A 144,179-nucleotide genomic window follows, 5' to 3' on the forward strand; every position below is an offset into this window, starting at 1 on the left:
CCGCTTTACCATCTTTGAGGCCAGTCACCTTAGCCGACCCACACAGGGACCCTTGAGAAGACTAGTAAAAAAAGAAAAAAATAATCAGGGGTAAGAAGATGGAAAGAAAGGGGTAATTCCAAGGGGCAACAGGACCTGTGGCTTCACATTAAAGAGTAAAGAATAAATAGTACTGCAGCCAAGCAGAGTTTTGACCAAAGAAACAGGACGACTTATCTTAAAATTTGGTAAAACACAGCAGACAGCTAAAACAATGTGATGGCACCAATATTATATAAAAAAAGAAAGAGTAAATGCAACAATGCATTTAATGTTCTAAAACCAAGAAGTTGCACACTGCCTAAACTGTGCCCAAAAGAGCAAATGAAATGCATAACTGCATGTAAACAATAAACAAACTGCCAAAAAGTGGGGAGAGGGGAGCAACCCTGTTCTCGCAGCCCCATTATCGGCAAAAATCAGGCAGATGTGCTTGGTGTTGCACACTGCCTGAGTGAAAAGCACTCCTAAACACGTGGAGAGTTGAACCCTGCAGTCCCCTAGAAAGAAAATAGGCCGTCACACAGAGGGAAAGAAAAACCTTGCAGCCCTTTTTTGCAAACCGGTCAGTAGAAAATAACTTTAGAGCAAACTTAAGTGGTCCTGAACAAAGGCTAAAAATAAAATATAAAGATACTATAAAGCCCAACAATCGACCCAGCAGAAGGAAATGCAATGATACAATGATTAAACAATGATTAAACCTGCTTCACGACTAATGCATAGGCAGTACAATGATACGGCATACAAGGAGTCCAAAAAGGGTCAGAAGGATCAGGCAGACCTGATGAGGGTGGGGCACGCCCGATGGCCAAGGGAGCAACCTTAGTCCGACTCTCCCCCCTGCCCTCAAGCTCTAGCTCTTAGAGATTTGCTCTGCCGTCTAGACCAGGCAACTGTGAAACCGGTTCTATGCCTGCTGGTTATGTCGAGCGCTAGTAGAGAACACGTCCCATTAGTCTGCAATCCACTGTCAATAGCCAGCATAGTTTCTAGCAAGTTCGAGGACCGTGTCTCTCAACTTACTGTAGACTTCATCACACTCTCCTTTTTAGGCAACTTTGATCTATAGTGTGATGTCCCCATTGCTCCCTGCTGATAACCCATATAGCAGCATGTACTTGAATGCCAAAGAGGACACTTAGCAGAGCCCGACGATGACTATAACTAGATCACTTGATGAATGCCTCAATGCTCTACACCTGGAGTAGAGTGTGCATGATAACCTATATAGCACCATGCACACCTGAGGCTCTAATGCCAGAGAGGACACTCAGCAGAGCCCGACGATGAGTATAACTAGATCACCTGATGATGGCCTGAATGCTCTACACCTGGAGTAGAGTGTGCATGATAATCTATATAGCAGCATGCACACCTGAGGCTCTAATGCCAGAGGACACTCAGCAGAGCCCGACGATGAGTATAACTAGATCACTTGATGAATGCCTGAATGCTCTACACCTGAGGGTCTAATGCTAGAGGACACTTAGCAGAGCATGACGATGAGTATAACTAGATCACTTGATGAACGACTCAATGCTCTACACCTGGAGTAGAGTGTGCATGATAACCTATACAGCAGCATGCACTCCTCAGGGCTCGAATGCCAAAGAGGACACTAAGCAGAGCCTGACGATGAGTATAACTAGATCACTTGATGAAGGCCTCAATGCTCTACACCTGGAGTAGAGTGTGCATGTTAATCTATATAGTAGCATGCACACCTGAGGCTCTAATGCCAGAGAGGACACTCAGCAGAGCCTTACGATGAGTATAACTAGATCACCTGATGAAGGGCTGAATGCTCTACACCTGGAGTAGAGTGTGCATGATAACCTATACAGCAGCATGCACACCTGAGGCTCTAATGCCAAAGAGGACACTCAGCAGAGCCTGACGATGAGTATAACTAGATCACTTGATGAATGCCTCAATGCTCTACACCTGGAGTAGAGTGTGCATGATAACCTATATAGTAGCATGCACACCTGAGGCTCTAATGCCAGAGAGGACACTTAGCAGAGCCTGACGATGAGTATAACTAGATCACCTGATGAAGGCTTCCCTCAATGCTCTACACCTGGAGTAGAGTGTGCATGATAACCTATATAGCAGCATGCACACCTGAGGCTCTGATGCCAGAGGACACTTAGCAGAGCCTGACGATGAGTGTAACTAGATCACTTGATGAGTGTAACTAGATCACTTGATGAAGGACTTAATGCTCTACACCTGGAGTAGAGTGTGCATGATCACCTAAATAGCAGCATGCACACCTGAGGCTCTGATGCCAGAGGACACTTAGCAGAGCCTGACGATGAGTGTAACTAGATCACTTGATGAGTGTAACTAGATCACTTGATGAAGGACTTAATGCTCTACACCTGGAGTAGAGTGTGCATGATAACCTATATAGCAGCATGCACACCTGAGGCTCTAATGCCAGAGGACCCTTAGCAGAGCCTGACGATGAGTATAACTAGATCACCTGATGAAGGCCTCAATGCTCTACACCTGGAGTAGAGTGTGCATGATAACCCATATTGCAGCATGCACACCTGAGGCTCTAATGCCAGAGGACCCTTAGCAGAGCCTGACGATGAGTATAACTAGATCACCTGATGAAGGCCTCAATGCTCTACACCTGGAGTAGAGTGTGCATGATAACCTATGTAGCAGCATGCACACCTGAGGCTCTAATGCCAGAGGACCCTTAGCAGAGCCTGATGATGAGTATAACTAGATCACCTGATGAAGGCCTCAATGCTCTACACCTGGAGTAGAGTGTGCATGATCACCTAAATAGCAGCATGCACACCTGAGGCTCTGATGCCAGAGGACACTTAGCAGAGCCTGACGATGAGTGTAACTAGATCACTTGATGAGTGTAACTAGATCACTTGATGAAGGACTTAATGCTCTACACCTGGAGTAGAGTGTGCATGATAACCTATATAGCAGCATGCACACCTGAGGCTCTGATGCCAGAGGACACTTAGCAGAGCCTGACGATGAGTGTAACTAGATCACTTGATGAGTGTAACTAGATCACTTGATAATAATAATAATAATAATAATAATAATAATAATAATAATAATAATTTGGCATTTATATAGCGCTACGAACCCTTAGGTATCTGAGCGCTGCTTATTATTACCCACGGTGTGTGGTGCTCATTTATCGACCTCGGAAGGATGAAACGCTGAGTTTGGCGCTGCCGGGATTCGAACCTGCGTTCGCAGGCTCTGCACTGATGTCAAAGCGAGCACTCTACTCGCTGTGCCACTTGACCGGCTTTGATGAAGGACTTAATGCTCTACACCTGGAATAGAGTGTGCATGATAATCTATACAGCAGCATGTACACCTGGAGCTCTAATGCCAGAGAGGACACTTAAAAGAGCCTGACGATGAGTATAACTAGATCACTTGATGAAGGCCTCAATGCTCTAAACCTGGAGTAGAGTGTGCATGATAACCTAAACAGCAGCATGCACACCTGAGGCTCTAATGCCAGAGAGGACACTAAGCAGAGCCTGACGATGAGTGTAACTAGATCACTTGATGAAAGCCTCAGTGCTCTATACCTGGAGTAGAGTGTGCATGATAACCTATATAGCAGCATGCACACCTGAGGCTCTAATGCCAGAGAGGACACTTAGCAGAGCCTGACGATGAGTATAACTAGATCACTTGATGAAGGCCTCAATGCTCTACACCTGGAGTAGAGTGTGCATGATAATCTATATAGGAGCATGCACACCTGAGGCTCTAATGCCAGAGAGGACACTAAGCAGAGCCTGACGATGAGTATAACTAGATCACTTGATGAAGGCCTCAATGCTCTACACCTGGAGTAGAGTGTGCATGATAATCTATACAGCAGCATGCACACCTGAGGCTCTAATGCCAGACAGGACACTTAGCAGAGCCCGACGATGAGTATAACTAGATCACTTCATGAAGGCCTCAATGCTCTACACCTGGAGTAGAGTGTGCATGTTAATCTATATAGTAGCATGCACACCTGAGGCTCTAATGCCAGAGAGGTCACTGAGCAGAGCCTGACGATGAGATAACTAGATCACTTGATGAAGGCCTCAATGCTCTACACCTGGACTAGAGTGTGTTAGATTACCTATACAGTAGCATGCATACTTGAGAGCTCTACTCCTGGAGAGGAAAGGTTGGTAAGACATTATTACATCGCTAGGCTTTTTTTCGTAGGAGGTGGGTGGGTAAGGGCATATGAGGGGTAGAGGGGTGTGGGGTATAGGGACTACAGCCGATCAGACTTCACACCTACCAACACTGACCCTATAGTCCTAGTAGACCTTTAAAACCGTACTCTGCTCAATGCCATCAATGCTGTAACACCACTCAAAATGCGCAATGCCAAACCCCATGCGCATCTAAACTCATGGTTTACCCCTGAACTAAAAACCCTACGTAAGAACGAGAGAAATGCAGAATCCTCGTGGAAAAACTCCCCCCTCAGCCATTAACAAATACAACTTCATAATAGCATCCAACAACTATAAAAAAGCTATTTTACAAACAAACAAACACCTATAATGATCGAATTAGCAAAGCTAAATCTAGTACAAAAGAGCTCTTCATCATTCTAAGAGAACTAGAATCCCCCTCTCCTCCACCTGACAGTTGCATTAAAGACACCACATGGTGTACCAATATCCAGAAGGCCCTACTCGACAAAATCTCGATGCTACAATCCAAAATAAATTCCCAAAAACTCAGTCTTCTCTCAGACTCCGCTCAACCACCTCCACCAAGCAAAGAGCCAAATTCCTATGAAATGTTCAACTTCTCACCCGTCTCCAGTAAAGAGGTTGAGGACATAATGTCTAAGCTGAAACCTTCAAGATGCCAGGGAGACACTTGCCCGGCACCTATCATCCAGGATGCTGCAAAGCACCTTGCACCCTTTATCACAACTCTTATTAATGCCTCATTCGAATCAAGCACAGTCCCAACCAATCTAAAAGACGCATGGGTTCTACCCCTCCTAAAAGAAACACACTAGACCCAAACATCCCTACTAACTACAGGCTTAATACAACAGTGCCATTTTTACTTTAAAAAAATCTTGTGTAGAGCATCCTACAACTCCTGGGCCTTAGACAATCGGGTTTCTGACCATCACAAGGTCCGAAAACTGCCCTAATTGACCTAAAGACTCATATGGACATTTTAAAGGACAATGGTAAACTCACCCTCCTACTACTATTGGACCTCTCTGCTGCATTTGATTTGGTTGACCACAAGGTCATTTACAACCACCTCTCATCAGCAGCCCACCTCTCTGATAAAGCTAACGCCTGGATTCAATCCTTTCTAAAGAACAGATCCATGAGGGTCTTTGCACCCTGGGCCACCGCCGATCCAGCTCCTGTCACTTGCAGTGTCCCTCAGGTTCTTGTGTTTCACCCACACTATATAACGTGTTTACAAAACTAACGTTTGACGACCCGGACCACTTGGGTGTCATCTACAGGAAATATGCCGATGACACCCAAATACTCAACCCGATCACCGGGGACTACATCATAGATGCCAAAGCCATCAATGACATCTACATCATCATACAGACCTGGATGGCTAAATATGGACTATGCCTCAATGACGACAAGACAGATTTACTCCTATTGGGCTCCTAACCTAGACTTGACAAACTTGACGGACGATACTCCTCTTTCAACATTGACTGTAATAACATTTCGGTATCTAAGGACGTCAAAACGCTAGCTATTTACCTAGACTCTTCACTCACCCTGACCAGACAAATCAATGCAATAGCCTCTTCCACTGCCTATACATGCAAGTTAATCAATGCATCCAGACCATTTCTCTCTGCATCTAATTGCACAACCATAGCCAGAGCCTTAGTTCTCTCCAAAATTGACTATTGCAATGCACTCTACCTAGGCACGAGTCAACGCAACTTAAACAAGCTGCAAGTAATCCAATACAACGCCCTCAGATCAGCACTAAACCTCCCAAGGTCTTAACATATCTCGAACATAAGACGCAACACCCAATGGCTCGCTGTTAACCAAAGGATAGAGTACAAAACTCTATCACTTACACATCAGTGCCTTGCCACCCGGGCACCTAGCTATCTGGTTGACAACTTCCCCCGAAACACTACAGCACGTCCCACGAGATCTGCCCAAGCCAATTGCTTAAACATCCCGCTAAACTGTGGAACGCCCCACCTCCCACCTTAAGAACAGAACCCTCCTTCCACCTATTCAGAAAAATTCCAAAACTTGGCTCCTCTCGCAAGAACCACAGAATCATTCGACCGTACTCATTTAATTCTACATCTGTCTGCTCTGTCTGTCGGTAATAATCGATCTGCAACTCAATTTCAAATGTACCTGTAAATACTGCGTCTTGAATACCTGTAAGTAATGAGCCCATGTAACTGTAATTCATGCACCTGTATAAAAGGTACCTGTAAGAATTGCTCCCAGATGCCCCAGGGCCAGGTGCGCTATATAAATAAACAAACAAACAAAATAGGGAAGGGGAGTTTGGGGGAAACCCCTCAAATATATAAAAAAATTCGGCAAAAGCCTGGCGATCTAAGAACATAGAACTTGGGGCCTGTAACACGTGCTCTGCAACTTTGGTCTTTCTTATTAGATGTAGATGAAGCCAGACACCTGGCTCCCTGATTAACCTTAACTTTATACACTCCTACTCATTGATCCGTGTATCCTGTGTTGCAAGGAAACTGGGATGTGGGAGGGGCTTCTTGAGCATCTGTGACATGACAGTAACGAGCTTCAAAATCTGGTACCGCTGCTAAGTTCAGTGTCTGGGGTCTTTCCCTGATCTCTGATGTTCAAAGAAAACATGTGTATGTGAAAGGGGACTGTGCTGGAGAGTGTTACAGGTGAGTAACTTTTCCAGCACACGCGTGCATCTCTATTTTGGGGGCTATATTGGTGTAATCATATCTGAAAGTTGCAGAGGGGTGCACATTGTAGTGTTGTGTTCTGTCCTAACCTGTGTGGACTCTGGATGTCCTGTCACCCAGACTTTTTGGGAATTGCTTTCCATAGAGCTGGCTTGAGTGGCTGTTGGGGTCCTTGCCTGGATTGAGTGACTGTTGGGGTTCCTGGCTGGCTTGTGTGATGTTGGGGTCTCTGTGTGGCTTGAGTGGCTGCTGGGGTCCCTGGCTGGCTTGAGTGGCCGTTGTGGGTCTCTGGCTGGCTTGAGTGGCTGTTGGGGTCCTTGGCTGGCTTGAGTGGCTGTTGGGGACCATGGCTGGCTTGAGTGGCTGTTGGGGACCCTGGCTGGCTTGAGTGGCTGCTGGGGTCCCTGGCTGGCTTGAGTGGCTGTTGTGGGTCTCTGGCTGGCTTGAGTGGCTGTTGGGGTCCCTGGCTGGCTTGAGTGGCTGTTGGGGTCCCTGGCTGGCTTGAGTGGCTGGCTGGCTGGCTTGAGTGGCTGTTGGAGTCCTTCGCTAGCTTGAGTGGCGGTTGGGGTCCCTGGCTGGTTTGAGTGGCGGTTGGGGTCCCTGGGTGGCTGGAGTGGCTGCTGGAGTCTCTGGCTGGCTTGAGTGGCTGTTGTGGGTCCCTGGCTGGCTTGAGTGGCTGTTGGGGTCCCTGGCTGGCTTGAGTGGCTGTTGGGGTCCCTGGTTGGCTTGAGTGGCTGTTGAGGTCCCTAGCTGGCTTGAGTAGCTGTTGGGGTCCCTGGCTGGCTTGAGTGGCTGCTGGAGTCCCTGGCTGGCTTGAGTGGCTGTTGGAGTCCCTGGCTGGCTTGAGTGACTGTTGGGGGTACCTGGCTGGCTTGAGTGGCTGTTGCGGGTCCCTGACTGGCTTGAGTGGCTGTTGGGGGTCCCTGGCTGGCTTGAGTGGCTGTTGGGGTCCCTGGCTGGCTTGAGTGGCTGGCTGGCTTGAGTGGCTGTTGGGGGTCTCTGGCTGGCTTGAGTGGCTGTTGAGGTCCCTGGCTGGCTTGAGTGGCTGTTGGGGTCCCTGGCTGGCTTGAGTGGCTGTTGGGGTCCCTGGCTAGTTTGAATGTCTGTTGGGGTCCCTGGGTGGCTTGAGTGGCTGTTGGGGTCTCTGGCTGGCTTGCGTGACGGTTGAGGTCCCTGGCTGGCTTGAGTGGCTATCGGGGTCTCTGGCTGGCTTGATTGGCTGCTGGGGTCCCTGGCTGGCTTGAGTGGCTGCTGGGGTCCCTGGCTGGCTTGAGTGGCTGTTGGTGGCCTCTGGGTCTGTGCGCTTGTACTGATGGGCGAGATCTCTTCCTATGTTCCATGTGTTTCACCATCTTGCCTGCCAGGGCATTGCCACATGAATGTTGCTCTTCAACAGAGCTCGCGCCAAAGGAGTCATCCTCTTCCTGTTGTCATTTCAGATCAAAAGCAAACTCGCCACCGCGGTGGTCTGCTGCTGCTGGTGGCGGTGGTGGTGTTGGTGGTGGGGATAGCAGCAGCAGCAGTGTCCATTTTGGTTAAAAATAAGCGTCCGCAGCACCAGTCCTTTGAAGTATGACCCTGCAGGGGGTCAAGTGAGGAGGTGGCAGGACAATCATCAGAGCCGCTACACCCGCACCTGCAGCCAAACGGCGACACCGCTGTGGTCCAAGTCTCCTGTAATCCACCCACAAGTGTATCCACAGGAGAGGAACCTGATCATCAAGAAACTGCTCAGATCTTATTGGAGAGAAATGATCCAGAAGGGAGAAATGTGAGGATTGCGTCTAGTGGGACCCACTGACCCAAATCACAGGGAATCCTAGTTTCTTCTGTGGGTCTAATGACACACCCCATTAGCCACTCTACTCTCGGGCAGTGGGGACTCGGGGTCCAATATGCTTTTGATTCATAGTCACTGGGATCCAGCTTTGGTGTTGGATGAGGTTATATGGAAGGAACTCAAATTGATTCTGTTCCCATCGGCACCTGTCACTTTTGCAGGAGCATTGTCTTGAGGAAAATGGAGATGACCGTTTGCAGGACTCGTGGGCCTCCCTTATTAATAATCTATTTATTACCCACACAAAGATTGAGATGTTTCACTGGTTGGAGACGCAGCGTCCTACGCACAGTGATCACGTGGTGCTATCACTTAGATTCTTCTGGGATTACAATAGGGGCAATCTGCCCTTCTTTTATTGGGGCTGCGAACAAGTCTCTCCCTGCGTGATTTATATCATGGACATTGTGCTGAAACCTGTTGTTCGGACGGTTAAAGTCTGCTGACTGGGGATTAAAGCAAGCTTTCCGGATTGACTATTGTTTGATTTCTAACGTTATTTGTTTGGGCAAATATAGACAATAATTTGCTTATTAGAACTGGGGTTGCGAGCGAGTCTCTCCCCATGTGGCTTGGTTGCTGCAGAGCACACACAGCTGAATACGTGTAATACTCACTGCTAGTCCAGTCACAGCCGGCATTTACTCCCATTCTTGTGGTTGTTGATTCGGCATTTGAGATTTTACATATTGTAGGCGCACGAGATTGTGTGCTCATAAATCTTGGAAATCTGTAAGCAATTGAAGGCATTAACGCTTTTAAATGATTGTTGGAGGGTAAGGTGGCGATCACTGGTCTGGTGACTTTGCTTCCCACAGAAATTCATACTGGCTAATTTTACACGTTCACTTTTTTAAGCCGCCTGCTAAGGCTGTTTTAGCATTTAGTAATTTTTAATTATTTTTTTACTGCAGCGTTCCAGAGGAGTTGCCCAGGACTATTTTGGATCTTTTATAAAGTTTTTTAATGGGTGTCACGCTCAGAAGCATGAGTGGTACAACAGAGGGGACCCCTCAGTTGGGGTGCAGGGGACCTCCCCAGGTAGTAATTACCCTTCCGTTATCCCTCAAACTACTCCACTGGGTGATGGAGGCTCACAATTACCCATGGTAGAGGACATTGTTTTGGGATCCCCTCTAAGGCGGAGAAGGAGGACCTGGAGGAGGCTAGTCAGGGCCCAGCAAAACAAGTGGACTCGATGGCTGAGGTTGTCGGGGGATATAAACTGTGTTGTCTCTAATATTGAATCAAATGTGAATTTTTTGGTGACAGAGGCAGGGATGGTGGAGAGAGACTTATTCTCAGATAACTCAATACTGGCCCCATTGCTTTCACATGAGTTAGCCAGAAAGGCGTATGGGCCAATGGGCTTTAAATCTAAAGAATGACGCGGATTTGTCAGAGACCCTCTTACGACACCACCTTTGTGGCAATCAAAGTATGGGTGGTGGATTTGTGGGTCATGGCATCTCAGGGTTAGATTGGGACCACCAAGGAGGTAGGGGATTGAAATTAAATGGGTCCACTTGGGGTACTGGGCCTGGTGCTGAGACACTAAGGGTTGAAGGTACTAAAGAGGTCCCCCAACAGGTCCAACTGCCCCCAGTCGACGAGCTGTCATTCCCAATTCTGTCCAGAATTATGGATTCTATGGATAGAGTTTATGACAAGTTGAATTTCGAAATTCGGGACCTTAGGAAATCAGTAAAGGAAGTCCTGAAAAAGGTACACTTACTAGAGGGATACATAATGGCAGTATCGGTCTTTAATACTCTGCATTTAAAAGGGAATGGTGCGACAGGGCTTGGTACTCCTGAGGAAGGGGGGGTGGTGTCAAGGAATAAGGACGCCCCGGTGAATAAATAGGGGTTGGGGGGGGGGGGCTGGGGTAATTCCAGAAGTTAATTAATCAGAAATAAACCATCCATCTGTGTCATGCCTTGGACTGGTAGAAGTCCAGGGGAAAAAACCCTTGAGTAGTAGCCCAAAGGCAAAGATCCCTGGCAACGATAATAGTGTGGGACATAAACAAAAAAAGCCTAAAAACAGGAAGCTGCCTTCGACCCAGCAAAATAAGGGGTCTAGGAAATGTCTGCGTAATTTAAGGATGGAAGTGGATAGACATATGCAGATTGACAGGGACGTCCTGGAGCAGAAGAAAAGAGATTTTTTCAAGTCGAGGAAGGGACTACCAAATAAAGAAAGGGTGGTGAAGGCTGAAGCTGGTAAGGCCTCACCACCCCTAAATAATATGCAGGAGGAGGATAGCCCCTCCTTTGATTTGAGTAACATCTCAGTATACCCGGTGGAGGAGGAGGGTTCAGATAGTAAGGAAGTTCTGGCCTCTGAGGATTCGACCATCATCGATCTTGGTGATGGGAAGGGTATGGGAAAGTGTTGTCTACTGGGGGAGGGCATGGTGATTCCTCTGAGTGGTCCGGCCGACGGGCGTGGAGGAAAGTCTAACAAAGAGGGCATAAAGGTTTACCCACCGAAGGTGGAGAAGCTCTATGCGATCTTCTCTAAGCCAGTGGTGGTTAAAGAATTAGTAGGGGAATCGTCTTTGCCTAGAGTTCACTTGTCCATGCCACTTCCACCATCAAGGATAGTGGAGGAAGTAGGTCTGGGTGAACCAAAAAGTAAGTTTGTGGAAGTGCCCAAGGGGTCTGTGAATAGGGAGGAGGCGCACAGAAGATCTCCCAAAAATTGGTCACGTCAACAATCGCAGGCCAATCCCCCTACAAAAATTGGCCGTGCAAGATGACCTTCTGTGTATTTTTTTTAATTGACTTTTTGAAAAGCTCTAATAGGCACCCCCTGAATACACACTACATCTTGGCCCTGATGCATGAAATTCCTAACTTAAGATTGTTGTCTTCAGGTGATATCAAAACGGTTGAATTTGTTTGATGACTGCTTGGACACGGTAAAGCTTCACTTGATGTCACTTCTAACTAAAGAGATCATTATGGCTGAGAAAGATCGCCTTTTGGCTCTAGGATTTGAAGTAACTGTAACAGGGCCCTCGATATTGTCAAGTTTGGCACCAATTTACCAAACTAAGAGGGGCAACATTCAAGAGGAAAGAGATAGCTATAATAAAGAGATTTACAGCTTGAGAGGTTACACCCAAGACCCCATGAGAAGGAGAGGTGACGACCTTTGGGAGGGGACAAATTATTTACAACGCACATGATGGTCTAACTGGTCACTTATCACGTGGAACTCAAGAGGTTATAAGAACATAACGAAGAATCATGACCTCTTTGCCACATAAGATATAATCTGCCTTCAGGAAACCTTCTTGCAGGATATTCCGATAATAGATGGTTTTGGTGCTGTATTCATTGAAGCCTGGCGAGGAGTGAAGGGAAGGCCGTATGGGGGATTAATAACTGCCATTAAACGGTCTTTGGGGGTCACCATGCAGACAATTGAAACAGATAGGCCAGATATCCTGGTAGTGTTGCTAGAATGGCAAGACAATGGGGGGGAGCTTCGAAGTAAGTGTTTCCTGGTGAATGTCTATTTTAGTCAAATAAGGGAACAGTTGGAGGAGGCTCTGACAGCCGTGTCCTTTACATTACTGGGCGAGTTTCCCGCTGATGGGGCATTGGTGATAGTTGTCGGAGATTTTAATGCAGAATGTTTAGAGGATAAGTGGTATCTGGATCAAAATAGGAATTCTGTGGGTAAGGAGGCTCGGGAGAGGGGAAAAAGAATTACGCAAGAATTTGAGGCTTGGAATCTAACGATTGTGAATGGCAATATACAAATGGATATTCCTCCAGCCTTTACTTGGCAGAATGGGCTATGGAAGACGACATTAGATTACGTCTTCGTCTCACAAGATCTAGCTTTGAAAGGGGACACCTTGGAAGTTATACCCCTGACTTGGAGTGATCACTCTCTGCTTCTATATAAATTGGTGGGTCCAGTCTGGAATAAAGACCCTGAGCCTTTGGTGGTGGCAATAAACTTGGGAGGGAATGAAGTAAAATGGCTTCCAAGAATAGCAAAGGCATTTCTCCGTGAGATAGTGAATTTACCTGCAGATAAGCTGGTATTTTTATGCTCGTCAGAGGGATTTTCTGCGTCAGTAAGGGAGCTGTTGGGTAGGTTAACCACAGATAGAGGTTTAATCCAGGGGTCAAAACAAACAAAAGGCACTCACTCTTTTGATGTGGAGATACAGACACATAAAAAACAATTGCACCGAGAAATAAGGCACCTTAGGAAAGCTTTACCGACTGGTTATAAGGATGAGGTAATAATAATAATAATAATAATTTGGCATTTATATAGCGCTACGAGCCCTCAGGTATCTGAGTGCTGCTTATTATTACCTATCGACCTCGGAAGGATGAAAGGCTGAGTTTGGCCCTGCCGGGATTCGAACCTGCGTTGGCAAGTTCAAGTTCTGCACGGATGTCAAAGCGAGCGCTCTACTCGCTGTGCCACTTGACCGGCTACTGAGGTACCGAGACTGAGACACACATACAGAAATTGGGTGAAAGGTAGGCAATTTGTGTTGGATATAAAAGATGCTGAGAGAATGTTAGCATGTATGTCAGGTAATAGGACAGAAACATTCCGGGATTTAATAAGATCTTCAGGAACCCAGGACTTTCTACAAGCTCAGGTTGTCAGTGATATAGCTTGGGTTAAACATTTCTCTGAACTATATAGCGTAGAGGGGCTTGAAAGATCAGTTAGTTGGTCCCAGGTGGAATGGAGTGGGGCCATGGTATGGGACTTGGAGGATGTCACTAATTTGATAAAGAAAAGTAAGCACTCGAATGCGCGGGGCCTGATGGCCTTTCAAACCTGACCTACAAAGACAATCTGACAGTCTGGTCAAGAGTGCTTTCAGATTTATTTACTAACATTCTTGCAAACAAAATATTTCCCTATACCTGGTCTGCAGCCACTATAATTTTGATTTTTAAAGGTGGTCATAGGTCTTCACCCCTATATTATAGACCAATCTCCTTGCTGGACGCCCCGAATAAGATTTTTGCGAAAATGCTCCTGAAAGCCTTGCAAAGATAGGCACTGGAATCTAAGTCTCTAGATGCCTTTCAATTGGGCTTCCGGCAGGGTTTGAGCACTGCCACAAATTGTTTTGTTTTAGATTTAATAGCACACCAAGCCAAGACACAATCTCGGCCTGTATTTTTAGCCTTTCTGGATATCAGTAAGGCATTTGATTTGGTGAATAGGTCTCTTTTGTGGAAAAAGTTAAATGATCAGCGGTGCCCGGCTGCTCTGCTGTGTATCCTGGATGCCTTACACACAGACACAAAGATTAGGGTTAGGCTTGATGCTTTGGGAAGTTATTCGCCCTGGATACAGACAAATAGGGGCCTAAAACAGGGCTGTGTACTGGCCCCATTTCTTTTTTGCTTCTACTTGTTGGGGTTGGGAGGTCATTTAGGTTTAGTCAATATCTTCCCCCCCAAGATTGGGCTCCCTGGTAATTCAGTATCTACTGTATGCGGACGATATCGTTTTATGCGATTTAACAGCTATTGGTCTGCAGAGAGCATTAACAGCTGTGGAAGATTTTCTGGGGAGTCTGGACTTATCACTAAATACAACAAAATCAAAGGTCCTTGTTTTAAAGGGGGGAAAAAGAAATTGTAAAACAGTACCCTGGCATCTGAAAAATGGTAAGCTAGAAGTAGTAAATAAGTTTGTTTATCTTGGTGTTGTAATGTACGATAAGGTTACAGGCATAGAGTATCAAGAAGACCTTAAGGCCAAATTCTCAGGGGCACTGGTGAAGCTGCGTGTCATCGATGGCAAATTCGAAAGATACTCGCTTTTGCCAGTTTTTAAACTGTACAAGCAGCAACTTGTGCCTAAGTTAACTTATGGTGCCCAAACTAAGACTTGGGCAAAATTGGAGGGAGCGTTGTGGAGAGGTCTTCTGCAACTACCACAATCAGTACCACTTGTAGGGATTTTGTATGAGCTGGGACAGCTCCCCATTCAGACAATGATAGATGGGGGAAGTTACAGCTCTTCATGAACATTCTGAACCCCCCGGTGGCCTCGGTTTTGGAGCAGTTAAACCTGGTAAGGCTGCAGGGGGGCTGCATGGTCCTCACAGAGGGGGTCATGAGTTGTGAATCAATGCTCCAAGGTGCAGACAGATCTGTAGAAGAATTGGGCCTCACACCAAAAGTAGCTAAGCTAAGATGGTGAAGGTATGTTTGGACAAATTTGAGAGGAATGATTATGGATTATAAATGTTTTGGTGATCATTTTGTGTGGTCTTGTAAAAGCTTCAATGTACCAGCATCTTATTTGAAAAAAACATCAGTTGAGAAGCCTTAGGTCTCAAGTATTAAGACTTAGGTTGAACTTCGTACCAACTAATGAAATATTGGGTCGGCGTCATAACATTCCACGAGACCAGAGGTTGTGTCGTCATTGTAAACTCCAGACAGAGACTCTAAGGCATCTATGTGTTGAGTGTCCAAATTTGGAAATCCTGCGACTCCAATGTTTACATGGAATTGGGTATTTCTCGGAAGACGAGTTGTGGAGGAGGATCATGAATTGTAATGAACTAAGCCTGAGTATTCATGTTTTAGAGTTTTTAAAGAACGCTGCAGTATTTTTATAATAGGTTGGAATGTTTTCTTAATCCTTGTATTGTGAATTTGTATTATATTTGTATTATATTTGTACTTCTAGAGGTTAACTGTGTTAAAAGTACTTTTGTACTGTGGAACAAAATAAAATAAATAAAAAAATAAAAGAAATTACAATAGGGGCAATACTCAAAATTCCAGTTGTAAAAACCTAAGGACTAATAGTAAGGGAAACGGAGTATCCCAAGGTGGGATATCACAAGCTCAATTTAATAACAGGGCTTTTGAGGTTTGCAATCCTTGGTCTCTAAAGGAATAACGGGTCTGTTGTGACGCATCCGGTCTTTACGGCCACTCTTATCCAATGGAAAGAGGAAACAGATGCTGTTGGTTGAGACGCAAGCTCAGCCATTTGACATCCAGATTAGAGATCATAAAAGGAACTATGATGTGACCTAAGGAGGCTTCACAAGGATTCCTCATTGACCCACTTGGATACGATTGTAACTACTAAATGGCTAAAACAATCTTTTAAAATTGGTGCAAGTCCTATAAGATTAAAATGTTCTCAGAGTAGAACCAACAGATCATTTGTGAACTAATTCCATAGGATGTAAGGGAACTCTGGAGACTCCTTAGCGGGTGTCAGGAACTGGAGATTGTGGAAGCACTGGAGGCTATGATCAGCGCGCGCTCCAGTCCTCACCCAAGATGGCCGCCGTACCTTTAAGAGGCTGGCTCCTCCCACAAGCCGGTGCGTTGTATCTGTTTGTCAACGCTCGGTTCGTGTGTTGGAGTTTCCTCTTGGATCCTTCTGTGCCTTCAGCGAATCTACTTACCGCCTTGTTTCCTGCTCTAGTCACCCTCCTCCTGCCTGCCGTGCCTCATTTGTTTGTTTGCTCTATTTTTTCTCCCGCCTTATAATTCTTCATCTTTCCACTCCTGGTGTCTCGGCACCGCCTGTTTTTGTGCTTTTGCTTTTAGTTAGTCCCATTTGCTCCTCTTCCTTTCGCCACTCAGCTTATCCTTTTTTTTAACTTTTATTTTGAACTGTGGGTGCCGGTATCCTTACTTCTATCAGCGTTGCCTAGCCCTTCACAGGTCTGGGTCCCTGTTGCTCTGACCTCACCCTGGGTAGCTTTGCCTTTACTCAAACTGACGAAATCCGTATACTTTTCTATTTTTCTTTTCGGTCTGCCTTGCCTAAACTGTTTAGGATATTCTTTTTGTCATAATTACTTCTTATCACGTGGTGTTGCCTTTTTCACCTTCTATCCTTTACTCTTATCTGCATTGAATTAGGAGAACTTCGGGAGTTCTATGCAGTTTATACTCCCAGCAGTCTGAACTATTGAGGAATCAGTCTACTATTCTACAAGTATTCCTCTTTTGGTGTGGAGAAGCTCCGCCTTCCTTTTCGATTGAGAGGAACCAACTACCCCCCACCTGAACCCATCCGGAAACAGGGTTTTTTCTGCATTTGTGCTTTTTCCCTGGAAATTAGGACTGGCCCTCTGGGGATCCCCGAGGTCAGAGTTACATCTCTGCCAAGGTGGCCTCCGGAGGGGCCAGACCCTACCTACACGATAAGCAGTTCCGAACTCCAAAGGACAAGACTCCCTCAAAGAGAAAGGATCAGAAGAAGCCCGAGGCCAACCCTAAAGAATCCTTCCCAGAAGATCCAGGTGAGGAGTTGGGGGAAGAAGCCTCGGTTCATGACAGCATACAACGCCCAATAACCATCATGGCCTCACTAGAGCAGTATCAGGAATTGGTGGCTGCTTTACAGAACCTTACTTTAGAGGTGCAGGCTTTACGGACAGAGAATGTAGCCCTCAGGCAGCAGGTAGTGTTACATCGGGATGATCGTGGAGACCTGCCTACGATGCCCCTTTCCTTTGGTAAATATGATGGTCACCCGGGAGGTCTGAAAGAATTTCTGGATGCCTGCAGAGTGTATTTCGCCTTCCGACCTCACGCCTATGAGACTGCCAGATCTAAGGTGGGGTTCATCATAGCCAATCTAATTGGAAACGCCCTTGCATGGGCCACACCCTTGGTTACCAGAGATGATCCCGTTTTGAGCGACTATGATCGTTTTACAGAGGTTTTTGGTGAAAGATTTGATAGACCAGAAGTATTCTATTCTTCTCTGGAAGCAATACTTGATGTCCAACAGGGAAACACGGACATACAGACCTATCTCTCCCGTTTCCAGAGGCTGGCAGCCAAGGCAGATTGGCCTGATTCTGCTCAGCAAACAATCTTCAGACGGGGTCTTCATGAAGAAATCAAGGACGAGCTAGCCAGAGTGGCTCGTCCGGCATCCTTTCAGGAATTGGTGACTTTGTCACTTCAGATCGAGTTCCGTCTTCAAGAGAGAAGATCCAAAAGAAGAAGAACCAGAGGCTTCCCACAACAGTCCAGTCAACCATCCCCTGCTCCTCCACCTCGAACTACCCCTAGGACGGATGAACCTATGCAGATTGGGGCGGCTCGCGGTCCCTTGACGCAAGAAGAAAGAAGAAGAAGGAGAGAGACAGGTTTATGTATGTACTGCGGCTCCTCAAAGCATTTTTTGAGAGACTGTCCTGAAGTCCCACCTAGACGACAGGGAAACTTCCACCCCCGATCCACAGCAAGGGAGGTTTCCGGGGAAGTAACAAGCACCCTTGCTACTACACAAGAGCAGTAAGCACCCCGGAGGATAACAGTCTAATGGTGTTTCGGGTCAACCTGTGGTTGACCGAGGATTCCCCCACTGAGGTGTTCGCTATGCTAGACTGCGGAGCTGCTGGAAATTTCATTGACTCTAAGTGGGCAGCTGAGCATCTAATCTCCACCATACCCAAGGCCACCCCGATTCCAGTAGAAGGAGTCGATGGTAGACCCCTGTCCTCCGGACCTATAACGCTGGAGACCATTCCATTAAGGATGAGACTCGGCCAACATGAAGAGTTTTTGGTGTTTACCAGATCCGTGCTGCTCATTTTCTGTTAGTTGTAGGAATTCCTTGACTAAGGAGACACAACCCTCACATTGATTGGACTACCAACAGGGTCTCTTTCAATTCGACCTTCTGTGAGTCCCACTGTATCAACAGGTCTGCTTCTCCTAACACCCTAGAACACAGCCAGTGTGGGGTTCAGGGACATGTCACTGTGGCCTCAGTTCCCGTACATTATCAAGACTTCTCAGAGGTGTTTATGGACACCATACCCAGACAACTACCACCACATAGACCTGAGGATTGCTGCATTGACTTAATTCCGGAGGCTATGGTTCCCTTTGGTAGAATGTACCCCTTGTCGTTACCAGAGAGGAAGGCTTTAAGAGAGTACCTCGACGCAAATTTGCAGAACGGATTAATCCAAGAGTCCAAGTCCGCCTGTGGGGCCTCCTTATTCTTCATTCCCAAGAAGGATTCGACAGAGCTCCGCCCTTGTATAGATTACAGGGGTGTAAACAAGATTACCATCCGGGACAGATATCCCATGCCCCTAATTCGGGATATATTGGAGGCAGTACAGGGGGCGGTGTACTTTACTAAGCTTGATCTAAGAAGTGCTTATCACCTCTTAAGAATCAGGCAGGGTGACGAGTGGAAGACGGCGTTCCGCACCCCCTTCGGACTCTTTGAATACTGTGTGATGCCCTTCGGTCTCGTAAACGCACCAGCCATCTTCCAGAGGTACATGGACAAGATATTCGCCGACATGTTGTTTTTGTCGGTAGTAGTGTACCTGGACGACATCCTAATCTTTTCCAAGTCTTTATCAGAGCACCGATCATTGGTCAGATTAGTTCTACAGCGTCTGCAGTTCCATCAGTTACTGGTAAAGCCAGAGAAGTGTTCATTTGAATCCACAACAGTGTCCTACTTGGGTTTCATACTATCCAAGGATGGTATTGAGATGAATGCTAATAAAGTAAAGGCCATTAGAGATTGGAAGGAACCTACCAATGTCAAGGAACTACAAAGGTTTCTAGGACTGGCTAACTTTTACAGGAGGTTTATTCCCAACTTCTCCAAGAAGGTACTCCCTTTGACCTCCTTATTGAAAAAGGGTGTGAGGTTCATGTTCGGAGTCGAACCTCAAAGAGCTTTCAGTTTTTTAAAGGAATGTTTTTCTACAGCACCCATCCTGGTCCAACCGGATCAGGCCAAGCCTTTCATTCTTGAAACAGATGCTTCTGGAGGGGCGGTAGGGGCAGTCTTACTCCAAACGACGGAAGACGGCGATGAGCATCCGGTTGCTTACTACTCCAAGACACTTACTAGTAGTGAGTGCAACTACTCTGTAATCGAAAAGGAGCTGTTGGCCATAAAGTTGGCCTGCCAAGAATGGAGACATCTCCTACAAGGAGCCACACATCAATTCACCATTAGAACTGAACACCGTAACCTTCGGGTTTTGCAACAGTTAGAATGTTCTAACGCCAGACACGCCAGATGGGCGTATTTTTTCTTACAATACGACTTTATGATTACTTACATACCTGGCACAGAGAACAGGAAGGCCGACGCTTTGTCCAGAAGCCTAGGAGAGTCATCTAGTTCCTATAAGGAACATGAACTGGTTTTTCCGCCTCTCACTGTCCTAGCTTCTACAGTTTCGTTCCTTCAAGACCTAATCCCACAGTATAAGAGGTGTTCCGAAGTTCCGTTATCTGTTAACCAGGATAAGGACGGATAGTTCTATCATGAAGGAGCTCTCTACATTCCTACGAAGGAGTTGCAAAGGCTAATACTTTCTTGGTGTCATGACACCCCTCTATCCGGTCATTCCGGTATTAGGAAGACCTTTGATCTTATCCAGAGAGGATTCTGGTGGCCTACCTTAAGAAGAGATGTAGGCCAGTATGTGTCTGCTTGTTCGGTATGTGCTTCCAACAAGAACCGAACAGGAAGGCCGTTGGGGTTGTTACAACAACACTCCCTACCAGACCGTCCTTGGGAACATATATCTACCGATTTTATCGTAGATCTCCCTCCATCATATGGCATGACTACAATCATGGTGACCATTGACTCCTTTAGCAAACTAGCGCATTTCTCTGCCTTCAAGCAAGTCCCTTCTGCCTCTGAGATGGCCGCAACTTTTCTCCAGGACATTGTTCGTCTTCATGGTGTACCTAAGACCATTGTGTCTGACAGGGGACCCCAATTCACCTCAAAGTTTTGGTCCTCCCTTTGCCAAGCACTCGGAATTCACAAGGCTCTTTCCTCAGGATATCATCCACAGAGCAACGGCCAAACAGAAAGACTTAATGCCAATTTAGAACAATATCTTAGGTGTTTTTGCAGTCCACAACAAGAAGAGTGGTATCGCTTTCTCCCACAAGCGGAATTCGCTTATAACAATTCCCTTCATACCTCGATCCAGATGAGCCCTTTCTATTGTACTTACGGATACCATCCTCAACACCTACCCTGGCTCAGCCCTCCTTCTACCAAGATTCCGGCTCTAGATTCGATTCTACTAGACCTACAGAAGGTGCACAAGCTCGCTAAGGAAGCTCACCAAGCAAGTCAACTAGCACAGAAGAAGTGGGCTGACAAGGGTCGTCGCGCCCATCCAAGCTGGAAGGTCGGACAATTGGTCTGGTTATCCACCAGGTATCTACCAAGATGGGTTCATAGGGGGAAGTTCTCCTCTCGTTTTCTTGGGCCTTTCCCCATTTTGCAACAGATCAACCCGGTTGCATATAAGCTCCAGCTACCAGACTATCTTAGGAAGGTGCATCCGGTCTTTCATGTATCCCTTCTCAAAGAATACAAGGATGATCCCTTCAAGAGACCTGTGAACCGCTCACGTGCCCGAGTGACCTCGACGCCTGAAGAATATGAAGTATCTCATTTGGTGGATTCCTGTTACCGCAGAGGGCGGTTATACTACTTGGTTCATTGGAAGAATTATCCAGTAGAAGAGAGGACATGGGAACCTGTGAACCATATACATGCCCCACGTCTGGTGCAGAGGTTCCATCGACTTCATCCGGGCAAACCTGGGGGTGCCCCGAGGAAGAAGGGGTATACTGTCAGGAACTGGAGATTGTGGAAGCACTGGAGGCTATGATCAGCGCGCGCTCCAGTCCTCACCCAAGATGGCCGCCGTACCTTTAAGAGGCTGGCTCCTCCCACAAGCCGGTGCGTTGTATCTGTTTGTCAACGCTCGGTTCGTGTGTTGGAGTTTCCTCTTGGATCCTTCTGTGCCTTCAGCGAATCTACTTACCGCCTTGTTTCCTGCTCTAGTCACCCTCCTCCTGCCTGCCGTGCCTCATTTGTTTGTTTGCTCTATTTTTTCTCCCGCCTTATAATTCTTCATCTTTCCACTCCTGGTGTCTCGGCACCGCCTGTTTTTGTGCTTTTGCTTTTAGTTAGTCCCATTTGCTCCTGTTCCTTTCGCCACTCAGCTTATCCTTTTTTTTTACTTTTATTTTGAACTGTGGGTGCCGGTATCCTTACTTCTATCAGCGTTGCCTAGCCCTTCACAGGTCTGGGTCCCTGTTGCTCTGACCTCACCCTGGGTAGCTTTGCCTTTACTCAAACTGACGAAATCCGTATACTTTTCTATTTTTCTTTTCGGTCTGCCTTGCCTAAACTGTTTAGGATATTCTTTTTGTCATAATTACTTCTTATCACGTGGTGTTGCCTTTTTCACCTTCTATCCTTTACTCTTATCTGCATTGAATTAGGAGAACTTCGGGAGTTCTATGCAGTTTATACTCCCAGCAGTCTGAACTATTGAGGAATCAGTCTACTATTCTACAAGTATTCCTCTTTTGGTGTGGAGAAGCTCCGCCTTCCTTTTCGATTGAGAGGAACCAACTACCCCCCACCTGAACCCATCCGGAAACAGGGTTTTTTCTGCATTTGTGCTTTTTCCCTGGAAATTAGGACTGGCCCTCTGGGGATCCCCGAGGTCAGAGTTACATCTCTGCCAAGGTGGCCTCCGGATGGGCCAGACCCTACCTACACGATAAGCAGTTCCGAACTCCAAAGGACAAGACTCCCTCAAGGAGAAAGGATCAGAAGAAGCCCGAGGCCAACCCTAAAGAATCCTTCCCAGAAGATCCAGGTGAGGAGTTGGGGGAAGAATCCTCGGTTCATGACAGCGGGTCAGAGACTCGGCAAAGGCTGGTCCAATAGAACTGTATCCCTGGATCTGAGGGGTTATCCCATTATCCCACCGTATTTACTAGAAGGGAGGCAAGTGAAGCCCATGGGGGAGATGTGGCTATCACTAAATCGAAAGAGAAGAATTCAAGAGATTGTGGCAATGATGGAGTTTCAAATATCCTGTTTAAAGCCCATATAGATCTATAGGCGGATATATAGATCTGCCTCTTTACTGTTTACCTCAATCCCGGGCTGTCTTGATTTTGGTCCCAATTTACATAAAGGGGCCTCGGAACTCGCCCACGAACGAGCGGCCAATCTCATTGATTGACATCTCATCAAGGGTACTTGCGAGTTTTGTTTTAAAGGATTTTCACGAGTGGATAGAACGCTCGGCAGGTTACGTGTGTTCCAGACCGGCTTTAGGAAGGGAATTGACTCGGAAGGATAGCTTAGGGGCAACGTGCTCGGCTTGGAAGCAAGACGACACGGAGCAACACAGGTTCGATCCCCGGGTCCGCGCTTAGAAACCTCTGAGTGTTAAGCACGTTATAAATAACCTATCATATCATATCATAATTGGTACAGCTCTGAATGGGCTAATTCTGACTTTATTCCAATCAAAAGCAAAACCAGATAGGAAGAAATCCCACTTTGTAGCCAGTCTGGACATGTCATCTGCCTTTGATGGAGTGGATCGAGAAAAGTTATGGGGCAACTTGAGTAAATGTGACATTCCCTTTGGCTTATTAAACATGCTCACACTATTTTATTCAAAAAATAAACGGATGGTTAGATTGAATTTGGATTCGGGTGACGTGGGGTGGAGGCGGGATTAAGTCAGGGCTATGTGCTCACCCGCACCTTGTTTAATATTTCTAGGTCTGATCTTCCATTAAATGTTGGCAATTTCTTTTTGCCCACCAAAGATATGACGCTTGGAGAGAGGATGGTTCTTATGCCAATGGTATAATTGTAACGGACAGAGGCATGGCCAGGATTGCCTAGCAAGTGGGGCCTGAAGGTCATGTATTTGGGCCCAGCGCAGTGACATTACCTTCTGTAAATGCCCAAACAGTGCTGCTGAGTGGGCATGTATAGATGTTGGGTAATGGATGCGACCCCAGTTCGTCTTCAAAGAAGATTGAGAGGAATTGAGGCAAATGAGGAGGAAACAATCTATAATGAACCTGTCGAAATCATGTGTTATGCGTTAGAGCCCCCAAAAGAGACCCCAAAAGAGCCCCCAAAAGAAGAGCAGAAATCAGGGGTGGTTTATAGACGGCAAGAAAATAGAATCAGTCGAATATATGATTTACTTGGGAAATTTGTTGGCGATAAAGAAACTTTTGAAACAAATGCAGGATAAATTGACTGAGAAAATGTACTCATTAATGGCACAAATGAGGTTGAACTATAAGAAGTATTGTCTTTTTTCCTTGTGCCCATGTGACACCAATTCTACTATATGGTGTGTAATGTACCTGCGTGACGAAAGCACTGTTCAGTATTGGAGGGTAAACCTTTCAATTGTAAATGGTTCCTTTATTGTAAATATCTTCTTTTTTGTTTCGTTGTAATGTAAAGTTTTAGGATTTTGTGAAATAAAATAGAATAAAATGAGCCACGCAGTGTGGGGACCAGTGCCGCGCGTGGTCTTCTGTGATGGTGACCAGTGCCGCGTCTGGTCTTCTGTGATTGGGACCAGTGTTAGTGTCTGGTCTTCTGTGTGGGGACCAGTGCCGCGTGTGGTCTTCTGTGTGGGGACCAGTGCCGCGTCTGGTCTTCTGTGATGGTGACCAGTGCCGCGTCTGGTCTTCTGTGATGGGGACCAGTGTTAGTGTCTGGTCTTCTGTGTGGGGACCAGTGCCGCGTGTGGTCTTCTGTGTGGGGACCAGTGCCGCGTCTGGTCTTCTGTGATGGTGACCAGTGCCACGTGTGGTCTTCTGTGTGGGGACCAGTGCCGCGTCTGGTCTTCTGTGATGGTGACCAGTGCCGTGTCTGGTCTTCTGTGATGGGGACCAGTGCCGCGTGTGGTCTTCTGTGTGGGGACCAGTGCCGCGTCTGGTCTTCTGTGATGGTGACCAGTGCCGCGTGTGGTCTTCTGTGTGGGGAGCAGTGCCACGTGTGGTCTTCTGTGTGGGGACCAGTGCCGCGTCTGGTCTTCTGTGATGGTGACCAGTGCCGCTTCTGGTCTTCTGTGATGGGGACCAGTGCTGCGTCTGGTCTTCTGTGTGGGGACCAGTGCCGCGTCTGGTCTTCTGTGATTGGGGCAAGTGTTAGTGTCTGGTCTTCTGTGTGGGGACCAGTGCCGCGTGTGGTCTTCTGTCTGGGGAGCAGTGCCACGTGTGGTCTTCTGTGTGGGGAGCAGTGCCACGTGTGGTCTTCTGTGTGGGGAGCAGTGCCACGTGTGGTCTTCTGTGTGGGGACCAGTGCCGCGTCTGGTCTTCTGTGATGGTGACCAGTGCCGCGTCTGGTCTTCTGTGATGGGGACCAGTGTTAGTGTCTGGTCTTCTGTGTGGGGACCAGTGCTGCGTGTGGTCTTCTGTGTGGGGAGCAGTGCCACGTGTGGTCTTCTGTGTGGGGACCAGTGCCGCGTCTGGTCTTCTGTGATGGTGACCAGTGCCGCGTCTGGTCTTCTGTGATGGTGACCAGTGCCGCGTCTGGTCTTCTGTGTGGGGACCAGTGCTGCGTGTGGTCTTCTGTGTGGGGAGCAGTGCCACGTGTGGTCTTCTGTGTGGGGACCAATGCCGCGTCTGGTCTTCTGTGTGGGGACCAGTGCCGCGTCTGGTCTTCTGTGTGGGGACCAGTGCCGCGTCTGGTCTTATGTGATGGGGACAAGTGCCGCTTCTGGTCTTCTGTGATGGGGACCAGTGTTAGTGTCTGGTCTTCTGTGATGGGGACCAGTGCTGCGTCTGGTCTTCTGTGATGGGGACTGGTCGGTATAAATGCAGCCAGGATGTGCCCTCTATGGCCCCAGTGCTCTCCTAATAAATGTGTCTCTTTAACCCTTTAGGCTCTTTAGTTTGGGCTTGTACGTGGCCTTCTTGTTCACCGCAGGCGGTTTCTCCTCTGGTAGAATCTACAGCGAGTCCACGCTGAGCAAGTCACAATGCTGCTGAGTTTGGGGCTGAATGGGGCCGCGAACCCTTGGATTTCACTGAATAATTTGCACCTAGAAACCCTGGTGTACAAGCGCGTTATAAATGACTCATATCATATCATAGTGCAGCCAGAGAGGACCGCATAATAATGGCTAAATGTGACCTTTAGCCCCCATAGTCCCCCTAGTCTTATATTGTAATAGATGTGTTTACAAAAGAGGAGCCTCTTGAATTCATGCTAGCTCGGCCCCCCTATTCTGGCTGCCCCTATTCTAGCTGGGCCTCCCTATTCACAAAGTGATGTTACGCCAGCTCAGAGAAGAGGTGGTTGTGGCCAGTTTTCTTAACAATGTTGTGGGGCGGGTGGGCGTGTTCCATCACTATTAGAAGCTTCCGGATCCCACCACTGGGCAGCCAAGCACCCCCGAGCTGGATTAAAAGAGTAATGTTGCGCTGGGCACAGCTCCTCTAGCCTGGCACATGGGATTGGGGGTTTTTGGCATGCACTGATCTCCTGCTTAAGACTCTCTGCTAGAGCTTGGGTTGTAAGAAGGCGGCCCAGAGTCTGATCCTGGCTAAATGAAATGCCTAGCCCTGAGCAGGGTATGAATGCACCCACGGGGCTATGCGTGAGGGTGCAGGGTACCAGAGGTGCGGTGTGCACAGGAAATGCACCCAAGGGGCTATGCGTGAGGGCGCTGGGTAGCAGAGGCGTGCTGTGCACAGGAAATGCACCCAAGGGGCTATGCGTGAGGGCACTGGGTAGCAGAGGAGTGCTGTGCACAGGAAATGCACCCAAGGGGCTATGCATTAGGGTGCAGGGTAGCAGAGGCATGCTGTGTACAGGAAATGCACCCAAGGGTCTATACATGAGGGTGCAGGGTAGCAAAGGCGTGCTGTGCACAGGAAATGCACCCAAGGGGCTATGCGTGAGGGCGCTGGGTAGCAGAGGCGTGCTGTGCACAGGAAATGCAGCCAAGGGGCTATGCGTGAGGGAGCAGGGTAGCAGAGGCGTGCTGTGCACAGGAAATGCACCCAAGGGGCTATGCGTGAGGGCACTGGGTAGCAGAGAAGTGGTGTGCACAGGAAATGCACCTAAGGGGCTATGCGTGAGGACGCTGGATAGCAGAGGAGTGGTGTGCACAGGAAATGCACCCAAGGGGCTATGCATGAGGGCGCTGGGTAGCAGAGGAGTGGTGTGCACAGGAAATGCACCTAAGGGGCTATGCGTGAGGGCACTGGGTAGCAGAGGCGTGGTGTTCACAGGAAATGCACCTAAGGGGCTATGCGTGAGGGTGCTGGGTAGCAGAGGAGTGGTGTGCACAGGAAATGCACATAAGGGGCTATGCGTGAGGGCGCTGGGCAGCAGAGGCATGGTGTGGTATGGATCAGAGGAGCAGGGCAGGGTGGGATCTCCAGAGGGGGGAGAAGTAGGGTGCAGTGGAGTGAACAGCAATTGGTAGATGTCCTTTGAAGTGTAGGGGTATTGAGCTCCTCCCTGAAGTGTAGGATTGAGGGGGACAGTCATATCTGCTGTAATAACCTGTTTGGGAGACAGGGTGCCTAGCAGGAACAGGCCTGCTGCCACTTCCTGTCTCTCTTGCTGTTCTTTGTCGCCCGCTTGGCGATGCTTTGGCTTCTGGTGCTGCACGGGCCTCTGGAGAGGAGTCTATCAGGTAAAGTGGTGTTTTGGTTTTGACTGCTTTGTAGGTGATGCAGGCTGTCTTGAACTTGATGCCTGCTTGAAGGGGCAGCCAGTGCAGCTCCCTGAGGAAGGGGGCAGATCTTCTTAGTCCTGCGATGATGCTTTCTGCCGTGGGCTAGGCAGCTTTCAGAGGGTGCAAGGTGGCATCTGGGGGTCTGCGAGTAGGGCGATGCCACCGTCCAGGACCACACTCTTAACTCTCTGCACATCCCTGAAACACTTCTGTACGAACGTATAAAGCAAGTGGTTTTGAAAAGCACCAGGAAATAAAATATTCTTGACTTGAACTAAGAATTTCCCCAATTTGTGAGGCTTTAGATCTTTGGGGTATTGTCCACTAATACCTCAGTTCAGAGAAGACTCAAAGAGCAGCTACAGTCTGGAGAATTATCTGAAAGTTTAATTACATATACATCTCTGCAGACGCTGAAGGATTGTGGAGCCGTCCCATTCAAAGTCTCAGCAGTGAAACAGGCTCAGGGGGCGGCTCAGATCCGGTCTTGGTTCCACATAAGGTGCTCGCCCAGGTCACTTACGTGCCCTCTGTATATTGATGAAATCTGTGAGCCATATATGCCCTGTGTTAATGCCTGTCGTGCACCCTCCCTGCCAAGAGCACGTGCAAATGTTGAACCTCGCAAAAGCTATGTAACAACATGTACTCTGGGCATTTTATGGGTTTTTGCATAATGTTTATTATATTTACTTTTTATTTCAAAAGAATGTATAAAAGAGGAACCCTTACTGTAAGGAACTCATGGTGGCAACATTAAAGACAGCACAAGTGATCACAGTTCAAGGGTGTTTATTAAACTGTATATGCAGGTTGGAAACATGCCTAATCTAAACCTAAATCTACGATGGGAGCAAGCTACAACCATCAAACAATAATAAGACAGTCCGAGTGGCGTCTTGTCAAATAAAAGGGCCTATACTAAAAAAACGATTGCCATGCCTTACCGCTAAATTACAAAAGAGTGTGGGATAGTGTTCACAAGAAAGAAGTGTTCACAAATAATAAGTCAGGATGTTATGGCTGTGGTCTCCTTTACCTCAAGTTTTTAGCACAGGACAAGGCGGGACTCCTGAGCACAGCACACCCTCGGTCTTCTTCAGCACAAGTCTATAGTTCCTTCAAGCGATATCAGGACCTTCGAGGGTTAAGTCTCTTTTCTACAAAGTCTCTTGCCTTTCAGGGCCTGATCTGTTCAAAATACCAAAACAAAAGTTCCTTTCCGTATGTACCTTGGGTGAGGGCTTTCACCCCTGAGTCCCCCTAGTCCGGGCTCATAGACTTCTCGAATGTTAGCCTCCCTCCGTCAGGTTCACTACAGCTTTTTACTCACAAGATTTGACATGTTGTATTCACAAGTCTAAATGGGGGTCATTAGGAGCTTGCTGGTCTGGATACAATGGTTCCGGTAAGCTTGCCGGTACCGTTGTATCCGTACCAGCAAACTCTGAGTTGTGCTCGCAGGTGCCTTTCATTCCGCCAGGTCTGACCTGGCGGAATGAAAGGCACCCGCAAGCACAGCTTGCCTGTAGCACCGGCACCGTAATGATCGGTGCCGGTGCTACAGGCATCCCCATTCCCATTGAGTCCTATGGGGCTCAAATGGGAATGGGGATCACCCGATGGCGGCACCCGCGGATGGGCAATTACCGGGTCCGGCTGGGCCGTAATAACCCGATAATTGCCCATTCGCGGGTGCCAGAATTTTTTTAAAGTTTGGAGGTAGCCTGCAAGTATTACAGACAAGGCTACCTCCAAACTTGTAATGAGGCCCAATGTCTTTTTAAACAATCTTACAATATTTCACTGTGGACATCCCTCCGTCGGTTTAAACTCTTTGTACCACAATGTTCATGGGGTTATCGTATTTCACCCTGTTCTGCAGACATCCCTCAGCCGGGTTCACATTTGCCATTTACACTGTTCACTTTGTTTTATCACAATACAAGATTTACTTTCCTCAGCTTTCCTCGTGATTACGGGTCAAAGACTTTTGACTGTACAATGGGTTTTATTCGACCCTTGTATAACCACTTTGTGCGTTTAAGTTGGGCTCTCCTAGGGCCTTCTGGTATCAGTAGTTTCAGCAAAAAGGGCGCCAGCCTGTCAACTGGGTATTCTTCCTCCTCTGATTTCCACAGATCCCCCTCCTGCGCACCTGAGCTGAAGTCTTCTGTAGTTGACTTTGACTTCTTCTTCCACAAGATTCCTCCTTTTTTTTAATGTGATATGGCCTGCCACGGGAGAAAGCCACTGTGACCGCCAAGAGATGGAACTGTCAGCTGGCCCCTCCCGGGACGGCCCAGTTAAGGTGGGGAAAAGACAGAAGGCACAAAAAAACCCTAAGCAGAATAGGAAGGTTCCCAGTATCCGGCTTCTCTCGAATTCCAATCTTCTTAGATGCCAGAGGATTGGTTCCTCCACAAGCGGCTTGAAATGCTTGTCTGGTGGAATATGCGTTCCGGTATGTATGGAACACAAAATGGCAAAGTCCGGCAAGGAAGGAATGGAAGAGATTACCCTAGAGTGTCCACAGAGAGAAAGAGGCTACAGCGGACCACAGGAGAGGGCGAGCCGGGAGGAAAGCAACTGGCCACGGGAGAGTGCAGGAGCAAGGAGGATGACCACCCAAAGAGAACGGGCGCTAAAGGAAGCCAGGAGAACAAGAGAAGGAGCCGAGAGGGGAAGAGAGGCAAGGTAAGGGGGAAGACCAGAGCGCAAAGCGATCCGCATGAGTACAGAGCAAAGCAGGGAAGAGCTGCCAGAGGAGCGGCAGAGCGTAGAAAGGAGTCACGTCAGACACGACCCGGAAAGAAAGACAAGGGAGAGACAGAAGTGCCCTGTGCACAAAAAAAGGAATACTCGCAGCGTGGAAACCCAAAGAGCAAACCGCAGTAGTGGATTCCCACACGCCGACCACCAGGTGGAAAGGAAAAAAGTACCTCCGGCCGGCTGCCATTTTGCAAGCCACTAGACCGCTACCCAACAGAACAGAAGAAATGTAGCAGCACTGTTAATGGCAACGGACGCGCCAGCGATCCCACAGGTGCCGTCCCACCTGGCACATGACAGTATGCCCCCTCCCAGAACAGATCCCCCCCAGGTTTTCCCGGGTGATTCCGGTGAAACAGGCGCACCAGCCTTGGCGCATGAGCATAGGATCTAGGCTCCCAAGAGTCCTCAGAGGATGGGAAGCCCTTCCAACTCACCAGATATTTCGACGACCCCTCCTGTAATGAGAGTTGCAGATTGAGGAGACGTCATACTCCTCTGGAGCAGGAGTAGAAACACAGGGAAGTCTGTCGACTGGAATGGGGCCAGAGCCCTGTGCTACTGGGCGCAAGAGGGATGTGTGGAACACCAGATGTATACGCTCTAGACTCTTAGGCAGTCTAAGCCGATACACCACTGGATTGATCTTGGCGATAGGGACCGAGAAAGCGGGGGGATTATTTAGTAGGGTGGACCCAACTGGGTAGGTATCTTGTTGATTGCCAAACCTTGGAACCCACATTCCACTCAGGACACTGCATGCAATGGCGGTCTGCCTGAGCCTTGTATCGACTGTGTGCTTCTAGCAGGATTTTCTTGGCTGTGTCGTGTGCAGAGGCTATCTCAGCCAGGTTGGATTCGATGGCAGGAATGTTAGCGGGATATACCTTGGTCAGAAAGATGCTACGGGGTGCAGAAGAAAGGAGAGATACCTATTGCCGAATGCACTGTGTTGTTATATGCGTGCTCCGCTGTGGGTAAAAGGGAAACCCATTTGTCTTGGTGTTGATTGATATAGCAGCGGAGGTACTATTCTAAAGTAGCGTTGGGACACTCAGTCTGTCCATTCATCTGCGGTTGAAATCCCAATGAAAGAGCCCTTTCGATGCCTGGTCTGTTACACAGTGCCTTCCAAAATCTGGACGTATACTGGCATCCTCAGTCTGAGACAATCTTGTCCGGCAGACCGTGTAGACGGAATATATCTCTAATGAATACATCAGCCATTTCCGACGCCAATGGTATTCCTGACAGAGGAGAGAAATGGGCCAGCTTAGAGTAGGAGTCGACGGTGACCATGATACACGAACAGCCCCGGGACACTGGTAGATCAACAATAAAGTCTGTCGAAATCTGGGACCAGGGTCTGGTGGGAACCGGCATCTGTTCTAGTACACCAATGGGCGTTTGGATGCGTGCCCTGCTTCTGGAACAGACAGGGCAAGTCCGGCAATACCGGTCCACATCTGCGGATATCGTACGCCAGAAGAAACTGGGGGAAACGAGATCGGTGGTGCCCTTGATACCTCGATGTCCATCAGTGACATTTTCATGGCACCAGCCCGTGACCATTTGCTGTAAGGATGGAGAGGGTACAAACAACTTCTGGTCGATGAACAGTAAGCCGTTCTTCTGTTCCACTCGGTGTTGTGGAACTCTGGGTATAGTAGTAGTTCAGACGGAAGCAGAGGCCTTCTTGACGTCCTGCAGAAAGGTGGATAGCTGTCCTATGATTAGATTCCTCCAAAATATGGTCTCTGTGTGATGATCAGAAGGGGAGTCCAGGGTCCACCTGCATGAAAGGGCATCAGCCAAGATGTTCTGGCTGCCGGGTATGTAGGTGATGTGGAAGTCGTATTGATTGAAGAAATAGGCCCACCTGATCTGTCTTGAGTTGACACACTCCATACCTCCGAGTACCTAAAGATTCTTGTGATCAGTGTGGATGGTGAAGGGGAAGCTCCCTCCTTGCAATAGGTGTCTCCACCCTTTGCATGCGATTTTGATAGCCAATAGTTCTTTTTCTATCACAGAATAATTCCGTTGGCTTGTGGTGAGTGTTTTTGACAGGTAAGGCACCGGATGCTCCATACCTTCCTTCTGTAACAATACAGCGCCCACTGCACCAACAGAGGCATCCGCTTCGACTAGGAAGGGACAGGATTGGTCGGGTTGGCATAGAATAGGTGCTGAGCAAAACAGTTTTTTTTTATGACCAAAGGCCTCGTCAACAGTTTCTGTCCACTTGAAGAGTAAGGCCTCTTTCTTGAGTAGTGCCGTGATGGGTAACACTACCTTGGAAAAGTCAGTGATGAATTTACAGTAAAAGTTTGCCAATCCTAACAACCTCTGGATTTCTTTTACTGACTTCGGGATAGGCCATGCTGGGATGGTCCATCTTTATGCCTTTTTCTGAGAGTGTGAATCCCAAATATGCTACTGCGGAAACCCTCAAGAGGCATTATTCAGGCTTGACCAATAACTTATGCTCTTGCGGACGAAGGAGTACTGTCCTGAAGTGCTCTGTGTGCTCTTGGGGGGTTCGGGAAAACACCAGGATGTTGTCCAAGTACACAATAGTATTCAAGAAAAGAAAATCTGAGAATATGCGGTCCATAAACCGTTGAAACACAGCGGGTGTGTTGACAAGCCAAACGGCATGACCTTATATTCGTACAACCCATAGGGTGTACGGAAGGCCATCTTCCACTCGTCCCCGCTTTGTATGCAAAGCAAATGATATGCGCTACGAAGTTAGAGCTTGGAGAACATAGTAGCCCCCTGGACTGCCTAGAGTATGTCCGAAATGAGTTGCATAGGCTCCCTATCCCTCACTGTGACCTGGTTCAATCCTCTGCAGTCAATACAGGGTCTTAATTCCTTAGAATTAAAAATAACGACACCTCTGCCGGGGAGTTGGAAGACTGTATGGGACCATTTTCCAAGTGTGCGTCCAGTTAAGTTCTCAAGGCTTTCTTCTCAGTGAGGGATAACGCAAACGTGCGCCTGAATCAAACTAGTGCCTCTGAGACCAGCTCTATGGCACAGTCCTCCAGGCGGTGTGGAGGTAGGTCCAACACCGCTTTGTTGACAAATACTTCTTTGAACTCCAAAAGTTCCGGAGGAACACAACAAACACCTCTGGATGTGGTTGGCTTGGCAGGTGTGATGTTCACCGTCTCTCTGGCTGTATCCAGAAGATAATGTTGCTGACAATATGATGAACTGAATGCCATGGTGTTTGTGGCCCAGTCTATCGTAGGGTTATGCCTCCTGAGCCAGAAAATTCCGAGTATAACGGGAAAATGTGCTGCTCGTATAATGTCAAAAGTTAGTCTTTCGGTGTGATGCAACACCTTGACAAGAAGGGTTTCTGTGGAATGAGTGATGGGACCAGAAGTGAGAGGTGTGCCATCCACCCCTTCCGCCTTCTGATCTCCTTGTCTAAGATGACGTAAGCCGTTTTTGTCAGCCCATAACGTATCAATGAAATTTCCGGCCGCACCACAGTCAATGAGTGCCAGAGTATCAATGGTCTGGTGATTCATCGTAATCTGCAGAGTGATGACCATGAGACGGTTGTCTTCATTACCAGGATTGGGAGCCACTGTGAGTGAGACATAGGGACCACTGCTAGACATACCTCGGATACCCGTCCCTGTTAGGTCTGAGGTTGTGCTTTTCCCGCCCACCTTGGGGGTACTTCCGGGCAGGCCCGAAGGAGATGGCTATCAGAGCCACAATACATGCATAGCCCCGACTCCGTCTGTGTTTTCTTTCTTCAGGGGTCAGCGGGGGCTCTGGCAGAATCGATTTGCATAGGTTCATCCCTGGATTGACATACCGCAGAGGGAGGAGGAGGGTATGCCACTGTTGACTGCGCCATGGGAGCCTTTCCTTTCCTTCTCTCCGATCTCCGTTCTCCTAGTCGGTATTCAAATCTGTGAAACAGTGGAAAGAAGATCAGAGAAGTTTGCAGGTCGAGGCATCCTTGGTAATTTGTCCTTTAATTCTTCTTTTAGACCTTGGCAAAAGATGGCATACTGGGCCTGTTCAGGCCACCCTGCTTCGTAGCGACGCATTTAAAGGAGGTGATGTAGGAGAGTAGGTCGCTTATTCCCTGATGAATGTCCAGAAGCTCTTCACATGCCACATACGTGGTTTCTGGGCGCTCAAAAGCTTGCCTAAGCAGGTTAAGGAGTCCATTGTAGTCGCGAAGTACCTGATTATTGCTGGTCACCAATGGTGTGGCCCATGACAGGGCGTTCCCTATCATGTTTGAAACCATGAAGCCTACACGGGCGTGTTCAGCTGCATAGGTGTGTGGGCAGAAAGCAAAGTAGACCATGCAGGCTTGGATTAACTCTTTTATGACTTTTAGGTGCTCCATCGAACTTACCTGAAGAGAGGGTCATGGGAGGTAGGTCAGCTGGGTGGGGATCCCGTCCAGACATCAATTGTCATAGTACAGAATTCTCTGCCTTTAAATTCTGGACTTCAAGTGTTAAGCCCTGTACAGCTGCCACCAGTTCTTGTACCTGTTCGGCCATGGCCATGGTTTCTTTCGGGTGTTGCACACTGTCAACTGGGTATCTTCCTCCTCTGATTTCCACAGATCCCCCTCCTCCTCACCTAAACTGAAGTCCTCTGTAGTTGACTTCTTCTTTCTTCTTCTTCTTCCACAAGCTTCCTCCTTTTTTAGAGATGGAACTGTCAGCTGGCCCCTCCCAGGACGGCCCAGGTAAGGGGAAAAAGCCAGAAAAAGCCAGAAGGCACAAAAAAAACCTACGCAGAATAGGAAGGTTCCCAGGTTCCGGCTTCTCTCAAATTCCAATCTTCGTAGGTGCCAGAGTATTGGTACCTCCACAAGCTGCTTGAAATGCTTGTCTGGTGTAATATGCGTTCCGGTATGTATGGAATACAAAATGGCAAAGTCCAGCAAGGAAGGAATGAAAGAGATTGCCCCAGAGTTTCCACAGATAGAAAGAGGCTACAGCGAACCACAGGAGAGGGCGAGACTGCTCCTAACAGAAAGCGCAGTAAGAAGCAGGGACCACAGGTGGCAGTGCGAGCCAGGAGGAAAGCAACCGGCCGCGGGAGAGCGCAGGAGCAAAGAGGACGGTCACCCAAAGAGAACAGACGCTAAAAGAAGCCAGGAGAACAAGAGAAGGAGCCGAGAAGGGAAGAGAGGCAGGGTAAGAAGGGGAAGACCAAAACACAATGCGATCTGCACGAGTACGGAGCAAAGCAGGGGAGAGCTGCCCGAGGAGCGGCACAGAGTAGAAAGGAATCACGTGAGACACGACCCAGAAAGAAAGACAAGGGAGAGACAGAAGTGCCGTGTGCACGAAAAAAAGGAATGCTCACAGCTTGGAAACCCAAAGAGCGAAACCGCAGTGACTCTGCCTGACCCTTGTGTTGGGACATTTTAGGTAAACTGCTCAGGTGTTAGTTCTTTTTCATGGTGTAAAAAAAGTGATTCTGAATATCCTGTGGGGTAGGATGGGAAAGAGTTCTTATAAGGAAGGAGTTCCTCGTCTCACTCGTCAGTGTCCCACTTCCCCTCCCCGAGGACCCCCCATCCAGGTGATCCTCTCACACTGGTCCACCCCCAGGAACTGGATCCAACAACGACGGCCGTGTCCTGCCCACCAGGACGACAGATCCCCGGGGACTAGTCTGGAAGACACCTTCAGGTTTCTCACAATAACCAGCGGGCAAAATGTGCACTATATCCGGACCGGACGAATCGGAGAACCACGTCTCTATCACAAATAAAAAGTCTGGTATATGATTTTCTATAAAATGCACATTTGCATTTTGTGAGCTACTAATGACTGAGCATTGATTAAGCAGGCTTGGGATGAGAAATCAGAAGGAGCAATTGCTGACTTCCCTTTCCACGTGTCCAGCTTCCTCCTGCCTCTGGGCTGGGATCTCCCTCTCACTGCTGCTTCATCTGAAGGTGTCTCCTCCCCAGCCCATCACGCCTCTATGAACCTGGCTCTGGGCTCACTGACCCCGTCTGTTCAGCTGAACTAACAACCACCATGAACTGCCGCACTCTGAGGTGGCAGCGGTGCCATGACTCCAAGGGCAACGCTGGCATACCTCATGATGGCGGCTAGGCCTGCACTTGCTCCACCAGTGCTCTCAACTTCCAGGCCTGATGACTCAACAAGACATGGTGTGGGTCAAAATTACTGCTGTTGAAATTAAATTAGCGAAATTCACCAGCAATTTTGCTTCGCCTGGGGGAGCGAATTGTTTCCTGATTTGTCACTTTTAAGTGAATTTCGAGGTTTTGCATAGAATTTTGTGAAAAAAATGAAATATTGGCCCATAAGCAACATTTTGTAAAAAAAAAAAGAAAACACTGCTTTTTCTGATGGGAAAGCACCATAATGGCCAATCTCGCACCATGGGTGAAATTGGCAAGGTTGGTGAATTTTGCCTTGAAATCGCCAATTTCTCTGTGGAGGGGCACATCCCTCAACATGACCATAACAGGAGCGTGGTGAGCCCCACCACTACTTACCATGCAGGTGTAGAGGAAGTCCCAAATAAAGCCTGCACTCCAGTCGCCCATTTTGAAGTTCCAGGAACGTTCACACCAAGATATGTGACGTATGATGAGCAAATAAGCCAACAGAGAGCTGCAGTGGGGCTCTGCCCAGTGCCTATCAGAAGAGCAACGCATATTGAAGTACCGATACCCAGAAAACCATGGACAGTAAGGTATCCATTAAGGAAACCGTACCAGCAAATGAAACAAAATGAAGAATGCCTAAGTACTGTCCCGGAAGAAACCAAAAAGGTCTTAATGGAAGACAAATGGTGACGTCATGAGGGCCCGGACTGACTCACAGATAGAAGAAATGACGACCCAAGAATGACACAAAGAGAGGAAACGCCGTGAATAAAGATATCGAGAACCTAAAGGGGAAGAATGATGTTGAAATGCAAAGAAGTTCAAGCTGTAAGCAAGATGAAGATATTTGACCATTTTATGCCTGTAAATATGCTTGGAACCGCAAGAAAGCTAAGAAAACAGTGTGGCTTGCTATGCTAAGTAGAAGAGTAGTGCGGCAAGCGCCATTATATATAATCTACCTCAAACGAAGCACTTTATTATAAGGTTATTTCTACTTTGCACAAAAGCAGAACCAACCCAGGTTACTAAAGGACAAATGAGAAAGATTCATATTTAGCAAAACGAGAAGAGACGGCTGAATCAAAACTCGGCAGAGGCAGCTCGTGCCAGGAGAGCCAAGGTCATACCAATAGAAGCTATGAACAGTAGCCACTTTTAATTGAAACTAAGACCAGAATATCCTGCCTCTGAAAGATCGAGATAAGAAGGCGAAGGCAGGTGGTGGGTGAAACGAAAATCAACTACACAAATTGAGAGAAAAGAAACAAATTCACGGTGTCCGCATCACGTGACCAGCCAAGATAGAAGAGACTAGAGTTCACACCTATGCATGGCACCAGGCCAGATGATGATATCAGAACCTTTGCAGACAGAAGATGCAGTTTTGAGGCCAACCACCGTGAACTAATTGACACATGGCGATTAAAGTAATGATTGATTGTAACCATAATCAGAGGAAGGCTGGGTAACGAGGGGAACCCCACACCTGGCTGACCGTTCTGCGTGCTGCTAAGCAAAATAGAAAATTATGCATGGGGTTGGTGCCAACCCAATCACAATTTACCAAATAATCTAGGGTCCTATAATTAGTAGAACCAATGAGACGTCATACTTTTAGTGACGTCTACAGTAGTCATTTTTAAGGAAGGGCTTAGACGCCCACCTGACAGTGTTTACCCAATCCCCTCACTCCGTTACCATATACAGATATAGTACCTATAGTAAAGATACCTTTTCCTAAACAGTAGAATTGCATGTTAACTTTTGAGAGTTACACGTCAATTATGACAAGTTTTGAGTATAAAGGTCACAACTTGTATGAAGTTCGTTGGAGTTTGATGCGAGAAAGACGATCCCATACTGCTGATATCCATGACTCCCTGTTTTCTGTACTTGTCATTAAACGGACTGCCTTTGCCAAACCATTTAGTTGTCCTTATTGATTGGTGTTGGAGTAATGAAGTATAGGCGCTTTACAAATGCCATATCATATCATAATCTGCACCCCCATCCATCTCAAGGGTGCAGCTATCTCATCTTAAAGTACTTCTGAGCAAGCCTCGGCTATATGGGCCGGCTGGGGGTCTCCGAGTACACTTGGTAGCAGAGCTTGATGGTTATCGATTATTGATCAGAATAAGTCACCCATTGACCGTCGACATAAAGTAACTCTAGGTCTTCGGCAATAACACGAGTCCTTTGCCATTCGGCTGAGTAGACCGTGAAGCTCCCTGTAGACAGTGGTAGTGTTAGAGAAATCTGCAGACCCGTGTTTCCCCACCTAACCCATTCCCATTCCTATGGGCAGCTGAGCGGGCAAAAAGCCGAAGAAGGCAGTAACAAAGGCGGTGACCCCGAGGATCCAGAGAGAAAAAATGTGAACGGTGAGTGAAAAAGACTGACAGGCCGATTCATGGAATTAATGTGCACCGAAAATTCCGGCGCAGAGGTGCCAAAACGTGCGAATCGCAGTAAAAGTGCGAAAATCGCAGTGCAACTGCGAAAATCGCATGGAAACCTGCGCACATCGATTCATGGAAGTCCGTGCGCGAGAAAAATAATGGATGTGCGCTGAAAAAGTGCGCGGCGCATGCAGGCGCACAGGTCATCCAACGGCGTGCGCCACGGCCGCTGCGAAATCGCACATAGCGTGGCGCACATTACAAAAGTAGGCGGAACACGGGGCGTAACACTCGGAATGGGGAACAACGCGTGAAAATATGGGTGTCACGGGGGAAGTACAGGAGGCAAGTGCACGGAACGCCCACACGCTCGCCTACAACTCATATTCATGGAATCGAATAGGGCAAACCAGCGCACGGTCAAAGACGCGCACAGGGCCAAACAAGTACGCCACAAGAAAGCAGGCGGTAGCGTCCCAGCGCCTGAAATAAATGTGCGCCAAAATGTGGGCTAACAAAAAGCACCCATATACAGCTATGATGAATGATCCATACTGTGGCCCTCTAGGACAAATGAGGTGCAAAGGGGTACCGACAAACACGGACACCCGCTGTGTGAAAAATAGCGTGTGCGTGTATTACGGGGTTCGCGGGAAGTTCCACACGCGATTGGCCTGGGCACGTGTATTTCGGTGTGCGCGTGAAGTTCCACATGCAATTTCACACGCAAATCCAGCAGCCTGCGTGTATTTCGGGGGTGCCGGGGAGTCCCACACGTGAATTGGCCATGTGTGTCCTCCCAGTTGTTCCCTCTACACCCTCCACGGCCCCTGCAGGCGGCCCACACCACAGGGGACTACCCTGCACCCCTGCACATGTCCCGCAGGCAGCCCATCCACCATGGCCATGCCCCCCAGCCAACCCACATGTCACCTTGCACTACTGCCCACCAACGCATGTCTCCCAGCACCCCCACCCCCCAGCATCCAGGGGCACCCTCCACCAGGCCCCCAATTCATGTCCCCCTGCACCCCCACCCCCCAGCATCCAGGGGCACCCTCCACCAGACCCCCACTCCCGTCTCCCTGCACCCCCACCCCCCTGCATCCAGGGGCACCCTCCACCAGGCCCCCACTCATGTCCAACTCATGTCCCCCTGCACCCCCACTCCCCAGCACTGTAGGGCACCCTCCACCAGGCCCCCACTCCTGTCTCCCTGCACCCCCACCCCCCAGCACTGTAGGGCACCCTCCACCAGGCCCCCACTCCTGTCTCCCAGCACCCACACCCCCCAGCATCCAGGGGCACCCTCCACCAGGCCCCCACTCCTGTCTCCGTGCACCCCCACCCCCCTGCATCCAGGGGCACCCTCCACCAGGCCCCCACTCATGTCTCCCTGCACCTCCACCCCCCTGCATCCAGGGGCACCCTCCACCAGGCCCCCACTCCTGTCTCCCTGCACCCCCACCCCCCAGCATCCAGGGGCAACCTCCACCAGGCCCCCACACATGTCTCCCAGCACCGCCACCCCCCAGCAGTGCAGGGCACCCTCCACCATGCCCCCACACATGTCTCCCAGCACCCCCACCCCCAGCAGTGCAGGGCACCCTCCACCATGCCCCCACAGGTCTCCCAGCACCCCCACCCCCCAGCATCCAGGGGCACCCTCCACCAGGCCCCCACTCATGTCTCCCTGCACCCCCACCCATCAGCAGTCAGGGGCACCCTCCACCAGGCCCCCACTCATGTCCAACTCATGTCCCTCTGCACCCCCACCCCCCAGCACTGTAGGGCACCCTCCACCAGGCCCCCACACCTGTCTCCCTGCATCCCCATCCCCAGCACTGTGAGGCACCCTCCACCAGGCCCCCACTCATGTCTCCCACCCCCTCCCACCCCCCAGCAGTGCGATTTGCCTGGGTACGTGTATTTCAGGGGTGCGCAGATAGTCTTACATGCGATTTCATCAGGGTACGTGTATTATGGGTCCGCGTGAACTTCCACACGCGATATCAGCAGGGTACGTGTATTACGGGGTTCGCAGGAAGTTCCACATGCGATAGCCCTGGGTACGTGTATTTTGGGGTGCGCGGGAAGTTTCACACGCGAATTTGCAGGGCACGTGTATTTCGGTGTGCGCGTGAAGTTCCACACGCAATTTCAGCAGGGTACGTGTACTCCGGGTGCGCGGGAAATTCCACACGCGAATCCAGCAGCCTACATGTATTTCGGGGGTGCTGGGGAGTCCCACACATGAATTGGCCGTGTGTGTCCTCCCAGCTGTTCCCTCTACACCCTCCACGGCCCCTGCAGGCGACCCACACCACAGGGGACTACCCTGCACCCCTGCACATGTCCCACAGGCAGCCCATCCACCATGGCCATGCACCCCAGCCAACCCACATGTCACCTTGCACTACTGCCCACCAACGCATGTCTCCCAGCACCCCCAGCCCCCAGCATCCAGGGGCACCCTCCACCAGGGCCCCACTCATGTCCCCCTGCACCCCCACACCCCAGCATCCAGGGGCACCCTCCACCAGACCCCCACTCCTGTCTCCCTGCTCCCCCACCCCCCTGCATCCAGGGGCACCCTCCACCAGGCCCCCACTCATGTCCAACTCATGTCCCCCTGCACCCCCACCCCCCAGCACTGTAGGGCACCCTCCACCAGGCTCCCACTCCTGTCTCCCTGCACCCCCCCAGCACTGTAGGGCACCCTCCACCAGGCCCCCACTCCTGTCTCCCTGCACCCCCACCCCCCAGCACTGTAGGGCACCCTCCACCAGGCCCCCACTCCTGTCTCCCAGCACCCACACCCCACAGCATCCAGGGGCACCCTCCACCAGGCCCCCACTCCTGTCTCCCTGCACCCCCACCCCCCTGCATCCAGGGGCACCCTCCACCAGGCCCCCACTCATGTCTCCCTGCACCCCCACCCCTCTGCATCCAGGGGCACCCTCCACCAGGCCCCCACTCATGTCTCCCTGCACCCCCACCCCCCTGCATCCAGGGGCACCCTCCACCAGGCCCCCACTCCTGTCTCCCTGCACCCCCACCCCCCAGCATCCAGGGGCACCCTCCACCAGGCCCCCACACATATCTCCCAGCACCGCCACCCCCCAGCAGTGCAGGGCACCCTCCACCATGCCCCCACACATGTCTCCGAGCACCCCCACCCCCCAGCAGTGCAGGGCACCCTCCACCATGCCCCCACACATGTCTCCCAGCACCCCTACCCCCCAGCATCCAGGGACACCCTCCACCAGGCCCCCACTCATGTCCCCCTGCACCCCACCCACCAGCAGTCAGAGGCACCCTCCACCAGGCCCCCACTCATGTCCCCCTCACCCCCACCCCCCAGCACTGTAGGGCACCCTCCACCAGGCCCCCACTCCTGTCTCCCTGCAGCCCCATCCCCAGCACTGTGGGGCACCCCCCACCAGGCCCCCACTCATGTCTCCCACCCCCCCACCCCCCAGCAGTGCGATTTGCCTGGGTACGTGTATTTCAGGGGTGCGCGGGTAGTCTTACACGCGATTTCATCAGGGTACGTGTGTTATGGGTCCGCGTGAACTTCCACACGCGATATCAGCAGGGTACGTGTATTACGGGGTTCGTGGGAAGTTCCACACGCGAATGCCCTGGCTACGTGTATTTCGGGGTGCGCGGGAAGTTTCACACGCGAATTTGCAGGGCACGTGTATTTCGGTGTGTGCGTGAAGTTCCACATGCAATTTCAGCAGGGTACGTGTACTCCGGGTGCGCGGGAAATTCCACATGCGAATCCAGTAGCCTACGTGTATTTCGGGGGTGCCGGGGAGTCCCACACGTGAATTGGCCGTGTGTGTCCTCCCAGCTGTTCCCTCTACACCCTCCACGGCCCCTGCAGGCGGCCCACACCACAGGGGACTACCCTGCACCCCTGCACATGTCCCGCAGGCAGCCCATCCACCATGGCCATGCCCCCCAGCCAACCCACATGTCACCTTGCACTACTGCCCACCAACGCATGTCTCCCAGCACCCTCCACCAGGCCCCCACTCATGTCTCCCTGCACCCCCACCCCCCTGCATCCAGGGGCACCCTCCACCAGGCCCCCACTCATGTCTCCCTGCACCCCCACCCCCCTGCATCCAGGGGCACCCTCCACCAGGACCCCACTCCTGTCTCCCTGCACCCCCACCCCCCAGCATCCAGGGACACCCTCCACCAGGCCCCCACACATGTCTCCCAGCACTGCCACCGCCCGCAGTGCAGGGCACCCTCCACCATGCCCCCACACATGTCTCCCAGCACCCCCACTCCCCAGCAGTGCAGGGCACCCTCCACCATGTCCCCAAACATGTCTCCCAGCACCCCCACCCCCCAGCATCCAGGGGGACCCTCCACCAGGCCCCCACTCATGTCCCCCTGCACCCCCACCCACCAGCAGTCAGGGGCACCCTCCACCAGGCCCCCACTCCTGTCTCCCTGCACCCACACCCCCTGCATCCAGGGGCACCCTCCACCAGGCCCCCACTCATGTCCAACTCATGTCCCCCTGCACCCCCACCCCCCAGCACTGTAGGGCACCCTCCACCAGGCCCCCACTCCTGTCTCCTTGCACCCCCACCCCCAGCACTGTATGGCACCCTCCACCAGGCCCCCACTCCTGTCTCCCAGCACCCACACCCCCCAGCATCCAGGAGCACCCTCGACCAGGCCCCCACTCCTGTCTCCCTGCACCTCCACCCCCCTGCATCCAGGGGCACCCTCCACCAGGCCTCCACTCATGTCTCCCTGCACCCCCATCCCCAGCACTGTGGGGCACCCTCCACCAGGCCCCCACTCATGTCTCCCACCCCCCCACCCCCCCCAGCAGTGCGATTTGCCTGGGTATGTGTATTTCAGGGGTGCGCGGGTAGTCTTACACGCAATTTCATCAGGGTACGTGTATTATGGGTCCGCGTGAACTTCCACACGCGATATCAGCAGGGTACGTGTATTACGGGGTTCGCAGGAAGTTCCACACGTGTTTGCCCTGGGTACGTATATTTCGGGGTACGCGGGAAGTTTCACACGCAAATTTGCAGGGTACGTGTATTGCGGTGTGCGCGTGAAGTTCCACACGCGACTGGCCTGTGAGAGTGGGGTACGTGTATTCCAGGAGTGGGCGGGAATATTTACTCGCGACTGGGCCTGGGAGAGCGTGTTACGTGTATTCCTGGGGTGGGTGGGAAGATTTACACGGTCGCCTACAACGCGCCAAAAAAAAAGGTCCAATCCGGAAACACGTACGCCAGCATGAAGCAGGCGCACGTCCCGCGCAGCATAAAAGAGTGCGCAAACAACAAACAAGCTCAGACGCCAGGATGAATATACCGTTCCTAGCAACAGTGGCCGAGGGATACCGCAGGAGGAGGAGATGGATAGTCAGGGCCAGAATCTTCACACCCTGAACCAGCCTATTTGTTATGCCTGATGACCAGGTGTATGGGAGGTACAGGTTTCCACCACACATAATACTCGACCTGGTCAGTGAGTGGGAGGATGACCTCACATCACCCACCCTGTGCTCCCAAGCACTCAGCCCCCTGGAGAAGGTCCTCAATGTAATGCACTTCTTGGCTACTGGATCATTTCAGCGGACAAGTGCCATAGTGGGGGGAGGGTGTCACAGGCCACGCAGTCACAGTGCCTACACCAGGTGTTGGCCATCATCACTGCACGCCCATCAGTCCGCAGGCACATATACCTGCCCAGAACACCTGCAGAAAGGCAGGCTGTCAGCCAGGATTTCTACAGGGTGGCACAATTCCCCAAAGTGCTAGGTGCCATTGATTGCACCCATATGGCTCTACGTCCCCCCAGGGCATCTGAGCACATCTATAGAAACCGCAAGCACTGGCATTCCATCAACGTCCAGGTAGTATGTGATGCCAAGGGAATCATCACCTCAGTATATGCCAACTATCCAGGGTCCACCCAAGACAGCTTCATTTACAGGATGTCAACCCTAAACCGGGACATGGAAGCTGGGCGGCATGGCGATGCATGGCTGCTTGGTGAGTATAAATGCCACAGCACACGCATGCATGACAGATACAGAGCAATGCCAATACCCCACTAATGATCCCCATCACCAACTCCCCAGGGGACAGTGCCTACCCTCTGAGCACACACATGATGACGCCAATTTGGAACCCCATCACGCCTCCCGAGGTAAGATACAACACAGCCCATATTGCAACACGGGGCATAGTGGAGTGCACATTCGGAGTGCTCAAGTCACGCTTTCGCTCCCTTGACCGTTCTGGCGGGCAGCTGTTATACGCTCCCCCAGTAGTGTGCAGGATCATAGTGGCAGCATGTGTCCTGCACAATGTTGCAACACGCCGGGGCCTGGCTGTGGACATGGTGGTGCCCCCACATCCCCAACCACATGCACGCCCGCTGCGCATGGGATGGGGAAGGGCACGGTGTGAGGCAGCCCGTACGCAGCTGGTGGCTAATTACTTCACATAGAAATCACACCCCTGTGGAGTGCACACAGCCCTGGCACATACCATCTGACAATCAATGATGACTCAATCTGACAATTATGATGAATTAAGGGACAGTCAACTGTCAGAACCATAGCAGCCTGAGATTGTTCATCTGGAAGTGTCACAATGTGTGCATCCCTACCTACACAAACACCACCAATGCAGTGTCATCAAAAGACACACTTCTATGCTGCAAAAATGAACACTCACTTGCAAAATACAACATGAGAACAGTGCCATGTCACCCAACCCCTCCCTGGCACCGCCACACAACACACCATGGCATGTCATGCTATGTGAGAGCTAACAAATTAATCCCCACAACATGACCCAAGTGCCACAAACTACAGTGTCCCTAATGGAAACTGGCCACACATGAAATGCTCACAGTAATGCAGGACCAATAACACACATTACCAAATACTTACCAATAATACTAATCACCTACACAACCTCCAACCTACCATAAACATGACAGTACGGACTTAAAAAATTGGTAGCCTCACTACCTGATAATGCCAGCACTTCGAACACTTCCAACTGTACAGTGTTAGAGCCACGCAAAAGTGTAGGTGCACTGCTTACAACATGGACTCCATTTCCAAAGTAGACCGCCTTGTGAAGACATGACAAATGGACCTGCAAATTAGGAGGATGAGATGGATGCAGAGGCACATATCAATACACCATGCACTGTACAATACAACAACAATATGCACTAGGAATGTATACACAGTATTGACTACAGACTGCCCACACATCAAATGGGAGTCCAACGTCACCGTGTAAGTCAATGTCACTTGGGCACACCCTTTGCAAGCCCATGGAAAGGGGAAGCAGGAGGGGTGTGTGTCACACAAACCCAAGCATCTGACCTAAATTCAGGACAAGCCTGCATGTGCCCAGCCACAATACAGCGTATGCCCACGGGAGCCACACAAGGCAACACACTGTCCAAAAAAATCAAAAATCAAAATTCAAAAATCAAAAAACAAAAATCAAAAATGGCCATGAATGGGTCAGGGGGGCTGGGGAAGGCCACTCAGGAGGTCCGAGGACAGGGTGCACACCAAAACCCACCTGTGTGGATCTTGCGGAAAAAAAACACCTCCATGGGCTCATGGCCTGCACGGCTACCCGATTGTGAGAGATTCACTGCTGTCGCTCTCCTCACCCTCTGCAGCTGCATCAGGAGGTGGTGGCACTATGGGAGGCAGCCCACGCAAAGCCCTAGTCTGGTCCTCCATGGCAGCAAGCATGCGGGTGTGGAAGGTCTGGTTCTGGAGGATAATCGTGCAGAGGTCCCCATGCAACAACTCACGGGATGCCCAGACCTCCTCCCTAGTTGCCTGCATCTCAGCTGAGAGCGTACGTATGAGCCGCTCCAGCTGCTGTTCTGTCCTCGTGTTAGTTGAAGCCTCAAGCTCAACAAGAGTTACCCTGAGCTGACAGAGTTCCACCCTCAGGGCTTCTCTGTGGCCCTGGGACTCAATAGAAATGGCTTCCCGCAGAGTCTCCAGTGCCGCCCACCTGTCCCTGTTGGACGCCAACATGTCCTCCCTGTGTGACTGGCAAATGGAGTCTGTTGCCTGCTGTAGTTGTTCAATCAGCCTTTCTTGGGGGACAATGGAAGTGGCCACCCTATCCATGGCCTGAGCCATCATCTCAGATGATGCTGCCTGTTGGTTTGCCATACCGTATATGGATTGCTCCCATGCGGTATTGCCAGGTGGCGTACGGCCACCACGTCGGCGGGCACCACACCTGTCTGGGGCAAGGCGAACTGCGCCTTGCTGTGCCGGCACTGCCTGAGGCTGCAGGACTGCATTCCCCCTCTGATCTTGTGGCCCAGGAACAGGATCAGATGTTGCGGAGTGTGACCCTGCATCCGTAACCACCAAAGGCGGACCTACCAACACTGACATCCCCATTGAGGGTTCTACCCCGGTGCAGCTGGGTTGGACAGTACAGAATCCCTCCCAGAAACACTTACCTGCGACGGCACATAGGTCTCATCATCCGAATCTACACCTGAATAGAGCTCAGGGGAGGTGCACCCAGAGACACCCCTTGAGATGATAGTCTGCAGCAAGTGTGAGTTCTCACCCACCACCACACCACGTCCCTCACTGGTGCCCAGTCGGGCCTGAGACCCCTCCTGGGTCTGCACCATCTCCACAACCCCAGCAGTATCAAGTGTGTCATCCCCTGCAAAGACATGAAAGAAAAGAATTGGGAACAGGCATTAGCACCATGGCACACAATTAGGGCTGAGAAGCAACAAAAACAGTACTTCATTGACACATGTCCCACATGACTATAACCCTCCCATGCATGCACCATCACTGCGTATGAAGGGGAGGCAAATGGCACACATTGATGACACCAAGATGGAAGACCAACACATTTGCTGCATGCTGGCTAGCAGTGCCATCACACATTGGCCTGTGATTGGCATGTCCAATACACATACATAGTATTACAAAGGTAGCGGGCGCCCCTCTCTCGCAAGAACAGACATGATAACCTGTTCAGTGGTTATTAACCACTTGAGAGTTCGCAGCCACTGCTTTTACTCACTGTGCCTTTCACAGATGGGAAATATCCATTTGCATATCAGTCTTTGTCCTGCCCAGGGGCAGTCCAGCACCGAAATGCAATGGCAACTCCAACCTGAACGAGAGTACCACCAGCAACCCCATACACGTGTTTCACCCTTGTTGGGGATCATCAGTGAGGTGAAGCTGATGCCTCTCTAAGCACAGTGAGAGGGAGACCACGTCTGGTTGCCCCCAGGAGACCTAGGGTTACCAATCCCAGGTTCCTTAACAAATAGTATTACAAAGGTAGTGGGCGCCCCTCTCTCGCAAGAACAGACATGATAACCTGTTCAGTGGTTATTAACCACTTGAGAGTTCGCAGCCACTGCTTTTACTCACTGTGCCTTTCACAGATGGGAAATATCCATTTGCATATCAGTCTTTGTCCTGCCCAGGGGCAGTCCAGCACCGAAATGCAATGGCAACTCCAACCTGAACGAGAGTACCACCAGCAACCCCATACACGTGTTTCACCCTTGTTGGGGATCATCAGTGAGGTGAAGCTGATGCCTCTCTAAGCACAGTGAGAGGGAGACCACGTCTGGTTGCCCCCAGGAGACCTAGGGTTACCAATCCCAGGTTCCTTAACAAATAGTATTACAAAGGTAGTTAGAGAGGCATCAGCTTCACCTCACTGATGATCCCCAACAAGGGTGAAACACGTGTATGGGGTTGCTGGTGGTACTCTCGTTCAGATTGGAATTGCCATTGTATTTCGGTGCTGGACTGCCCCTGGGCAGGACAAAGACTGATATGCAAATGGATATTTCCCATCTGTGAAAGGCACAGTGAGTAAAAGCAGTGGCTGCGAACTCTCAAGTGGTTAATAACCACTGAACAGGTTATCATGTCTGTTCTTGCGAGAGAGGGGTGCCCGCTACCTTTTTAAAACTATTTATTAAGGAACCTGGGATTGGTAACCCTAGGTCTCCTGGGGGCAACCAGACGTGGTCTCCCTCTCACTGTGCTTAGAGAGGCATCAGCTTCACCTCACTGATGATCCCCAACAAGGGTGAAACACGTGTATGGGGTTGCTGGTGGTACTCTCGTTCAGATTGGAATTGCCATTGTATTTCGGTGCTGGACTGCCCCTGGGCAGGACAAAGACTGATATGCAAATGGATATTTCCCATCTGTGAAAGGCACAGTGAGTAAAAGCAGTGGCTGCGAACTCTCAAGTGGTTAATAACCACTGAACAGGTTATCATGTCTGTTCTTGCGAGAGAGGGGCGCCCGCTACCTTTTTAAAACAATACACATACATGACACATGCCATCACACAGATGGCATGTACCATAGCCATGTCACACTTGTGACAATAGGACTGAGAAATGCCTAGTGAAAGTGGTGGAATGCAGACAATCAGCCTGAATGAACACAGAATAATACGCAACTATGTTGTGGCAAGATGACACTTCAAGGGCAACTGGCATGAGGTTGGGCTGAATGTCTACTGTTACCAGAAGGGATACTGCAATACCCAAATCCTGGTGCGCAGAATGTATTGGATGAAGCACATGGGTGACCCAAACCACTCAGGCACACACACCCTCACCTGGCACTCAATCAGAAGCCCTCACACACACACCATGCACATGGATGACACACACATGCATGTGCACTCACCGGACAATGCCTCGTAATCTGGCAGGTCTCCCACGCCTTGGATCTGTTCCTCCGTGACGTAGGTCCCAGCAACATACTCATGTGGAGTGAGTTCTATGTCCTCTGCTGGAGACCCACCTCCAGTCACTAGAGTTGCGGCATGACTTGAGGCCAGCTTTTTCTTTGCCCTGCGCTTCAGGTCATTCCAGCGCTTGTAGCAATCATTAGCTGTGCGCCTCACGAATCCAAGGGCACTTATGAGGTCCGCAATGGTCTGCCAGTGTGCCTGACATTGTGCAGGTGTGGTCTTGCATCCTGCAGTAATCACCATTTCGCTGTCATGTGCGGACACATACTCAACAAGTGCATCAAGTTCGGCCTGATTGAAGCTAGGCTTCCTTGGTGGGCCGGACTGTGTAGCCGTGTCTGGGGCATCAGCCTGTACTGGACGAGCACTCTTCCTCTTCCGCTTGGAAGGTTGTGGGGATCCTGAGTGTCCTACGCCGCTCTGGACACTAGGGGCAGGAGCCCCGGTGGACTGTGGACTAGGAGTGTGGGAATGAACACTCACCATGGGACTTGGTGCAGGCATTAGCTGAAGTGTGATGTAGTCAGGGGGAACGTCAGAAGGATGGACTGGGACCGACACTGTCCTGGCTGGGAGATTCAGAGCTGGGGTGGATGGAGCCGCAGCTGCCCCTGCAGCCTCCCCATCCTGCCTACTCGGGGCAGCAGATGACATAGCTGCCCCTGATCCACGTGGCCTGGTGACACCAACGTGCACCGCCACACATGGCCTAGACCTGCTGACCTGGAAGTCAGCCATGGAGTCACCCTGTGCCAGGTCTGGTGCCACAATGGGCTGGTCCAACAAGGGCTGAGCAGGGATGGTGTCAGCCACGTTACCCTCAACCAGGGGGGGGGGGCATGGGTGTCCCTGACTGGTCACCCACACATGGGGGGCTAGGGGCACCCTGCAAGTCCCGGCCACGCCCCCTACCGTATCCACCACGGCCACCTCTTGTGGCTCGGCCACCTTTGCCACCCTTACCGCGTGCTCGCCTCCCAACCATGGCACTGATGTTGCTGTGCGTATGGGAGTTGCAGTAAACTATTGTCCTGGGCAATTGGGGGTCAAAGGGGTAGGGTACTAGATGGAATTCGTACCCTAGTGCTCTAGCAAGGCTGTATGTGACCCCTGGGGGAAGATGACGGGTCACGCAACGCACAGGCACCCCAAAAAAGGGAGATAATGTGCATGCAACCCCTCCTAGACCATGTGCGTGGAAAAATAAACCTGCACTACGCTGTGGCACCCAGAAACACAAAAATGAACGTATGCGTGTCACACGCAGCCTAGACTGACCTCTGAAGGGGTAGGCAACACACGGGGCAAGCACAGATGTTAAATACGTGCGCGACTCACCGTCTGCCAGGAAAAATCACGTGAAAAATACGTGCGTGTGCGCATTGGCAACACCCCCACCAAAAGAAGAATTGTACGCTGTCTGAGGAGACAGGACAACAGGAGAAGTGAACGCTGTTTAAGGAAACAGGCCCAGCAAAAAGACAAAAAGAGAAAAAGCTGTCAGAGGTAACAGGGAGTATGAACTTGGAACGCCGTGAAGTAAATCGCGTGTGAACCGACAAGAAGTACAGATTTCACCCACTCGCTCTCCACGAAAAGCACGTACAAGGAAATGGCGTTCTACACGTACCTTTTAAACATGCCCACACGTCCAGCGTCACTTCCGCGTGTACGCGCTACGGCCCTATCCTCCAATTACACGAGCTGACACTCTGACGTGCAGTCATAGGGAAACGCCCGCGCACGCACGTCACAGATGCGCATACGCGCTGAGGCCCTTTCCACCAATTGCACGCTATGACACTCTGACGTGCTTATTTTTTCTAGGCGCCATGGAAAACGCACGTGCGCGTAATGTCATAGACGCGCCTACACGCTGGGGGCCTTTGGGCCAATGAATTCGCGTACGTGTGCTGACGCGCTTACGCGCTAAGGCCCTTTCCTCGAATTACACGCAGACGTGCTTGATTTTCACGTGCCAAATCACTCCGTATCAAGCTGGCCACGCGTAAGCACACGGAAGACCACGCTCCTGCCCAGAAGGCCGAATTACTGCCCCCCAGAGCTCCCACCTGCCATCTGCTGCTGCCTGATTGCCTACTGGCCACGTGCCCTGCCATTTGCTGCCTGCACATCAGCCAGGGGTGCTGTTGCTGTGACCACCCCTGCTGGAACCGAAGACTCCCGACTGGGATTCCATCGCTCCACAGACCAGCCCCAGGACCCAGTTGCCCACCCACTCCTGCCTCTGGGGTTGTCATGTCGGGCACTGCAACATCTGACACCACTGGCAACCCCCAGCCAGAGAGGCAGAGGGCCACCAGCTTCACTGCCACCGAAGTTGGTGTCCTGGTGGAGCAAGTCCTGGGGCAGTATGATGCCCTCTTCGGAAGTTTGCGCGCCGACAAGGAAGGACGGACTCGGATCTGGACGGACATCGTGGCTGCCATCAACGCGGAGGGGGTGGCAGTCCGACTATTCCATCATGTCAAGAAGCGCTGGGAGGACTTCAGGTCCAGGACCCTCAACAAGGCCTGGCGCCTCTTGAAGGCAGCGGATGCTAAGGGGCCACTTGTCGGAAGATCAGATGAGGGTCCTGGAACGCATATCCCCAGCGCTCCACGTCCAGGTCCTTGAGAGGCAGACCCATCTGGAGTCGAGCGGTAAGTGGCCAAGCATTGCTGTGTGAGACAGGGCATGTTGCAGTGTGCTGGTTGTCTGATATTTGCCTGTATGTGTGACATAGGCCATGTACGCGTGTGTGTGTGCAGGGACATCATGGTCATGCATGTGAGAACAGTAATGTGTGAAGCACACGGTTGGTGTATGTGTTTAAATGCAACATGGGGAGCCCTATGCGGAATGGAGACATGAGAGCATGCCAGTCTCTGTTCCTGGACATGGGTGGGGGTGAGGGATGGGTGCTGATGCCATGTGCATGTATGGTGTCCATGTCTGTGTGTCTGACCTGCGTGTCTGTGACTTGTGAATGCCATGGATGCATGACACATGTCTGTGACAATGTTCAGAATCACTGATGCAGCCTAGTTATCCTTGCATCCACTGTGTCTGGGGTGTACGAGTCCAGATGGATGAAAGTACGGTGAAGTGTGTGCATGCGATAGGCATGACCCATGATGCATGTGAGTTCATAAACAACATTGTATGTTTCAAGAGTCCCTTGGACATGTTTGCTAATGTCCATAGCATGCGCCATGCCTGTTACTGCATGTGTTTTGCCTGCACTGACCCATGTGTTGTGGGGGGACATGATGGAAGGGATCTTTGACAGTGCCACTCATCTGCTATTGCTTCCTGTCTAGGGGACCATTGTACAGTACCCTGATGCTTGTGTTCTATGTCTCCCTCTACACAGCGCAAAGTGAAGAAGATGGCGGAGACGGCGCTGTGGAGCAAAGCGGCGGGGATGCCCCCACGGCTTCGAAAGGGGTGGGTGAGCCCCCACAGGGGCTTGCAACGGCGGAAGACGGGGTGGAGCCATCCAGGTTGGTGGTTTCCACAGAGGAGGAGGAGGCCGCTACTGAGCCGCACATGGGGCCTGGTGGGGGCATCCCTGCTGGTGCAAGTGGTGCAGTCCAGGGGCAGGAGGCAGCACAGGTCGCCGTGGAGGTGCCTGTGCATGTCACTGTCCCTGACACTGTGACTGCACCACCATGCACCAGCAGGGATGCCCCGTCCCAGGCACGTCCGCAGGTAGGGGGGATGTCCATGTCATCTGACTCCCCTCCACCTGCGGACGAGGGGACCCCTGGCCGTATGGAGAAGGTCCTGATTGGTGTCACGTTGCGCACGGGTGTCATTCGTGATGAGGTGCGTGCTTCCCGGGGGGAGCACGCACGTCATCACGAAGAGCACCGTGCCAACGTGGCCCAGTTGGGAGTGGCCATGGTCGGGGGTTTCATACATGTGTCGGGCACTCTGGCGACCCTCTCCTCTGTGGAGGCTATGCGCCAGTCATTCTCCATGCCGTCTTTGTTAAGCAGAAAACCTGCGCAGTTACCTCTGGGACCACTGCAAAAGATTTAGGCTTACAGGTGTTGGCAGTAAACCCACTTGGTAGCTGTCTGTACCACACAGATTCACCTGGTAGCTGTGGCTGAGCAGTCAGACATCTCTCAAGAAAAGTTAGGCAGTATGTGGAGTATACAAAATAGGGCAATTTACACAGTAGAACAAGCAAACACGGAACAGAGCTTGGGTGTAAAGATATATAGGTATTTATTTATAACAACACATCTATGAAAAACACTCTGGCCCTAATACGGCAAACAACTTCAATTACAATTACTATAAGTAAATCAATCCCCCTAACAATAGTTCGACAAGTCTAGGTTCAACGGCACCACTTATTTACAGACAGAGGTGAATGCTTTAACCTAGATGGCACTCTAGTATTCGTTAGGATGGGAGAAAAAAAGGCAGGGTATGAAATCAACTTGGTACCAACACTTTTACGAACAAATGCAAGGCAAGTAAGGCAGGGTCTACTGTAGATCGCAAAGTTCAGAGGCCAGGCCCACTCGGAGAGAGGCAAGGCGATATGTTCCAAAAAGTATCACAGTGGAAATGCACTTTGAATCTTTGTCGCAAATTGTTATAGAAAGGTTGGACCAGTTCAGAACAGAAAGTTAAGAAAGCTTGGAGGCGACCCAATGGAGAGGCGAGGATTAAGACACCTCACGCTACCCGTCACGAGGGAAGCCAGGCAGACACGGTACCTTGTATGTCGAGAGACAGCTCCGGCAGGGGCAGTTGTTCCTGGTGGTGGATGCAAGTCGGGGCTTTGCCAAGAGAAGAGATGAGATCGTCGTCGAAGGAAAGTTGAAGATCGTTGCACCACCAGGGAAGAGACCAGCCGTGGAGTGCTCCGTCACAAGGCACCACCTTTTGGTCGCGGTACAGTGGGTAGTGGCTATCCGGTTGCCGGGGTGCTCAGCACGGGCAATTCGACCACTACGTCCTGGAACGAAGAAAAAGCAAAGGGGACTGGTTGTTCCCACCAGTCAGGGGAAGAAGACTCTCCGGCGGGAGATCTCCTCTGTCGTCGGGAAGTGGTGAGTCGGTTCAGCAGGGCTCCACCAGAGGTGTTGTCGTTGCAGGTCGGCTCAGCGTTACCCTCCTCGGATTCTTAGGTCCTGTGGCGACTTCTAAAGATCCAGTCCCAAAAGCCCTGTTTTTATGCAGAAAACCCCCATTCATTCAGCCTAGCTGTCAATCAAAACACGCTAAGTGGTGAGCGGGGTGGCTCACCACTTGGGCCAATCACACCAGAGTCAGCTTGAGTTGGCAAGGCAACTCAGTCCAGGGTGCCTAAACCCCCTCCCACACCCACTGTGGTACCCAGTCAGAATGGCACCACTTTGGAGGGCTTCTGTGCAGAAGCACGCCAAAAGTGGAACAAAGGGCTCAACCTTTGGTTTAGGAGTCACAGAGACGAACACAGACGCCATTTTAAAAACCGAGTTCTGGCAGAAAATACCAACCGATAGACTTGTTTAAGACAAATAAATCGGTGGTATGTTAGAGATTAACGAGGAAAAGTATTAACCTCCAACAATGGGAAGAATCCCATAGAGTTATATTCGGGGTCGAATATAACAAGTAGTTTCCACTGCCACAAGCCAAAACTCGACGAGGGGGGACGGGACAGTGCCCCCTCGAATAACAGACCCAGGGGTAATCGAATTACCCCTACTAGTACATCCACAATAGGATGGTTTGCACTAGTTCTGTTAGTAAATTTAGGTCTAGTAAAGCCAATGGTGACTTTACATGCCCTGGGAGACAGTAGTCAGTCCCAGGGTATGGAGTCTATGGTGGGGATCCTCTAGGATGCCCCAGTGTTACGGCACGGAGGGTGCGGTGTAACACACATAGCAAAACATATGAGACCCTATGGAGTAAAAGACCCCATAGCCCATAGAACACATTGACATTTAAAGGAATTAACCACATTCATGTCCTAGAGTGGGAGAAAAAGAGTCTCACTCTTGGCAGGATGGAAAAAAAAACTCCAGAAATCCAGCAAAGCTGCTGGGGGACTCACTAGGTAGGAAATTCAGCCTAAACAGAGAATTCTCCCTAACACTCGCCCCCCCCCCAGACTAAGGGACAGGAGGATTTAATCCACTCCTGGATGAATCTCATACCTCTACTCGATGACATACATCCTAGAGAGACCATCAGCATTTTGGTGGTGACACCCTGACCTGTGCTCAATGGTAAAATCAAACCCTTGCAGGCAGATCGACCATCTCAGTAGTTTTGGGTTTTCCCCTTTCATTTGCATTAACCATCTCAAGGGTTGGTGGTCAGTCTGAATGACAAAAGTAGAACCATACAAGTATGGCCTAAACTTCTTCAGAGCCCACACGATAGCAAAGCACTCTCTTTTGATTGTTGCCCACCTTGTTTCAGGATCCTTCAGCTTGAGGCTGATGAAGCAAACGGGGTGCTCCCTACCTTTCCCATCCAGTTGACTGAGTACTGCACCTATTCCTACATTTGAAGCATCTGTCTGCACAATGAAAGTTTGGCGGTAATCAGGAGCTCTGAGTACTGGGGCTTGGCAAAGAGCCTTTTTCAGGTTTTCAAAAGCCTGATTGCACTCCTCGTTCCATCTAACCTTTTTAGGAAATTTGGGCGAGGAGATGACATTCAGTGGAGAAGCTATGGTCCCATAGTTCTCAATGAAATTCCTGTAGTACCCAGTGAGGCCTAAGAAGGCTCTCACCTGGGTCTGAGTAGTAGGTGTTGTCCAATTTTGCACAGCTTCAATCTTACTGAGCAAAGGCCTTATTTCTCCACCTCCTACCTCATGTCCAAGATAGACTACCTTACTCTGTCCAATTTGGCATTTACTCGCCTTTATGGTCAGATTGGCTCGTCCAAGAGCCTGCAAAACATCTCTTAGGTGGGTTACATGTTCTTCCCAGGAATTGCTGAACACTGCTATGTCATCCAAGTATGCCATGCAGAAGTCCTCCATCCCATTCAGAACCTGGTTTACCATCCGTTGAAATGTAGCAGGTGCATTCTTCAATCCGAAAGGCATTACCTTAAACTGGTATAATCCAATGGGGGTAGAAAATGCAGTTTTCTCCTTGGCATGGTCTGTCAGGGCTATTTGCCAATAGCCTGACGTCAAGTGAAATGTGCTGAGGAACTTGGCGGCGCCAAGTTTATCCACCAACTCATATGTTCTTGGCAAAGGGTGGGCATCAGTCTTGGTGACTGCATTAAGAGCTCTTTAATCCATGCAGAATCTAAGTTCTTTATATCCGGCCTTTGGTACTAACACAACTGGGCTAGACCATGGACTAGTAGAGGGCTCTATTACCCCGAGATCAAGCATCTTGCTGACCTCACCTTTGATGTGGGTTCGTACGTTTTCTGACATTCGGTATCCTCTGCTTTTGACTGGCTGACAGTCACCAGTGATTATGTCATGCTGGCCCCAAGGGGTCAAGCCTGGTGAAAGTGAGAACAGAGAGGCAAACTGATTTAACATAGATTTGCACTCGTCTTGTTGCTCAGGTGTCAGATTTGAAGAGAGATTTACTCCTTCAAGTTTTTCGTCTAAAGGTAAGCCTCTGAGGAGATCAGGAAGAGCTTCACTCTCTTCTTCTTCCTCTGATGATGCTAGAAGCAATGCTCCTACATCAGGTCTCGAGACATACGCTTTGAGTCGGTTGGTGTGGAAGACTGTCGGAGCCTCCTTGGGATTGCCCAAGTCCACCAGATAGTTGACCTCTCCAAGTTTACCCACAACTTTGAAGGGTCCCATCCATTTGTCTTGCAAGGCCCTCTGCCTTGTTGGGATCATAACGAGAACAAGCTGGTCTTGAGCGAACTCAACCATGTTAGCCTTTTGATCATACCAGTGCTTGACCAATGCTTGTCCAGTTTTCAAGTTATCGCTTGCTTCCGTCATCATGTGCAACATTCTCCTCCAGAGACCTATCACGTAGTCAGTCACTCTGACTGGCTTGGGGGAAGGAGCACTCTCCAACCCCTCCTTAATCAGGGCCAATGGACCTCTGACGGGATGACCATAGAGGAGCTCAAAGGGAGAATAACCTACTCCCTCCTGAGGGACTTCTCTATAAGCAAAGAGAAGGCATGGCAGTAGAAGGTCCCACTTTCGTTTAAGGGGTTCTTCTAAAGCACCTATCATGCTCTTCATGGTTAGGTTGAACCTTTCTACCAACCCATTGGTTTGTGGGTGGTAAGCCGTTGAGAACTTGTAAGTAACTCCACAGGTTTTCCACATGGCTTTCATGTAGTGGGACATAAAGTTTGACCCCCTGTCAGAGATTACTTCCTTAGGAAACCCGACCCTGGTAAAAATACCAAGGAGAGCCTTAGCCACAGCCGGAGCTGTAACAGTGCTCATAGGAATTGCCTCAGGATACCAAGTAGCATGGTCTACTACAACAAGTACAAACCTGTTGCCTGAGGAGGTTGGAGGATCAAGGGGACCAACAATGTCGATCCCTACTCTCTCAAATGGGACTCCCACAACTGGGAGAGGCAGTAAAGGTGCCACATTCTTGGAGCCAACCTTACCAGAGGTCTGGCATGTGTGGCAGCTCCTGCAGTGTTTTTCTACTTCGGCCCCCATCTTCGGCCAATAAAAGTAGAGAGAGAGCCTTTCCTTAGTCTTCTTGAAACTCAAGTGACCAGCCAAAGGAATCTCATGGGCTAACTGCAAGAACTGTGGTCTTTTCTCTTGGGGTACTACAAGTCGTTTGTAGTCTCCAGGTGCAGACTTGGTCGGTTCTCTGTAGAAGAGGCCATCTTCCCAGTGCAACCTGTATTTCCCAGGCTCTTGCCCTTCAGCCTGAGCTTCTGCCTGGTGGCGAAGACCTTCCAGAGTTGGACATTCCCTCTGTCCCTTACTGAAGTCTGCCCTGTTGGGTCCACCTTCTGCCAGTAACGACTGCAGCTCAGGATGGTCAACATGATCCAGATCTCCAATGAGTTCTTGGCCTTCCATTAGCTCTTCTTCAGAGTCTAATTCTACCACACAGGATTGTACCTCCCTCTCAGCCGCAGCTGGAGGTGGAGTTACGGGTGTAACTTTGGACAACCGCGGGGAAGTCCTTGTTTGCTGCACTGAAATGCTGGCTGCTGGTTTCGGTATAGAAGTCTTAGGTTTCCCTTTCGCTTCTGATTTCTTTGAGACAGCAGCTGACAATTCTAGGGGAGCAGGAGTGATTTCTTTCTTCATCATCTCCTGGAGAGTACCTCTCATGGTTCTCTCCCTTGCAGGTCTGGTTAGCTCCTGTAACAATTTACTAGGAGGTCTAGGGGTATGCGACACAACTCAGAGAGTTTTCAAATCGTTACCCAACAGAACGCGTCCTGGTACCTCACTCTGTATGCTGACAGGTATCTTCACAGTCATGTCGTTACACTGGATGAGAACTGGTAGGTGGGGAAGCATCTGCACAGGCTCTCCAGCTAACTTGGTGAGGCGTCTGGGTGCCTTAGCAACATCCTCAGCCTGAAAAAACGATTTATCCACCACAGTTATGCTGGCCCCAGTGTCCGTAATGGCAGGAGTCTCCTGACCATTCACCTGGACACTGTCCTTATAATACTCTTTAGTATTATCGGGGATAGAATTATAAACGTCTAAATTCTGTTGTTCCCACAACCCCAGAGACACTAAAGAAACACTGGCTGAGACTCCAATGGGTTCATCAGCCAGCAGTGGAAAGTTTCCACTTGCCATTTGGACTTCCTCCTCTGGAGCGAAGGCTAAGGAGACAAGCTGGACCCCTGAAGGTTTACCCTTACATCTGGGATCTCCTTTCACATGGTCAGTCGAGCCACAAACAAAGTATTTTCCGAATGCTTTCTGGAATGGTGGCTTGTTCTGGCCTCCTTCCGGTTTGGCACCAGAAGGCCCACTATTCTGCTGCGGTTTTCCTTGTGGCTTACCCTTCTTGTTTTTTTTGGGGCCCTCTTTGGAATTTGAGTTATTCGAATTCTCTTTTGAGTCTTTCTTAGGCTGTTTCCTTTCATCCTTTTTCTGAGTTGCCCCAGAATCCTTAAGAGTAGCCCTGTTGGCAACCCACAAGTCGGCAGCCCTAGCTAGCTTCCGGGAATCCAATTCCTTCGAATCAGCCAAGTGCTGTCTGAGCTCAGGAGAACAGGCATCATAAATAGACTCCAACATAAAAAGATTCTTCATACCCTCGTAAGTGTTCACTTTGTAACCCTTAATCCATCCCTCTAGGTTTTTCAACCCTTCACTCACCCAGGTAGCCCAAGGGGTACCATCATGCTTTTTGAGGGTTCTAAACCTCTTATGATACTGGGAAGGGGTCTTCCCAAATCTAGCTATCAAAGCTAGTTTTACACTTTCGTACTCTTTCCTATCCTCCTCCCCCAACTCCATTACCACATCAGTCGCAACAGGGGGGAGCCTAGAGAACAACCAGGTAAGCAACTCGTTACCTGTGATGTTCTGGAGCCCATGATTATACTCAAACAAACTCAGCCAGTCCAACACATCCAACTTCGGTTCATACATACCAATTAATTCCTTCGGCATCCGGGGTCTTTTGGGACTGGAGCTTCTAGAGGAGACAGAGACAGAAGCGGTTTCGACAGACAACTTTTTCATTTCTAACTCATGCTTGAGCTCCATTTCTCAGAGCCTAAGAATTTGTTGCATTTCTTGGTGCTTCTGTTCAGTTTGAGCAGTAATCCTTCTGAATTCCAAGTCTATTTTCATTTTTTCTAGTTCAAGGACTTGAGGACTTAGTGTAGGACCTGTTATAGGCCCTGTAGGTACAGCTGGTAAGGCAGTCAGAGGAGCAGGGGAGACAGTTTTGTTAGCCTCTCCTTCCTCTTCAACCTCTTCATCACTATCATCAGAACTTTGATTTAGATCAACACCATTACTGTTATCTACATTTGCTGGAGACGTTGGTTCCTCTAAACCAATACCCAGACTTTGATTTTCCAGCAATCTCGCTATCAGTTCTACTTTCTTGCCTCTTACAGAAAGATTCTCTTGTCTACAGACAGGTCTCAGACACTCAGTATTTTCGCCTGACAAGGACTCTTGACTGTAAACTTCCATAGTAGACATGTTTTTTGAAAGTTGCTTTTTTAGTGCTAAGCTTTGTGGTTAGTTATCCTAAAGTGTTGAAGAGCACTCTAAACTGTATACTCGATACAAATCCCACCGCTGTACACCAGTGTTAAGTGGAAAACCTGTGCAGTTCCCTCTGGGACCACTGCAAAAGATTAAGGCTTACAGGTGTTGGCAGTAAACCCACTTGGTAGCTGTCTGTACCACACAGATTCACCTGGTAGCTGTGGCTGAGCAGTCAGACCTCTCTCAAGAAAAGTTAGGCAGTATGTGGAGTATACAAAATAGGGCAATTTACACAGTAGAACAAGCAAACACGGAACAGAGCTTGGGTGTAAAGATATATAGGTATTTATTTATAACAACACATCTATGAAAAACACTCTGGCCCTAATACGGCAAACAACTTCAATTACAATTACTATAAGTAAATCAATCCCCCTAACAATAGTTCGACAAGTCTAGGTTCAACGGCACCACGTATTTGCAGACAGAGGTGAATGCTTTAACCTAGATGGCACTCTAGTATTCGTTTGGATGGGAGAGAAAAAGGCAGGGTATGAAATCAACTCGGTACCAACACTTTTACGAACAAATGCAAGGCAAGTAAGGCAGGGTCTACTGTAGATCGCAAAGTTCAGAGGCCAGGCCCACTCGGAGAGAGGCAAGGCGATATGTTCCAAAAAGTATCACAGTGGAAATGCACTTTGAATCTTTGTCGCAAATTGTTATAGAAAGGTTGGACCAGTTCAGAACAGAAAGTTAAGAAAGCTTGGAGGCGACCCAATGGAGAGGCGAGGATTAAGACACCTCACGCTACCCGTCACGAGGGAAGCCAGGTGGACACGGTACCTTGTATGTCGAGAGACAGCTCCGGCAGGGGCAGTTGTTCCTGGTGGTGGATGCAAGTCGGGGCTTTGCCAAGAGAAGAGATGAGATCGTCGTCGAAGGAAAGTTGAAGATCGTTGCACCACCAGGGAAGAGACCAGCCGTGGAGTGCTCCGTCACAAGGCACCACCTTTTGGTCGTGGTACAGTGGGTAGTGGCTATCCGGTTTCCGGGGTGCTCAGCACGGGCAATTCGACCACTACGTCCTGGAACGAAGAAAAAGCAAAGGGGACTGGTTGTTCCCACCAGTCAGGGGAAGAAGACTCTCCGGCGGGAGATCTCCTCTGTCGTCGGGAAGTGGTGAGTCGTTTCAGCAGGGCTCCACCGGAGGTGTCGTCGTTGCAGGTCGGCTCAGTGTTACCCTCGTCGGATTCTTAGGTCCTGTGGCGACTTCTAAAGATCCAGTCCCAAAAGCCCTGTTTTTATGCAGAAGACCCCCATTCATTCAGCCTAGCTGTCAATCAAAACACGCTAAGTGGTGAGCAGGGTGGCTCACCACTTGGGCCAATCACACCAGAGTCAGCTTGAGTTGGCAAGGCAACTCAGTCCAGGGTGCCTAAACCCCCTCCCACACCCACTGTGGTACCCAGTCAGAATGGCACCACTTTGGAGGGCTTCTGTGCAGAAGCACGCCAAAAGTGGAACAAAGGGCTCAACCTTTGGTTTAGGAGTCACAGAGACGAACACAGACGCCATTTTAAAAACCGAGTTCTGGCAGAAAATACCAACCGATAGACTTGTTTAAGACAAATAAACCGGTGGTATGTTAGAGATTAACGAGGAAAAGTATTAATCTCCAACAATGGGAAGAATACCATAGGGTTATATTCGGGGTCGAATATAACAAGTAGTTTCCACTGCCACCAGCCAAAACTCGACGAGGGGGGACGGGACAGTGCCCCCTCGAATAACAGACCCAGGGGTAATCGAATTACCCCTACTAGTACGTCCACAATAGGATGGTTTGCATTAGTTCTGTTAGTAAATTTAGGTCTAGTAAAGCCAATGGTGACTTTACATGCCCTGGGAGACAGTAGTCAGTCCCAGGGTATGGAGTCTAGGGTGGGGATCCTCTAGGACGCCCCAGTGTTACGGCACGGAGGGTGCGGTGTAACACACATAGCAAAACATATGAGACCCTATGGAGTAAAAGACCCCATAGCCCATAGAACACATTGACATTTAAAGGAATCAACCACATTCATGTCCAAGAGTGGGAGAAAAAGAGTCTAACTCTTGGCAGGATGGAAAAAAACAAACTCCAGAAATCCAGCAAAGCTGCCGAGGGACTCACTAGGTTAGGAAATTCAGCCTAAACAGAGAATTCTCCCTAACAGTCTTCTGGCCCAGATGCCACCAGGGCCCCTTGTGGACCTGCCCCAACCAATGCAGCCAGCTCGGTGGGGGATCCCATCCCTGCCACAGTCGGGAGTCGGAGGTCCAGCAGGGGTGGACACACCAGCAACTGGACCCCAGCAGATGGAGGATGTGACGGCATCATCGGGCAGGGCACGTGCACGACGGCGTCGGTGGATTCCATCAGCCTGGATGCCGTCGTGCTGGCACAGGCAGTTGCGTCGGAGGCAGCGGCAGGCTCGACGTGGGAGGCATCATGGCTCGGGGCCATCAACATCAGGGGTGCAGGCATCGGTCGGAGGGCAGGAGAACCCTGGAATGGGAGTGTCTTCAGTGTGGGAGCGGTTGGACCAGCAGATAGGTGCGGAGCGGCAGCGGGCAGAGGAGGAACGGCTCACAATGGTCAGGGCGGAGAACTCCATGCGGAGGGCGCTGAGGCGGGCTGAGTGCCTCGAGGGTATTCGCAGGGAGTTGGAGCTGGACACTGCATTATCCCTGCGAGACCGCCTCCAAGCCATTGAACAGGAGTTCGATGATGCCCTGGCCCATGACAACAACCAGTGAGCCGTCGGACTAGCTAGGTTTCCTTTGCTTTTTATTTTTTTTTTGACCTTTTGGACAATGGACCGCATTTTTGTATATAGTTTTTTTATTAGGTAGTATTATTAGATAGTTTTCATTTCTTCTGTTGGGATCATGGACCCTGGATTGTTTATCTGTATATAGTTGAGTGTGGGATTTTATTTTTATATTTGGAATTTCCCCATGGAGCAATGGTTTTCGGTTTGGATTTTCCATTGGATTTACTTTTTTGAACTGTGACTTTGGACACCTTTCCTTTGGATTATGATTTGTGGTTTTGCTTTATTTTACAGACATGCTGCTTTTGGTTTTTAATTCCCATTGTCGTTTGTTTATTTTTGATTCCATTTATGTTGCTTTTAATACATTTTCAAGTACACCAAGTACTGTTTACTGTCTGGGAAGCTGGGAAGCCGCCTTTTGAACTACGCGCCTGTCAACTGCCTCAGCGCTCCCCACTGATCGTGGAATCTGTTCATTGCTCTGTGCCGTGCTGCTGATCGTCCACAAGGAGGACGTCTTTAACAGCAACACCGCTTTGCCTGGAGGACTGAAATAGGAAAAGGCGCCAATCACGCCGACTCCTCCTCCTGGAGTGCCTGCCTCGATTTGGTGTTATAAAAACACAGGCTCCAGCGCACCCGCGCTGCGCACCAAGTACACCAAGTACTGTTTACTGTCTGGGAAGCTGGGAAGCCGCCTTTTGAACTACGCGCCTGTCAACTGCCTCAGCGCTCCCCACTGATCGTGGAATCTGTTCATTGCTCTGTGCCGTGCTGCTGATCGTCCACAAGGAGGACGTCTTTAACAGCAACACCGCTTTGCCTGGAGGACTGAAATAGAAAAAGGTGACTGAATCGAGCTCGTAGAACGAGCTGTGCACGCTGTGCACACCTCATAACTTATACAGTCACTCTATATTAGATCCTTGCTTAAACACAATCCAATTTTGATTCTATTTTTGTTTCTTTCTTTCTTTTTTCTTTCTTGTTTTCTCCTTCGTTGTTCTTTCTTCACCTACTGCTCATGCTAAAGGCGCCAATCACGCCGACTCCTCCTCCTGGAGTGCCTGCCTCGATTTGGTGTTATAAAAACACAGGCTCCAGCGCACCCGCGCTGCGCACCAAGTACACCAAGTACTGTTTACTGTTCACGGTGCGCGGCGTGGGGCGTGGAGCGCACCAAGGAATTATCTCAACCAGAAGCAGCACGGTAAACGGTATTCTGGTGTATTGATCTTAATTTTTTCACTGCTGTGAACACACTCGTGAGCATTGCTCTATTATAGCTACATCATAAATTGCTTGAAAGGTGGATGGGTGGGAGTTGTCCGCAGTAAATTGCGAATCTTAGACTTTGCCTGGTAAAGTGTTGGTGGTACTATATTATCGTACACGTTCATTGTTGTCTTAGAGTTGCAACATGGTTAAAAAGTTGAGAAATGGGAAAAGGTGCTTAAATGGGTCTCCCTCTACATTAAGCGAGGGAAATGTTTCAGATGAAGAAGAGGCACATGAAATGTTAAATCAGACAAAAAAAAAGGGTAAATGTGCCCATAAAAGTGCTAGCGAACTTGTCGATCCCACAGTAGCCCCAATGAATATAGAATCTGTAACCACCATGAGTAATACGAAGACTGTATCAGAAAACAACAAATTAGATACCCTAGCCCAAATCCACAGGGAGGCAAATGTGGATGTTATTTATCCTTTGAACCATATAATCAATGTACCAATTACCGATAGCTCACTGTTGGGGGCTGTGGCCGAGGGATGTAGTACATCTATAATAGACACTTCATTGGTTGCACCTGTAGTTCTCGCTGAACTACATAGTAGAACTCGATTATCAAATGGGCCATCGACACCAGCAGCGTGCTCTCGTGGGTTTAGAGAACAAGTCCACTTTCACACCGCAATCGCAGACAATTTGAATCAGCTAGCAGAAACAAGGCTGAACGATATTGGTTGGGTAGCAAAAGGGAAAATACAAAATGCAAGCTCACCTACGAATGAGGCGAATGGAAACCCAACAGACATAACTTACTCACATTCTCCGGTCATTGGCCCGGACATCTTTATCCCTAAAGCGACCTCTGAAGTGTCTCGCCAACCAAATTCCTCACTTCCTCTATTTCCTTTGGAAGACACATTAGTTGATCTCAATCAACAAGAACTACAGAATTTCCCAGTTTTGGCAAGAATTCTGAACTTGTTGGACAAAGGGCATGAATTTACACATGGAGCAATCGGCGCCCTGAGTCTAGCCACTTCAGAAATCAACGCCAAACTGAGTAGAATAGAGGGTTTTATGATGGCACAAGAAAAATGCCACTCCTTCTGGGCTAATCAAGTGCTTAAGGAAAAAACAAAACAAGAGAATATGCTGGTGGAACCAAAGCCCGAGGCAAAAGCGGGGAGGGAAACTTTGTTAAAGTCCCAATCCACGCAAACGATCTCTTGGGATGAAATTGAGACTACTGATACCGACATAAGGGCTAATGCTATGGAACGGTGCACGAGACAGCTGCCCCCATATGCTGAAATAGCCAAATTACAACATGAAAGGATATTAGTAGTAGAAAAGATATTGCTGGCTGCAAATTTGGTTCCAACTGAATTTATGGGGGAGAAAATCACTTTTCATGATGAAATCAAACCACCTACATCAAAAATCACTCCGGATAGTCCTACACCCCTTACAGATCTGATCGACCTCAATGAATGTTGTAATATAGAGCAAAACGCTTCCCCTGAAGCCATGGCAGACAATGGTAATGAAAAAACCACTACCTTTTTCATGTCTCGCAAAGCCAAAAAGCTTCATGCGAGAGCTATGAAAAGGAAGACTCACGCTGGCATACAAAATGCTAATACATTGACAGGACCCATTATAATAAATACCAAAAACAAAAAAAAAAACAAAAATAATAATACTTTGCCCTTGACTGGCAACATATACAAAAAAAATTCCGATATAACAACAAACACCGAAACTGTTATTGATTTAACTCAATTAAACACAGAAAGTCAGGTGCTATTGGGTATAAAAAAAAATAAAGAAAAGGAGGATATATCCTCAGCGCTACAGAAATCCCCAGTCAAGAAACAAGCTCAGGGAAGTGGCGTATCAGATGCACAACTTAAAGAGGTTGAGACCTTATCAACTCCGCTCCTTATTCAGACGCAGCTACAACGGTTTTTTGAAAAAATCGATAAGAAGATAACATCATTATCCCAATTTTCTCAAGGCGCGGGACATAATATTGATGGTAGCGATTCTATTACTAATACCTTGTGTGTCAGTGAACAATGCGAAGTAAGTCATGTGGATAAAGATAATGTCCCCCTTCAGGTTCATGTGGACGCTAACTTACAGGCTAGTCCCAGCGCTTCAGAGGCAGATGTAAAAGAACACCTGCTTAGTGATAGCAAAATCACAGAAAAACGTGGAGTGGGAAGAACCACAAATGATAAAGAAATACCCCAAGAAATGAAATTGGTAATGGGGTGGACGGTAGATCCGACAAAGGTCGATAAACCCAACCTGAACCGTGCGTCCTTGATGAAAGTGTTTCACCAAATTCCTGCTCTACGAAATCTAGTATCGAACGACATTGACTGGATTAGACTCCCGTATGTGCCTAATTGCAGGATGCTTTGCAAATTTCATTCTGCAATTATTGCCTCCCTGATATGGAAACATGAAAAAGATTTCTTAACACTGGGTTATGGTTTGTCTTTGTACTTATCGATGGAAGATGCTACTTGCTTTGTTGAACACCAACCATCGTTACCTCAAAGTGAATTTAGTCCTGAGGTATGTGATCTATATGAAAAGATCAGAGTTCAATCTGAATCAGTGGCACAGATTGTGTCTAGCCTTGCGCGGCTAGAGCCGTTAATGAAAACCCTAACAGGGGGGTCGCAAGACAAAGTGAATCTATAAGATAATGCACTAGTAATAAACTCCTGGAATTGCTGTGGATTTGGAAACTTAGTCGCATGGTTCCAAAATTGTCATCAGAGAGATTTACCCGCGATAATGATAGTCCAAGAAACCATGGCTCTACATGATATCTATTTAGAAGGCTATACGGCTTATAGCTCACATGCCGTGAGAGGTAAATTTGGACGTCCATCTGGCGGTTTGGCGATATTCATAAAACACGCATATTGCGTTGAATCTTGTCAAGTTTTTACATCCACAGATATTCTAGCTATTAAGTTGTCATCAAGTACGCAAACACTCTCAGATATTCTTCTTATTGCACTCTATTGGAATCCTTCTTTAATGTCTATTGATAACATAATTGAAAGATTGAATCATGTGATGTCTGATGCTGTAGCAGTCACTACTAACATGCAAATCATTATAGGTGGCGATTTCAATTCTAATCTTTGTGTAACGAGTATGCCCTCTGGGAGCACAATTAATCAGTATGCGATATCCTCATACGCAAGTGGGCAATTGTGGATAACCTACTTCGAATTATGGGACATGCAAGTCATGCCATTTATGGAGCAAGATCCACTATATACCTGGGCCCGTGGCACAAAGACTTCGACTATTGATTATATTGTCATTTCAGGGGCCTTAGCAAACACATCATCATTATGTAACATCATATCTACCCACCTAAGTGATCACTGCATCCTGAAGTGTAGGCTGGATTGTAACCTTACAGTATACAATTCTGTACCTGCATTGGCATTATTGGAATTAGATCGCAAAGCCATCTCTATTAGATGGAATTCACGCTTATATAGGCGCTTAAACTATCTGGTAAATAGGGACATAGTTAAAACGAACACTCGAATGATGTCCATAAAAGAAGTGAACTCATGTGAAAAGAGGAACGAACTTATGATACATAGTCACATAGAATCATTAGCAGCCCAAAGAAAAATTGAAACACATATAAATTCTGCGAGTACTTACAATGTAGCAATTGCTGCAAGGAAAAAACAGTAAAACTTTGATTTACGGCAACTATTCAAAAACTATAAATCCATAAAGGCCTATGTTAATGAAAAAAATGCAATTTTGATCAGTTATAAAAACGATCTTAAACAACTTAAGTTCGATAAATATATCAAATCAAATCAGAAAATGATCCAAGATTTGATTAAGAAAAACTCAAGGGAAGTATGGAGGGCATTAAAAGATCCATTGTTGAAGGGTACATCGTCGCTATGTTCAGCGGTGAGTGGAGAGGTCTGGAGTGAACTATATCGGAAGAAATATGCTATGCCCTTAAAATTTCGCAATATTCAATGTCCAGACTTCACGATGGATCTTCCCTCCTGCTGCCCTTGGAGCATAGGTGATATCGAACAGGTAATAGGGATGTTGAAATCCTCCAAAGCTGCCGGTCCGGATGGGATCCCTCCCTGCGTTATAAAAGATGATCCGAGGCTCTGGTCAGAAATCATATTAAGGCGATTGGAATGGGTATTCCAAAATAAAACAGTTCCGGAATCATGGCTATCGGCAATTGTGATACCGTTACATAAAAAAGGAGTGCTGAATGATCCCAACAATTTTAGGCCGATAGCACTCATAGATGTCACAGCGAAGATCTTTGCTGCCCTAATTTTGAAGGATTTAAATGCATTTATTGAAAAACATATGATCTTATCTCGATGCCAAACAGGATTCCGGAAGGGAATGGGCACTCACCTCAATGCCACTATGATGACGCATTTACTGAAGCTCTCTAGGCAGAAAAATCAAGGCCCGATCTATATGGCCTTGCTGGATATATCTGGGGCATTTGACTCTGTAATAAGAGAAATACTGTGGCAAAAAATGGGAGAGCTACACATACCAGCCGAAATTATAGCTATGATAGCACTCCTCCATACTAATACCTCCTATAGGATAAAAATCGACAATACCGGTCTACTAACGCCTCCAATTGCTACACACATAGGAGTAAAACAGGGATGCAACCTTGCCGCCACGCTCTTTAATTTATATCTTACTGAGATCGATAACATATGGGCCACTTGTAACTCATTTGCGGTTAAACTGGGCGATCTCCGTCTCGAATGGCTGGCCTTTGCGGATGATCTGATTTTGTTCGACATAACCCCGTTTGGTCTCCAAAACAAATTGGAATCTCTAGCCAAATTCTGTGATACCCATAATTTGATCCTAAACTCAAAGAAATCTAACATTCTGATCTTTACGAACAAGAGAAAGATCATTAGGTACCAATGGAGTATCAAAGGGTTACTCATACCCCGTGCTTTGGGTATGATATATTTAGGCTATAATTTAAATAATTCAGATTCAATTGCAAAATGGCAGGTCGAAATTGCCGTCAAATCAGCCCCACTAATCGCACAGATGAAACTAATACATTTAAAGATCTGTCAATTTTCTCTAATTCCACTGATCGAGTTCTATACACTCAAAGTAGAAGCAATAATCATCTACGGTCTAGACCTATGCTCATTGGAAATTGGGAATATCCTGAACAAAATTCAGGGTAAAATTTGGAAAGAAGTTTTGCATCTACCCCCTTCTCTTCCAAATGTAATAATTATACATAATTTGGCATTTATATAGCGCTACGAACCCTCAGGTATCTGAGCGCTGCTTATTATTACCCACGGTGTGTGGTGCTCATTTATCGACCTCGGAAGGATGAAACGCTGAGTTTGGCGCTGCCGGGATTCGAACCTGCGTTTGCAGGCTCTGCACTGATGTCAAAGCGAGCGCTCTACTCGCTGTGCCACTTGACCGGCTAGTGAACATGAACTTGGACTTAAGTCTCTCGCATATAGGTATTTATGGCGTAAACTTGACAGCTATGCTAAAATGTTGAACCCTGTGTCAAACTCTCTATATGAAGAACTAGGAAAAATGCTTAAGCATGGTACGCCTAAATCTGTATATGCTGCTGGTCAATATTGTCAAGAAAATCTGATAGCGATAGCAATGGACACAGAAGACTTAATTAAACGGCCTCAAATTGTGAAGAGCAAATTATTTCAGCATGACTGGGCAATGACAGCCGATAAAATCGGCAATTATCTTGCATACAAGGAATATGCGAAATTTCGCCATAAGCAGAAACCGTTAATTCCGTATATCAGGCAGGCCCCATGCCAAAAGATTCGAACAACATATATGCGCTTCAGATTCAATCTGTTTCTAACAAAAGATCGAACAAAATGCTGGCAGAACATCGAAATATCTCATGTTGATGCTTGTAGATTCTGTAAGGTCCAATCGATTGAAACTTTGAAGCATCTAGTGATCTATTGCTCCTACTTCGCAAAGGAGCGCCTAAGATACCTAGGGAACTATATGGATACATCATTAAATCATAAATCTGAACTATTGTGGTTACAATGCATGTGGGGGCACAGGCAGTCATTGATTATCGACCTATACTTTCTCTTGTCTGTGATTGAGCAGAAGTTGGTAAATATTAAAGCTACGCTTGAATGAAGATCTAACCTCCGTTAACAAATCGATCACATAAATTGTTAATTGTAATGCCACGCAGGAAGGTTCTGGGCTGATCTCATGTCTCACTTGTGTGATTTAATAGCTAAATGGTAATTATTCCAACTAAGTGCCTAGTATACTGCTATTTTTATTGTCATGTATCTTGCATTACATTCTTCTATTTTTTGCCTGTTATGTTTGAACTTGACTTTTAGATGATAGAATAAGATTTTAAATTGATGTTGTAAAGATTTGATATCGAAAAACAACAATAATAAAAAAAATAAAAAAAAAAATAGGTCCAGACATCTTTGGCTACCAGAAATGTCTCTTAAGGGTCTGCAAGGTGACTTTGACTCCTCGATGACCAGAGAAAGTAGAAAAATGACAAAGGGTTAAAACCCTTTCCTTTAATTCCTGAGAAGGTATGTACAGAGCTGTGTCCTTGAAGAGTTTACCATCTTTGGCCACAAGACCCCACGGGTTACTGTGGAGGAGACTGTTCCATTGATCACAAACTTGTCTCTCTTGTGGTACCTTGTCTAGGAAATCATCAATATGACCGATAAACACTGATTCCGGTAATATTTTGGGACACAAGGCAGGCTGGTCTTTGGAATAATCCGGACGCCGCAAAAGGACGTCAGCGAGAACATTGGAGGATCTTGGAAGATTGGAGCTGATATTGAGCAAAGAAGTATGCCCAACGTGCCTGTCTGCTGTTCCTGCATTTCAAGGACTGTAGGACCTGAAGATTCCGGTGATCGGTTCGGACCTGTACTGGAAATACCGCGCCCAACAGAAGATGACACCATTCCACAAAAGCGTGATGGATAGCCAGTAGCTCTTTCTCCAGGACTGAATGATGTGTTTCACTACTCGAGAGTGTCCTGGAAAGGTAGGCTATTGGGTGTTCACAGTTATCTTCTTGCTTTTGTTTCAGCATGGACCCAATGGTGTACTCGGAGGCATCGGTTGCAACCAGAAATGGTTTAGACACGTCGGGTTGACAAAGCACTGGCCCTTCCGTGAACCACCTTTTTAGTAGCATAAAGGCGGTTTCTTGGGAGGAGGTCCAGACAAAAGGTGTGTTTTTTTTGGAGGAGAGAAGTAATCGGTTGTACTATTGAGGGAAAAATTAGGAATGAACTTCCTATAAAAGTTAGCCAACCCAAGAAAAGACTGCACTTGTTTCATTGTAGCGGGTGCTGGCCAAGACATGAAATGTTTTAGAGGGATCCATTGAGATGCGCTCAGGGAGGAGTACAAACCCTAGGTACCTTACAGTGGTAACCTGAAACTGGCACTTCTCTGGTTTAGCCAACAAGCTCTTCTCACAAAGTCATTGTAATACCCTTGTAACATGTTCTTGATGCAAGGCAGGGTCATTAGAGAAAATCAAAATGTCGTCCAAATAAACTATCATGAAGAGGGACAACATGTCAGAGTAAACCTGATCCATGAATCGCTGGAAAAAAGCGGGTGCATTGGACAACCCAAATGGTTTAACCAAATACTCATAATGGCCAAAAGGGGTCCGGAAGGCGGTTTTCCCTTCGTCACCAGCCCGAATAAGGTGATGGGCCCCCCCGAGATCCAATTTAGAAAAGAGAACCACTCCTTGAAGCAACTCCATAATGTTGGATTTGAGAAGCAGGGGGTACCGGTCCTTCTGAGTAACGTGATTGAGTCCTGTGTAGTCAAGGCACAGATGCAATTCCTCAGCGTCTTTCTTAGGCACAAAAAACAAGGACGCGCCAACTGGAGACTTTGATGGTTGGATGGTACCGTTCTCCAAATTGGTAGTCAGGTAAGCCTTGCGTACCTTCTTTTCTGGTGTGGATAATATAAACATCCTTCCAGATGGAATGATGGCGTCCTCTGCAGTCTCGATAGCACAGTCCTGAACAATGGCACTGGAAAAGACAACTGCAAACTGCTGATGTGCCAGAGGTACTTGATTGATGTTTGACACAGAGACATGTGGATTCCTGGAATGGGCTGGTATGGATATATTCTCGGTCTCCGGTTCTCCAGATAAACAATGAGAGAGAGGCAGTATTCTGAACCCAAGAATAGAGATCCGGCAGCCCATTTGATGAAAGGATTGTGGTGATGGAGCCAGGGCATTCCCAGAACCGCAGGGTAATGTTCCGCCTTGATAATGTCAAAGCTGAGGTATTCCCGATGATTATTTATGGACAAGGAGAGTCCCTTGATCTGTTGAGTGATGGGTCCGGAGGACAAAGATCGTACATCAATGCCTTCCACCGCTTGTACTTGTTTTTTCTCCTCTTTGGGGATCTGGTGCTGTTAGGCCCAATCGTCATCTAGAAAGATTCCCATGGGACCACAATCGACCAAGGCCAGGGCTGAATGGAGTACCCCTGAGGATGATAAGGAAACCTGAGGAACCACCAAAAAAGAGCGAAGGGCAGGTCCCAACAAAGCAGAGAAAAAGGAGCAGGTATCAACCTTCCGAAGCTGGGCTCCATTCAGGATCGGGAGCTGGCGTTTCCCTAACGCCTAGGAGGAACAATGGGGCAGTTACGAACCATATGTTTTGATGAGACACAATAGAGGCATAGGCCGTATATTCGTAGGTTCCTTTCCTCTGGGGTGAGAGACCCTCACAAGGCACCCATCTGCATGGGTTCTGGTTCTCACTGAAGGGTTTGCGGGGCCTCCCGAGGACTCCGGTAGATGGGCTTCTGAGAGAGGGAGTGGTTCTTCCTCTTTTCAGCCTTCCGCTCTTGAAGACAGTCAATTTTTAAGGCCATGTCAAGTAGAGCTTGGAAAGAGCCTGGGCGGGCGGCACGCACCAGTTCATCGTTTATTTCTTCATTTAAGCCTTTTCTGAACAGGGTAAAACAAGCTTCGGCTGACCAATCTGCCTCTTAAGCCAGTTGCTTAAACCTAGTGACGTAGATAAGCATGTCCTGATTACCTTGCTGGAACTCGAGCAACTTTTCTTGTGCAGAAAAGACCAAGTCGGATCAGTCGAACATAGCCTTAAATGACGGAATTCATCCGTCGTAGGTATCCAATATCGGGTCCCCCGAGGCAACCATAGGGGTGGCCCAAGTAAGGGCATTGCCTTCAAGGTGGGAAATAATAAACCCCACCTTAGTCCGATTGGTTGAATAGGAGTAGGGCTTAAAGGTGAAATGCACTAAGCAGGAATCCAGAAAGGAACCTAAGGTTTTGGGTGCTCCGTCATATTTTTCCACGACTCCCCCTAATGATGCACTTTCCTGCAAAATGGACTCCCTGGATAGTAGCAATTGTCTTAAGGCTGAATTCTCAGCCTTTAGGTTCTGTACCTCGGTAGACAATTCCTGCATACCCTGCTACAGGTCCTGGAGTGAAGGATTCATGTCCTCAGATGTAAGGGTATGTTGGCGTCTCAAACTGTCAGATTTTGTAGTCAAAGAGCCAGGGCTCACCTGAGGAGACTTCGAGGAAGACTTCTTCTTGGAAGGTGACTTGGTTTTCTTCTTTGCTGTGTGGGTCTCATGGAGAAAGGGGCAAGCTTCCTCTGACGCCACCCTCCTTAATGCTAAATAGCCCAAGAAGGCTGACACCGGGGACGCTGCCCAAATTGACGAATGTAGTTGGCAGCAAGGAGTTAAGCGTCCAAAACAAGGTGAGGACCAGGATCAGAGAACACAATCTGGGAAAGGAAACGGGGGACCCAGAACTCCGACGGACAGCAAGCATCCAGGAGAGAGGAGGAGAGGCAAGGAGAACAGAGGAGGAACAAGGTTGAAAGGTACGCTGAGCCAGGAATGCACAAACCAGAAAACGGTAAGGGCAACCGAGCGTTGAGATGCGAAGTCACAGCCTCCTCCGGCGCACAAGTAACTGCACCTGGAGTAGCTGCAGCAACTAGACCGTGGCTCTGCGTTCTGCACAGGTTTGAGCCGGCCATCTCGGGAGGAAAAATGGCCGCCGTCCATAGCGCATTACGACGAGTCAAATATTAGAGGTATCAGTTACCACTGGTCTCTGTATCAATGGATCGTTTATGAAAGGGTAAAGAGTTCATTAAACTTGATTTCAGAGGGGCATGCAATTTGGTAAGAATCCAGGAGGGTGGTGAATGAAGACACCATTTAACACCAGATATGGCTACTTTGATTATATGTGATGCAATTTGGCTCATGACGTGCCCGTTACCATCCAGCATCCATTTACTGACATCATTCAGAACTCATAGAGCACATTGGGGCGACATCTTGACATTGGGGTTATTTTCACCATCACATTGAAACAAAGTACAGCAGGTTACCGGTAAGACTTTGGGAGCACAGTTTGTCTATTGTAAACCAAGGCAGTGGATCTTTGGGGAATTCACAGATCAGAAAACAGTCCTACGATGGGTCATACGAAGGTGAAGGCTGAAATGGCCCAAGGGATTCTTAGGATTTTCCAACTTTTGACGATTCATGAAGATCTTTTTAGCCTTTGTGCAACCTATGAATACACTTACCAAAAACAAGGCATCATTCAGGCAGGCGCTGAGACAGGAAAGGGCTTTTCATGATCTGAGTGACGCATCCTCTTCAGCGCCTATCCTGAGACACTCCGATTTAGCCCTTTGTGGTTGAAACCGATGTCTCAACTACAGCCATCAAGGCACCGGGTCCCTCCATCTCTCTCACAAGGAGATGGAGGAGCTACAACCAATATCTTTTTTTCCAGGGCATTGAGTGTCGCGGAACATGTACAATGCATGATAGGGGGATGCTGGGGCTTAGAGCAGAATTGTGTATTTGCTTCAAAGGTGTAGTAGGTGTTGGCATGGACAGACCACACACATCTGGCTGGGGTTCTGAGGCACATGAAGTGTGCCAGATGCCCATATGATTTTGTTTGTGGCATGCAGGGATTATAACGAATACCGGAAACAGGAGTCGATACACCATCAATAGAACCCACTATATTGCCAGGTAGCTTAAGGGGTTCACTGCTGTCAAAATAGAACAATTTGGGGGCACCCCAAGAAAGAGAATTGTAAACTACTGTGCGCCTTGAAACACTTGTGTATAGGCGCGTTATAAATGCCTTATCATATATCATACTGAGAGACCCTGCACATAGGAGAGTGGATGAAGAGCTTTTCATGTGAATTCAAGCTATTATTTTTGCTAGGGACAAAGTCAAAAGCACTGCTATTGCAGTTCTGTCATGATAACCTACTGGCAAGGTATCCAAGCATGGGAAAAACTGCAGTTCTGTCATGATAACCCACAGGCAGGGTACCCAAGAATTAGAAAACTGCTAGTTTTCACAACAGGCGCCTCTTAGTGGGCAGAGACGAGGAGCTGTAACAGTTTATGCAAGGTCACGTGTGACATGTGCACGACAAAAAATAGTAGGATGAACCCATCGGGCAAGTTGCATCCATTACCCATATCATGGCAAAGGATAGCCATCGAGTTTGTCGTTGAATTACCATGGTGAGAAGGTTTCAACTGGCTATTGGTAGTAGTGTATTCACCTAATGGCTCATTTTCAAATATTAAACAACCAACAGCACCTTCACTGGCGAGAATGTTCACAGAAGACTGCATGCATTACCCGAAACCTGCACCAATTACCTGAAAACCTACATGCACTACCCGAAACCGGCATGCACTACCCGAAACCTACATGCGTTACCCGAAACCTGCATGCGTTACCCGAAACCTGCATGCGTTACCTGAAACCTGCATGCATTACCCGAAGCCTGCATGAATTACCCGACACCTGCATGCATTACCCGAAAACCTGCATGCATTACCCGACACCTGCATGCATTACCTGACACCTGCATGCGTTACCTGAAACCTGCATGCATTACCAGAAACCTGCATGCATTACCCGAACCTGCATGAATTACCCGACACCTGCATGCATTACCCGAAACCTGCATGCATTACCTGACACCTGCATGCATTACCTGACACCTGCATGCATTACCAGAAACCTTGTAACAGATCGAGGTTCCCAGTTTATTTCAAGTGGTCTTTGAAAATCTTGATGGAGGAACAAAGACTGTGACTCCCAATCTGGAGCAGTTTTTATAGCATCACGTGACCCAGTGTCAAGAAGATTGGTCTCAACAGATCCCATTAGTAGAATTCACATAAACTATTCTGACACATAGCGCAACTACATTCCTCCCCCACACCCAAATTAACGGCTTCACCCACCGATGTCCCCGACACGGTGAGGTCACAAGCAGTTCCAAGACCCAGGTTACATTCTGCGGTGTTGGAGAGACACTACATGCAGCAAGTCTACCTTTTAGAAAAGTAAAGTTAAGTTGCAAGAGATTTGCAGACTTGAGAAGGGAAATGGCTGCATCTGCCTTGGCCAATTGAAGACTTGCCACTATTTAGAGTCTCCACATATTCTTCAGCATGGGGCCTGGCATGGATTCACATGCTCATGAATATTCCCCGTGGTCAGGCTTGGAATCCTTGGTAAAGAAAAAAATCAGTATCAGTTTTGTTTCTCATCTGTCTTTCTTAGTAGTAACCAATCACTGGTCTCTGGGTCATACTGCCCCCAGCCAATGACTGCCCTCTCGCTAAGCCCCACCCCTGGCAGCCATCCTCAGATTTTTACTGCACGTTCAAGTGTTGGGAGTCCTCGTGCTTTAGCTCTCGAGCTTTTACTGCGTTTTGCGCTTTTTCAAAGAGATTTTTCTCATTTTTCGGTTTAATCGAGCCTCAAGCTCCACCGTTTCTGCTTCCGATCAACGGGGACCCGTTTCGGAGTTATCTACGCCCCTCTAGGGTGAAGTTTTTGTCGAGTTACGCTTCTTGGAGGATTCCAGAAGTTTCTGAGGCCTACCTCGCGGATGAGAAGAACATGGCCCAGGAGAAGGGAAGCTCGACTCCCGGCAAACTGTTCAGGATCTGCCCTGGATGCAAACTACAAAATGTGTTCAAGGAGGACGAGCATTCGAAATGCCTTTACTGCCTCCACGAGGACAAAGTGCACGTGGAGAAGGACTGTGCGTTTTGCATGAGCATGTCGGATTGGACTATGAGGGATCGTCAGACCCGTCTCTCCAACTGGCTGTAAGGCAAGAGCCCAGCAGGTGAGAAGAAGAAGTCCGAGCGGTTTTCTAAGTCCTGTGAGGGCGCCCCGGCGACGGGGGCCCAACAGAAGGCAAAGCACCGCGAGTCCGAGGGCACCCGGAGCGCTTAATGGTCGGGCTCCTTGGCTGCCAGGCAGGGCGCACCTTCACCAACGCCATCAACTGCGAGCCAACGCTCTGGCTCGGGGAAGAGAAAATCCGAGAACCCGTCTAAGCTTCTGGAGAGGCCCCGGTCGATCTCGAAGGATCAGGCCGAAGGGGAGCGAGGCGGTGACCCTCCTCCTACAGTGAAGGCCTCAGGCACGCCCAAGGTGGTGAAGGCCTTGATCCCGGCCAAGGCCTCGATTGAGGGAGTCGCTGCGGCGCTGGCAAAGCCTGTGGAGGCTATCCCAGTGGAGGCGACTTCTGGGCCCAAAGTTTCCCTGCCTACGTGGAGGGAATCCTCTTTTAAACCCGTCGAGAAGACCCCCATGAAGACCCCGGTGGAAAAAGAGGAGGGGGGCAGTAACCATGACGGACATGGACACAACCTCCGAGGAGGAACTGACCAAGAATTTGGAAGAGGCCCGGTCCCACGGGAGGGATCCCGACGAGGGGGACGATGAGAGCAAGGGTGGCGACGATGAGGTTCCCGTGGAGGAGGAACTGTCGCTCCCGGCACACCCGTCACAACCCGAGCCACAAGACAACTCGGCGGCCATTTTGACGGCAATCCAAGCCTTATGCATGGAGATAAGGACGAGACTGCCCCTACCCCCGACGGACGACCCAACTGAACCAGGTCCATCGGGAAGCCCTCCAAACAAGAGGAGGAGAATTCATCCGGTTGCCCTTCAGCCCTCACGGCCTTCTCAGCCTTTGCCGCCCTCCCCGATCCCCAGGGATGACACAGGAACAGACACGGCCACGACGGGGACGGATGACGATGGCGGCGACGACGGGACTGACCTCCCGTCTCCGATTCCTCGGGCGTCTCCTCCCGACGAAATTGGCTCCTTCTACGCCATGATTGCCAGGGCTTCCGAGCTTTTTCAGCTCTGCCCCGAAGAAAAGAAGAAGGAAGGCTTCCTCTACCAATGGCGCGAGGCCAAGAGGAAGACTGTCTTCGCGGTGCCATTACTGGACGACATCTGGGACGAGGGTCTTGCCCTCCTGAAGAACCTGTCCACGACGTCTGCCAAAAGGAACTGGTATGAGAAGTACCGGGTTCCCGACGGCGCCCCTTTGTGCCTGAGGGCACAACCGACCCCGGATTTGGTCGTCTCGGCAGTGGCCAAGAAGAAGGCGGGGGGGTTTGGCTTCGACTTCAACTTCCCCACCGGACGGCGAGGGAAAGAAACTAGATGCCATGGGACAACGAGTCATCTCGTCGGCAGCGACGATGATTAAGGCAGCCAACGCCCTAGTGATTGTGGCCTGCTACGACAGGGAGTTGTGGTACAAGATCACCCCCCTGTTGGACTTCCTCCCGGACAATAAGAGGGCAGAGGCCCTGGCGATCCTACAGGAGGGTGAGGTGGCGTCGGACCACGCTATTACTGTAGCCATGGACATTGCCGACACCGGTTTCCGCCAGTTGGGCAACGGCGTTTGCCTTCGATGGCGGGGATGGCTCAAAGCGACGGATTTCCTCCAGGACGTGCAAGCCAAGGTTTTGGACATGCCCTGCGACGGGAATAATCTGTTCGGAAAGACGGTGGATGAGTCGCTGCAGGCCATCAAGACCGACACGAGATGGCTCGGGCCTTGGGAGTTCTGCAGCAACGGCGGCCGCCCTTTCGGAACTCCAGAGGCAAGCAAGGTGCCTCCAAAGGATTCGGCAGCCGCTCCTCGACCTACCGTCAGGCAGCCCGCTCCTCGTCGCAAGAAGCCTACAGGGGACGCGGCAAGTCAGGTGGATCTTGCCGTCGTCGCCAGGGAGGCCAAGGAGGCAAGGCTGCTTCCAAGCGAGACTGAACCGGCCGTTGCATTGGACCCCCTCAAAGCACCCCGGTGGGAGGCCGGCTGACGAAGTTCGCCAGCGTGTGGGAGTCCATCTCCACTGACCGTTGGGTGGTGGACGCCCTGGCCCACGGGCACACTCTGGAGTTTCTAAAGAAGTGCCCCCAAATTCCTCCCGTGGCCAGGAAGGAAAACCACATCCCTCAACTGCTGTTAGAGGTAAGGGCGATGCTCAGGAAAGGAGCCATCGAGCTCGTCCGAAGGAGGCTCCGGGGCTCCGGAGTATACTCACAATACTTCCTCGTCAGGAAGAAGACAGGAGGTTGGCGTCCCATTCTGGACTTGCGTCGGCTGAACAAGTACATCAAGGCACAGAAGTTATGGATGGTCACCCTCCAGCACGTGCTGGGCCAGCTGGAGGAAGGCGACTTCCTATCGTCGCTGGATTTGGAGGATGCGTACTTTCACATCCCCATCCTGAAAGGACACCGAAAGTTTCTCAGGTTCGTAGTCCAAGGGCGGCACTACCAGTTCAAGGCCCTCCCATTCGGATTGAAGTCAGCATCCAGGGTGTTCACCAAGTGCCTAGCACCAGTGGTGGCGCGACTGCGCCTACAGGGGATCAACGTCTACCCCTACCTGGACGACTGGCTCAATCGAGCAGGGACGAGGGAACTCGCCGTCGAACACACAGCAAAAACCGTCCGTCTGCTCACAGACCTGGGATTCTCCATCAACTTCCCCAAATCCCACCTGGTTCCGTCACAGGTCGCGCTGTTTCTGGGAGCCAAGCTCGATACAGTAGCGCAGTTGGCCTCGCCGTCGGAGGAAAGAACGCAGGCCATCCTGGGCAAGGTACAGCGTCTGCTGGCCACGGACATGGCCAGAGTGTGGTCCATCAAGTCCCTGCTCGGGATGATGTCCTCTTGCATCTATCTGGTGCACCTGTGCAGGCTTCGGATGCGTCCTCTGCAGAGTTCCTCGACGCCCGTTGGATGCAAGCGACAGGAAGCTTTGAGGACAAAATCTCGCTCAACGAGGTATTCCGCTAAGCAATTTGATGGTGGGGCACCTGCGCGTGTCTCGCAGCGGGCACAGACTCTCAGGTCCCAGCATACCAGATGACGGTGACTACGGATGCCTCCCTGGAGGGGTGGGGGGCGCACACTGGACATCTTCACGTGAGAGGCCTGTGGCTTCCGGAGGAGAAGCCGCTCCACATCAACATACTGGAGCTCCCGGCAGTGTTCTGGGCCCTCAAGTCATTCCTCCCGTCCCTCAAGGGCAAGGTGGTGAGGATCTTCACCGACAACAGAACCACGATGTTCTACATCCGGAAGCAGGGAGGAACCAGATACCCAGCCTTGTCCAAGGAAGCCCAGGATCTGTGGCACTGGGCCGTTTCCCAGGGGATGTCCCTGGTACCTTTTCATCTAGCAGGGATAAAAAACACCATTGCTGACTCACTCAGCAGGGAGCTGCGCCCGTGCCACGAATGGGAACTACGCCAGGATCAAGTGGATCAACTCTTTCGGCGATGGGGCAAACCCCAAATCGACCTGTTCGCGACGGCGATGAACTCCAAGTGCCAGAGGTTTGCCAGCAGGTTCCCCCAGCCGAGGAGCATGGGCGATGCTTTCTCGTTCCCCTGGGACGGCCTGTTCCTGTATGCGTTCCCTCCGTTGCCGTTCAGTCTCATCAACCAGCTCAAGAGGTCCCGGTGCAGGATGATCCTTGTTGCACCGAGGTGGCCGAGACAGATACGGTTCCCGGACCTTCTGGACTTGTCAGTGTCCCCACCAGTCAAACTGTCGGCGGATGCAGATCTTCTCTCCAGAGAAGGACGTGCCATTCTTCATCACGACCAAGAGTCGCTGAACTTGCAGGCCTGGCTCCTGCAGCACTACAGTTTGGAGGGTACGATATCCCGGCTGACTGCAGAGAGGTTCTTGCAAAGGCCAGGGCGTCCTGAACTCTCACGTGCTATAGACACAAGTGGAAGAGGTTATCTGTCTGGTTGCGTGCACAGAAGATTAACCCTCTAAGGATTACAGCCCCTCAAGTGCTACCGTACTTACTGTCGCTGCAAAGCTGGACTAGCTCCTGCTTCCATCAAGATACATCTGGCAGCGATTTCCCGATACACCAGAACTGCAGGGCGGTCGTCCCTGTGGTCTCATCGCCTGGTGGAGGAGTTTATGAAAGGACTATTCCGATCGTTCCTGCCGGTGAAGGCTCCAGCCTCGGCGTGGGAGCTCAGCGTGGTGCTGACCAGGCTCATGGGCCCGCCATTCGAGCCCTTGCATTCGGCTCCATTGAAGTTCTTGTCGTGGAAAACAGAGTTTCTTGTGGCCATCACCTCTGCACGACGCGTGGGAGAGATTCAGGCCCTTTCCTGCAAGCCTCCATACTTGACTTTCCACGAGACGAGGGTGGTGCTGAGGACGTACCACTCCTTCATGCCCAAGGTGCCATCTGACTTCCATCTCACCGAGCCCTTGGTGTTACCAGTCTTTTTCCCGTCTTCTTCGTCGCCGGCCGAGAGGACTTTGCACTCGCTGGATGTAGCTAGAGCGCTGAAGTTCTACGTGGACCGAACGAAGAGTTTTCGGAAGACATCACAGCTGTTTGTGAACTTTGGACCTGTGAACCAAGGGAAGGCTCTCTCGAAGGCTTCCATTTCCAGATGGCTCTCTGGCTGCATCATGCACTGTCATCGGTTGGCAAACCGACCGTTGCCCGGCCGTCCGAGAGCCCATTCGACCAGAGCGATCGCTGCTTATCACAGCGTTCTTGTCTGGTGTGCCCCTGCTGGATATCTGCAGGGCTGCAACATGGAGGTCGACGCACACCTTCACGAGATTCTACTGCGTCGACCGGGATTCCAGGGAGGAGTCAAGAGTCGGCCAGGCAGTGCTGCGCAACCTGTTCGCTTAAGGTGAGCCTGGTGAGGAGGTAAGAGATGCTTAAGGTTGAGTTTTATGTAATGCTTAATGTTGAGCCTTGCCACCTCCCGTGGTTGTGCATGTGTGTACTGCTATGTATTCTTTTATTCATGAGCATGTGAATCCATGCCAGACCCCATGCTGAAGAAGGAACAAGTCACTTACCTGTAACTGTTATTCTCCAGCATGGGTCTGGCATGGATTCACATGCGAACCCTCCCTCCTTCCCCTCTGCGGCTCTTCACTTGGTCATACTGCCACTTCATGTACTACCAAATCTGAGGATGGCTGCCAGGGGCGGGGTTTAGGGAGAGGGCAGTCATTGGCTAGGGGTAGTATGACCCAGAGACCAGTGATTGGTTACTACTGAGAAAGACAGATCAGAAACGAAACTGATACTGATTTTTTCTTTACCGAGGATTCCCAGCCTGACGACGGGGAATATTCATGAGCCTGTGAATCCATGCCAGACCCCATGCTGGAGAACAACAGTTACAGGTAAGTAACTTGTTCCTTGTAAGCAGAATAAAAAATGTTAATAGTTCTAGGTTCTCATACTTGCACAAGGTACCCGGAGTGTTAAATGTGACCATTTCTTTGGGATCTGTGGTAACACCAGCCTACTAGATAGAGGCAAACTGCAAACTGTGAAGGCCTCATGAAGCAAGACACAGACAACAGAGTCAAAGTTCAAAACAACCTGTTTTCTTAAAGTAAATGCCAGGATGATAGAAGGCCTAACTTGCCCGATGCGAAGGTGGGATTTCCCCACCTGAACGATACTAAGGAAAGTCTGAGAAAGAGTTGAACTTAAAAGTCTGTCTGTGTCCAAAACCTATCCTTGCCCTCACAGCTGAAGCTAAACAACGTGTAGGGATGTCAATAATGAAAGAAATGGCGATCAACGTAAAGTTCTGAGCCTTTTCCAGCTCTTCGCTTATTCTTCAACCCTAAGTTTAAGACAGTTCCAAAAGTCTCAAGATTACCTTTCTCCAGTTCAAGGCAATATAGTTCTACACAATCGAAGCCCATCAGGTGCAGATAATAGAGATTGAGTTGACATTGGAAAAGGTTTGGCCACAGGCAGATATTAGCGGTGGGAGCAAAGAGATGGTGGCCGAGGATGGCAGATGTAGGTGAGGGAAGCCTAAATATTAAAACAGGGACCTGAAAGGGTCCACTTGACAGCATCTGCACTGCACTGAACGTTCCCTTTAATAGCAGGTGCATGTGTTTGGGGTTTTGTATTGTGCATGGCTATGGGGTTTGTGGACCACTATCTCCCCGGCAGGTCTGCACACGCAGTATAACAATTCAAAGTGCTACCATCTTCTTGAAGGAAAAAACACAATGGTTTCAAACCAGGCTTTGGGGCAGGAGGTTCCACAGGTCTGTTACTTTGCCCCGGCAGCAGGTCATCATCATCATCTTCCTCGTGGGGGAAGGCCAGGGGGCATGCCTCTTCGGAGGGCATATATTTCTCTTCTTATAAACAGCAAAAGCAACAGCAGTGGCAGAGTAATTAACAGCTGAAATGACCCAAAGTGGGTAATTACCTTAGGAGCAGAGTAACAGCAGCAAGACCCTGGCAGACACAGAAGAGATGTGATGGCCAGTGGCAGGAGTGTGTGGAGGAGGCACTCATGTGTTCACGTGGCATCTTCATTGTCTGCACTCCTCACTAGCCTGTTCACGACCACCCTACTTTCCACCATATACTATAAAGATCTCACATGCACACTGTGGGTGCCGCTAGCTTGTACCGTTCTCTGCACACACTTACACTGTCCCACCTCTACAGCTCTCCCAGGCGTCTTTCAAACCACCCTCCAGCAACCTCAACCAACTTCACTGTCAGGGTAGACCTTAAGGGGACAAAATAAAGCAGGATACTGATACCTGGACCTCCCTTCTGGATGTGCATACACCCCCACGCCCCCAAAAGCTCTACCAGCGCACACAGAGCCTAGGTGCTTGTGATCTGCATACATCAACACAACAGCAAACCATCTACACTGTTCTTTCTGCTCAGAAGAATCAAACCAATGTTTTTGTACATTCGAGTGCCATGGTACCCATTAATGAGGCAGTAGTGTGCTGTGTAAAACCCAATAACATGGCACTCCACACACCATGGCTGCTACCTTGGCACAATGACCGAAAGCATTAGCACTGAAGCACAATAAAGCAATAGGTGTACATTTTAAAGCTACTTACCTGCAACTCCTTTCCAGCATCCAAAAATGTAGACTATTACCAGGTACCCAAAATGGAAGTGTGGGGAGGGTTGGGGCAGGGAGGTGTGTGTGCGTGCCACCAGGTATCTGTAGATCACAGTCTAGAAAGAATATGAGCTCTGACCATAGTCTGAGAACCGGACACAGACCAACACCCCTGCCACAGAAACGTGACAGAGTTGTCCAAGAATCTTTAATAATCCACCGTCCCAGAGGTCTGCTGCAGCCTTCTTTACAGGTGCTGATGCCTTCAGGGTGAGGGTCTCTGGAAACTCTGGAGAGCACCTGGAAACATCCACTGCAACAGCTCTGGGACCTTCTACTGCACTCTGGGATTCCTCACCCTTCACCCTGGCCTTACTGCAGGGCTTCAGAATGATCCTCATCTAGAGGTCCTCTTCCTTCAGAATGATCCTCGTCTGGAGGTCCTCTTCCTTCACCCTGACGTTACAGCAGGGCTTCAGAATGATCCTCATCTAGAGGTCCTCTTCCTTCACCCTGGCATTACAGCAGGGCTTCAGAATGACCCTCATCTGGAGGTCCTCTTCCTTCACCCTGGCGTTACAGCAGGGCTTCAGATTGATCCTCAACTGGAGGTCCTCTTCCTTCACCCTGGCGTTACAGCAGGGCTTCAGAATGATCCTCATCTAGAGGTCCTCTTCCTTCACCCTGGTGTTACAGCAGTGCTTCAGAATGATCCTCATCTAGAGGTCCTCTTCCTTCACCCTGCCGTTATAGCAGGGCTTCAGAATGATCCTCATCTGGAGGTCCTCTTCCTTCACCTGGCGTTACCGCAGGGCTTCAGAATGATCCTCATCTAGAGGTCCTCTTCCTTCAGAATGATCCTCGTCTGGAGGTCCTCTTCCTTCACCCTGACGTTATAGCAGGGCTTCAGAATGATCCTCGTCTGGAGGTCCTCTTCCTTCACTGTGGCATTACAGCAGGGCTTCAGTATGATCCTCATCTGGAGGTCCTCTTCCTTCTCCCTGGCGTTACAGAATGATCCTCATCTGGGATTCCTCTTCCTTCACCATGGCGTTACAGGAGGGCTTCAGAATGATCCTCATCTAGAGGTCCTCTTCCTTCACCCTGCCGTTATAGCAGGGCTTCAGAATGATCCTCATCTGGAGGTCCTCTTCCTTCTCCCTGGCGTTACAGAATGATCCTCATCTGGGATTCCTCTTCCTTCACCATGGCGTTACAGCAGGGCTTCAGAATGATCCTCATCAGGAGGTCCTCTTCCTTCACCCTGATGTTATAGCAGGGCTTCAGAATGATCCTCGTCTGGAGGTCCTCTTCCTTCCCTGTGGCATTACAGCAGGGCTTCAGAATGATCCTCATCTGGAGGTCCTCTTCCTTCTCCCTGGCGTTACAGAATGATCCTCATCTGGGATTCCTCTTCCTTCACCATGGCGTTACAGCAGGGCTTCAGAATGATCCTCGTCTGGAGGTCCTATTCCTTCACCTGGCCTTAGAGCAGGGTTTCAGAATTCTCCTCATCTGGAGGTCCTCTTCCCTCACCCTAGCATTACAGCAGGGCTTCAGAATGATCCTCATCTGGAGGTCCTCTTCCTTCACCCTGGCATTACAGCAGGGCTTCATAATGACCCTCATCTGGAGGTCCTCTTCCTTCACCCTGGCATTACAGCAGTGCTTCAGAATGATCCTCATCTGGAGGTCCTCTTCCTTCTCCCTGGTGTTACAAAATGATCCTCATCTGGGATTCCTCTTCCTTCACCATGGCGTTATAGCAGAGCTTCAGAATGATCCTCATCTGGGATTCCACGCCCTTCACCCTGGCCTTACAGCAGGGCTTCAGAATGATCCTCATCTGGGGGACCTCTTCCTTCTCTGTGGCATTACAGCAGGGCTTCAGAATGATCCTCAACTGGGGGTCCTCTTCCTTCACCCTGGCGTTACAGCAGGGTTTCAGAATGATCCTCATCAGGAGGTCCTCTTCCTTCACCCTGGCATTACAGCCGGGCTTCAGAATGATCCTCATCTGGAGGTCCTCTTCCTTCTCCCTGGTGTTACAGAATGATCCTCATCTGGGATTCCTCTTCCTTCACCATGGCGTTACAGCAGGGCTTCAGAATGATCCTCGTCTGGAGGTCCTCTTCCTTCAGCCTGGCGTTACAGCAGGGCTTCAGAATGATCCTCATCTGGGGGTCCTCTTCCTTCTCCGTGGCATTACAGCAGGGCTTCAGAATGATCCTCATCTGGGCGTCCTCTTCCTTCACCCTAACATTACAGGAGGGCTTCGGAATGATCCTTGTCTCGAGGTCCTCTTCCTTCACCCTGATGTTACAGCAGGGCTTCATAATGACCCTCATCTGGAGGTCCTCTTCCTTCTCCCTGGCATTACAGCAGGGATTCATAATGACCCTCATCTGGAGGTCCTCTTCCTTCACCCTGGCGTTACAGCAGGGCTTCAGAATGACCCTCATCTGGAGGTCCTCTTCCTTCACAATGACCCTCATCTGGAGGTCATCTTCCTTCACCCTGGCATTACAGCAGGGCTTCAGATTGATCCTCAACTGTAGGGTCCTCTTCCTTCACCCTGGCGTTACAGCAGGGCTTCAGAATGACCCTCATCTGGAGGTCCTCTTCCTTCACCCTGGCGTTACAGCAGGGCTTCAGATTGATCCTCAACTGGATGTCCTCTTCCTTCACCCTGGCATTACAGCAGGGCTTCAGAATGGTCCTCTTCTGGAGGTCCTCTTCAGATCGAAGGCTTAGCCATCTTTCTGATCGGCCAGAAAACCGAGACTGCACCTACTGTCCTTCTTGCAAAGTCAGGACCTTTCTGTGCCAAAAACATTGTCCACAAGCCTGCATCTCATGGACTCTTCCATTCTTTTCTAAGAACATAAAGGGGGAAAAATAAAACCTTTACTTACCTACTTACTAAACTTTCTCCCCAGCCTCAGAGAATGTTTCAGAGAGGAGAAAATGCAGTTGTAGGCATGGCTCTACCCATCTAGGGGAGCAGAGAGGCCAAAAGAGCCACCAGTTGTGTGGATTTGGGCAGCTATTGCAGAACGACTTTTGCAAACTTTCCAAAGGAGCAGTTGTTAGAGATCGAGGAAGTTGGGCCAAAGACGACCTTTGGTGAAACAGGGAGGAGGATTCCTATTTCTACCCTCCCTCCCAAAGAACAATTATCCAGGATTTAGCACCCAAAGGGACAAGCCAGTAGCATCACCCAGTGTGGTTGGTAGTAGTCAGGGTTCCCCTGTTGGCCTCTGGTTCAGGGTTGGGCAGCTTGAGAAGAGCACAGGGAAGGACAAATAATTAAGGTTTGCTCAGGTAGTCACACAGAAGAGAGTCAGACACTGAAGGATGAAGGTGGGGGGGAGTTTGTTTAGTTGCGTCACAGGCACCTGAAGCTTCCCAATTGGGAAAAATGAAACCAGGACACTTGCTCAATATCTTTAGATGGAGAAACTGGTTCAGTTGGCACAGAGTTTAAGGTCTGGGCAACAAAGGGTACATACTTCTGGTGTAGTTGCAGGGTGCATGAGTTGGTGACAGCATCTATGTGGTATGAGAAGTTGGAAAGGGGGTGGAAATTGAAAGTGAAGCCCAGGGATTTGACAGGTGAGGTGTGGAGAGTGTTGTGTGGGTTTTCTGCAGCAGGTTCTTTGATCCAGAGAGTTTGGGGGTATATCTGGGGGACAGATGAGGGGGAATTGCATATTGAAAGGGTTGAGCTTCAGGAAGTGGGTGGCCATCAAGGCCATGTAATGCTAATGGGACTTCTATGCCCGCCACTGCCACTGTGCCATGTAATGGTAATGTGATTTCTATGCCCACCATTGCCACTGGGCCATGTATTGCTAATACTGCCACTGTATCGAGCACCCTCACCAGTTCCACTACCACCACCCTGCCTAGCTATCCCATTACTATTACCTCCGATGCCCCCCTACTATGTGCCCTGATCAACGCTCGATCCATACCAGCACACGCCCTAGATGTGCACGACCTAGTCACAAACAACAACCTTGACCTTCTCTTCCTCAGTAAGACCTGGCTCAATGCCTCATCAGGCCCAGCCCTCACACTTGCCATTCCAGATGGCTACCTGATCTACAGGCAAGACCGCTCCTCTCAGAGAGGCGGCGGGGTAGCTGTTCTCGCCAAAGAAAACCTCGCTATCAGAGAAATTCAAGGGGACCTTGGCCATCACGCTGATTATCTTCGGGTCAAGCTAAAACTCTCCCCTAATTGCACTATGGCCTTCCACGTGGTATACCGCCCCCCCTGGCCCTGCCACTGATTTTCAAGACGCCCTGACTCATTCACTCTCGGACAACCTAAAAAAATCCTCAAAAGTTATACTCCTAGGTGACCTCAACTTGGGGCTTAATGACCTCAATGACTCCCACGCCTCTGCCCTCAGGAAAGCACTCGACACCCTTGGGTTCTCACAAGTCATTTCAGACCCACCCACTCTAAAGGCCGTACGCTAGATTGGGTCTCTCACCATGACTGCACCGTCCTTGTTAAAGAGATCACGCCGGTTCCATGGTCCGACCACCTATGCATCCGATTTGACATCTCCACCTCTTTTGGACCCCCTAAACCGACTGTCTCTCTCCCTGCTGCATTAACCAGAAGCTCTCGCCAGGTCACAAAGGAGAATCTCACCCAACACCTCCAGGATCCTGCAGTGCTACCCCCCTTCTCCAATGATCCTGAGGTACTTGCCAACACCTTCAAAGCTACCATCACAACAGCAATTGACGCTGTAGCTCCCCTCACCCTCAAAAAAGCTAAAAAAGTTAAACACGCCAATGCCTGGTATACCCAAGATCTATCTCTGCTAAGATACAAAAAAAGGGTGGCACTAAATACCTGGAAAAACAACCCCAATGACACCACCAAAGCTGCCTTCATGGCCATGTCCATTGAATATAAAACCGCCATCATCAAGGCTAAAGCCTCCTCATTTAACTCCAGAATAACAAATGCCAAATCCGGCACCAAAGAAATCTTCGCCATTTTCAGAGAACTAGAGACTCCTGCCTCTCCACTCCCCACCCTCTTAAAAGACACAGCCTGGTGCAACTCTTTTCAATCTGCCATGCTGACGAAGCTTGACACACTACAGGGGAAGATCCTTGCTCTCCAACAGGCCATATGTAACCTGATAGCAAAAAGCCATCACTGTTCATCTCCTGCCACCAACACCATGCCTTCCCCTATCTTTGAATTCAAAGACATGACAATAGCAGAAGTCACCGCCCTCATTAATTCCATTAAACCCTCCAATTGCAAAGGGGATGCCTGCCCAGCTCAGGTCATCAATGACTGTCCCCCTTCCCTTACCCCCCTTATCACTGCCTTTATTAACGCCTCTTTCCAATCCGGCCATGTCCCCACTGGACTCAAGGAAGTCTGGGTTCACCCACTCCTAAAAAAGCCTTCCCTAGACCCTCTGATCCCGAGCAACTACAGGCACATCACCATTTCTTCTAAAAAATACTTGACAAGGCAGCTTACGTGCAAGTACAAAAATGATTGGAGTACAACCACCTTCTGGGTCTCTGGCAATCAGCGTTCCGGCCGAGGCACGGTACTGAAACTGCCCTCCTTGATCTTAAAAACCAGATGGATGACATAAGAGATGCTGGCAAACCTGCACTACTTCTCCTTCTGGACCTCTCCGCTGCCTTTGATTTGGTTGACCATAAGACCCTCTGCCACCATCTCTCCATTGCAGATAATTTCTCCCCCAGTGCTTGTAAATGGATCACCTCCTTCCTGCAAGAAAGAGCAATGAAGGTCTTCTCCGACCTTGCATCAGCTGACCCAAGCATCATCCAATGTGGGCTCCCACAAGCGTTGTGCATCGCACCTACCCTCTACAACCTCTTCACAAGGCCCCTGTTCAAAATACTGGATGCACTGGGCATCTCATACACAAATTATGCTGATGACACCCAAGTGCTTATCCCTCTCACGGGCGATTACATGTCTGACCTGAACACCCTCGACACCATTTACTCAACGATCCAATCAAGGATGGCGGAAAACTGGCTATGTCTCAACAGCGAGAAAACCGAACTTCTGCTGATTGGATCCCCCTCCACCTTGGACAAGCTGGACAAGCAATACAGCTCATTCATCGTAGACAACATCCCCATCACTGTCTCTCCAGCAGGTCAATGCCATTGCAACAACCTCAGCCTATCATTCCAAACTCCTTAACGCAGTAAGACCTTTCTTGTCCCAACAAAATTGCCTCACCATCGCCAGAGCAATAATAGGCTCAATGTTGGACTACTGTAATGCCCTTCTCATAGGTACTTCCAGCAAAAATCTTGCTAAACTCCAGCTGGTCCAAAACAACGCCCTTAGGTCAGCCATGGGAGTATCTTGCAGGGACCACATATCTGGGCTCAGAAGACAGGTCCACTGGCTACCCGTTAAAGAAAGAATTCTCTTTAAAACTCTTGCCCTGACCCACAAGTGCCTCCACGACTTAGCTCCCCCTTACCTTGCCAATAGGTTCTCCAAACGTTCTGCTGCCAGACCATCCAGATCTGCATACTTCAACACGTTAATCGTTCCCAGGACACGCAGAGTACGCGCTGGTGGTTCTAGCTTCCCTGCCGTGGCTGCCACCACCTGGAGCGCCCTTCCACCCCACATCAGGCAAATTGACTCCCATGCTTCCTTCCGCAAAGCAATCAAAACCAGCCTGTTTGTTTAACTTGCCTGTACCTTTAGTCACTCTTTGTGTGGCCAAGTATCTATCTGTGTAATCATGTACAATAGCTATGAATGTGTCCTTGGGCGGCTTCACTGTAACCCTTTAAGTAAGCCCTCGTATTCTCCAAGTTCTCAGCGCCTCGATTCCCGTGGGCTGTAGTGCGCTTTACAAATACAAATAAATAAATAAAAATAAGGTGGTGGTGATGGAGAGACAGCTTTCGAGGGTGTAGAGTTGAAGGGTGAGGATTAAGAGATTTGGAAGTATATTTGTGTGTCCTCTAGAGACAGGCGTTGTGATGCAATTTAATGTGGTTTGAAGTGGACATGCATCATCCATGTATCATCCAGGAAATGCGCAGGTTTGGGAGCGGAGGAAGAGCAGAAGGGAGGAGTTGCCTGATGTTGTGCACTTGAATTTAAGTAGTAGTCCCTGAGGGAGTTGCATACTTCAGTGGATAGGGGTGTGGTGGTGGTTTGGAGGGGAATTTTACAATGTTGAAAAGTTTGTGTACAAGTGAGAAAAGGTAGACTTCCTCTGAGATGGTGCAGTTGGTAGTGGGACTTTTTTTTAGAGATGCCCGGGATGTGTGACGAGAAGGAGAGAGTGGAGTTGAAGATGACCCCCAGATTTATTGCCTGGTTGGTAGGTGGAAGCAGAGGTCTGATGAGGACAATCTCTGTCTTACTGGCATTGAGGCAGAGGTTGTTTGCAGCACACCACGACTGAATTGCGGACAGACAGTCAGGTATGAGTGAGGAGGGGGTAGCCTGAAGGATAGCTGCGTGTCATCTGTGTTACACTGAAAGTTGGCGGTGAAGGTGGCTATCATACTGGGAAGGGGGGGCCATGTAGCCATTGAAAAACCAGGGGCATAGGTTAGATCCCTGTACGACACAACATGTAGAGAGAGTGATAGGAGAGAGAAAGGACCCCAATTCCACCTGGGATGGGTGGTCAGAGAGAAAGGAGGTTAGCCACGCCAGGGCTGGATCAGTGATGCCCAGGGTGTCACAGAGACGTCCGATCAGGGTCTTGTGGTTCACTGTATCGAAGGCAGAGGAGAGGTTGAGTAAAATGAGGACAAAGGCACAGGTAGAATCAAGATTTCAGAGCAGATTTTCATGGGTGTTCAGAAGAGCAGTTTCTGTTCCTCTGGGTGATCTAAAGCCAGGCCGGTGGTCATGGAAGCAACGAACAGATTGAGTGTGATGGGTAGATGGGTAAGCTGAGAAATAGCCAACTTATCCAGGAGTTTGCCCAGGAAAGGAGTGATAAAGATTGGGTGATAGTTTGCCGTAATGGAAGGGTCAGCAGAAGGTTTTTTGAGGTGAGGGTGCACAAGGGAGTGCTAAATAGCAGTAAGGAAAACTCCAGTGGCGAAGGGAGGTTGCAGAGGTCAGCCAAGGCAGGAGCGAGAGAGTCAATGTTGTTTAAGGGCTGTTTTATGGACAATAATTTTGATCTCCTCGTTCTAACTGAGACCTGGCTCCATGAGGCTGCTCTGCATGCTATAGCTCTTGCTGCACCTGTAGGTTATAAATGCCTACATGCCGACTGTAAGTCTGGTCGTGGAGGAGGGGTTGCAATTATTTTTATATCTCCACCTCCCCTCAACTAGACTCATGTGAAGCAATACAACTCACTCACTGAGTCTAATAATTATCTACAGACCCCCAAGAGAAACCCCCATCTTTGAAGAGCAATTGTTAGCTCTTATAGGAGGCATATGTAAAACCAATACGGGCGTTGCCATTCTAGGAGATTTTAATCTAGGGGCGAACAATCCTCAGGACTTGGAAGTCCAATCAGATATACTTGATAGCTTCTGTCATAAAACTAAACTTCACCAAGAATGCATCAGGGAGAAAATTGTGTCCCAGTGCTTAACCGAAACATCATTACCCCCTCCTTCAGAGCCACTGCACCAAGGGATAAAACCCTTCTCATTCACTAGAATGACAGAGGCAGAGGTTTTAGTGATTATCGAAGGCCTCAAACCCACATCATGTAAGGGGGATATTTTCCCCACTACACTCTTTAAGGACTTTGCAAATACCCTTACACCGTGGGTAACAGAACTTGTTAACCGCTCTTTTGATGAGGCTGTGGTTCCTATTAGCATAAAGGAGGCATGTATTACCCCTCTGTTAAAGAATGACAATCTTGATCCTCTGATGCCTGAGAACTACCGCCCTATCACAAATGTTCCCTTTATACTCAAAATATTGGACAAGGTAGCCTACATACAGCTAGAGAAATTTGTCGAATCTAATAACATCTTGGCCAAGGAACAGTCCGGTTTAAGAATTAATCATGGAACTGAGACAGCACTTTTAGATCTTAAGGCCAACATAACAGAAATAATCGAGGAAGGCAATTCTGCCCTCCTGCTTTTGTTGGATCTTTCTTCTGCAATCGACTTGGTCGACCACGAACTTCTAGGTGAAAGACTTCAAAAAAATCGGTCTATGCTCCCCTGAAGCAGTTCTTTGGCTTAAATCATTCCTGGGACTTAGAAATGCCTGTGTTGCTAAGGGACTCTCAAGGTCTTTGAAAATTCCGGTTACATGTGGCATCCCTCAGGGATCCTGCCTAACCCCACTACTTTTTAACATTTATATTAAATGTGTATGCGACTTGTTAAAGTCTATGGGCATACAATTAGCCAACTATGCCAACAACACCGAGATAAACTATCTGGGGTCTATAAAGATGATTTGGCTACAATAAATTACATTTATGATGCAATTCAAAAATGGATGGCTCTCAACTCTCTTGCCCTAAACGATAAAAGAACAGAGTTGTTGGTCATCAGCACACCTCACAGGCTAAAAAACATGGATGCAGACTATAAAGCCTTTGTAACTGGTGGTAATAATATTCTTGTATCTGAATATGTGAAGACCTTGAGAGTTTACTTTGACACCCACCGGACATTCCAGAAACATGCATCTTATCTTAAGTCATCGTGCAGCTTCTTCACTCATCTTCTATGGCAAATACGTCCGTATCTGTCAGAAGTCAACAGGGCATCTATTGCAACAGCCATAGTTAACACCAAATTAGACTCCTGCAATAGTCTCCTGATAGGCACTTCTAAGGGGAATATCAAGAGTCTCCAAACTATACAGAATGGAGTAGTCCGAGCTGTATGTGGTCTAAGCCGACAAACCCACATTACAGAACATCGGAAAAAGCTACATTCGCTCTCTATTGAGCAGCGGCTGAAATTTAAAGGGCTAGTAATAGTCTTTATATGCCTCTCAGGCAAAGCCCCAGAATATTTGAAATCTAGGCTCCACATGGCCATACCCAAGCGTACGTTACGCTCTCACAGCCTTATGTTACTTCTACAACCACGTACCTTTTTGAGGAAACTAGGTGGAGCAAGCTTTGCTGCCTGGACCCCGAAAAGTTGGAATATGATTCCACTCTATCTCAAACAATCTACCACACTGCAGCAGTTTAGAAAATGTCTTAAGACATTTCTCTTTGATGTCTAACCTTTATACACTAGTGTAGGATAACTGGCTATTCCTCAGGACCCTGCTAGTCGCCATGACAAATGACGTCTATCTCTTTGCTCTATATCTGAATCTATTTGTTACTTGTTTGTATATGTCTCTGTGAGCGCCCTGAGACCTTTGGGTGAGTGATTGCGCTATACAAAAAATCCTTTAGTTAGTTAGTTATCACAAAACCAGATGGCTTAGAGCATCCCATTTTGTACATCAGCCGAAAGCTCTTCCCTGGGGAAAGAAATGATAGTCACCAAGCTTGAGGCATAAGCTATCAAGTGGACAGTACTCCATTTGAAGTACTATTTGCTAGGCCGTAAGTTCAGATCGATTACAGACCATTCCCTGTTAGTTTGGATAAGTCCGCAGACGGAATACAACCCAAGGGTCATGCAGTGGTTCCTAGACCTACAACCTTATTTCACAGTGGAACACAGGAAGGGTCGAGATCAAGGAAAAGCCAACTTCCTCTACCGTTTTCCATGTGAAAACCCTAGGTCCAGCCCGCATTAGGGGAAGGGTATGTGAGGAACCTGAGGGCATCCTCCCATCTACTCCCATTGGATCTTCCTCTCAGGTGGTCAGGATCTTCCTCTCAGGTGTGCCAGGATCTTCCTCTCAGGTGGCCAGGATCTTCCTCTCAGGTGTGCCAGGATCTTCCTCTCAGGTGGCCAGGATCTTCCTCTCAGGTGGCCAGGGAAAGGCCATAGCTTTTGGATCCTGACCCTGGGGGTGGATATGCGAGGGAGGATCACCTGGGTGGGGGGACCGTAGGGAGCGGGGAGAGTGTCTGCAGGTGAGACATGGTATCCCCTTTTCCGTATGTGAATGAATCCTACCCTCTGCCTTCCTTCATAGGGTTTTGTCAGTCCCTATGTCTTCCCTACACACATTATGACCCTCAATCGTAAACCTTGAAGACTCGGAAGAGGTGACTAGGAGTAATGCACACTTCTAGTCAGTTTCGCCACTGTGGTACCAAGACGAGGAAGATGCCTCTGGAGGATCAGGCATGTCCAGTTAATTGGTGTAATGTGGGTCAGACAAGCTACTCACACCTGAAACCTATTGGAAGGCTACAGGTGCTTAAAAGGAGGCACAATCAGCAAAGCGGGGATAACCTGCCTGGAGAAAGGTGGCAGCTGTGTGGCGGGGAGCAGGTTGGAGCAGGACCGGCAGAAAGGACGCAGTGTGTTGCCAGGGGGAGAATACTCGTACCGGAGGGTGGGGATATTGGACCGTTAATGTTTGCAAATGAATGAAAAGCTTATAAAAATGGGGTTTGGAACCCGAATGAAGAAATCATGAACAAGTTAAGTATATGGGGGAAATACAATGGCATATTGTATTCGGTTATTTATATAGCGCTCTTTCCCCATTTGTATGGCCTCAATGCGCTTTGTGGTTGGAGCGCCCTCAGCGACCGTAGTGAATGTGATGGACGTTCTAAGAGTTTAAGATTAAGAAATGCTTGTGTGCATTTTCGCCAGTTTAGGACTTAGGTGGCGGGCTAGGCTCCACTAAGCAACCCGGAGGTCAGGCATGTGGGTGGACGCTGTTAGTGGTTGCGATAGACTGCTATTGTTGAAGATCTGATGTGTGGACAGCTATACCGATTTTTTTTTTCATTGGTAGTCACTGTATGCTAGTGGCAGAGGTGTTGAGGTATGTCAGATGTTTCAGTGTGGGCGTCTATGTGTGCTGCTAGACCGGATGGGCATAGCCATAGCTGCATTCTACGGTGCATGTATTTCTGGCCGTGCCTGCGGCCTGTGTCCAGAGACGTGCTTAAAAAAAGGTATACGTTCCATATGCTTTGATGTAGTTTGGCTGCAGTGTCCTTTGTCCACTGTGGACGGCATGTCTCATTATTCGCGGTCTCTCTGGTGCCAACGTCTGAGCATTGATGGCGGGTGAGGTTTATTGCAGTGTGCCACAGTAATGCCACTGGCTTCCCTGGTGTATTTGACCGGTAGGGCTGTTGTTGCACGTGGTGCGATAGTTGGTCAGTTGAGCCAATGCTAATGCGGTCGTTGTTCGTGTTGTAGTTGGAGGAGATGTAAGGTTTATTGTGGAGTGCCTCAGCGAATGCTGCTGGCTTTCATGCATTATTTATAGGCTGGGAGTGTTGTTGTGCATGGGGAAACAGTTTGTCTAGGTGAGCGCTGCGAATGCTGCCGGCATCAATTCTGTGATTGGTGTAGGGGGATGTTGGGTTCAGCAGTGTAGTTTAGAGAGGGTGAGGAGGTCAGGTGGGAGTTGGGAAGAGACAGGTTTTTAGGGCCTTTCTGAATTTCAGGTGATTTTCAGTGTTGTGAATGTGTAGTGGTAGGGAGTTCCAGTAATTGGCGCTTGGACGGAAAACGAGGACCTGCCCAGCCTGGAGGAGTTGTGGGGTGGGACCACTAGGTGATATGCTGTGCAGGATCTGAGATTCGTTGAGGGCTGGTAGGGGAGGAGTTTGTCTTGAAGGAATTCCGCGCCAGTGTTATGGATGGCGTGCTGGGTGATGCACATGGCCTTAAAGGTAGTGTGTCGACCAATCAGGAGCCAATGGAGGAATTTTAGTGTGGGGCTGATGTGTTCTCTGGCGGGTAGGTAATGAGCAGGAGTGCTGCCGCGTTTTGGATTCTTTGGAGTTTCCTCAGCTGAAATGCTGGAGCGCCTCGGTAGAGGCAATTTGCGTAGTCTAGGTGGGACAGGATAATGGAGTTGATGGTGAAAAAAAAAGAAGGGAAAATACGCCTGAGGATCTGTAGTTGGTAGAAGCAGGTTTTGGATATGGAGGTGGTTGTGTGGGGTGAGGGACTGATCCGTGTTCAATGTCTATCCAAGGTTTTCTACCACTTTTGAAGTTGCCGGGGCTTGTCCTAGGGATTGAGGCCATGGAATCTGTTGGGGAAGGAGGGCTGTTTTCCTGTAAACTAGGATGCCCGTTTTGCCAGGGTTGAGGATGAGGTGGTTGGTCGTCATCCAGTGGTCAATATCCGAGAGGCATGCCGACAGGTCCGGGCTGCTGGATCCTTGAGATTTTGGGATTTTTAGGATGATCGAGTGTCATCTGCGTAGTTGTAGCAGGTAAGATTGTATGAGCGGATGATTGCGGGCAGGGGTTTTAGGTAGAAGTTTAAGATTAGGGGCAATAGGGATGCTCCTTGTGGCACACCTTTCCTTACTGGTCCTGAGGTGGATGTGAACTGGTGGAGGTGCATGATTTGTGAGCGATTTGAGATGAAAGAGGAGATCCAAGAGAGGGCTGTGAGTCTGATTTGTGTTTGTAGCCTGTCTAGTAGAATAGTGTCATCGATGGTATCGAAGGCTGCAAAGAGGTCCAGTAGGAGGAGTGTTGTTCTTGTTAGGTCATCCCAGAAGGGAGGATTCTGTTCTTCTCAGTGACCTGAAGCCCGATTGGGCAGGGTCTAGGAGGTTGTTGGCTTCGGTGAAGAGGCCAAGCCGCTTGTATGCTGCACGGTCCACGAGTTTGGCAATGAATCATGTGTTGGAGATTGGCCGGTAGTTCTGGGGGAGGTGTGTTGGTTTTTGAGGATGGGTTTGATGTAGGAGGTTTTAGGGCTTCCGGGAAGCATCCTCAAGTGAGTGAGTGGTTGAGGTTTGAACTTGCGATACTATCAATACAGGTAGAGGCGAGGATGTTTTGAGGAGTGTGGGTGGTCAGGGGCCCTCAAGGGAGCCGAAGGGCGACTATCTGCTACGAGCAAGTGGAACTCCTGGTGTGAGATGGGAGAGAAAGAGTCAAAGATTTGTATCGAGGTGGGGTTTTGAAGGATGGACGGACAGACTGCGGGCGGGTGGGTGGTGGGGGCATCTGTTCCAATTTAGAGGTGATGGTGGAGTGTCTGTCAATAACGCCATTGTGGAAGTGCAGTGATATGGTGTCACATAGGGCTTGGGAGACTGGATGGGGTGGCTCGAGCATGCCGGGGATTTGAATTTGGATACAATTCTATGTAGTTCCTTGCTCTGGTTTCGTGCATTAAGGATTCTGTTCCCATAGGATGTTTTTCTTGGTTTTACTGATTTTCAGTCTGTATGCTCTGGTTGTTCTTGCTAGGATGGTTTTGTTCTGTGCTGTAGGCTCGGTTCTCCAGGTCAATTCCAGATGATGCTTGAAGGTTTTTAGTGATTGGAGTTTGGCAGTGAACCACGTTGGTGTTCGTCCTGATCTCCGAGTGGTCCGTTATGTTGGCGTGAGGGGTGTGAGGGCATTTGTAAGCCAGAGGTCGAAGGTTTCGATCACTGGAGGTCCTTCCCGGAGGGACAGTGTGTGGAGAGAGTTGAGGAGTGAGTGTGCTAGATCTGGGTTGATTACGACTTTGTTCCATAGTGGAATGATATGGGGGTGGTTGGTGGTCATCGTGTGTGGCCTTGACCGCCGGCCGTTATGCTCAGTGATATGGAGAAGTAAATTGCTGAGTGATCGTTCCATGATGGGGGAGGGTGGCAGGCTGGGTAGCTATGTTTGTGGTGCTGAAGATCATGTCGAGGGTGTGACCTCCCGTGTGGGTGGGTGTGGAGATGTATTGTGTCAGGTTGAGTGATTCTAGATTGTCTCTGAGTGATCGGGTCAAAGGGTTTGAGGGTGAGTCAAACCATATGTTGAAATCCCCTCAGATGGTAAGTGTTAGATGTAGGATGAGGTTGGTGACCAGTGCTTCACCAAGTGTGTCTGCGAAGTTTTTGTTGTAGCCGGGAGATCTGTAGATGAGTAGGAAGCTGTGGGAGGTGGAGGGCGAGAGTTGCAGTTTTACCATGAGGGATTCGTAGTCTGTGGTGTTGGTTGAGGTGTCCGTAGTTATTAATGGGAATTGGTGTTTGTGAAGTATCGCTAGCCCTCCCCCTTTCGCAATCTGTTCCGGACAGTAAGTTAGTTTGCTACCAGGGTCGGAAGGCCTCGTGTGCGATGGGCTCGTAATCGTCAGCAAACCAGGTCTCGGTAATGAAAAGGATGTCTGGGTTTTCTTCTGTGAAGAGGTAAACGATGTGGAATTTATTTTTGATACTGACCTGGCGTTGATGAGTACATAGGATGGTTGGTGGGATGTCCAGATGAGAGGAATAGAACTAGGACCGGGTTGAGTGCGGGTGGGTAGGTTTGGGTCCTATAGTGTGGTGGCAGTGTTTGCGATCTGGGTTGGAGGATGGGTGATGCTAGGAGGGGCATAAGGTGCCTGTTGTATGGGCCTTTCCTTGACTTTGACAGTCCAAGCGGTGTGGGTGAGAACACCAATCTAAAGAGAAGATATGGCAATCATGTGAAATCATAGCACGAGTGGAAAGCAAATGTTGTGCGATTGTGAAAGGAGTGAAACTTGCTAAGCAGCATTGAGAGGCAAAGTGAAAGCTGGAATGAATATTTATGCACTAAATGAAAAGCAAATGTGAAAGACAAGTTGCTGAACTAAGAGGGGCAAGGTGAAAGCAAGGTGGTGGAAGAAGATATACACCACGGAATAAAGTGAATGTAAGACGTGGCAAAGACAGAAGACTGCCAAAGAGAAACCACAACACATGTTAAGTACTGACACTGGTGCCAGGTGGAAAAATTGTGTTAATCAAGAAGAACGAAGAGCATCACAAAGTGCCACGGGTTATGAGTTGTATGACCTGTAATGGGTGGACTGTGTGGTCCAACAACTGCGCCTAAACCAAGGATATCCAACAAGAGAAGCCCAAGACAAAGGCTGTTTGAATTGAAACTATCCTTGAAGTACAGACTGTATTCTAAAAGTATATCTAACCTGGTTTCACTCCCCAGGAGTAGCCAATTGCATTCTGAACGTGTAATAGGTTTGACTCACCTTGAACTGCTGAGTGCTATTCTTAATAAGATTATACTTTGGGTTGTATCCCTTAAATATGGAGTTGGTTTTTATAATTGTGTTGATATAATATGTTATAGTACTTATTTCCCCAAGATTCATCTGGCCTACTTCTATTTAAATAAACCCTTTATTTTTACAATACATATGGCCTCATTACGACCCAGGCGGTCCCGTAATGAACGGTGCCGGTACGGGACCGCCACCGTTCATTACGGGATGCCCTATTACGAGATGCCCTATTACGAGGTTCCCTTGCGGGACCCGCTCATAACGTCTGGTAAGACCAGACGTCCTAAGCGGGTCCCGCAAGGGGACCAGGGAGCTAATAACGGGCAAGTTATTAACGGGCCCATTATTAGCTCCCTCCCCATTCCCATTGAGCGCTATTGGGGCTCAAATTAGAATGGGGATGGGTTTTTTCAATGAGGAATTAACGGGTCCTCCAAGGTTGGAATGGCCCGGTAATTACTCATTGAAGGAACCCGGAGCTGGAACCCGGTATGGAGGCAGCCATGCCCTTATTAAGGGCATGGATGCCTCCATACTCGTAATGAGGCCCATAGTGTTTCAGTGTTTCTTTGGACCATATGTATGCAACAATTTCTTTGTACCAAGCTGCAGCCATCTCTCCCTCCTAAAATAAGCCTGGCTGCTCTGTCCATGCTACCACATTTTCAGGTGGTACAGCCTTATACTAAGAGTGGAGTCTTGTACTGCCTAAGATGTATAGTTTTATGAAGCCCCTAGTTGGACTTTAGAAACACTGTCCTACCAGAAAACATTATGGAGCCAGCTCAAGTGATTCAAACATTCAAAATGTTTGGGGGCTTAACAAATACCTCAGCGACCAACATTTTAAAATTCAGGCATGCATATGGCAGTGTCAGAATAAAAAGGTTTGTTTTGACACCAAACAAAACATGACATAACAAAAGTATGTAGGGTGCTTGGGGAGGCCTCACTCTGGAAGGCGGGTGGGCAGGGGTTGTAGCCTAGTCCATTGGTGCAGGACTAGAATGAAGTGACGTGGGGAGGGTTTACCATCAGGGAAGTCCACGCACTCGTAGAAGGTACATTTCCTTTCTAACAAACAGATGGAGCTGCACCCTTGCAAGTGCCAATTTCCACAATCCTTTATTCTTACAATGGCTCAAAGATAGTTTGCTAAAATGTACGCTCACCTGCAGTACACTCAGGTCGATTGATTTCACAGCAAGAGATTGCTCTGGAAAGGAGGAAATAAGAAAGTTAAAAAGGTAAACCGCAGCTGAGGCGTACCATGCTGCTCCAGTTACAGGCCCACGCTACCTAATGTACTTACACCCTTTACCCAAGTAGAAAATGTGGCGCTTGCACCAACCCAGTGTTGATTGCCCAATGTTGATTGCCCTATGTCTTTAGGTCTTTAATCAATGAAGATTTGCAGTGGATCTAATTATTTAAACACTGCAGCTTGCCAGCGCAAAGGTTCTGTATGAACGGCTGGAGGCGTGTGGCAGACGTGGGGAGCACTTAGTGTGCCATGTGCACAGAGGCTGCGTGCATGGAAAGGGAGCATGCCATTCTTTATATTGCACTCTGCATTTCAGGAGATTAAAGACCTAGGAACTGGCAGGCCCTGGGAGGGAGGTTTCCCTTAAGGCCCTGTGGTTCAGGTTCCTCAGGTGTATTAGACAGACTCAGTACTACCAGCGATTCCCTCAAGCTCTACATTGGTCAGTTGTCACATAGCAGCCCTGGCCTGGTTTCAGGCAGAGTACAGTTCTGCGAGACCTAGTAGCCAAATATGTCTACCTCTCCCATACACAGAGGGACAAGGGTTTTTCACGCGAGTCCTTGGGTCTTAAAGGCTAACTACTAAAACCTCCATCTTGATGGTTGTCATTGAGGGGGACCAATAGGTCCCAGTCCGGTCAAATGGATTCCACCATGCGGAGCCAATTTACACCACTGAATGCAACAACCAGCCTAGCCACATGACTAACAGTGAGGTTGAAGCTACCTTTGGGTTACCCCTTCTCAAAGGCTGGAATCCCTCTCCTAAAAAAAGCAAGGGGCTGACCCCAGACATACCAGCTAACTTTCATCCTCTTCCTCTCCTTCTGCACTAGTGCTCGAAAGGGTTGCATTCAACCAATTTCTTAGATATTCACAACCATTGTGACCCCCTACAAGCAGGTTTGCACTCCAGTCACTCCCCAGAAACTGCTCTCATGAATGTGTCCAACTAATCGCCTCTTCTAAGCACTCCAACTTATAGTCTATCCTAAATTCCCTTAATACTCTCTTCCTGGGATTCGAGATCAAGCCCGTGCCTGGATTGAAACCTATCTTGCCCCTCACCAATTCTCTATCTCCTGGAACATTTGGGGTGCATTTAAAGGCCCCAACCAGAAGTTCCTTTCACATGTATAGCAGCATTTATTTAAACATTGCAACAAAAACGGCCTGGCTTTTTCTTTTGTTTCATGTAAAGTTGATAGCCATGTGGAAAGGGGCCTGCATATCATTATCAATGGACCAGCAGCAGTTAATACACCCAAGAAGGAGTAATCACAGAATCCTGTGACATGGAAAACAGGATTTTTAAACATTAAAAGCAAAAAAGGCCTGCACATGTGTTTGTAAATAAAAATGGCTTTAAAAAGCCACAATGGAAAAATATATTACTGCTCACAGAAAAATGTCAGGAAAGCAAAACATGATGTGTGGGGGTGGCCAAAGCAAATGTATATTATGTTTCACCCACAAAACTCCAGTGACAGTGGAAGAGACACTTACTTCAGGAAAAACCTGTTCTGGCTGGGTGCAAAAACTTCACAATGAAAAGCCCCACTCCAGCTGGTTGTTGCACCTCCCAGCTAACAACCCTGGAATACATTTGATGCTGGCTGCTGAAGGCGTCAAACTTCCCTATTCTGCAGACTGGCTGGCAGGAAAGCAGGGATTTCAAAGATAGCCATCCTTGGCTGGAGCATACCAAAAAGGCATGAGCCCCTGTTGCACCAACTTCAAAAGAGCCCAAACTGACTTCAAAGAGACTCTGGTCACAGGCGAGCCCATGGAGACAGATGGCTGTGGGGGATGAAACAGCCTCCCATTTGTTAAACAGGAGACACTCTCAATTAATTTAAAAGACTATTTTCATTTTAGACATTTTGCGCAGCAATCAGACTGAGAATTGACTTCATTTTTATGCCATTTTTTCATGTAATTTCTGGGCGGCTTTGGGGGTATATAATACATCTCCCTGTGACTTTGTGAACTGTAATGGCCAGTTAGATTAGGTTTCTGGCTGATCTGAACATGTGACAATTATGAGAGTTGATGAAAAGGTGGAAATTGAAATTAGGAACATGCTTGATAACTTACATATTCATAACAGTTGTACATTTTATGAAAACGACAAAAATGTGACACATGGCCAAGCTACATTGTACGGTCAGCTTATCTAATTCTCCCATGATCAGCTTAAACAGAATATATGTTTCATATGGCAGTGGCTAGTACAATTATAAAGTTATGATAGATAACTAGATTTTGCCAAAATGTTGTAAGGAGAACAAAGGATGATGACAAATGGAAAAGACGTATGGTGCCCCCCTCCCCTAAACCAATTGTGACTGCGGGCAGAGAGAGAGGGGGTAACTGTGCAATCCTAGTGGCAGGGAAGATTGCAGGGTACTTCCACTAGATTGTAAAATTAGTGATGTAATTTCTGCTATATAAGGGGGCTGTACTAGGACAGACAGACAACAACCGGGGATGTCATTTCTGCTATATAAGGGGGACTGTACTAGGACAGACAGACAACAACCAAGAAAGACAGAAAAAAGGACGGAGAGAAGGCTGCTGAAACTTACCATCTTTGAGAGTGGAGTGAGCAGACCCCTTGCCCTATCTGTCCAGATTGTCCTGAGATCCAGCTGGCTTTCTTGAATCTTAAACAAAGGCTTACTATGTAAGTAGCAATAACCCCAGCCCTAAATTGCACAAGTCCTTCATTTTTGTAGCAGTGCATCCAATATTTTCCCATTAAAAACCCCAATTGCCAGTGTAGTGCAGTCATCTCCCCATAGATTAAGCTCTTGTTTGCCTGTGTATGTTAGCATTCCCCCATTAAAAAAACCCTCATTTGTCTGTGCAAATCCTTAGTATTTTTGTAAGTAAATAAATTAATTCCCCCATTGAATTTCACAGATCGGGATTGTTGAAATTCAAAAAACCAACAATCTTGTTCCCAGTGTTTTTATTAATTGTTATAGTCACTAAAGTGTTTCCCCAAAAGAATTATTCCCATTGTGAGCTGAAAACCGAATTTGTCCGTGTATCGTGTGCGTTACCAAACAAATTCCTATTTGCATCTGTCCGTTTAAACCCCAACTGGTTTAATTACTGTGAGGAATCCCTTTGCGTAGAGGTCTCCCTGTTATGTGCTTCTGTCATTGTAACTGAAAACCGATTTTCCTATTGTGAGTTACCCCTTTCTGAGAGTCTACCTATCATTGTAAGCCTCAGTGTAAATGAATTTCCATTTGGCACTGTATTTTCCCTTTGCACTTGCTATCTCCCAAAAATGATTTTCCCACTCTATTTCTATTTTCCCTGGTGTGCTGATTAGCATTCTCTAAAACGTTGCCTGTCTCCTAAGTGTAAGCAATACAAATGTTCTTCTATTCTGTCCCTCAGCCGTTGTGAGAATTAGTAAAAACCCATTCTTCCATTTTTCTCCAAAAACAGGTTTTCCCTTTCTTTGCTTGGTTCCCATATTGTGGTGGTATGTTTCACCCCAAAACCGATTTTCCCTCTATATTCCTACTCCTTGCCACTGCCTTAGATTCAAAGGAATCAAGACCAAATTGATGTTTGGGGGTGAGTGTTGCAGGGGGAAGCGCTTAACCGTAGTGCTATCATTGTGGTAAATTGTCTTTTTCTGTTCTGCCATTAAAAAAACTGAATTAACTGTAATAGTATATCGTAACCTGGTTGTTTCATAGAGATTATTGCATTTTGTGTTGCCATAACATTGGTTGATTTTCCTTTTTCATTAAATAATAAATTCTTAAATATCTTATTAATGCACACCAGCCTGGTTCCTAGTCCATTGTGACACGGGGTGTTTGTGGAGGTTGGGTGCGAGACGGGTTGGAGGCCTACTCAAAAATAATCCGTAGTATACTAAAAATAAAAAGCCTTTTATTGTGCCCCACATTCATTGTAGGGGAAGCAGTTCCCTGGCTGGGGTGTGCTGTGTAATAAACTGTGAGAAACAACACCTCTCAACTCACTCCAACTGTTGGGGTTTCACAAGGCTCTGTTTGGGTCTGCTCCTCTTTAGACTCTACACCTCTACTCTTGGGGCACTAATCTCCTCCTTTGGATTCTCGTTCCAACTCTTCACAGACAACACCCAAATCTTCTCCTCTTTTCCTGAACTCTCCTCTGATCTATCAACATTTCAAACTGTCTCTCTGCCATTAAATATTGGATGGCTTTCAACTCTCTGATGTTAAACTCTACCAAAAGAGAGGTGCTCTTCCCTGCCAAACGCGCTCTCTCATCTCTTCCTCTGCCTATCAAGTTCCCACCTGACACTCTCCCCTTCTGTTCTTCAGCAAGAAACCTCAGTTATCTATGACCCTTCTCATGCCGTCTCTACTAGCATCCCTCCCCTCAACCTCCTAAACATTAGGAAAATCAGACCCTCCTCCCGTTCAGCACTGCCAAGCATCTCTTAACCCCTCTGGTGTTCTCTAAACTGGACTACTGTGCCAGCATCCTCTTTCTCTCCACAACTATGCCTTCTGTCCTCTCGACAAGATCATAAACCTGGCTACCAGAATTTTCATTGAACTCCCTCACTTTATGCCTACTCCCTGCACCGTCAGCAGGCTGGATGGCTGATGATGCAAAACAGGGCCAGGTTTACATTTCTTCACCTGGTTCACAAATCTATCCTCGGTAAGGCACCACTGTATCTATCCACGGCAAGGCGCCACTGCATCTATCCACGGTAGGGCACCACTGTATCTGTCCATGGTAAGGCACCACTGTATCTATCCATGGTAAGGTACCGCTATATCTATCCATGGTAAGGCACCACTGTATCTGTCCACGGTAAGGCACCACTGTATCTGTCCACGGTAAGGCACCGCTGTATCTATCCACGGTAAGGCACAACTGTATCTATCCACGGTAAGGCACCGCTGTATCTTTCCACGGTAAGGCACAACTGTATCTATCCATGGTAAGGCACCGCTGCATCTATCCATGATAAAGCACTGCTGTATCTATCCACAGTAAGGCACCGCTGTATCTATCGACAGTAAGGCACCACTGTATCTATCCACAGTAAGGCACCACTGTATCTATCCACAGTAAGGCACCACTGTATCTATCCACGGTAAGGTACCACTGTATCTGTCCACGGTAAGGCACCACTGTATCTATCCACAGTAAGGGACTGCTGTATCTATCCACGGTAAGGCACCACTGTATCTGTCCATGGTAAGTCGCTGCTGTATCTATCCAGGGTAAGGCAGTTCTGTATCTATCCATGGTAAGGCAGTGCTGTATCTATCCACGGTAAGGCAGCGCTGTATCTATCCATGGTAAGGCAGCGCTGTATCTATCCACAATAAGGCACCGATGTATATATCCACAGTAAGGCAACGCTGTTTCTATCCACAGTAAGGCACTGCTGTATCTATCCAGCGTAAGGCACCACTGTATCTATCCATGGTAAGGCACCACTGTTTCTATCCAACTGTACAAGTCTTCTTGTAATCTGCGCTCTGCCTCCTAGACCATCCTTGTGGCTACTCGTCCGCCCTGTGCTCCATTCTGCTCCTTCTCTCTTCTTGCTGCACTTTCATGGAATTCTCATCCCCCGGACATCCGAGAAACAGTCCACATGGATTTGTTCAAAACCAAAATATATGCCTGCCTCCCATCTGCCTGCTAGCTAACATTTTTCCCCTCGCCTCTAATCCGCACTTTCTCTGCCTCCACTCTAGCACTTCACCCATCCTAGTCACATCCAGAGCACAGCTGGCCGTACCGCATACCTGCACTTAAAAATGTACAATGTTGATTGTCCTTGATCAAAGTAGGTCCAGTTATGCATTGTCCTTGGTGACTGTTCCATTTACTCCCCTCCACAACCTGGTCAGAATGTCCCTGAAACTCGCCCCATTGAAAGAGGCTCACTGCTTCCCGTCAAATCTGATTTCTTATCTATTGTACGTTCTTTTGTGATCAAAAGAGCATTGTTCAACCTGTATATGAATGAATAAACATGGAAGAAGGACTCAAGGCACAGCAGGGGGCTACCCCTGGTGGTACAATGTGTCTTTTATTTTGCTTAACAGGCTCAAGAAACAAAGCCCTCTCAGCAGACGGCCAGCGGTGTGATTCTATCTAGGACAGAGTACAGCCAGGATCTGATTTCCCAGTCCCTAGATAGTAATACCTGCGTGAGTGTGCAGCTGTTGCTGAGAATGGGGTAGGAGTCAGGGTTGCCAGGTATAACCGCCACGGCCATCTGGCAGGAAGTCTAGATTTACAAATAAGAGGGTGCAGTTTGAGGGCCCTCAAGTGAGTGCAGGAATGGAAAGAGGCAAGTTTATTTGTTAGGCCAGTCTATGAATCCTAACAATGAAACATCACACTACTTCTCACGCTGTACCTGTTCCGTGTGAAGGAGAGGCTTGCACCGCAGCACCACTACTTCCAGGTGGAACTTTTGCTGCCGCTAGAAATGAGGTGCCAAAGAATTACTAAACCATACAGCATAACAGATTCTATTACACCATACAGCATAACAGAGTCTACTAAACCATATAGTATGACAGATTTTACTACACCATACATCATTACAGATTCTACTAAACCATACAGCAGAACAGATTCTACTAAACCATACAGCAGAACAGAGATTCTACTAAACCATACAGCAGAACAGATTCTACTACACCATACAGCAGAACAGATTCTACTAAACCATACAGCAGAACAGATTCTACTAAACCATACAGCAGAACCGATTTGACTAAACCATACCCATAAAAAGATTCTACTACACCATACAACATAACAGATTCTACTATACCATAAAGCAGAACAGATTCTACTACATCAAACAGCATAACAGATTCTACTAAACCATACAGCAGAACAGATTCTACTAACCCATACAGCAGAACACAGAGGGCCTCATTACGAGGTGGGCGCAAAGAGATACGGGGCACCGGTAATGACACCGGTGCCGGTAATCCCTTTGCGCCCTATTCCGAGGTATCTTAAGGGGTCCCTCCCTTAACGCCTTGTTTTACCAGGCGTTATGGACAGGACCCGCTAAGGGATAACGGGGTCAATAACTGTACCGCAATTTGCGGTACCATTATTAACGCCTTGCCGTTGAGCCCTATGGGGGCTCAAATGGGAATGAGGAATGGCTTTTGCAATGGGGACTTACCGGTCCCGCAAAGGTCGGAATAGACCGGTAAGTCCCCATACCACCAAGTCGGTGGCGGTACCGTTATTGGAGATAGGCATGGCGCTAATAGCACCATTATTACCTCCAAACTCGGAATGAGGCCCAGATTCTACTAAACCATACAGCAGAACAGATTCTACTATACCATACAGCAGAACAGATTCTACTAAACCACACAGCAGAACAGATTCTACTAAACCATACCCATAACAGATTCTACTACACCATACAACAAAACAGATCCTACTAAACCATACAGCAGAACAGATTCTACTACACCATACAGCAGAACAGATTCTACTACACCACACAGCAGAACAGAGTCTACTAAACCATATAGCATGACAGATTTTACTACACCATACATAATTACAGACTCTACTAAACCATACAGCAGAACAGATTCTACTAAACCATACAGCAGAACAGAGATTCTACTAAACCATACAGCAGAACAGATTCTACTACACCATACAGCATAACAGATTCTACTAAACCATACAGCAGAACAGATTCTACTACACCATACAGCATGACAGTTTCTACTAAACCATACAGCAGAACCGATTCGACTAAACCATACCCATAAAAAGATTTTACTACACCATACAACATAACAGATTCTACTATACCATAAAGCAGAACAGATTCTACTACATCAAACAGCAGAACAGATTCTACTAAACCATACAGCAGAACACAGAGGGCCTCATTACGAGGTGGGCTCAAAGAGATACCGGGCACCGGTAATGACACCGGTGCCGGTAATTCCTTTGCGCCCTATTCCGAGGTCCCTTAAGGGGTCCCTCCCTTAACGCCTGGTTTTACTAGGCGTTATGGACAGGACCCGCTAAGGGATAACGGGGTCAATAACGGTACCGCAATTTGCGGTACCATTATTAACGCATTGCCGTTGAGCCCTATGGGGGCTCAAATGGGAATGGGGAATGGCTTTTGCAATGGGGACTTACCGGTCCCGCAAAGGTCGGAATAGACCGGTAAGTCCCCATACCACCAAGTCGGTGGCGGTACCGTTATTGGAGATAGTCATGGCGCTAATAGCACCATGATTACCTCCAAACTCGGAATGAGGCCCAGATTCTACTAAACCATACAGCAGAACAGATTCTACTATACCATACAGCAGAACAGATTCTACTAAACCACACAGCAGAACAGATTCTACTAAACCATACCCATAACAGATTCTACTACACCATACAACAAAACAGATCCTACTAAACCATACAGCAGACCAGATTCGACTACACCATACAGCAGAACACAGATTCTACTACACCATACAGCAGAACAGATTCTACTACACCACACAGCAGAACAGATTCTACTAAACCATACAGCAGAACAGATTCTTCTACACCATACAGCAGAACAGATTCTATTAAACCATACAGCAGAACAAATTCTACTACACCATACAGCATAACAGATTCTACTACACCATACAGCAATACTGCATAACAGATTCTACTACACCATACAACAGAACAGATTCTACTACACTATACAGCATATCAGATTCTACTAAACCCTACAGCAGAACAGATTCTACTACACCATACAGCATAAAAGATTCTACCACACCATACAGCAATACCGCATAACAGATTCTACTACACCATACAGCAGAACAGATTCTACTACACCATACAGCATAACAGATTCTACCACACCATACAGCAGTAACGCATATCAGATTCTACTAAACCATACAGCAGAACAGATTCTACTACAACATACAGCATAACAGATTCTACTACACCATACAGAAATACCGCATAACAGATTCTGCTACACCATACAGCAGAACAGATTCTACTACACCATACAGCGATACAGCATAACAGATTCTACTACACCATACAGTAGAATAGATTCTACTACACCATACAGCATATCAGATTCTAATACACCATACAGCAGAACAGTTTTTACTGGAGCTCGACTCGCCCAAACAAATGGTACTTAACTTCATGCACCTTTAAAAGATGAAAGGCTGAGTTGGTTCTAGGTAGCATGAAAATGGTGTGTCCGGCTATTGGATAGGAGCCTAACTTACTATCTCACTGACTGGCGTTGCCCAAAGCCAAGCTCTGGAACGCAAGGGACTATTGAACTATGCAAGTTTATAGAAGGGGAACATTCGGTGAAGTAGGGCATAGGGGTTTCCATTTCAGAATATGTAGTCTCACAGGGAGACTTTCAGAAATCTCCTGGGGCAACCTCAAGCATACCTGCCTACATTTGAAAATCAAAATCTTACAAAAGAGGAAACAATTCCAAGAGGAGCTAAGCATTACTTTCATAGCAACTCTTTCTGCACGGAACATGTTGTGGTTTGTTACACTATTGCCAATATGTTAATGTTCTGTTTGGAGAGTTGAAACTAACCACCGCCCAACAGCGTGACTTGTAAAAGTGTCCAGGCCAGTCGTCTTGGTTTTTTATTAAAAAAATATATCCGTGGACCGAGCCACTGACACTCCCAGGCAGGGGTTCCATGTGTTAATATCCCTGCAAATATATCACGATACAAAAATATTGCCATATTTTTACACCGATATTGACCCTTGTACCCTGCGGCGGACACTCCTGCAACCCCCGCATTATTTTAAAATGTGCGGGGGACACCACCGCTGTCCCCTCTCCCACAAATTATCCCCCCCAAAAATATCGTCTATGGTGAGACAAACGGCCATATGTACAGCAATATGTTTGGTGGGGATATTTTGTAGGGATACCCAGGCAGGACTGTAGGCGGTGGGTTTTTCTACCTGGTCAACTGCAGTGAGTTTTCTGCGGTGTGGCGCGGCAGCAGACATCCAGGTGTGGCAGTGATAGTTTCAGGCGTAACTCACCATGTTGCTCGCAAAGGAGAACCACTTTCCCTGTATGAACCTTCTACACCAAAAACACAGCTTGCAACATTTTGTTTGCTTTAGCATTGAAAATCATTCATTGAATGCTATAGTAAGCAAAATGAAGCGGCGCCACCGTAATAATGCTGCTTAACTAAAAAAAAGAATGAGTAAAGCAGGGCGCCAGCAGCGGCCTCATATAGTGGTGCTGGGCTGCAGGCACGAGCATTTCGCGCCGTTTCCGCGTCCCGCCCACAGCTACCGGCGGCAGCCAATCAGGTGGAGAATATGACGGGATTCCACAGTCTTTTTCGGCGGCTAGGCAGGTATGCCCTCAAGGCAGGCACCGAACAGTCAGGTGGCATAATGCATGCACAGTGCAGCTGCAGCGAGGCATAAGCAGCGCTCCAGCGACAGCAAAGAGTGCAGGCCGGAAGCCAAGATCAAGAAGCACATGTCCTGGCTTAGCAGAGCACACACCCGCCCCAGGAGCGACCTCCAGGGGTCCCCGAGATATCGCCAAAGACATGGGGCAGCCGGGCGGGGGGCAGTGACATGAAAGCCAACATGCAAGCACTGCGACAAAGGGGGGGTTTAGCTCAAGCAAGCCGTGCCCATCGGAGAGCCCCTGCGAGCCCCCGAGAGCTCCCACACAAACCAGGATAGACAGCAATTCATACTACCGCTGGTTATGGTTACTAAGGTGCATTGGAATATATTTATTACAGAAACATGGGACTAAGCCCATTTGAATGAGCTAATACTGATGCTTAGAGGAATAAGCCAACAAGCTCAATCGGGTAAACTATCCAATAGTGGGTTCTAAAATATTAAATACAGTTACAACATTATTGATACATTCAAGCATTGATTACTCAATAATGGACACTAAAATTCAATAATGTATCTCTATTCTTTACATTTTTATCTCTTTTGTTTCCTGTTTGTGTTTTCTTTATATCTCTCACCCTATACAATCCTCCCCTATACCAACCCGCAATCTCTGTCTGGGATATTGTTAAAATTGACTATTGATAATTTATGTTTATGTTCATCAATCTTTTCTGATTATGTGTATGATTTTGGAAGCATTATGTTAATATACTGGAATAATACTATGTTATTGTTTATGAAATCATGTGGTGTTTATGAATACTTACAGAAATTGCCCCGATTTAAAAAAGGCACACTTGAGCCAAAACACGTGCAATCACTACAAATGGGCACTTATATGAAATAATTGTGAATAAAACACTGACAGGGTAATTCATAGAATTTCGCAGAAAAGTGTCGCAAGCGGCTGGCGCAGAGTGTCCGCGTGCGATTGTCTGCGCCAGGCACGTGCGCTAAAACCGATTTCCACGCACAGCGTATTCATGGATTTCAGGCTCCCAAACCAGCCGTGGCGCAGAGTATCGCAGCGACCCTGCAGCAGCGCCAGTAACGCCCCCAAGAACGCCCTCGCGCAAGGAAAAGCCATCAAAATCGCTAAATCATCGCAAAGGGCTGCGCTAACCCTGGACCAGTCTACAGGGCTGCCAAACAAGGAACGCAAAGCGGGTAACGTGCATATCAGGGGTACGCGTGAAGTCATACACGCGATTAGCCAGGGTACGTGTATTACAGGGGTACGCGGGAAGTTCTACACACGGTTGGCCAGGGTACGTGTATTACAGGGGTGTGCGGGAAGTTCTACACGCGATTCGGCTGGGTACGTGTATTTCAGGGGTGCGCGGTAATTCTCACATGCGATTTGGCCAGGTACGTGTATTACAGGGGTGCGCGGGAATTATCACACGCGATTTGGCCTGGTACGTGTATTACAGGGGTGCGTGGGAAGTTCTACACGCGATTGGCCAGGGTACGTGTATTACAGAGGTGCGCGGGAATTCTCACATGCGATTTGGCCAGGTACGTGTATTACAGGGGTGTGCGGGAAGTTCTACACGCGATTCGGCTGGGTAAGTGTATTACAGGGGTGCGCGGGAATTATCACACACGATTTGGCCTGGTACGTGTATTACAGTGGTGCGTGGGAAGTTCTCCACGCGATTGGCCAGGGTACGTGTATTACAGAGGTGCGCGGGAATTCTCACATGCGATTTGGCCAGGTACGTGTATTACAGGGGTGTGCGGGAAGTTCTACACGCGATTCGGCTGGGTACGTGTATTACAGGGGTGCGCGGGAATTATCACACGCGATTTGGCCTGGTACGTGTATTACAGGGGTGCGTGGGAAGTTCTACACGCGATTGGCAAGGGTACGTGAATTACAGGGGTGCGCGGGAATTATCACACGCGATTTGGCTTGGTACGTGTATTACAGGGGTGCGTGGGAAGTTCTACACGCGATTGGCCAGGGTACGTGTATTACAGGGGTGCGTGGGAATTCTCACATGCGATTTGGCCAGGTACGTGTATTACAGGGGTGCGCGGGAATTATCACACGCGATTTGGCCAGGTACGTGTATTACAGGGGTGTGCGGGAATTATCACACGCAATTAGGCTGGGTGGGTCCTCACAGGTGTTCCCTGTACACCCTCCACGGCCCCTGCAGGCAGCCCACAAAACAGGGGACTACCCTGCACACCTGCTCATGTCCCCCTGCAGCCCCACCCCCCAGCAGTGCAGGGGCAGCCTCCACCAGGCCCCCACTCATGTCCCCTATCACCCCCACCCCCCCGCCACCAGGGGCACCCTCCACCAGGCCCCCACCCATGTCCCCTATCACCCCCACCCCCCAGCCACCAGGGGCACCCTCCACCAGGCCCCCACCCATGTCTCCCAACACCCCCACCCCCCAGCATCCAGGGGCACCCTCCACCAGGCCCCCACCCATGTCCCCTATCACACCCACCCCCCCGCCACCAGGGGCACCCTCCACCAGGCCCCCACCCATGTCCCCTATCACCCCCACCCCCCAGCCACCAGGGGCACCCTCCACCAGGCCCCCACCCATGTCCCCTATCACCCCCACCCCCCAGCCACCAGGGGCACCCTCCACCAGGCCCCCACCCATGTCTCCCAACACCCCCACCCCCCAGCATCCAGGGGCACCCTCCACCAGGACCCCACCCATGTCCCCTATCACACCCACCCCCCCGCCACCAGGGGCACCCTCCACCAGGCCCCCACCCATGTCTCCCAACACCCCCACCCCCCAGCATCCAGGGGCACCCTCCACCAGGCCCCCACCCATGTCCCCTATCACCCCCACCCCCCAGCAGTGCAGGGGCACCCTCCACCAGGCCCCCACTCATGTCTCCCACCACCCCCACCCCCCAGCCACCAGGGGCACCCTCCACCAGTCCCCCACTCATGTCCCCTATCACCCCCACCCCCCAGCCACCAGGGGCACCCTCCACCAGTCCCCCACTCATGTCCCCTATCACCCCCACCCCCCCGCCACCAGGGGCACCCTCCACCAGGCCCCCACCCATGTCCCCTATCACCCCCACCCCCCAGCAGTGCAGGGGCACCCTCCACCAGGCCCCCACTCATGTCTCCCACCACCCCCACCCCCCAGCCACCAGGGGCACCCTCCACCAGGCCCCCACTCATGTCTCCCACCACCCCCACCCCCAGCCACCAGGGGCACCCTCCACCAGGCCCCCACTCATGTCCCCTATCACCCCCACCCCCCCGCCACCAGGGGCACCCTCCACCAGGCCCCCACCCATGTCCCCTATCACCCCCACCCCCCAGCAGTGCAGGGGCACCCTCCACCAGGCCCCCACCCATGTCCCCTATCACCCCCACCCCCCAGCAGTGCAGGGGCACCCTCCACCAGGCCCCCACTCATGTCTCCCACCACCCCCAGCCACCAGGGGCACCCTCCACCAGGCCCCCACTCATGTCCCCTATCACCCCCACCCCCCCGCCACCAGGGGCACCCTCCACCAGGCCCCCACCCATGTCCCCTATCACCCCCACCCCCCAGCAGTGCAGGGGCACCCTCCACCAGGCCCCCACTCATGTCTCCCACCACCCCCACCCCCCAGCCACCAGGGGCACCCTCCACCAGGCCCCCACCCATGTCTCCCAACACCCCCACCCCCCAGCATCCAGGGGCACCCTCCACCAGGCCCCCACCCATGTCCCCTATCACACCAACCCCCCCGCCACCAGGGGCACCCTCCACCAGGCCCCCACCCATGTCCCCTATCACCCCCACCCCCCAGCCACCAGGGGCACCCTCCACCAGGCCCCCACCCATGTCCCCTATCACCCCCACCCCCCAGCCACCAGGGGCACCCTCCACCAGGCCCCCACCCATGTCTCCCAACACCCCCACCCCCCAGCATCCAGGGGCACCCTCCACCAGGCCCCCACCCCGCCACCAGGGGCACCCTCCACCAGGCCCCCACCCATGTCTCCCAACACCCCCACCCCCCAGCATCCAGGGGCACCCTCCACCAGGCCCCCACCCATGTCCCCTATCACCCCCACCCCCCAGCAGTGCAGGGGCACCCTCCACCAGGCCCCCACTCATGTCTCCCACCACCCCCACCCCCCAGCCACCAGGGGCACCCTCCACCAGTCCCCCACTCATGTCCCCTATCACCCCCAGCCACCAGGGGCACCCTCCACCAGTCCCCCACTCATGTCCCCTATCACCCCCACCCCCCCGCCACCAGGGGCACCCTCCACCAGGCCCCCACCCATGTCCCCTATCACCCCCACCCCCCAGCAGTGCAGGGGCACCCTCCACCAGGCCCCCACTCATGTCTCCCACCACCCCCACCCCCCAGCCACCAGGGGCACCCTCCACCAGGCCCCCACTCATGTCTCCCACCACCCCCACCCCCCAGCCACCAGGGGCACCCTCCACCAGGCCCCCACTCATGTCCCCTATCACCCCCACCCCCCCGCCACCAGGGGCACCCTCCACCAGGCCCCCACCCATGTCCCCTATCACCCCCACCCCCCAGCAGTGCAGGGGCACCCTCCACCAGGCCCCCACCCATGTCCCCTATCACCCCCACCCCCCAGCAGTGCAGGGGCACCCTCCACCAGGCCCCCACTCATGTCTCCCACCACCCCCACCCCCCAGCCACCAGGGGCACCCTCCACCAGGCCCCCACTCATGTCCCCTATCACCCCCACCCCCCCGCCACCAGGGGCACCCTCCACCAGGCCCCCACCCATGTCCCCTATCACCCCCAACCCCCAGCAGTGCAGGGGCACCCTCCACCAGGCCCCCACTCATGTCTCCCACCACCCCCACCCCCCAGCCACCAGGGGCACCCTCCACCAGGCCCCCACTCATGTCTCCCACCACCCCCACCCCCCAGCCACCAGGGGCACCCTCCACCAGGCCCCCACTCATGTCTCCCACCACCCCCACCCCCCAGCCACCAGGGGCACCCTCCACCAGGCCCCCACTATGTCCCCTATCACCCCCACCCCCCCGCCACCAGGGGCACCCTCCACCAGGCCCCCACTCATGTCCCCTATCACCCCCACCCCCCCCGCCACCATGGGCACCCTCCACCAGGCCCCCACCCATGTCCCCTATCACCCCCACCCCCCAGCAGTGCAGGGGCACCCTCCACCAGGCCCCCACTCATGTCCCCTATCACCCCCACCCCCCCGCCACCAGGGGCACCCTCCACCAGGCCCCCACTCATGTCCCCTATCACCCCCACCCCCCCGCCACCAGGGGCACCCTCCACCAGGCCCCCACCCATGTCCCCTATCACCCCCACCCCCCAGCAGTGCAGGGGCACCCTCCACCAGGCCCCCACCCATGTCCCCTATCACCCCCACCCCCCAGCAGTGCAGGGGCACCCTCCACCAGGCCCCCACTCATGTCTCCCACCACCCCCACCCCCCAGCCACCAGGGGCACCCTCCACCAGGCCCCCACCCATGTCCCCTATCACCCCCACCCCCCAGCAGTGCAGGGGCACCCTCCACCAGGCCCCCACCCATGTCCCCTATCACCCCCACCCCCCAGCAGTGCAGGGGCACCCTCCACCAGGCCCCCACTCATGTCTCCCACCACCCCCACCCCCCAGCCACCAGGGGCACCCTCCACCAGGCCCCCACTCATGTCCCCTATCACCCCCACCCCCCCGCCACCAGGGGCACCCTCCACCAGGCCCCCACCCATGTCCCCTATCACCCCCACCCCCCAGCAGTGCAGGGGCACCCTCCACCAGGCCCCCACTCATGTCTCCCACCACCCCCACCCCCCAGCCACCAGGGGCACCCTCCACCAGGCCCCCACCCATGTCCCCTATCACCCCCACCCCTCAGCAGTGCAGGGGCACCCTCCACCAGGCCCCCACTCATGTCTCCCACCACCCCCACCCCCCCGCCACCAGGGGCACCCTCCACCAGGCCCCCACCCATGTCTCCCACCACCCCCACCCCCCAGCAGTGCAGGGGCAGCAGGCAGTCAGGCAGCAGCAGGTGGGAGCGTGCTCGGGGCTCTGGGGGGCAGTAGTTCGGCCTTCCGGGCAGGAGCGTGGTATTCCGTGTGCGTAGGCGTGGCCAGCTTGGTACGGAGTGATTTGGCACGTGAAAATCCTGCACGTCAGCGTGAAAACCGAGGAAAGGCCCTCAGCGCGTAAGCGCGTCTGTGACGTGACCCGCACGGGTGTTTCCCACACAGCACGTGATGACAGAGCACACGTGGAAAGACTGCACGTCAGAGTGTAATCGCGTGTGATTGTTGGAAATGGCCCTACACGCAGAAGTGACAAAGCGTGTGATTGGTGGAAATGGCCCTACACGCAGAAGTGACAAAGCGTGTAATTGGTGGAAATGTCCCTACACGCAGAAGTGACAAAGCCTGTAATTGGTGGAAATGGCCCTAGCGCGTACACGCCGCGTAAGTGACGCTGGACGTGTGGCCCTGTATAAAAGGTATGTATAGAACACGTTTTCCTTGTACGTGCTTTTCATGGAGAGCGAGTGGGTGAATTCTGTACTTCTTGTCGTTTCACACGCGATTTACTTCATGGCGTTTCAAGTTCGTATTCCCTGTTACCTCTGACAGCTTTTTCTCTTTTTTCGCTTTTACTGGTTTACCTGGGCCTGTTCCCTCAAACAGTGTTCCCTTCTACTGTTGTCCTGTCTCCTCAGACAGCGTACAAATCTTCTTTTGGCGGGGGTGTTGCCAACCAAACGTGCTCCTTTTACACGCTCGTTTACCAGGCAGATGGTGAGTCACGCACGTATCTAACATCTGTGCTTGCCCCGTGTGTAGCCTACCCCTTCAGAGGTCATTCTAGGCTGCGTGTGACACGCATACGTTCATTCTTGTGTTACTGGGTGCCACAGCGTAGTGCAGGTTTTTCTTTCTGCACACGTGGTCTAGGAGGGGTTGCGTGCACGTCATCTCCCTTTTTTGGGGCTCCTGTGCGTAGCGTGACCCGTCATCTTTCCCCAGGGGTTACAATCAGCCTTGCAAGAGCACTAGGGTACAATTACCATCTGGTACCCAACCCCTTTGACCCCCAATTGCCCAGGACAATAGTTTCCAGCCACTCCCATACGCACATTTACATCAGTGCCATGGCTGGAAGGCGAGGATTCCGTAAGGGTGGCAAAGGTGGAAGAGCCACAAGTGGTGGCCGTGGTGGATCCGGTAGGGGACGTGGTCGTTACTTGCAGGGTGAGCCTGTCCCCCCATGTGTGGAGGACCAGTCAAGGGCACCCATAATCCCCCCCCTCCCGTTGAGGCTGATGTGGCTGACACCATCCATGCTCAGCCCTTGTTGGACCAGCCCATTGTGGCACCAGATCTGGCTGACTCCATGGCTGACTTCTAGGTCAGCAGGCCTATGACACGTGCGCTGGTGCACGTTGATGTCACCATGCCATGTGCATCTGGGCCAGCAAGGTCATCTGCTGCACCAAGGAGGCAGGGCGGAGAGGCTGCAGGGGCAGCTGCGGCTCCATCCACCCCAGCCCTCACACACCCAGCCAGGACAGTGTCGGTCCTAGTCCATGCTGCTGACATTCCCCCTGACACCATCACACTAGAGCCAATGCCTGCACCAACTCCCATGCTGAGTGTGCAATCCCACACTCCTGATACAGAGTCCACCAGGGCTCCTGCCCCTAGTGTCCAGAGCGGCGCAGGACACTCAGGATCACCACCACCTTCCAAGCGGAAGAGGAAGAGTGCTCGTCCGGCACAGGCTGATGCCCCAGACACGGCTACACAGTCCGGCCCATCCAGGAAGCCCAGCTTCACGGATGACGAACTGAATGCACTTGTCGAGTATGTGTCCGGACATGACAACGAGATGGTCATTGTTGCAGGATCCAAGACCACACCTGCACAACGCCAGGCACACTGGCAGACCGTTGCGGACATCGTAAGTGCCCTTGGAATCGTGAGGGGCACAGCCAATGATTGCTATAAGCGCTGGAATGACCTAAAGCGCAGGGCAAAGAGTAAGCTGGCCTCAAGTCATGCCGCAACTCTAGTGACTGGAGGTGGGTCTCTAGTAGTAGACATGGAACTCACTCCACATGAGTCAGTCGCTGGGACCTACGTCACGGAGGAACAGATCCAAGGCGTGGGAGATCTGGCTGATTACGAGGCATTGTCCGGTGAGTGCACATGCATGTGTGTGTCATCCATGTGCATGGTGTGTGTGTGAGGGCTTCTGTTTGTGTGCCAGGTGAGAGTGTGTGCGCCTGAGTCGTATGGGTCAGCCATGTGCTTCATGCAATACTTCCTGCGCAGCTGCATTTGGCCATAGCAGTATCCCTTCTGCCAACAGTAGACATCTAGCCCAACTGCACGCCAGTTGCCCTTGAAGTGTCACCTTGCCACAACATAGTTGCTTATTTTTCACTGTTCATTCAGTCAGTTTGTTTGCATTCCACCACTTTCACTAGGCATGTCGCTGTCCACTAGTCACATGTCTGACATGGCTATGGTAAAGTGGAGTGACTTTGTTACCTGGATATCATTTGTACACACATGTCCCTGTGCAATTAGACCATTTCAGACTGGCAGCTCCAGGTGAAAAATCTGACCTGTTAGAATTAGAAAAGCGATTACATGCGGGAACTGGACTGAATGAATAGGTGCTGCCCTCCTCTCCATCTTCACTCAATAGCAATGGTACATGCCATCTGTGTGATGGCATGTGTGTTTCACCTGGCAATCACAGGCCAATGTGTGATGCCACTGCCAGGCAGCATGCAGAAAATGTGTTCATCTTCCATCTTGGTGTCATCAGTGTGTGCCATTTGCCTGCACTTCATACGCAGTGAGGGTGCATGCATGGGAGGGTTTTAGTCATGTGGGACATGTGTCAATCAAGTACTGGTTCTCTTGCTTCTCAGCCCTCATTGTGTGCCATGGTGCTAATGCCTGTTTCCATTTCTTTGTTTTCATGTCTTTGCAGGGGAAGACGCACCTGATACTGCTGGGGTTGTGGAGATGGTGCAGACCCAGGAGGGGTCCGAGGGCCGACCAACCACCAGTGAGGGACGTGGTGTGGTGGTGGGGGAGAACCCACAAGTGCTGCAGGTCGTGCTCTCAAGGGGTGTCTCTGGCTGCACCTCCCCCGAGCTGTACTCAGGTGTTGATTCGGATGAGACCTACGTGCCGTCGCAGGTGAGTGTTCCAGGGAGGGATTCTGTTCTGTCTCACCCACCTGCACCAGGGTCAGAACCCTCCATGGGGATGTCAGTGTTGGCAGCTACGCCTTCGGTGGTTACGGATGCAGGGTCACACTCCGCGACATCTGATCCTGTTCCTGGGCCAGCAGATCAGAGGGGGAATGCAGTCCTGCAGCCTCAGGCAGTGCCGGCACAGCAAGGCGCAGTTCGCCTTGCCCCAGACAGGTGTGGTGGCCGTACGCCACCTGGCAATACCGCATGGGAGCAATCCATTTACGGTATGGCAACCCAACAGGCTGCATCATCCGAGATGATGGCTCAGGCCATGGATAGGGTGGCCACTTCCATTGTCCCCCCAGAAAGGCTGATGGAGCGACTAGAGCAGGCAACCGACTCCATCTGCCAGTCACACAGGGAGGACATGTTGGGGTCCAACAGGGACAGGCGGGCGGCACTGGCGACTCTGCAGGAGGCCATCTCCATTGAGTCCCAGGGCCACAGGGAAGCCCTGAGGCAGGAGCTCCTTCACCTCAGGACGACTCTTGTTGAGCTTGAGGCTTCAACACACCAAAGGACAGAACAGCAGCTGGAGCGTCTCACCCGTACGCTCTCAGCTGAGATGCAGGCAACGAGGGCGGAGGTCCGGGCATCCCGTGAGTTGTTGCATGGGGACCTCCGCACACTCATCCTCCAGAACCAGACCTACCACACCCGCATGCTTGCAGCCATGGAGGAGCAGACTAGGGCCTTGCGTGGGCTGCCTCCCATAGTGCAACCACCTCCGGATGCAGCTGCACAGGGTGATAATAGCGACAGCAGTGATACTCCCACAATAGGGTAGCCGTGTGGGCCATGAGCCCATGGAGGTGTTTTATCTTCCCAGGATCCACGCAGGTGGGTTCTGGTGTGCATCCTGTCCTCGGACCTCCTGGGTGGCCTCCCCAACCCCCCCGGGCCCATCAATGGCCATTTTTGATTGTTTCTTATTTTTATTTATTTTATTCCCTATTTTTTTGGGACGATTTGTTGGCTTCCGTGGTTCCTGTGGGCATACGCTGCATTGTGGCTGGGCACATGCAGGCTTGTAATGTATTTGGTTCAGATGCTTGGGTTTGAGTCACACACACCCCTCCTGCTTCCCGTTTCCATGGGCTTGCAAAGGGTGTGCCCAAGTGACAGTGAATTACACAGTGACGTTGGACTCCCATGAGCTGTGTGGCCAGTCTGTAGTCAATACTGTGTGTACATTCCTAGTGCATATTGCTGTTGTGTTGTACACTGCATGTTGCATTGATGTGTAACTCTTCTTCTGTGTCTACCTCCCAATTTGCAGGTCCCTTCCTCATGTCTACACAAGGACCTCTAGTCTGGAGATGGGGTCCATGTTGGCAGCAGTGCACCTACAACTCTACATGGCGCCAACACTGCACAGTTGGTAGTGGTGGGAGTGCAGGCATTTCCAGATGGTGAGACTACTAATATGTAACATTTGTGATGTCATGTTAATGGTAGTACGTGCTCAAGTATGTTGTTGGTCCGGCATTGCTGTGAGCATTTCAGGTGTTGCAGGTTTCTAATAGGGACACTGTACATAGTGAGACTGATGTCATGTTGTGGGGATTACTTTGTTTACCTGCAATTAGCATGACATGGCACGGTGTGTCGTGTGGCGGTGCTGGGGTTGGGTTTGCTGACATGGCACTGTCCTCTTGTTGCATTTTGCAAGTGGGTATTCATTTTAGCTGCTTGAATGTGTAACTTCACAAAACTGCATTGGTGGTGTCTGTGTGGGTAGGGATGCACACATTGTGACACTTCCAGGTGAACAATCTCAGGCTGATATGGTATTCACGGTTCATTCTCCAGACATTCAGGATCAGTGTCAGGTTGAGTCATCATTGATTGTCAGATGGAATGTGCCAGGGCAGTGTGCACTCCACAGGGGTGTGATTTCTATGTGAAGTAATTAGCCACTAGCTGTGTACGGGCTGCCTCCCCCCGTGCCCTTTCCCCTCCCATGCGCAGCGGCTGTGCATGTGGTTGGGGATGTGGGGCCACCACCATGTCCACGGCCAGGCCCCGGCGTGTTGCAACGTTGTGCAGGACACATGCTGCCACTATGATCCTGCACACTACTGGGGGAGCGTATAACAGCTGCCCGCCAGAATGGTCAAGGGAGCGAAAGCGTGACTTTAGCACTCCGAATGTGCGCTCCACTATGCCCCGGGTCGTAATGTGGGCTGTGTTATATCTTACCTCGGGTGGCGTGGTGGGATTCCGAATTGGCGTCATCATGTGGGGGCTGAGAGGGTAGGCACTGTCCCCTGTGGAGGTGGTGATTGGTATCATTGGTGGGGTTGTGACCTTGCTCAGTATCCAACATGCATGCATGTGCAGTGGCATACATACTCACCAAGCAGCCATGTATCGCCATGCCGCCCAGCTTCTAGGTCCCGGCTTAGGGTGGACATTCGGTAAATGAAGCTGTCGTGGGTGGAGCCGGGATAGTTGGCATATACTGAGGTGATGATTCCCTTGGCATTACATGCTACCTGCACGTTGATGGAATGCCAGTGCTTGCGGTTCCTATAGATGTGCTCAGATGCCCTGGGGGGACGTAGAGCCACATGGGTGCAGTCGATGGCACCTAGCACTTTGGGGAATCGTGTCACACCGTAAAAATCCAGGGCGGCAGCATGCCTTTCTGCAGGTGTTCTGGGCAGGTATATGTGCCTGCGGACTGATGGGCGTGCAGTGATGATGTTCAAGACCTGGTGTAGGCAGCGTGACTGGGTGGCCTGTGACACCCCACCCACTATGGCACTTGTCCGCTGAAATGATCCAGTGGCTAAGAAGTGCAGTACATTGAGGACCTTCTCCAGGGGGCTGAGTGCTTGGGAGCACAGGGTGGGTGATGTGAGGTCATCCTCCCACTCACTCACCAGGTCCAGTATAATGTGTGGTGGAAACCTGTACCTCCCATACACCTGGTCATCAGGCATCCCGAAAAGGCTGGTTCTGGGTGTGAATATTCTGGCCCTGACTATCCTCCTCCTCCTCCTTTGGTAGCCCACTGCCACTGCTGCTAGGAACGGTATGTTCATCCTGGCGTATGAGCTTGTTATTGTTAAAGTGCGCAAATTTATGCTTTGCGCGTGTTCTAGGCGAGCGTGTGACCCGCGCACCCTTTGGAATCCAGTTCCCAGTCCAATAGCGTGTGGAAATTCACACGCACCACGGGATACAGGTTCGCTGACGTACTTGCGTGTGTAAGTGCCCGCGCACCCATGAAATACATGTACATAGGCCAATCGCGTGTACGCGCACTTTTGTCCAATTACACGCAATGACACTCTGACGTGCAGTATTTCCACGTGTGCTCCGTCATCACGTGCTGAGTGGGGAACACCCGTGCGGGTCACGTCACAGACGCGCTTACGCGCTGAGGGACTCTGGTCCAATAGAATCGCGTATGCGTGCTGACGCGCTTACGCGCTAAGGGCCTTTCCTCGGATTTCACGCTGACGTGCAGGATTTTCACGTGCCAAATCACTCCGTATCAAGCTGGCCACGCGAAAACACACGGAAGACCACGCTCCTGCCCAGAAGGCCGAGTTACTGCCCCCCAGTGCCCCGAGCAGCCTCCCACGTGCCATCTGCTGCTGCCTGCCTGCCTGCCTGCCTGCCTGCCTGCTGCCACCGTGCCCTGCCATTTGGTGCCTGCACATCAGCCATCTGCAGGGGTCCAGTTGCTGTGTCCACCCCTGCTGAAACTGAAGAGTCCCGACTGGGATTACATCGCTCCACAGCCCAGCCCCAGGACCCAGTTGCCCACCCACACCTGCCTCTGGGGTTGCCATTTTGGGCACTTCCACATCTGGCACCAGTGGCAACCCCAGGCCAGAGGGGCAGAGGGGCACCAGCTTCACTGACACCGAAGTTGGTGTCCTGGTGGAGCATGTCCTGGGGCAGTATGATGCCCTCTTTGGATCGTCCCGCGCCAGCAAGGAAGGACGGGAGAGGATCTGGGCCGACTGTGTGGTTGCCATCAACGCGGAGGGGGTGGCAACCCGCAACGTCCTGAAGATCAAGAAGCGCTGGGAGGACTTGAGGTCCAGGACCCTTGTGAAGGCCCGGCGCCTCGTGGAGGGGGGCCGGGGCCGCATGAGTTCCATCCAGATGAGGGTCCTGGAACGCGTACGCCCAGTGCTCCACGCCCAGATCCTTGAGAGGGAGGCCCGTCTGGAGTTGAGCGGTAAGTGTCCAAGCATTACTGTGTGAGACAGGGCATGTTGCGGTGTGCTGGTTCTATGATACTTGCCTGTATGTGTGCCATAGGCCATGTATGCATGTATGTGTGCAGGGACATCATGGTAATGCATGTGCGACCAGTGATGTGTGACCCACATGGTTGTTGCATGTGTTGAAATGCGGCATGGGGAGCCCTATGCAGATTTTGAACATGAGAGCATGCCAGTCTCTGTACCTGGACATGGGTGGGGGTGAGGGATGGGTGCTGATGCCAGGTACATATATGGTAGCCATGTCTGTGTGCCTGACCTGCGTGTCTGTGACTTGTGCATGCCATGGATGCATGACACATGTGTGTGACAATGCACAGATTCAGTGAAGCAGCCAAATTACCCTTGTATCCGCTGTGTTTGGTGTGTTTGGGGCCAGATGGATGTGACTGAGGTGAAGTGTGTGCATGTGATAGGCATGAGCCATGATGCATATGAGTTACATATCATTGAATGTTTCAAGAGTCCATTGGACATGCATGGAAATGTCCATGGCATGCACCATGCCTGTTACTGTGTGTGTTTTGCCTGGACTGACCCATGTGTTGTGGAGGGACATGATGGAAGTGTACTTTGACAGTGGTGCTCATCTGCTATTGCTTCCTGTCTAGGGGACCATTGTACAGTGCCCTGATGCTTGTGTTCTTTGTCTCCCTCTACGCAGCGGCTAGTGAAGAAGAGGGCGGAGACGGCACTGTGGAGCAAGGCGGCGGGGATGCCCCCATGGCTGCAGCGGAAGGGGTGGGTGAGCCCCCACAGGGGCCTGCTACGGTGGGAGACGGTGAGGAGCCATCCAGGTTGGTGGTTTGCACAGAGGAGGAGGAGGCCGCCACTGGGGCACACATGGGGCCTGGTGGGGGCATCCCTGCTCGTGCAAGTGGTGCAGTCCAGGGCCAGGGGCAGGAGGCAGCACAGGTCACCGTGGAGGGGCCTGTGCATGTCGCTGTCCCTGACCCTGTGAGTGCGCCACCATGCACCAGCAGGGATGCCCCGTCCCAGGCCCGTCCGCAGGTAGAGGAGATGTCCATGTCACCTGACTCCCCTCCACCTGCGGACGTGGGAACCCCTGGCCGTGTGGAGAAGGTCCTGATTGGGGTCGCGATGCGCACGGCTGTAATTCGTGATGCCGTGCGTGCTTCCCGGGAGGAGGACGCACGTCATCACGAAGTGCACCGTGCCGACGTGGCCCAATTGGGATCGGCCATGTTCGGGGGTTTCCTGCATGTGTTGTCCAATCTGGCGGCCCTCTCCTCCTCTGTGCAGGCTATACACCAGTCGTTCTCCTTGCCGTCTTCCGGCCCAGATGCCACCAGGGCCCCCTGTGGACCTGCCCCGACCAATGCAGCCAGCTCGGTGGGGATCCCATCCCTGCCACAGTTGGGAGTCGGAGGTCCAGCAGGGGTGGACAACACAGCAACTGGACCCCAGCAGATGGAAGATGTGACAGCATCATCAGGCAGGGCACGTGCACGACGGCGTCGGTGGTTTCCATCAGCCTGGATGCCGTCGTGCTGGCAGAGGCAGTGGCGTCGGAGGCAGCAGCAGGCTCGACGTGGGAGGCATCATGGCTCGGGGCCTTCAAGATCAGAGGGGCAGGCATCGGCCGGAGGGCAGGAGAACCCTGGAATGGGAGTGGCTTCCGTGTGGGAGCGGTTGTGCCAGCGGATAGGTGCGGAGCGGCAGCGGGCAGAGGAGGAACGGCTCACGATGGTCAGGGCGGAGGACTCCATGCGGAGGGCGCTGAGGCGGGCTGAGTGCCTCGAGGGTCTTCGCAGGGAGTTTGAGCTTGACACTGCGTTATCCCTGCGGGACCTCGGGGCCAGGGAACATGCCCGCCTCCAAGCCATTGACCAGGAGTTCGATGATGCCCTGGCCCATGACAACAACCAGTGAGCCGTCCGAATAGCCCGCTGCCTTTGTATATAGTTGTATAGTTAGGGTTAGGTTTCCTTTATTTTTTTGATATTTTTTGGTAGCGATTGGACAATGCACCACTTTTTTGTATATAGTTCAGTTTTTAGTTAGTAGTCATAGTTAGGTTTAATTTGGTTGGGCTCATGGACCCAGGATGATCTTCTTCATGGTTCTTCGTTGGCTTATTTTTATTTTTCAGATTATTTTCTTGGACATTCATCTTGTTTTGTTTGATTTGCTTTGTGTTTTTTCTTATTTCATTTCCATTCTACTTGCTGTTCAATACATTATTTTTTTTATTCTTCAATGTGTCGTATCATCTCATTGCTTTCAGGCATGTCATGTTGGGTGTTTTGTCATTCACTTGCAGCCATTGTGTGTGACAGACATGTGTTCAATTGCATTATTTTAATTGGGGGTGTAACATGTAATTGCCTTTGATATGTGGGTGGGTGTGATAGTTGGTTGGGCCTTTTGGCAGGGGAGGATGGGCATTACGGACATGATTGGGGAATGTTGGGACCCAGGTGCAGGGGGGCATGGATTGGACATGGGTGGGGGCCTGCTGGCAGGTGCCCCACAGTGCTGGGGGGTGGGGGTGGTGGGAGACATGAGTGGGGGCCTGGTGGAGGGTGCCCCTGGTGGCTGGGGGGTGGGGGTGGTGGGAGACATGAGTGGGGGCCTGGTGGAGGGTGCCCCTGGTGGCTGGGGGGTGGGGGTGGTGGGTGACATGAGTGGGGGCCTGGTGGAGGCTGCCCCTGCACTGCTGGGGTGTGGGGGTGGTGGGAGACATGAGTGGGGACCTGGTGGAGGGTGCCCCTGGTGGCTGGGGGGTGGGGGTGGTGGGTGACATGAGTGGGGGCCTGGTGGAGGGTGCCCCTGCACTGCTGGGGGGTGGGGGTGGTGGGTGACATGAGTGGGGGCCTGGTGGAGGGTGCCCCTGGTGGCTGGGGGGTGGGGGTGGTGGGTGACATGAGTGGGGGCCTGGTGGAGGGTGACCCTGGTGGCTGGGGGGTGGGGGTGGTGGGTGACATGAGTGGGGGCCTGGTGGAGGGTGACCCTGGTGGCTGGGGGGTGGGGGTGGTGGGTGACATGAGTGGGGGCCTGGTGGAGGGTGACCCTGGTGGCTGGGGGGTGGGGGTGGTGGGTGACATGAGTGGGGGCCTGGTGGAGGGTGACCCTGGTGGCTGGGGGGTGGGGGTGGTGGGTGACATGGGTGGGGGCCTGGTGGAGGCTGCCCCTGCACTGCTGGGGTGTGGGGGTGGTGGGAGACATGAGTGGGGGCCTGGTGGAGGCTGCCCCTGCACTGCTGGGGTGTGGGGGTGGTGGGAGACATGAGTGGGGGCCTGGTGGAGGGTGCCCCTGGTGGCTGGGGGGTGGGGGTGGTGGGTGACATGAGTGGGGGCCTGGTGGAGGGTGCCCCTGGTGGCTGGGGGGTGGGGGTGGTGGGTGACATGAGTGGGGGCCTAGTGGAGGGTGACCCTGGTGGCTGGGGGGTGGGGGTGGTGGGTGACATGAGTGGGGGCCTGGTGGAGGGTGACCCTGGTGGCTGGGGGGTGGGGGTGGTGGGTGACATGAGTGGGGGCCTGGTGGAGGCTGCCCCTGCACTGCTGGGGTGTGGGGGTGGTGGGAGACATGAGTGGGGGCCTGGTGGAGGCTGCCCCTGCACTGCTGGGGTGTGGGGGTGGTGGGAGACATGAGTGGGGGCCTGGTGGAGGGTGCCCCTGGTGGCTGGGGGGTGGGGGTGGTGGGTGACATGAGTGGGGGCCTGGTGGAGGGTGACCCTGCACTGCTGGGGGGTGGGGGTGGTGGGTGACATGAGTGGGGGCCTGGTGGAGGGTGACCCTGGTGGCTGGGGGGTGGGGGTGGTGGGTGACATGAGTGGGGGCCTGGTGGAGGGTGACCCTGGTGGCTGGGGGGTGGGGGTGGTGGGAGACATGGGTGGGGGCCTGGTGGAGGGTGACCCTGGTGGCTGGGGGGTGGGGGTGGTGGGAGACATGGGTGGGGGCCTGGTGGAGGGTGACCCTGGTGGCTGGGGGGTGGGGGTGGTGGGTGACATGAGTGGGGGCCTGGTGGAGGGTGCCCCTGGTGGCTGGGGGGTGGGGGTGGTGGGTGACATGAGTGGGGGCCTGGTGGAGGGTGACCCTGGTGGCTGGGGGGTGGGGGTGGTGGGTGACATGAGTGGGGGCCTGGTGGAGGGTGACCCTTGTGGCTGGGGGGTGGGGGTGGTGGGTGACATGAGTGGGGGCCTGGTGGAGGCTGCCCCTGCACTGCTGGGGTGTGGGGGTGGTGGGAGACATGAGTGGGGGCCTGGTGGAGGCTGCCCCTGCACTGCTGGGGTGTGGGGGTGGTGGGAGACATGAGTGGGGGCCTGGTGGAGGGTGCCCCTGGTGGCTGGGGGGTGGGGGTGGTGGGTGACATGAGTGGGGGCCTGGTGGAGGGTGACCCTGCACTGCTGGGGTGTGGGGTTGGTGGGTGACATGAGTGGGGGCCTGGTGGAGGGTGACCCTGGTGGCTGGGGGGTGGGGGTGGTGGGTGACATGAGTGGGGGCCTGGTGGAGGGTGACCCTGGTGGCTGGGGGGTGGGGGTGGTGGGAGACATGGGTGGGGGCCTGGTGGAGGGTGACCCTGGTGGCTGGGGGGTGGGGGTGGTGGGAGACATGGGTGGGGGCCTGGTGGAGGGTGACCCTGGTGGCTGGGGGGTGGGGGTGGTGGGAGACATGGGTGGGGGCCTGGTGGAGGGTGACCCTGGTGGCTGGGGGGTGGGGGTGGTGGGTGACATGAGTGGGGGCCTGGTATGGGTGCCCCTGGTGGCTGGGGGGTGGGGGTGGTGGGTGACATGAGTGGGGGCCTGGTGGAGGGTGACCCTGGTGGCTGGGGGGTGGGGGTGGTGGGTGACATGAGTGGGGGCCTGGTGGAGGCTGCCCCTGCACTGCTGGGGTGTGGGGGTGGTGGGAGACATGAGTGGGGGCCTGGTGGAGGCTGCCCCTGCACTGCTGGGGTGTGGGGGTGGTGGGAGACATGAGTGGGGGCCTGGTGGAGGGTGCCCCTGGTGGCTGGGGGGTGGGGGTGGTGGGTGACATGAGTGGGGGCCTGGTGGAGGGTGACCCTGCACTGCTGGGGGGTGGGGGTGGTGGGTGACATGAGTGGGGGCCTGGTGGAGGGTGACCCTGGTGGCTGGGGGGTGGGGGTGGTGGGTGACATGAGTGGGGGCCTGGTGGAGGGTGACCCTGGTGGCTGGGGGGTGGGGGTGGTGGGAGACATGGGTGGGGGCCTGGTGGAGGGTGACCCTGGTGGCTGGGGGTGGTGGGAGACATGGGTGGGGGCCTGCTGGGGGGTGGGGGTGGGGGTGGTGGGTGACATGAGTGGGGGCCTGGTGGAGGCTGCCCCTGCACTGCTGGGGTGTGGGGGTGGTGGGAGACATGAGTGGGGGCCTGGTGGAGGGTGCCCCTGGTGGCTGGGGGGTGGGGGTGGTGGGTGACATGAGTGGGGGCCTGGTGGAGGGTGACCCTGGTGGCTGGGGGGTGGGGGTGGTGGGTGACATGAGTGGGGGCCTGGTGGAGGGTGACCCTGGTGGCTGGGGGGTGGGGGTGGTGGGTGACATGAGTGGGGGCCTGGTGGAGGGTGACCCTGGTGGCTGGGGGGTGGAGGTGGTGGGTGACATGAGTGGGGGCCTGGTGGAGGCTGCCCCTGCACTGCTGGGGTGTGGGGGTGGTGGGAGACATGAATGGGGGCCTGGTGGAGGCTGCCCCTGCACTGCTGGGGTGTGGGGGTGGTGGGAGACATGAGTGGGGGCCTGGTGGAGGGTGCCCCTGGTGGCTGGGGGGTGGGGGTGGTGGGTGACATGAGTGGGGGCCTGGTGGAGGGTGACCCTGGTGGCTGGGGGGTGGGGTTGGTGGGAGACATGAGTGGGGGCCTGGTGGAGGGTGCCCCTGCACTGCTGGGGGGTGGGGGTGGTGGGAGACATGAGTGGGGGCCTGGTGGAGGGTGCCCCTGCACTGCTGGGGTGTGGGGGTGGTGGGAGACATGAGTGGGGGCCTGGTGGAGGGTGACCCTGGTGGCTGGGGGGTGGGGGTGGTGGGTGACATGAGTGGGGGCCTGGTGGAGGGTGCCCCTGCACTGCTGGGGTGTGGGGGTGGTGGGAGACATGAGTGGGGGCCTGGTGGAGGGTGACCCTGGTGGCTGGGGGGTGGGGGTGGTGGGTGACATGAGTGGGGGCCTGGTGGAGGCTGCCCCTGCACTGCTGGGGTGTGGGGGTGGTGGGAGACATGAGTGGGGGCCTGGTGGAGGGTGACCCTGGTGGCTGGGGGGTGGGGGTGGTGGGAGACATGAGTTGGACATGGGTGGGGGCCTGCTGGCAGGTGCCCCACAGTGCTGGGGGGTGGTGGTGGTGGGGGACATGAGTTGGACATGGGTGGGGGCCTGCTGGCAGGTGCCCCACAGTGCTGGGGGGTGGGGGTGCAAGGGGACATGAGTTGGTGTTCATTAGTTCAAGGAGACATGTGCCTTTGCTGGGGGGCATGCCCATGTTGGGTGGGCTGCCTGCGGGACATGACCAGGGATGCAGGGTAGTCCCCTGTGGTGTGGGTTGCCTGCAGGGGCCGTGGAGGGTGTACAGGGTACACCTGGGAGGACCCACACTGTCAAATCATATGTGGGACTCCCCGGCACCCCTGAAATACACGTACCGTGCAGAAATCGCGTGTAAAACTTCCTGCGCACCCCTGAAATACACGCGCACAGGCTATTCGCGTGTGGAACTTCCCGCGCACCCCTGAAATACACACGCCCAGGCTATTCGCGTGTAAAACTTCCCGCGCACCCCTGAAATACACGCGCACAGGCTATTCGCGTGTGGAACTTCCCGCGCACCCCTGAAATACACGCGCCCAGGCTATTCGCGTGTGGAACTTCCCGCGCACCCCTGAAATACACGCGCCCAGGCTTTTCGCGTGTGGAACTTCCCGCGCACCCCTGAAATACACGCGCCCAGGCTATTCGCGTGTGGAACTTCCCGCGCACCCCTGAAATACACGCGCCCAGGCTATTCGCGTGTGGAACTTCCCGCGCACCCCTGAAATACACGCGCCCAGGCTATTCGCGTGTGGAACTTCTCACGCACCCCTGGAATACACGTAGCCCGCTCCCCCAGGCCCGATCGCGTGAGGAACTTCACGCGCACCCCTGAAATACACGCGCCCAGGCTATTTGCGTGTGGAACTTCCCGCGCACCCCTGAAATACACGCGCCCAGGCTATTCGCGTGTGGAACTTCCCGCGCACCCCTGAAATACACGCGCCCAGGCTATTCGCGTGTGGAACTTCCCGCGCACCCCTCAAATACACGCGCCCAGGCTATTCGCGTGTGGAACTTCCCGCGCACCCCTCAAATACAGGCGCCCAGGCTATTCGCGTGTGGAACTTCCCGCGCACCCCTGAAATACACGCGCCCAGGCTATTCGCGTGTGGAACTTCTCACGCACCCCTGGAATACACGTAGCACGCTCCCCCAGGCCCGATCGCGTGAGGAACTTCACGCGCACCCCTGAAATACACGCGCCCAGGCTATTCGCGTGTGGAACTTCCCGCGCACCCCTGAAATACACGCGCCCAGGCTATTCGCGTGTGGAACTTCCCGCGCACCCCTGAAATACACGCGCCCAGGCTATTCGCGTGTGGAACTTCCCGCGCACCCCTCAAATACAGGCGCCCAGGCTATTCGCGTGTGGAACTTCCGGCGCACCCCTGAAATACACGCGCCCAGGCTATTCGCGTGTGGAACTTCTCACGCACCCCTGGAATACACGTAGCCCGCTCCCCCAGGCCCGATCGCGTGAGGAACTTCACGCGAACCCCTGTAATACACGTAGCCCGCTCCCCCAGGCCCGATCGCGTGTGAAACTTCACGCGAACCCCTGAAATACACGTAGCACGCTCCCCCAGGCCCGATCGCGTGAGGAACTTCACGCGAACCCCTGTAATACACGTAGCCCGCTCCCCCAGGCCCGATCGCGTGTGAAACTTCACGCGAACCCCTGAACTACACGTAGCACGCTCCCCCAGGCCCGATCGCGTGAGAAACTTCACGCGAACCCCTGAAATACACGTAGCCCGCTCCCCCAGGCCCGATCGCATGAATGACTTCACGCGAACCCCTGTGATGCACGTACCCTGCTGAAATCGCGTGTGAGACTTCCCGCGCACCCCGGTATACACGCACACGTATTTTTTGTCAGCGGGTGTCCGTGTTTGTGGGTACCCCTTTGCACGTCATTTTTCCTGGAGGGCCACAGTATGGGACATTCATCATGGCAGTATATAGGTGCTATTTGTTGGCGCACCTTTTGGCGCACATTTCTTACAGCCGCAGAGACGCTACCGCCTGCTTTCTTGTGGCGGTCGTGTTTGTGCCTGTGCGCTGGTTTGAGCGTGCGCTTTTTTCCCCTATTCTATTCCATGAATACGTGTTGTAGGCGAGCGTGTGGGCGTTCCGCGCACTTGTGCCCTGTACTTCCCCCGTGACGCCCACGTTTTGGCAAGTTGTTCCCCATTCCGAGTGTTACGCCCGTGTTCCGCCTACTTTTGTTGCGTGCGCCGCGCTATGTGCGAATTTCGCTGTGGCCTGTGCGATTTTCGCTGTGACCTGGCGCACGCTGTTAGATGGCCTGTGCGCCAACGTGCGCCGCGCACTTTTTTATCGCACATCCGCTGGTTTTCTCGCGCACGGCCTTCCATGAATCGACGTGCGCTGCTTTTCGTGCGATTTTCGCACTTGCACTGCGATTTTCGCTATTCCACTGCGATTCGCACGTTTTTGCCCACTTGCGCCGCGCTAATTATTCCATGAATCGGCCTGTGAGTCTTCATTACAGATACTGGCGCAGAGTCGTGGAGTCAATCTTTTCTTTGATACATATTATTGTGACAGTTTAGGCTTTGTACCGTTATACTCCATTGAACTGCGACAAGTCATTCTTATACTTATTAGGAGTGGTCCATATTGGAATTTTCTACTTGACCCACAGGTATTATAAGGAGTCGCCGACAGACCAGTTTTGTCTAAAGCCAATTTCCTTCTGTTATTATAAAGGGGTCTTGCCAAGAACACATTGGCAAACTCCACCCAGTGGAATATGGCAAGTGGCTGAAAACTGTACTACAAAAGCTAGTAAAGGGACGGAGCTAAAAGTCGCCAGTTTTCCCAACACCGAAGGGCAAGGGATAGACAGGATAGTCAAACAGGATCCCACATGTTGCTCATGGAAGAGCCTGGAGGGAGGTGGGGAGCTCCACAATAGAACAAGCCTTTAAGGACATCCAGCTGCCTGGGTAAGAGGCAGATATTACGGGGCGACACACACCACCCAGGGTTAATCAGGCGTGCAAAGAGGACAATAGTAGAGGTCCAACTAGTTGTGGTAAGTCTGAATTTACCGCCAACAGACGGGGGCACCCTTTGAGAAAACTATAGACATGTGAGAGTATAATAAGCGACAAGAAAATTGTTAATTTGCTCAGCAGCAAAGGAAACCATACACAACAGGGCCAACCCGACAGGGGGGCAGGCCCGGAAGCCCGGCACAAGGCCATAAACAGGAGAAAGAAGCAAGGACTTTTGGGGGGAACCTGGATGGCCGATGACCCATCCAGGTGTGGCAGCATGGGCCCCGTGGGCCAACCTCTGGCCCAAGTGCCTAAAAGTGCTACGAGAGATGAGACTTTTTATTATGAGTATAATTTACAAATAAATTACAAATATGATTTATGCAGATGCAATAAAATCCACAGCCTTCTATTGCCAATACTAAATCCAATGTCTCATGCATTTGTGGGGCACACCCAAAGGGGCTGGGGGTTTGCAGGGGAAGTACAAATGGTTGCCATCTTGCTCCACAGCTTATTTGAATACTCCCCCACCTACATATGCACTCGAGAGAGGGGGCTGCCGAATAAGCGGGCGACGGAAGTCTACAGCCCACCCTGCGGTGAATGAGGTCATGAAAGGCCGAACACGTGGACTTGGCGATTGCTACTGCACATCTTTTAGACATATTTGACGGGAATTGCTGCGTTCCTTGTACATGATGACCGCTTGCTTCCTGTAGTATAATTTATTGTGTTTTGGAGTGCAGCTCCAATTAATGTGATAACATTATTGCCACCAATAATGTGGCACATATAGCCAGCCCTATGTTGTTAGCATAACATATGGGTATGCAAATGGAGACAGGCTGCAGGTTTGAAAGTACACCAGAATATATTTTTCTTTTCTTTTTTTCTCTTACTTGAAATGCCTCATTCACAGGAGACTACATTAGCTGTCTAATTGACTGACTTAATTAACAAATACTAATACAAGTACAAACTCAATAACATTATAATGTAATCTCTATGTGGAAAAGAGGCAGAAAGACATGCTCTGAGATTCATTTTAAACGTGCATTTGGATTTTTTGTTCTTTTCTTTCTCTGTTCACTGTGTTTGCAGGAAGCAAAATCTGCATGCCAGGAAATGAGTTTAGCTACAGTTTCTTACGGTAAAAATTGAGCTATTGTGGAAGGAAGGATGATACGGTTTTTGTAATTTGATTGGTGCAGAGTGTCTGCAGTGATTCCACGTAAGCATAGGGGGATGAGATAGAGGTTTGCTGGAAGAGTCTGACAGAAAAAAAGTTCAGTTTGTTTTTGCTGAGCTGCTGACACGGACCATCAGAGACTGGGCATTCCTAGTCTCACTTAGCACCGGCTTGAGAACTGCAGATGAACTGCATGTTCTCGCTGTGCACTCCAAACTTCAAGATTACGAGGACAACCCTGGGCCCATACCTCGGAGGCAGCGAGCCAAGGGAGGTTGCGTGTGGGAGAGCTATAGATAGCTGGTAATTATCCAAGTGAATTGAGGTTGTTTGCTGTACGGATGAACTTCTATAAATATCAGGCAGGGAGAGTAGCAATAGGGAATCCCCTGTGTTTAATTGCCACGCCATAATGTTGCAAAGTGAATATTGTTCTATCGCTGTAATTTTTCCTTCTTATTGTCACAAATAATGTGGAGTGAATTTCGTTTTATTGCTGCATTTGTTTTCTCTTCTGTCTGTTAGATAAGGTGGCAGCAAGAAGGGTAAGGTATTATTTTGAAATGCAAATGTTTATAATACAAATGTTATGGGCACGAACCGTGTAGAGTGTTTTTGCTTTTGTCTTTTCTTGGTGCATTTAGGATAATATTTCAGGAGAGGGGGAAGATTTCTTTTCTAGGTAATACATGTGTCATGTTTCCCATGCAGATGGAATAATAGCACTAGCAATTATAAATAGCTGTGTGCGTGTTTCCACTCAGTGTGTGGTGTCTGAGTGGAATTTAATACAATAGACATTGCTGGGCGTACATGAACCAGCTAAGAGGCCTATGGAAGCACAGTTCACTAATGTATATAAATTAGTGATAGCACCACAGGTTATTGAGAATGCTATATGTGAAACTGTGGTGTTTCTGAATGTAGGTCTGAGGCCTCTATAGATCACACGAACAATCTAAGAATAGAAAGGGTTGTGTATATTGGGGTCACAAATAAAACAGAAAAATGATGCTCATTACTAAACCACCAACAATAATGTATACCACTAAATGATCCTATATAATGTAATAAGGAATGGTCACTGAAAGGAAGTAAGGCCAAACTCAATCTAAATGCAAGGAGTAGTCATCACCAAATTACCATTATTTTTGGTGGTAAGAAAATACCGCCAGACCCCAAATCTACACAAAATACCCTACATATTTATGGTGCGTTGCAGGCTGGGAAAGTGATCATAGAGCACCTGCTGGGCGTGGCAAGTGTGTCTCACACTGCCATCTGTACATTAAAGGGAACCCATTTCATGATAGCACTGTGTCACTAAATGTGAATTTCAGATTGTCTCAAATGGAAGCCACATTCTCAGAACTAGTACAATATTTAGAGGCAAAGGTATATGCACATGGGACGTGGTCATCGAATAATGCCACAGAATGGCATGATCACATTTATGGTGAAGTGCAGAAAGAACCACTAGGCAAGATTTTTGCAGAAGGTAGCATAATTCAGGTCTGCCTCCTGAGATTATTAAATGCAGCTGATAAACATGCAGAGAAAGATTGTGTGATACGGCTATGTGCCAAGACCTGGTTTATTTTGAATAGGTCCCTGCAAATGCAAGAAAGTGATACTAAGCTGATTAACAGGTTAAAAGCCAACCTAGATGGGGCAAGTAAAAAGGAGGAAATGTTAAGAGCAGAATTAGAAGGATGTCAAAAAGACATGCAGTTAAAATGCAGAGATTTTGATATTCAGTTGTCCAAAAGCAAGAAACAGTTTGAAGACAGTGAACAAGAATTGGTACACTTAAAAGCATTGGTGGACCACATTAGACAAGATAAAGATGAGATTGTTTCAGAAATGCAGATTTTACAAAAAGAACATTATGAAAACGAAAGTGATCTCCAAAATGCAGAACAGGAAATGGTTAAAATATTTCAAGAAAGAGACAAGAGAAACAAAGAATTCAATGAATGCCAAATGCAAATGTGCGACATGCAGGAGGTAATTAATAAAATGAGTGATGAAAACAACTATTTGCAAAATGAGGCAGACAGGCTCCTTAAGAAATGTAAGGATTTGGAACAGCAAATATGCATTTCCAGGTCCCAGGATAGACGGCAGGGCACCACATTCAATGGAGTTGAGGTGAATTCTATTTCTACCCATAGAGCTAGTGCCTCAGTGATTGGGCCGGTGACTGAACTTGGTTGCAGCGCCCTTGCGGGATTTGATACACCCATTGGGGGGTGCCACTAATCCCATACACCCGGAACCAGGGTTGAGTCACCAAGGAGTGCAATTCCATGCATGCAACAATAGCCACCATAAAGATAATGAAATCCATTAAAGCCCTGATCAAACCATTTAAAAAGGGAGGGGAATGCTGAATAGAGGATCACTTAGAGGCAGTGCATGACATATGTAAAGCTCTCCAGATACCTAAGGAACAGTACAGGCAGTCATTCATTTAACTCTAGATGCTCCCAAAGCCAGTATCATAAGGGGATTGAATGAACAGCAGAATATGACATGGGCAGAGTTTGAAAAAGAGATTAGGCGTCACTTTTCTCCGTTCCAGTCATTGCAGGAGGCAAAGAAAGTTGCTTACACAATCACTGCTGGGCCTAATACATCCCTTCGCCAGTTTTTAGAAGACTTAAAAAGAGCATTTTCTCGCTTTGATGTATCTTTTGACCCCAATTCTAATGAATTTAAAACTGCCTACTTCTATGGGCTACAGAAAGACATCATATCACAGTTCGTCCGTGAATTTGATCGTGACAAGTCCCTTGAGTGGATTGTACACCAAAGCACAAAACTATATGAAGTACTCTATTGTGAGGGTAGAGAAAGTGATAAAATGAAAGACACTAGACCAAAAGCTAAAGAACCCTCAGCAACAGTGATAGAAATCAGGTCAGCCAAAATATCCCTTGAGTCTGCTCAAAGTCCAGGTAAAAATAATTTGACACCTGAACAAAGGAGTAATCAACAAAGGTCATCACTTCCTGTACCAATGTTTCAATCACATGATCCTAGTAATAGGGAGAGCTACATCAGCCCTAGGTACTTAGGAGAAAGGCCCTGGGCAGGCTATCGGCCTGCTATGTCAGGTATGAACAATAACCAGAGACAGAATCAGGATCAAAGAAATAATGGTCCCTACCAGACATTGGGGACACAGAGCAGATTTGATCCCAACACCATGATATATGGTAATCAGGATAGACCCCGATATGTGGATCAATTTACTGATAATGGGAATCAACATAGGGGTCAGTACCCACAACATGAGAGACAGGACATGAGGCAGAATATGAATTACGTTCCACGTCAGTACAATGATTCCCCACCAGGGGACTACAACCAAAGGATGGGTGCACCCCGCTCCCCTACACATATGAATCAAGAGTTCAGGAACAATCCCAGTAGAAATCATTCCCCTGAGAGGTATCAGAAAAGACATAATCAGGGGGAAAACAACCAATATCGACCTAGGCCACAGAGAGAGGATTCTAGAGAGATGGAAAGATTCCAGTGTCTCGAGGCCCAAGTGAAAATGTTAGCAAATAGGAAAGCTCTGTACAGCACAAAAACAGTCATCAAAGGAGGGGGCAGAAGGCCATAGCAATGACCGGGGGGTTTCTGACAAGTGACTAAGTACTTATAATACCTGCAGTGCCAAGAAAATAGATTGCTCTGATGTGATTTTCCATAATAACTCTGAGATGTATATGGATTCAAAAATAAAGGTACCGGTAAATGAACATGTGACAGAGAGTGCAAATATCCTTGTGAAAGCAGTTCGGTTTAAATTAGAGCTAAATCAAACATTGGCGATTTGTACAAATACAAAAGGAAAACCTGAAATTCCAAACGAACAAAGAGACAGATTTAAGAAAAATTACTCATGCATGGGGAATACCAGTGAAAAGGGAGTAAGTGGCGATGCTATAACTCCTTCCCTGGGCAATCAGAACAATAACCAAACACAGGCAGAAAAAAGAAATACTCAAAAGGAGGGTACAGGTCAATCACCTGAAGAATTCTATGAGCCACATATTTTTGAGGAAGTTAAAAGGACTGGTACCACACTAAATGATCACAAATGCACAGAATGAGACAATGACAAATTGCCAAGTGATGTTGTTACACATGTTCAGTTGAAGGATTGTAATGTGGCCTCTGATGGGCGAAAGGTGGCCACACTCCAAAAAACCTCTGAACATGGAGAAATGAATAAAGTCTCTCACACAGAAATGGGCGAAAAGGAGGGAAAAATGTCTTTCCATTTACCAATGTGCTTAGCCAAAAGTGAAAAAGGCCTGAGAAAGGTGAGCCCTGAAATCAGTTAGAATTCACACTTCTTATGTGTGTTAGAGGAAGTTGAAGACAGGTATTATGCTCCCATCACTGTAGAAGAAAAATGCAATACATTTGCAATGATTGACACTGGCGCACAGGCCACAATTATGTCTAAAGAATTGGTAAAGAGTATCAATGAAGGGAGATCCCACAGAATCAGATCACAGTGAAGGAAAATCGAGGTCCAGTGCATAATTTCAACAGGGAGGAGGTGCCCATTATAGGTGTCACTGAGGTTGACATAAAGATAGGAAAACACAGAATGAAACAAGAGGTATTGATCACATCTATTTGTGAAATTCCATTTCTGATGGGAACAGATTGCCTGAAAAGATCACTAAAATTACAAAACAGCAATATAAATGAATGTCACACCGTTTCCAAAACAAATGATGCAGTGGAGGTATATCTCCGGAATAGCTGTATACCTAGCGTCACTGTTATCTTGATGTGTCAAGATAAAATGCAGGGTGAAGATGAGAAACAATCTGTACAAATATATTTGGACCCAAGGAAAAAATGACAAACTGCCGTAGATGAGCACACATTACGTTTTTATTTAAAAGAAAAAACATGCAAACAGAATACTGCTTCTAAAACAGATACAGAAAAACACACTCTTGCTGAAATACACGTGGAAGATGAGCAACCATGGGTTCACATTGGTATAAATGATTATTCTAAAACAATAAAAGCCACTTTAGCGCTTGAACAGGAAAGGAGCTTCATTAATGAGAAATTGTTGAAAAAAATAATGGAGAGGGAGGAGATCCCAAAATTTAGAATTAAAAACCAATATGTCTCTGGTTTGGACAGTCCAGACTTTGAAAACCGAATTGCAGGCAGATGCATGCTGAAGATTAGTATTGGACAAAAGACAATTCACCATAATGTTTGGATAGTGAGTGGGACACAAAATGACTTTTACATGGACAATGATATCATGCACAGAATGTGCATGGTGTTAGATTTCCTTAATCAAAAAATATGGTCACGCCTAGGTGGACCGGCACCTGAATTTGAAGACAAAAGAAGGGCTTATCATTGTCCACAGCTGGTCCCTTATGCAATTGAATTACAGCTGAGGAAGGATACTACTATCCCTGCATTCACCAAGCAGTTTGCAATAACACTAAAGTGCAAAAATGGACAACAGATGAAAGACTCTGATGCATATGTGTGTTTGAATGAATCCATAAAACAGCAAGGCCTGGATTATGATACATGCCATTGGTAGATGTTGGTGAAGGGTCTATAAAGGTTATGGTGAATGATAAAGGATGTCAAGATGTTTATTTAGAGGAAAACTCCTCATTAGGAATGGCCATACAAAAATCACATTATACGGCAGATCTAAATAACATGGTGATTGGAAATATCCCTAAAAAGTATGTGGATGACAGGTGTGAGTTGCCAGAACACCTGGATTCTCAGCCCAAAGGAATATTTAAAATTAATTCTGTGTACCCCTATGATGCAAATGAGGCAGTGTGCTGTCATCAAGAAGATTGTATAACATTTAGCTTAAATGAAAATAAAACAGAAAATCAGCCCATTGAAGTGGAAGCTGATATACCAACATATTTAAAAGTGGCAGCATTACAGAGAGACACAGCCACACAGTTAGAAGAAAGCACAGAGATTCCTCCACTGGAAGATTTCCCAGAATTTTCAAAAATGGTAGAGGAGCAGATCTTATCAACGGATGCATTCGCTAGTGATGAAGATAGAAATGAATTGAGGAGAATATTTATGGAGTTTAAAGATGTCTTTGCTAAAGATGCTTATGATTGCGGTCTAACTAATTTACATGTGGCCACTCTACCGGAAGGGTGTAGTAGAAGCCCAATATTTGGGCGCCAGTATAGGTTACCACTGGCATGTTTAGAGTCATTGGCAGAGATAATTAAAAATGTGGAGTCTCGGGGAATGATCAGGCCTATTCATAGTACATCCAACACACCTATTTTAGGTGTGTTAAAGCGAAATGGTCAATGGCGGCTATGCGCAGATTTGAGGGAATTAAACAAAAGAGTGCCAGTATCCAGATGGCCACTGCCATTCATTGATCAAGGCCTGGCTCAAGTGCATGGCTCAAAAGTGTTTACCACGTTAGATCTCACTTCTGGATATTGGTGATGCCATTGGCAGAGGAGATTCAGAATTTATTTTCATTTTCATTTGATAAGACTCAATAGGCATGGGTTAGAGTTCCATTTGGGTATGTCAATAGTCAAAGTGAATTTGGAATATTTTTGAGAAAGGCCATGCCAGATGCAGCGGAACGAGGAACCATAGTTTATGTGGATGATGTACTGATAAAAAATGAAAGCTTGAAAAACCATTTTGATGAAATAAGATATGTTCTTGGCCAATTGCAGAAAGCAGGCGCCAACGTATCTTTACAAAAAGCACAATGGTGCAAGAAAAAAGTGAACTTTCTAGGCCATGAAGTGACTGAACATGGACTAAACCCACAAAAGAAGAAAGTAGAGGCCATACAAAAACTAAAAGACCCTATAAGTGTGAAAGGGGTAAAAAGTTTATTAGGAATGACGGGCTATAACAGGAAGTTCATTGAAAATGATGCTGAAATTACTCAACCATTGACTAAACTGCTAAAGCTGAATACACCCTGGAGATGGGAAAAAAAGCAGTCTGGGGCAGTAGCTAAATTAAAGGAATGTCTTGTAAAGGCACTATGTTTAGCATACCCCATAAAAGATAGGGATTTCTTTATAGAAATAGGTTTCTCTGAACATTGTATGTCAGCAGTGTTATCCCAAAAACATGATGTAAATCAC

Source organism: Ambystoma mexicanum, chromosome 13 (genome assembly GCF_040938575.1).
Source record: "Ambystoma mexicanum isolate Mex_15411 chromosome 13, UKY_AmexF1_1, whole genome shotgun sequence".
Lineage (NCBI taxonomy): Eukaryota > Metazoa > Chordata > Amphibia > Caudata > Ambystomatidae > Ambystoma > Ambystoma mexicanum.